The 131,580-nt window shown below is 37.3% G+C and overlaps 1 protein-coding gene across 1 annotated transcript; it reads left to right on the forward strand.

Moving 5' to 3' along the window:
* The first annotated feature begins 52,172 nt into the window (after positions 1 to 52,172).
* FOXG1 (forkhead box G1) lies at positions 52,173 to 120,945 on the forward strand. The gene is made up of 2 exons (XM_044073879.1): positions 52,173 to 53,615; positions 119,113 to 120,945. Exon 1 carries the CDS (start codon positions 52,362 to 52,364, stop codon positions 53,589 to 53,591), a length of 1,230 nt encoding a protein of 409 aa, XP_043929814.1. The 5' UTR covers positions 52,173 to 52,361; the 3' UTR covers positions 53,592 to 53,615; positions 119,113 to 120,945.
* Positions 120,946 to 131,580: the final 10,635 nt, after the last annotated feature.

A 131,580-nucleotide genomic window follows, 5' to 3' on the forward strand; every position in this document is an offset into this window, starting at 1 on the left:
TGTGTGTGTGTGTGTGTGTGTGTGTGTGTGTGTGTGTGTGTGTGTGTGTGTGTGTGTGTGTGTGTGTGTGTGTGTGCGTGAATTGTGAATTGTGAATATAAGAAGTCTTGGGAACTGCTTTCCCATGAAAGAGGCAGCATCACTGTTTGCAACTATATTTCAGATGGGTAGACTCTCATTCACTGTCATGAAATGCTGCCAGCCCAAAGTACACTTTGCCAAAACACATGCAATTGATGATTCCAATAAAAGAAACAAAATGGCAGTGATAGCAAACATTAAGGAATAATAATGAAAATGGAGGACTGAGAGGTTTCTTTACTTTGTCTGTCTTACAACCTGATCACATGCTCAGGAAACATGCATTAACTATCTTAAACGGCACACTATCTGGATTTGAGCCCACAATTCAGTGCAATAAAACATACAATCAGTTGTGTTTCTTATCTTTGTCACCAGCACAGGCTTATAGTAGGAATCAGAAAAGGTCATACCATACAGATCTGACATAGCAGGCCACCAAATTACATTTCCAGCAGCAGAAAGATCAGAAAATGTTCCTTTCTCATTTACTTGAACATGTCTAGATGAATGTGATATTGACAACATATTTAGGCTAATAATAGCACACGCTATATTAATGCAAGGTTAACAACACTGCAGCTATTTCTTCTCTTTATTTACTGATCATTTTCCCCTTCTGTAATTTCTTTGCATCTTTGTTTCAATGTGTAATATAGCTGATTAGCATTGCAGAACAAATGTTAAGCAGATTGTGGAGACTGTGCTATTATTAAAAGAATGTCAATGTTGTTAAAGTTGTTCTCGTGGCTCTCAAGGTGCTTCCACACTTGTTCTTGTCTAAACTGCATGGTATACCCACTTCAGAGAGAAGAGTCATTTGAGTATTGCTTGTTGCTGTACTCAGAGTAATCAACACTCACAAACCATTAGCAGATAACAATTGTCATTGTTCCTGTCTGCAGTCCTAGAGCATGTGCATAGAATCATGTAGCTACTTGCACGATGTTTACCCCCCTACACCAAGTTAGAATTTTGGTATTCAGAAATGCTAATGATTTAACACCTCATTTGCATCTTCACAGTGCTCAGAGGGCTGAATTTATTCTATATAAAGGTAATGGTTTAGCTGTAGAAGTGGAAGGAGTGGGGGCTCTTTTGATACAGACAGACTGTTACTGGTATTTACTTGGAGGAGATTGTTCTATAATTTACTGCATTTTTCATAAGGTATATTTGTCCTCTTCATTAACTGTTTACATTTTCATATTTGGAATGTATTTCAATATGCAATAGATTTTTGATCTGTATGCATTTTTCATTCACTATTGGCTTAGTGCAGGTATGTCAATTCTTGTTCTGCTTTCAAAGTTTGTTAATGGATGGAATGGTTATGTTACAGTATTGTGTTACCATTTGTTCATGGAATTTCATCAGTTAGTGCAGACCAGTGTATTTTGTTTATTATCAACTTTAAGGGGTAGTATGTGTTTAGCGAACAGAGATGTTAGGCTTCCCAGAAGTCCTTTGGTAACCTCCACAACAGTGGAGAAGCCGATAAAAATTTCTTGGCATTTCTACTTTGAATTCTTGCCTATTTATTGATAATATTGCCACCCAGTGGTCCGTCACACAACTGTTGTCCTCATTACAGAAATGTTAACAAAATGGATACAATCTAAGGGAGGGCGAGGACTCCATTAGATTGTGTGTAGTCCTAAATGAGCATTGTGTGTTCAATTGTTTTGTGTTAAGGATGGGTGCACAGATTTTATTTGAATTGAATCATTTCTCTGTGTGCTACCAATGTGTTTTGTCTTTTTTTCTGCTTCATGTCATACAGGATTATGGCACCCAGACCATCTGTTCCAAGCAAGTCAACATTCAGTAATATAGACAAAAAGTTGATCATTCAAGCCTTATGCCGTCGTGGACTGATTGACAGAGGCAGAGGTGACATGCCTGCCAGAAAAAGCACATAGCAGCAAGTGGGTGCCGACATGAATACAGTGGGCAACCACCCCAGAAATTATAATTAGGTGAAGCAATGTGCTACTGATATGATTACAGCAGCCTGCAAGCTGTTGTTGCTCATGAATAGATGGCCATGGTGGGTGGTCCTGCTACTGAAACACCACTCATTGAAACTAAGGAGTTCCTGTCCACTGTCAGAGATCCTGACAGCTCAGCAGATGATTCACACAGACTCCTGAATGTTGGTGCTAATGTGGATGACAGGCCAAGCGTGTCCCAAGAACAACTTTGAGGTATACTATATATAAAGTGTTTACTGCCATTCAATGCATCTTTATATTTTAATACTTGTATACTTCTGATATACCTGGAAATATCAATACATGTGGTTTAGAATAGACACAGTCCAACAAAGACTGTGTTGGGGGGGTACTGGTCAGTCTGATTGATTCTGAGATATTTCTTAAGCGAAAGATAAGCAGAGCATTATTCTCCTGCCCTTGTGTTAGTTGCATTGTGATAATTGTAAGCCTTCTTTTCACTGCCTTTCTGTTTTTCCAGGGACATCAGCATTAGAATCAGAATTAACATCTGAAAGATCACCTGTACATGGTAGGCATAAACATTCTTTGCTTAGTAATACCCATTAGTTAGATGTAGGTCTGCGGAGAGAATGATAATTGTATTCTTTTAGCATCTGAAATTGTTTAAAAAGAGTGTTTAGAACACAGTTTGGATAATTTCTAGTCACCATATCTCTCCTTTTTGTGTTTTGTGCTTATTATCACAGGTGAGCCTGACAGTGGCAGTATAGAAATCATACAACCTGATTGTCAGTAGCGGTAGGCTGTGATGATGATGTTGATGATATACAGCCACAGTTGTGGGGTCCAGATGTTCAGTTTGACACTGACATTGTGGTTAACACATCCCCTGGCCTTATTTAGGACAGAGTCAGTATGTCTGCACATACCCATTCCACTGAGCCCTCAGATATAGGGCAGGTAGAGGGTGACACAGTTGATCGGGGTAATGTGGTTACTCCAGTTCCAGAGCTGGTTGAGTCTGGCCATAGCTATTGTGAGGACACACAAGAAGATTGCTAGAGGTTCTCAGATAAACCCTACTATCCACCCTCCTCCTAATGCTGCTGTGGCATTATGTGCCACTAGACATGTGTATAGGGCCATCGTGGAGGTGCAGGCACATTCCACCAGGGCCTTGGAAGAAATAGCGCTAGTCCTAAACTTGGTGCATTCTGTCTTGTGTAATTGCATCAATTGTGTGTGTAACTCCTTGTATAGGATGAGTGACACATTGGATTGGGCAGTGTCTGTGATGGAACATCTGCTGGGGAGAGTCGGCATCCACATGTCATTAGAGCCACAACATTCTCAGGTGTTAGCTGATGTGGTTGTGGCACTAATTCCACTACTCCATCAGTGACTGAGGTGTCCATATGCAGACATGGTGGACATCAGGGTCTTGGTCTTTGATGTAGTCATAATGAGAGCTCATCCAATAGGCATTGCTTATGTTCATGTAACACCCCCACTCCAAACTGGGGCCATAGAAGTGGAAGCGCAACTCCTAGTAGAGGCAGTTCACATGGTCAGCAGTGATGACACTTAACTGACAACTCTCCCATGTAAGGCTCAAACCTGTCTGACATGCCAGGACATAGTGGTAGCACAGAGCTTGGTTGTGTTCATGCAGACACACATGAATTTCACAGAAAGTGGCCATACCAAATAAGCTAAGCAAATCTTAATGTTGATTTGTGGTACATCTCCTGCTACTGGCCCTCAGATATTTTATACTTTACTGAATGTTCTGTGTTTCTTACTTTCACACAGTGGCTACTTTGGTGACAGCCTTGGCCTCTTGACCCCCCCCACCCTATGCAAATGATGATGACTGTGCCATGCCTTTTGTTCATTTTGTTTTAACTTAGGGTTGCATATATGTCTGATGCACAGACTGGATAGCTAAGTGAATATATCGCACAATGTTTATTTTATGCATATGTATAACATAAGAAAACTTGGGATGTTTTGCACATGCTCATTTCAGAATGATTATTTCAGTTAGTATTGTAAGTCATGCATTCAAATCAATAATATTGTTTTCCTGCTTATTGCCCTACTTGTGAAACTGTTGATATAATTGTCCTGTTGGCTGGTTTAAGTACAGTGGGTAAGTGACCACCTTGATGTAGGTTATTGTCCTCAATGCATACTGGTATATTGCAGATATCATCGTATAAGCCAATAATGCCATTGGTGGACACCTTACACAGTTTCTGTACATTTATGACTAACACTATGCAGGTATATCAGTTACTGTTATCCTCTTTTACATTCGTTCATATACTACAGGGGTACCACACTTACCTTGGCATTATGGCAGGTATGAGTTGTGTCCCTTGAGGCTGTCTCTGTCTGATGCTATCAGTTTACAGATATTACATAGGGAAGTAAAGTTTGTGGATTGGTTTTTCTATTTGTATGTGCTTAGGTTGTCATGTATATTCCTTCACTGATGAGCATGTGTTCTAACCTTTGACTCTTAGCTGGTGATTGCGTGGCCTCTACTTTGCCTCTTAGCCTGGGCAAGGGTATATTATGCATGCTTACATCTGCCATCTCCATCTGCAGCTGGAGGTTCTCCCTCAGAATCCTCGTCTGTATGTGCTGCAGGTGCTGTGTCTGCCTGTTGTCCAAGGATGTGCAGCCCTGGCCCTTGCTGTCCCTGTTTCAGCTGTTTCCTCAAGATGATATTGTGCAGTATGGCTCAGGCTGTGAGAATTTCTATGCAGGTGCCTGAATCATACTGCAGGGTACTCCCAGATGCATCTAAACAGCAGAACTGTGGCTTCAGCATACCAAACAAACAGTCTCTGATGCTTCTAGTTTGAATGTGGGCATTATTGTATCCTTCATCAGTGGGTGTGTGTGTATGTGTGTGTGTGTGTGTGTGTGTGTGTGTGTGTGTGTACTTCTGATGAGTTCCATGGGTCAGCTTTCCAGTGCATAACCCGCATCACCAAATAGATGGCCTTGTGGAGCATCACCTCTAGCAAACCTTGTGTAAGGCTGAGAGGTGTGCCATATGTATGAGTCATGGTGACTGCATGGGTTGCCACCACACACATGGAGGATGATCCCATGGGTATTTCAGACAACCTGGAATGCCTTCCTGTTGATTTTTGTCCCACCCTGTTCACCAGGTGTGGCTTTTATTTCTGTGTGAGTGCAGTCTATGACCCCCAGAACTTCAGGGAAGTGTGCTACAGCATAACATTCCTGTATTATTCTTGTTCTCTCCTCTGGGGTGCAGAAAAAATAGGAGTATTCCCTTGCATGTTCTAGCATAGTATGAAGACATTTATTTATTTATTTATTTTACATTTGTTTTACATTTGTTTACTGGGATAGTCCATCTGGTTGCAAACCCATTTGTAGTGGAGGCCTGGGGAGAAAAGCTCCAAATCTAAAACAAACATAGGCATCAATATAACAATAACAAGTACATTTATATAGCAAGACAAGTACAAATGTACATTAACATCAGTTGCAAATCATTAATATCCCAGGATTAAGTAACAGTATATATTGACATATATAGTATCATAGCCACTGTTTACATAGTATTGAGTGTTTTGTTTACATAGTTGGTGTTTAAGCGTAGTTAGATTAGTTCACAAGGGCAATAGTAGTTTATGTTTACTAGATAACATTTTGATGATTTTAAAGAATGTTGCAGGTTTAGTTTTGTTAGCCTGGTTAGTATAGACTGAGAAAGAGGAGAGGGTGGTTGAAGTGGGTGACATGTCTGGCATCATAGCATGGGTTTTCAGAAGAGGACAGTGCAATAGGGTTGAACATTGGTGCAATATTCTGGAGGCTGAAACCTGTGACACCCCTAGTATATCCTTTGTGGGTCTCTGGAATGTACCAGTCACTAATATCCTTAATGCTGCACATACCTTAGTTTCCACTGGTATAGATTCTCTTTGATCTTCCCTGGGTCTGTGGTAGGGTGGCAAAGGTTGCAGAGTTTCTGGAGAGTTTGCTTGTCTACCCTGTATTACTCTAGTATTTCTATTTCATGCAGTCCATGATATGCTGAATGGGATCTAAACACCCTTCTTCTCTTTGGCCAAAATCATTCAGCAGCAGCATACTAGGGGGTGCTGAAAAGTTCTAAGCCTGATCAGTTTTCTAAATTCTGAGTGCTATTTTGCATCTGTAGCTGAAAAAGATGGTTATTTCCTCTTGTAAAGTGCTAATTTGCAGAATCATAATGCTATGTTTTGACATTGTTTCAGATCATTGATTGAACCATGTCAACAAAAAGTGTGGAATTTTCAAGTGTGAAACTCTGAGCCATCATGAAGTTCTTATTCCTGCACAAGAACACTCCAAAGGAAATCCATGAATGTATGATGCAAACACTGAGTGACAAGTGCCCTTCTTACTCAACTGTGAAGGAGTGCTGTGCAAACTTTTGGCATAGAGATTTCGAGATCAAAGATGCAATAAGGTCTGGGAGCCCTCAAACGGTGTCAACTCCTGAAATTGTTGACCATGTCCATGACCTGATTTGGGCAGATCAGCAAATATCAGCTAAAACAATTGCTGAGACACTACAGATATCCAGGGAATATGTTGAGTTTGTAATCCATGAGTAGCTTGGTATGCAGAAGCTGTCAGCCAAGTGGGTCCCCAAATGTTTGAATGCCTTGTCTTTTTTCTGTTCTGTACAGCTGCAGAAGACATTGCGCTGAACAGGGAGCTGCATCAGGTGAGAATTGCTCATCTCAGAGAGGCACAGGACATGTATATATCAGGTATGAAAAAAAGACAGATCATATTTTTTAGGGCATCAGTCCATATCAGATTAAGCAGACATACCTAACCCTTATATCAAGCATTCCTGGTTGCTTTAATAGATCTTGATGATTGCATTAAGCAATTAGTATACTGATTATAATGTGTATGGGGGTTCAATTCCCAGAAGCAAAATTTAGTTTTATTTAATTTTTATTACCAGACAGTATTTATAAAAAATTTGCTGCAATATTAAATGACATTAACAAATACATATGGTTTGTGATGCAAAATGCTTGCAACTAGGATTGTGTTGGTGTGGTTCATTTTCATTTATATAACTGTATGATTGCTTATGTCATAAGTGATGGTTTAATAAAGATGTTTCTTGTTTAACAAAAAGGGGCAGGAACTAGATAATTTATGTAATGTTGCTTAGGTTATATGATATATAGCAATATATGTGAAGTATAATGTTTGTTAATGTTAATTTAAAACAATTTGATTACTTTTGTATAAATGTAAATCTACCTATGTCACAAGTGATAATTTCAATAAAGGTGTTTAAAAAAACTGCATTTTTGTAACTGGAATTATTCATTTGGAAATCAATCATCCAATATGCCATAGTAAAATAAATGTTTCTGTTTTATTTATTATAGCACTGAGACTGATTTATTTGATGACATATTAATGCCTTCACATTATATCTGGATGTAGCAAAGGTGAATATATGTCACACCTGTTTATGTATTGCACTGATAATGAGACTTGCCATTGATCGCATTCTCTCTGTTTTGTCTCCCCCAATCCTATCTCTCTTTTTTGTTTTTGATACATTGCTGCTGAAACTCAAATGACCATCAGCACAGGAAGCTAGACTGACCAGTGGTGTTTAGCCCACCATACCTCTACAGGCAGCACAGACACCCTGCACATCTGGATCACAACCTGCCAGCATTGTCTGACAACTCCTGCACTTCCTGCTCCATCTGCATCAGGTAGCACTGCGCGAGGGGGCTGGTGTAGTGGCACCTTCTGAAAGCAGTACTAGTGAGGTGGTGGTTTTGTCATCATCATGAGCTGACAGGGTTGGTGCAGGGCATAATAGAGAAGGACCTCATTGCCCAAGTCAGCAAATTTGAAAAGGTCAGGCTTCAGATTGCAAAATCAATGCCACTGTAAAGATATGTGAAGGCTGCCAGACTAGCTAGATAGAATGTTGTAGGTGATTCTATGTCATTGTAAATATGAATATAATCCACAAGCGTGTCCTCTTAAATGTAAGAAAACTGTGTTAAATGTTGAACTTCAAAAATGTAACCACAGTGCAATCTGCTGGAAGAAAGCTGATAAGTCAAGCATTGTATGACTGTTTGATCTCAAAGCTCGGAGGCATAATGTCTGGACTGAGGAATTCCTTCTATTGTTTTGAGACCACAGTTAATTGCTAGATTTTACATATATACTGTATTTTATTGCTGTAGTTTCCTGGGCAGGTGCAAGATCAAAGAAATGTTAAAACTGAGTTTCTGTTAGCCTGGGAACCAGAGAAGAATGATGTACTCTAAAATGAGTCAGCAGTGAGGTATTATTTTTAAGACTTTCTCAGAGAATCAGAGCATTTTGGATTTTATCTAAAGAACGTCTACTCACCAGTACTCTGCCTTTGCTCTATAAGTAAGTTTATTTAGAACTGTCATTGCTCTTAGAGTTAGATAATAATTTAGTCAGATTTAGTCTAGCTGTTTTCTATATTTATGTCAGACTATTCTACAGTATTAGTTTAAGCATTTTCCTGTGATTTCTGAACTCTTGAGTAGCACTGTGTTAAATTGAGAAGATTTGCCTTGTGTTTTTATTATTCATTGCTAAATATTGTTAAACCTTTCAACCGTGGCTGTTTTGTGTAGAGATAAGTTAAGCTCTAGAGTGCATTGCATATATATATAGTGATACTGTGCAAAGCAACTCCAAATAAGCCTTGCTGTTCATCACACTTGCTAATTGGATAATAATATTGCACAGTAATAATTGGACACCCTTTGGTAAGGGCCTTTTTAGTAGCTGATAAGAGTAATTGGTGGCAGTGATTACTACCTTATAGCCTGACAGGAGGGAGCATGGCTGGAGGACCTGTGCCAGCCTTCTCCAGGAGTGTCTGTGTGTTTGTATATAAACCAAATCTCAAAGTGTGTGTGTGTGTGTGTGTGTGCGTGTGTGTGTGTGTGTGTGTGTGTGTGTGTGTGTGTGTGTGTGTGTGTGTGTGTGTGTGTGTGTGTGTGTGTGTGTGTGTCAGCTACTTGGGCAGGAACACAAAGCACTGGTTGGACAGAGGGGGCACTGGAGGTTTTGGCTTGACTACTCATCTGAGATCTGTGCCCTATAGTTGTGCCAGTGGGGAGTCATACTGGGGATCTGGAGAGAAAGGGAGAAGCCAGCCTCAGACTGATTGCAATCTCTGTGTGCTCTTAAGGGAAATTGTACTTTACTGTGTGTGTATCTGTTATCCCTTCTAATGTGCATACCCATCTCTGGTGTCAGTGGTGAGGATTGAGGCTCCTTGATTACTGGGCCAGTGCATGGGCATCACAGCCACATTCAGGATTGACTCAAGAAATGGATACAGAAGACAGGGATGATGGTTCTGAGGGTGAGGACTAGATTCTCACTGTGCTCAAGCTGGATGTGGATGTTCCTCTGAAGTCCCATACCTATCCCCAATCATGGTGTTCCCCAACCTTTTGCGTCCATCACATTCCCAGTCTGAATTTTATGTCCAGTATTTCAGCAGCTGCTCCCCAACCTACCCTATGTACCTTACCTGACCCTCTTATTCCTAAGCACCTACTCCAACAGTCCTCTCTCTCCAAAAAATAGGGCATCTGTCCACAAAAAAAATATTATGCTCCATACATAGCTCTCCACTTTGCCTGTGTGTTTTTGACACAGTTTATTTGGTCCAATTGGCTATACAACATTATTCTGTTGTTGTCACCCATCCCCGGGGTGGTAACTCTCCAAATTCATCAAATTCTGAGTACAATTCTGCATTTATGATGTGAAGAAATGGATAGCTATGATGCTGTCTCATCATCATCAGTCTGTAAATTAATATATTCTTTCCCCTCTGTCCTTCCCAATGCTTGCATCCCCATTTTCACAACTGTTATATCAACCTCATTCCATCTGTTTACTCTAGTAAAAACATAGACTCACACACAACACATATGACCAGAAATGTCCCAAAAACACATTCACCTGTTGTCTTCCCGCTTGTGTGAAGCTTGGCATCATGTACCAATGCTGAGTGAAAGCAAATGACATTTCACATCCTATGGTAAAGTTTGGCCATTTTTTGCCATTACCCACAATAGGCCAGTTGTCTTTGAGCAAATATGCTTACTTAAACTTGGTGCACTGAAGGAATACAGAGTAAAGGCAACACTTTCAGGTGGTTACTGTAACACTTATAAGGCTGTTGGATATCATGAAGCAAGAGTTCCAATGTGGTGTGTTGTGATAATTCACATCTGTAGACTGCATTTGTTGTATACTGTCAAGGGTTTGATGCCAGAAGTGTGTCAAAATATTATCTAATGTTATTTTATAATAGTAATATGTGGGTAAGTACAAACATGTTTACATGAAATTAAAAAATATCACAAACCACAAACTTTAGAAAAAAATAGATAACATCATTTTGCATAGGGATATTAAAGCATTTGTGAACACCATAAGGATTAATTATTTAAAGAACATTATCCTGCTTATGTGTTAATCTTGCTTTAACTGTCCTACTCCTGCTTGCTCCCTTTTGCGAACACTTTATTGGACAGCACATGACAAAATATTTATGAGGAGAAACCTAAGAGTAATAAGCCATAAAGATGGGTAGACATGCTCCATAGACAAAATTCTGTATATCTATCTGTCTCCGTGTATCCCTGTGTGTGTTGCTTCCCACTTCCTTTGCATAAGTTTTAACTATTGCATATTTATGAGGCTGCTAGATGTAATCCTCACCTTAGGTGATTTTGCAATTGTCATTACTGTGATGTAGCCTAATGCCTACAGTATCCCTATGTTGTCACTGTCCCTTCAGCTATGTTATTTAAAGTGTGTGAATTGTGAGTTCCTATGTGATGTGCTGAGATAATGCTCAGGTCAATGCACTAATTTTAAAATAGTGTCAAGGATTCTAATCCAGAATTATGTCAAACTCTTATTGACTGATTCTATATGACTATTTTGTGTGTAACCGTTGGTTGCATATTTTATTAACGAGACATTATCCTATTTCTGTCTTAATCTGCTTGATTCCAATTGGGAACACTTTATTGTAGACAGCATGGCAGAATAATGATGATACGAAACTTAAGAGTAAGACAGAACAAAGATGGCCAAAACTGGCAGAGAAGCAGAAACGTTCTCTGTCTCCCTCTACATCTGTCTTTCTCTCTACTCCTTTCTGTGTCATCAGACTGTGTCATCATCATTTGTGTGATGCCTATCACTGAGCAGCAATACTAACTGACAGTAAATGGCAATTCAAGTCTTATGGCAAAAACTGGTGAGTTTTTGCCTTAAACTACACTACTACAGTTACTTATACACAAATATGCTTAAGTTCACTGCCCTATAGCAAAACAAAAATACTAAAAAGAACAAAGTGTGATGCAGTTGCTTTTACATATCTATTTGGCTGTTGGATGTAACATATACCAGTTGATATAACTGGGATGAAGGCTGATGCGTATAGTCTCCCTTTCTTCAACCTGCTCTCAGTGGCCCTTAAAATGTCTGATTTTAATGTAAAACATATTAATTACTAGCTAGTGAGCTAGGATATTCCTCCAGTCTGTAATTTTATTTATGAGACTGTCAAGAATTCATATCCAAAAGTATATCATAGAATCATATAATATTTTTCCATCTTAATAGCATGTCTGTAACTGTGTGCTACATATGTTATGAACCTATAGCTATCCTCTTTATGTTCTCATCATGTTTCCACTCTCCTACCCCTTATTGATCCATATTGGAAACACTTTATTGTACAGAGCAATACCTGCAAAGTATACAGATTTTCAAAGGATGCCCACCTCTCTGCATCTTAATTTGTGATGTGTTCATCACAACATATATGAATTTGTGGCAAATCATTGAGGACCAAAGTTATTAAGTAATGCCATACATTTGATTTCAGACTTGATATAGGTGAGAAAATGCATTATCCTAGCAGAACTGTAACTTTATAATGGCAGTATTTAAGAAATTGGCCCTAGCTTTTGGCTTTTTTCACCTATTATCTTTTGCCTTTGTGTGTACAGAGCCTGACAGAATAATCATAATGACAATCCTAAGAGTGACATTCCATAAAGATGTATAGAAATGTTCCATAGACAAATCTCTTATTTCTATCCATATCTCCAGATCTATCCCTCTACCCACCCCTTCTGCTTCATCAGTCTTTTTCTTCAACATTTTGCACTATGCCTGTTGTTAAGAAGTACCTATAACTTATGGAAAATGGCAGCACAAAGGTTATGACAAGGTTTTGTGAATTTTTGCCTTCAGCTGCATTAGTCTAATACCCTTTGTGCTATGGTGCTTAGCCTCACTGCTCTATGGAAAAGCAGGCTGACAGCACTATGAGGAGACAGTTATTATAGCCTCCTCAACAGCCTGCAGAGTTGAATATACACAATATGGGATGTTCCAGCTGTAAATAGTGTTATGAAGCATGCACCTAAAACTTCCTTGCTTCATATTGTTTTCAACCTCCAGTTTTCTACCAGCATTCACATGCTTTGTCCCTCATGTGTTTCGTAATCATTCACAACATGCTCATATCTGCCAAGAAATTACTGCAAGACATTAGGTATAATCCAACCTTTATGTGTTAACAACCATAGAACAATTGGCACATTTGGACAATATTGCTGTTATACACACATAAGGTGATAGGATCAATGTAGTTTCATTTCCATATATGTTCTGAAGTACGTTAATTATGGTGGGGATTTAATAATCTCCATGAAGGTATAGTGGAAAGCCTACATGGAGTCTACTGTAGCCATGTCTGTGGCTCCCCCTCAGCAGCGCACCTTGCATATTAATGAAGGCACACTACTGAGAGAGAGCCATGTAACATGGTTACAGAATCAGTGTAGGGGGTGTGTGACAGTGTCCGGAGATGAGTAACACATTCCTGCACTGTTAAAGTGCCAGATGGCACTGAAATATAAAAGTAAAATATGTTATTTCCTTTGTATTTTTTATGTGTGTTTTTGCGGCATGGCACAATGCTTAACAATGGACACATGCCAGACATCTAAAAATAGAAACTAGATACTTTTAATTTTCACCTCAAAGGTCATAAGCATAACTAAATGGGTTTACACAGCATGGCACAGTGCTCAGTGGTGCTTAAATGTAGTGGAGAGATATATAGAAATGTATAGTAGTTTCCAACATACCCTCATAGCTAAATGGTTAGAGTCACGGCCTTGTGTGCAGTAGGTGCATAGTTCATATACAGAGACAAACCATTCAGCATTTTACAGTTGATAGCAATATGTCATACATTTTTTAGTTTATTAATTATATATGTATTGACATTTGTTAACTGGGTTAGTCGAGCTGGGCCAGAAGCCCATCTTCAGTGGAGACCTGAGGAGAAAAGATCCAGTTGCACACAAGTCCACAATACCTAAAATCCACACTCCAAGATAAAAAATTAAAATACATAAGGTCAGGAAATATAGAAGTGCAATAGATACAAAAATAATAAAGTAGTAGTAATGAATAAATAATTTCATATTAGTTTTTTGTTTTGTTTATTTTTTTTTCTTTTTGAAATGTGGTCTGCCCTTAGCTAAGCTGTGCTAAGCACTGCTAAGCCAAACTAAGCAGTGTTTAAACAGGACCTTTTTAGCAGTGCTTGGCAATGTACAGCTCTGCCTATCTGGTTTGGGTACTGCTAAGCAATCCCAGTTTAAGCAGTCCTCATTTTAGCTAAGCAGGTTTGCGCACCACTAAGCATTGCTCAGCATTTCCAGTTTAAGCACTGCTCAGCTGAGCTCAGCAGGTCTGTGTACTGCTAAGCAGAGCACCACATTTTTAAAAATGGCCCAATGGTGACAAAGGGTAAGAAAACAGCCTTATTTAAGTGTGACAGGTGGGAATACAGCCAGAACTCAGAGTTTGAGTTGTGCAGGAGCTATGGCAGGAGTTGGAGAGGGTGTGTGCTTCTGGGCACAGCAGTGGGCCATTTTGGAGTCCAGGATCATGGTTGGACTCCTTGTGAAAGCCCATGACATCTGGCTGCTGCAGGGCCAGTACCAGGGATCAGAATATAAATCAGAGGCCTGGGGCAGGCTGGCACATGACCTCAGCAGTGCAACTGGTAACTCCCACACAGGTGAGCAGGCGAATCACCACTATGATGACCTGAAGTGTAAGAAGGGGGATCTCCTGGCCACTTGAATCCAAGATTGTTGGGTGGACAATGCCTCACAAGTTTGTAAGTATTATAAGATTGTTTTGCAAAATGCTAGTATGAATATGTGATACAGGTACACATAATGGTCTTATACTCTCCCCACAGCTGTAGAGGAGAGAGTTTGCAACCTGGAGGCCCATGCAGGGTGCCTGGCCAGGTTGCATCAAGAGTGTGGTGAGTACAGATATATCATGCAATATATAGTAATATAAATATGAAAGAGTGCAGTAGTAACTGCCAGTAGGTATATTCTGTTGTGAGTGCACTGCAATGAATGTGGCATAGACTTGGACTGATATAAGTGAGTAATGCTAGGTACAGTTTAATATAGATGGAAGCATGAAACCTGCTAATGCCAGGGAAAGAAAGTTACCACTGCATTAATAATGTTACAGAAATAAAAGTTTATACTGTATTAATAATAATGTTATGGTAATAAAGTACAAGTGCATTCATAATTGTTAAGGGAATACATCAACTGCATTCATAACTGCACAGATATAAAGTAAAACTGCATTCAGAATTGTTAAGGGAATAAAGTTAGTACTGCCTAGATTGTGGAATAACAGCTATCTTTCAATGCCTGCATTATTTAAAGTGTTCATCAATAAAGACTGTTAGATGTATACCAATCACTGTTTCATGTCACCCTGAATAAAGCTGAGTTTTGCCACATGCTGTGTGTATTTTGTGCTGTCGGTCAAGAAATCAGGTATTACAAGTGTTGTGAGGTAAACACAGGAATAATACCATGAAGTAACTGAAGGTTAGCCGGAAAAGAACTGTTTTGCTAAAGTGTAGATGTGGAGCTGTACTACAAGATATAATGCATTATGATATTTGTTCTGCACTAAAATCTGAACCTAGAACACTAATGAATAAGGTATTAAAGTGTGTTTCTATCAGGATTGCCTTGTATTAACCATTGCATTTCAGCTATTTGCATTCCTGAACTTAGTTATGCTGCTGCAGGCAATTATAAAACTGTAATAGCTGTAGACTGCAAATATAACATCTGCAACTGTATATGGGTCAGGTAGGCAACCCAGCAGTCCGATATGGTCTGTACACATCACACATACTCCCATCCACTATGGGTTAGATGTGTACACCTGCATTCCAAGTATTAATACACAGTTCATGTACTATCTCTGTCATGCATGAATCTCATGCATGTGTTCAAGTATCACTGCAGTCTTGTATAACACTCTCCCTCTATTACCAAGTCACAGTTTGTTACCAGGTGAGCTCTAGGCATACTTTACTCAATCAATGTTCAGCAATGGCTCAGTAGCTCAGCATGATAAACATTAGGTATAATATACATTTTTGTCACACACAGACCAGGATTCAAATCCAGCAACAAGTACTACTAAATATTAATAGAAACTGTTATGTATTGTTAACAGACATTCTCCCCACAGGAATTACAGGTAAATAAATGGCTGTATTATTTGTTCAAATAGGTTACTAATTTGTGTGTCCAGAAGTACCAGAATCTTAACAGCAATGCTCAGCAAGGTAGTAGGACTGCAGTAAATGAACAGTCAACATGTATGATACTAATACAACTTATTAAAACAAATAAGTGTTTAACCTTGATATGGCTGTATGCCTGGTGTGTCTGTGAATGCCTGCTGATAGTCTAACCCCATGCCTGCCAAGGATGGCATGATAAGCATAAACTCTCTGTACTGTGCATGATACATGTCTCTCAAGTGTCATGCTGTCATGGACTGTGATCACTGTTGCCAGATCCCTGGAACACAATTTAACAGCCACCTGATTATCTGAATAGCACAGGTATACTACATCAGTTCACAGTACTCCTTGGTAGTCACATATGTCCCCCTGAACTGTAATAGTCCCTGTAGTTGTGTATCTGTAGGTGTTACGGCTTGGTCCATACTGTCTGATATGGACAGCTTGAGAGGTATGTAGATCCTACAGAAAGCTATAGGGTACTTGTATACATAAAGTAAGGATGGACCTGTAGAGTATAGAAGAGTTCTGTTGCAAACAATATAGCTTATATTGGTAGTAATGGCATGATTTTCTCTCTTCCCCCACCTCTTATTTGCATCATAATTTATTATTCTTATACATTGGGTATGGTTTACTTTTGACATATGTTGTTCACAAAACATTATGTTGGGCCTTGTGTTTTATTATTGTTATGTATTACAATGGTTGCATACTAACATACCTTATTGAATTACCTATATTGTAAACCTTATGCCATAACTGTTGCTGGCATGCTCTTACACTGCTGACTGTTATCCCAATTATCATTGTGTTCTATATGCTATGGCATGTAATGTTACTGGGTTATGTGATTTGTTCTGCATGCTGTTACAACTAACCACATGTTCTCTTCATTACTAACCTATACACTTTCAAAAACCTCAACACCATAGCTTGACTGGGTAGGTTTGTTCCCATGGATCCGCCTACCCTACCTCAACCAGCCATGGCACTGGGTCCCAGCATGTCTGGGACCCAACTTGGAGCTGCCCCCTCCACTGATCCTGCACCACCTACAGGTGGAACTGCCTCAGGGGATGGGGCCCCCTAGGAGCAGGCTCAGAGAGGAAATGGTCACCCAGTGACAGCTCCTAGGGATGGTATGCAGGATTGTCCAGCGTGATTTGGGCAATCGACTGTGATGGACTGAGGACAGACTGCCTGACCTGGAGGGGCAGGCTGGCCATGGTGCCCAGCCCCCAGCACAGCCACCTTTGGGGTCTTGAAAGAGCAGTGGTGACTGCCAGCGAGTGGGAAGCTCAGTCCCACTTCTGCCATCTGGGGGCACTTGGTTCTCAGATTCCAGAACACCATCCCTGTCCAAGGCGTTTACCCCCCTCATGTGTCATATACCACCCCTGTATGCTGTCTTGTCTGTCTTATCTATTTGCAAATGCTATCTCTCCTACCCAACCTACCTCCCCACACATACCTAAATCCCTTCCCCAACATTCCACTCTCTCCTTAAAAAAAAATCCCACAAAGAAATATCACCTCATACATCGCTCTCTATTTCATCCACACCTACACTGCCCACAATCAATCATTACAGCAATTAATCAACAAACTTATGTTGCCCACACCCCTCCCTCTTGGATGTGAAGCTCCAAATTGTCCACAACCTGCACAGCTGTTGCTGTAGAAGAAATGGAGAGCTATGGTCCTTTCCTACACCTGTCCTGCACATCCCTGCCTGCCTTTCAAATTGTTTTTCCTCCATCTTGCCCCCATTTCACCACTTTCTTATAGCCCTTTTTTCTTTTCTTTTTTTGGAAACAGCACGGGTTTAAGCGGGGCTAAGCACTGCTTCTCATTGTGGTGCATCACTCAAACCTGTGCAAATCCACTTAAAGCTGTTTAAAACTGCCTTAATCACCTTATGTCTTTCTGACACTGCAAAATGATCACCCTGCCAAGTCTCAATCCCAGAACCAGCCATCTAAGACATACTGCATTAGACCACTAGGCCACTCAGCTTTGAGGAGTGACAGGTGTTTTCATAAACTTATCCTGATTATCAGTGATTCACATCAGAAAAAGCTTCAGTACTGCCAAGTCTTAAGCCTGGGAGCTTAACTAGAGCACAGTGCACTAGCCCACTAGGCCACTCAGCTCTGAAGTATAGTAGGTGTTTCCATAAACATATCCTTATTGCCCGTGACACACTGCTTGTACATATAATGGGAAAAATTACAATGTACTTGAGACCATGATACAGAGACCAAACCAGTACACAGACAAATAAATGTTGATGGATGTACATGAGGCCTTGGATATCAGGTAGAGCTGATGACAGCTCAGACTGTTGCGGAATGTCCACAGTTGTGCACCTACATTTGGCACAGTTGTCACACAAAATATGCTGTGTGCTGAAGTACTGGCAAGTCAGGACATATTCAGATTATGACATCATGACAGACAGTTCAGTGTCACACATCATGCCCAGCTGATCACACATGTTCATGCCAGTCCTGTGTAATAGACTGTATGCATGCGCATATGTCTTGCAAATACACCTGGTGTAGTATTGACTCCATAGCTCAATCTGTTACATTCCTAGCATGCTGAACATTTTCCACTCACAGTCCTAGCTTCCATTCCAGTGTGTTGCATGTCAAGTACACAGTTGTCAAAACAATTAAATGACTGAGCCATGCAATTTTAAGCAGAACTGGTTGCTGCTACTACAGTCACTCCCACCCACATTAGCACCTCAAAGGCCTGTAGGTTGGGACACACTTCACATGTATGTATAGGTATTCTAAATGTTGCCTACCACTCTGTAGATGGCAGTATTACATAACATATGTACCAAAGGCACATGCCTCACCTAGAGTGTTATGGGTACCCTCACCCTGGATATGCTGTGACAATGGAGCTGACACTGCTGCCTCACTCACATACACAGCTTGCTTTCCCAAAATCCATTCACAATCCCCAGTATGACTTCTGAGCAGAATGCAGCAGCTGCAACCAGAAACATATACATCAGTATAGACCTAACATACCTCATAAACACCTAGAACAGGGAATCCACACAACACCCATACAGTAAGTGGTGGGGGAATGGTGAAGTGGCAGGGACATGTGTCACAGTCATCCCCTACAAACATACACAGCTGATAGACCAGCAGCTACTGCAGCAGCATGCATATTCTGATGCACATGATGTATGACACTCACATATGTCTGTCTCCTTACTGACCTCAACCCACATTGTTAAACAGTAAACTGCCACATATTTAGAAAGTCTGTTCACAATGGCCAAACTTAGCATGCAAAACTGTGGACATATGACATAAATCCAAATGGTGGACAGTGTTTCAACCTACTCTCTGTGATGCTGTAGTCCACACACCTCAATAATGTTCTTCTCACAGGAAAAGGAAAAGGACCAAGGCCTACATGAAGGCCTCAAATAAAGCACTATGTTGCCATGACTTTGGCTAATGAAAATGGAACCCAGCTGTTCTGAATGCAATTAACGAGTCTGAACCACAGATTGTGGAGAAGAGTGTCAGGAGTGATTTGTGACCGACTAGTACCAGTAAGAGTGAAAGGGAAGGTCTACAAGGGGGTAGTGAGGCCAGCTATGTTATATGGGTTGGAGACAGTAGCACTGACAAAAAGGCAGGAGTCAGAGCTTGACGTGGCAGAGTTGAAGATGTTAAGATTTGCACTGGGTGTGGCAAGGATGGACAGGATTAGGAATAAATATATTAGAGGGTCAGCTCAGGTTGGAAGGTTTGGAGACAAAGCCAGAGAGGCAAGATTACGTTGGTTTGGATATGTGCTAAGGAGGGATGCAGAGTATATTGGGAAAAAGATGCTAAGGATGAAGCTGCCAGTTAACAGGAAAAGAGGGAGGCCTAAGATAAGGTTTATGGATGTGGTGAGAGAGGACATGCAGGTGGTTGGTGTGACAGAGCAAGATGCAGAGGACAGAAAGCAATGGAAACAGTTGATCTGCTGTGGCGACCCCTAACAGGAGCAGCCGAAAGAAGAAAAAGAAGAAGAACCATAGATTGGTGCACAGGCAATCAGCTGTTCATGAGCATTACCTACAAAAGGCAAGCTGCTGCCTATGGTACACAGGTCTGTGGCTTTCTCTATGATGACAGACTATGCCATCCTAGCATTCTACCACAGGATTTATGCACATACAGGAGTACAGCACTATACGAGGTATGTAATAGCCCATTTAATGGGATACAGATGGGTGGATGCAGTCATGGGAAATAGGGATTACAACAATAGAGGCCTGTGGTAAATATCTTGGAATTACATTTTGCTGTTAGTCAGCTGTCCAGCAGCTACAGGCTTCCCTTTGGTTCTGTCTGCTATGACATAGATCACAGTTCTGGCACCCTGAGTCCACCAGCAATGGTAATCTCATGTAAAAATTATACTGGATTGTGTATTAGACAACAGTGACAGTCAGTAGTGGTGGATACAGCTGGCATATCACATGATGTACTGTCAGTCTGCTCCTCTCAGTCTGTGAATGTCACTAGGCATGGTTCAAACATTGTCAAGGTGTCCCTGACTGTTCCTGATGTACTCTGGCTTGGTCCTCATCACCTGTATATCATTGCCTGAGAGCTATGGCTAGCATACCTGTTGATCCCCTAAAGCAGGACAGCAGTTTATAGCCAGTAGTAGTGGGGGGACACAGGCTCCACCTCAGCAACTGAGTGCACATATTGAGCATGCAATGCAAGGGAATGACTACAGTACCAGATATTAAAGTACCATATCTGTTTTCTGAGGTGTCTGGCATGTGACGGCCAGATTCTCCACAGTCTGGAAACAACAATTACATGTTGTCCAACTGTTTTATAGACATCCAAATTTGTCTGGCAGAGGGTCCACATATATCAGGCACAAGTACACATTCTACAAACATCTGTGAACTGTGGATATCAGACACCCACAAGGAGGATACCCTGCAACACATTTGCAGTGCTGTCTGTAATTGTGTCTCACAGATGTTGCTGGACTGTCCACATACACCTATAGTACCACACACCTATTTGTCGGATGGTAGCTGTATGACATGGTACTGGTATGTCACCCATAGGGGACACACCACAGTAGAGGGCAGTGATGCTTTGGACACTTAACAACACAGTCCATCACAGTACACAGGGCCATAACTGGCATACCTAGGATCATACGAGGTTACTAGGCTACTGGCCCTGAGGCCCTCACAAGCCTAGCCTGGAGTTTAGCCACTGTGTATGCAAGTCAGCACCCGATGCCATAATCCAACAGGGACAGAGGTGGTATCCCAAGGTTGTATGTCCTGTTAACCATCCTTTCATCCAGGTTTCCCTTGAAAAGGTGTAAATAGGTACTCTGCCTGATGTGGACAGGGTGTCCATTACACAACTGGGTGAGTGTGTGAGACATATATCTGACCCACCAACAAGTCCTTTTGATGTCACACATGAGGTGGAGGGCATGTGTGCAGGTTAATAGAGTGGGGCTTGACTTGCATGTGTTTAGCAGCCCCATCACACACTCACTGAGTTTCCATTGCTGGGAGTAGACACGCTACCCATCTAGTTGTATATACTGTAGTGCTACGTAGTTATCCCATGCACCACAGAGCTTATGCATTTGGAAAATGTCTGCCACTACTGTTGGGGTGGATGACATCAGCAGCTGTTGACAGGGAGGCCACTGTTGTGGGGGACACTGGTCACAAGACCATAAAATGAGTGACCATTGCACAGACATAGGCCTGTTGGGAGTGTGTATACTGCTGCATGTGGAATATCTACCCAAACACACACACAAGGTAGCTGATGTGAGATTAGAACCCCTACCTACCTACTATTACACACTACAGCTTACTGCACTAATTGCACATGCCACTGGTTACACTTGGTGCACAAGTGGCTGCAGCAATACATCACTCTATATGCCTTTCTGTGTGTGTGTGTGTGTGTGTGTGTGTGTGTGTGTGTGTGTGTGTGTGTGTGTGTGTGTGTGTGTGTCTCTCTCTCTCTCTCTCTCTCTGTCTCTGTCTCTCTCTCTCTCTCTCTCTCTCTCTCTCCCGCTCCCTCTCTCTGTCTCTCTCGCTATATATATATATATCTATATATATATATATATATATATATATGTGTGTGTGTGTGTGTGTGCGCGTGTGTGTGTGTGTGTGTGTGTGTGTGTGTGTGTGTGTGTGTGTGTGTGTGTTACCTATATATATTTGTATCTATATAATACTCTACAGATCCATATATATCTTATATGTGCCCCATACTGATAGATAAGGTTAATCATGTCTGATGGGGATAGGGAGAGACAGTTAGGTATACATAGCTGTCTTTATGCACAAAGATATATGGACATCTCAGTTCTATAGTCAGATGTGCTTTCAGGCATGGGCTGAAATTAGCTATGTGTAGAAGCATGTCCATTGTGACCAGTGGTATTTATAAGGAGACTCCAGATCAGACCTACCTGTACTCCAGTCTGGGATTTTGTGTGCTACAGACAATTGGCTGCTGCACCTGATTAAACAGTCCAGCACCTCCCTGATATGATGCCCGAGGGATTTTCTGGTTGCGTGCTGTCCGTAATATCTGACTCATAACTAGGGTGTGTACTGAGTGTATTAGACTGAGCAGGGTTTTGCATCATATGTCTGGTACATTTTAAATAGCAATGTGATACCCTGGTACATCAGTGGCAGATCATTGTAGGTTGACGTGAGGAACCACTGATAGACATTTGGGTTGCTGACACCATACACTGCCTGGGACCCATGCTACTGTACAAACTGTTCTATTCTGCACTTTCTACATTTGTCTGGCCATTAGTTTCTCCTTTTCCTTATATGTGGGCCTTTGTCTTGCCCTGCTCCATTTCCTGGCTTTCTCCACAGTTGCTGCTCTATGTAGTTGTAGGTATGCTGTGACTGGGGTATGTGATGTCACATCACACACAGGGTTACAGACTTCACACCTCTGACTATACCTGTTTGCCAGATGCCCAGCCTTGTACCCCATATGTCTGCTCTGGTCCTCAGACAGTTTGCAGTGTATGTTATTCTAAGGCTACATGGTTCCCATACCTCTCTACCTCTTGGAGCCAAAGATTTGGACAAAGCCATGTATAAAAGTGGGACACAGACATAGGCAGAAACATAGGGACAACTGTTTCATATTGTTCTTACAAACTTACACAGTTGATAGAATTCAGATTCTGTATTAGCATAAATGTTCTGATGGGTATGAAGTGTGCATCTGAACTGTCTGTCATTATTTTGTCATGTCAACATTTGTTGATTTGCCAGTAGTTTGCCAGAAAAAAATGCAATGTTATAAAAAAGAGACCATATATACTGTATAAGGCAAAATGTGACCATTCTGTGACACCCTTACATTTGAGGGGTATTATGGTGCCCATTGACTTGTTGTAAGTACTTACACAGTTACATGACAGCCTTGACATCCTGCTGCTACTCTGACTTGTTACAACCTGCTGTTCTACTGGCCACCATCTAGGTTAATCAGAGCTCTGTGCTGCCCACATCTGTGGCTCCCTGTCCCTCCATTGTCTCTGGTTTTGTCCAGCTTTCCTGCAGTAACAAATAGTGACATATGGGCAGTCTGTAGAACTCCTACCATAGGTGTAACTCACATGCAAAATAGTAGACACAGCCAGTGTTGAACCATGAGCACCATCAACCATGGTAATGTACTTAGCCCACTAAGCCACGACAGCCACCAGTCAGTACTGTTTAATTCCTGACACTATCAACCACAGACATACATAGCACATTGACCCCTGCATATTGCAGAAATGGAACGTGTCAACAGGTTAACTGGAACAGCCCTGGGATTGTGTGGTCTGCTGCTATTACCTTGCAAACATAATTCACTGCAGTTGTACGGAAACACGGGTGTGTTGGGGGTAGGTTACTCTAGCATTGACAGTCAAGCATCTGTCCTATGACCCCACTGTTAATAATTCCCTCACATAGTGCAATGGGTTTTGCTAGCTTGTGGCCCACCCCATAATATGGGGTGGTCAGTATTTGGCAGAGAGTTCCTGTTTTCCTACATAGCTGTCATTTGTCTGCAGCTATCCTGGTAACCCACTCTATTCCCTTGTATACATGCAGCAGGTCATAACTATGCTAACATAGTGTAGTACCCCATGCATTTGTTGTAACGAAGAGTGACTTATCTTGTGCCTGTAGCAGTGGATATAACAGTGCTTCAGGGCTGACTGTCATATGCATGCAGTACACAGCCAATACATGTTAAGGTACAGGTTGTGTGTTGTGGCTGACACCCTTTTTAGTATGTATGTGAGTCAGAGTGAGGTATCAGTCCCTAGGCCCCTAGGATGTCAGTGCATGTGCTATGTGTTGACTTTTTGCCAAGGCCAGGGCATACTGGGCACACCTATGTCTGCCTACAGGGACAATCTCAGGGGGTTCCTCCTCCAAGTCCCCTTGTGACTGTAGGAACCTTGGCACTGGTGGGGGCTGTGTATCCCTTCCCTGTCATGTTCCTGCTGCAGATGTTTCCACAGAATAATATTGTGTAGCATGTCACATATGTGAACATGTGTGCACATGTGGCTGGAGAGTACTGCAAGGCTCCACCAGATATATCGAGGAAGCGGAACCGTGACTTGAGCAGCCCAAACACACACTCTATGATGTTCCTAGTTTGTGCATGTGCTCATTATGGCATTCTTCAATTGGTATGTGTGCAATTCTGATGGGTATCATCATCCACTGTTCCAGTGTGTAGCCAGCATCCCCCAGTAGATGGCCTTTCGTGATGTCACCTCTGGCAAACATCTGGTACAGCTGTGATTTATGCCAGAAGTGGGAGTCGTGATAACTGCCAGGCCTGCCAGCACACACATTCATGATAATGCCCTGGGCATTGCACATGACCTGGCACTTGATGGAGTGATACACCTTGCGGTTGACGTAGAGTCTACCCTCTTCACTGAGTGCTGCTTTGATGTGCACATGAGTGCAGTCTATGGCACCCAGTACCTCAGGGTAGTGTGCTACATTGTGGAAGAGATACATATTGCTGGCCCTTTCCTCAAGGGTGTGAGGTAAATAAATGTGCTCACTGGCATGTGCTTGCATGGCATCCAGGAACTGGTGGAGTACCCTGGATGCAGATGCCTGTGAAACCCCCATTATGTCCTCAGTTGGTCTTTGAAATGTATCTGTAGCTAATATTCTAAGGACTACACATACCTTAGTTTCCACTGGGACAGGTTCCCCTCTGTTGGCTCTGGGTCTGAGTTGATGGCAGCAGAGCTCTGTGAGTTCTTGTAGTATGTCCCTGTCCACCCTGTAGCACTCTACAATCTCCAGCTCATGTAGCACCTGGAAGGTTAACCTGGGCCTGAACACTCTTCTCCTTCTCAGTCTGGGCCTGCTGTCAGCATGAGTGTCATCACTGACCTCAGCCTCTAGCATATACAGATGTAACAGAGCAGCAGCAGCCTCTTATCATTTTATCAGTTAAAATTCCCAAGTGTGTACTCCAATAGTGCAGATTATGTGGGAAAAATCAGATTGTAGGGTGTTTGCATACTTTACACTGGTGTGCTGGAGATGCAGCCTGTGTGATGGGCTCACTATGATGCATTCCACCTGACAGGTATATCATTGGGGGATTGAATGGGCCAGTGTCAGTTGAACAGGGCTTATTAGTCATTTCTACTTGATTGGCTTCCCCTAGCTATTTCCTTTTTTTTTTTTTAATTCTTTCACTGCTAAGCACTGGGGCATGGTGCAGAAACTCCGGCGCTAGTGTAAAAAGTGCTCAGCAGTTTGGATACTCCCCTGTGCACAGGCATGCTCAACTTTTCTTAAACTAGCTAAAACATGTGCCATGGGACTAAATACAGCTCAGCAGTATCAGACACACACCCCTGCTTAGCAGTGCTTAATTGAGGGCAAACAGGCACCACTGATCTCCAATCCACTTACTCATAGTGTGACACACACCCTTTTGATGTCAGCTGCCTGTTCTGCTACTACCTACATGGTTCTAGCCCTACCATGGGTTGTATCTGTGGACACAGTGGCCCTTTTTGCTATTCAGTAACCCCAGCTCATTTGCATACAGCTAATTGAGTATACCCTGGATGCTTCACTACTCCAGGGCCTGCCTCTGTAGCAACCACTGAATCCTGCCATTGTAAGACTCTGCATGCTGGGCACTATAATGCAATAATTGTGAAAATGTCTAATTATCATTTTTTACACTTTTTAATTTTTGTTTTTGCATAACGGCATGTTTGTGTGGAGCGCAACACTGCACAAATGTAATATATGTATTAAAATTATTTTTTTTATTCATTTGAATTGCCTTTTGGACTCACTGGCCATAGTTTGGCCATTTGCATGCCTACAGTGCAATATCCTCCCTTTTATTTGGGCTTTTACAGCCCCTGTTTAAATTGTACATTCCTGTATATGGTTTCTATCCACATACATTTCTAACACTAACACGGCCCCCTACACAGATGCCTTTCAGCTTACTGGATCACAAATCAACCTCATTTGCATGGATTTCACCAGCTTACAAGGTGATTTGCATTCCACGGACACTTCTGTGTCCTCACTCTCGTGCATACCCCTCCTCCCTGTTTATTGGATCACTCAGCAGCCATGTTCCATGTTGGGGCAGTGCCACTATGCCTACATGGAGAATCTCTCCATGTAGGCTTTATTGAATTCCTCCCCTATGACTCATACATGTCTGTAATAGATGTATTGACTTTATTACTCAGTCATGTCATACAAACATGGACAATTGCATAACAACAATGGCAGCATGCCTCAAATACATGGACAGCCACTAGATATGAGGTCTGTGCAACTATACATGTGTATTATCCATATGATGATTAATATAATGCACATGTCATGAGAAATGTGCAAATCATGACACATTATAAATTAAGATTCCATGTCTCTGTTCTGCATTTGATAAGAATTAGACCTATCTGCATGCCTGTACTCCTAATTTGTGAAAGGTTGGCACGGAGCACCATAGACTATTGCTACTTCCTGTTCTAAGCTCATGGAGCACCATAGGCTACTGCTACTTTCTGTTCTAAGTTCATGGAGCACCATAGGCTACTGCTACTTCCTGTTCTAAGATGAGCACCTCACAATATTATTGCACATGTGCTAACACTTTGCCATCAGTCACACAAATTAGCTTGTCAGCGGGTGCACTTCAGGAAGAGATTATAAAACAAAAATTATGTGAGTGTATTGTATAACTTCTGTTTGTGTTAATGGACTGTTATACTCAAGGGATGTGAATTTCGGTGTGATGTTGATTGCACACATCATTCTGTAAAGTTATATCTGCACTCCAACATTTATATTGGGAGATAGTATACAAAGGTGTGGAACATTTTCACAAATAATTCAGGAGTGGCATTGAACAGTGCAGGGACATATTTTGAACTGTTTCTATTTAAACTGCATAGTGTCCAAGCATGAGCACATACAATTGAAAATTATACCACAACAGAGCAGTATTTAGATACAATCAGACCAAGCTGAATACTCATGAATGTTTGGTTGTCAATCTGCTGATTCAAATGTGTGATTGTCATCAAAACACAATACTGTGACAAAGGTACATGACATTTGCACTAATACAATGTATATAAATGACAGGACAGATAACTTATTGAGCATTATATAATTACTTATGAGAAGCATATTGCTGTTATTTCTACCTTGCAAGAGACATGCCTTTTCAACAAAAACTGCGATGGACAATAGCTTCTCTGTGACACACTGAAGTAGTAATCCTTATAAATGTTCATTTTCACACATTTAAAGTCAAACTTCTCCTGTGGTGCTTGCAGTTAATACTGTGTTCTCTAGATTGTGTGAATAGAGGGGTAGGTGTTTGAATACAGCACTGACTGAGTTTTGTAAAGTGTGTGTGTGTGTCTGTACTGCTAGTTAGGACAGCATTGACCCATGCATCTGAAGTTGATACTTCCACTCAGCAGAAATATTTAAAAAGGGAGCAGACTCCCCCATCATTTTTATCCCTCTTTTCCTACTTTTAGCACAAATATCTCAGCAAAACACTGTGAGGTTATCCTTTCAGAAGTGCACTCTCTTACTATAGAAGTCAGACTTTTCCTGTGGTCCATGTCATTGAAACTCTGCTCTCTACATTGTGCAACTAGATATATAGGTGGTTCAGATCCAACAATGCTGAACTTGTGTGTGTGCGTGTTGATTGTGTGTGTGTGTGTGTGTGTGTGTGTGTGTGTGTGTGTGTGTGTGTGTGTGTGTGTGTGTGTGTGTGTGCGTGTGTGTGTGTGTGTGTCCCTAGTGTCAGATACATATGGCTTCATCAACAGATGTGCTGTGTCCACTTCCACTCAAGAGGAATGTTTAAATTGGGAGAGAACTCACCATCACTTTATCCCAGTTTTAACAAAAATATCTTCTCTGTGACGCACTGATGTTTTATCATTTCAAAAGTACACTCTCTCACTATAGAAGTCAGATTTCTCCTGTGCCAGGTGCCATTGATACTGTGCTGTCTAGCTTGCATAACTAGATAGGTAGGTGGCTCAAGTCTTGTGTTGTATAAATAGTATGACTGTGTGTGTATATGTTTGTACTGTTATGTACAATAGGCTCTGTCACTACACCCATTATGTAAACTTCCACTTCGGAGACATATTCACACTGACAGAGGATTCCCCTGTCAGTTTCTAGCATCCCCAGGCAAAACCCAGGTTTCACCACACACTGATAAGATAATGCTTTGCTTTAGCACTGGCTGCTGATACTGTGCTCTCTAGGCTGTCTAACTAAATAGGTAGGTGGTTTGAATCCAGCAGTGACTGACTACTATGGCTGTATGTTTCTGTCTCTCACGTTAAGTTGAAAGGGTTTCAAATGCATATATGATGTGCATGTGTACAGTGTTTCGGGGCTCTTACAGTGTTTCGGGGCTCTTACACTACTTTCTTTCCCTTTTAGCAGACTTATCACCTTATTAAACAATGGCGGTGTTATCCATTCAAATGTGCACTATCACAGTTGTAAAATATCATATTATGTGGTGTTTGTGATTCATGCAATGTTGCCCTCTTGTTTTCTTAGTTAGGCAGTTTGAATCCAAACATTACTCCTTAGACTCAGTTGTGTGAATATGAGTGCCATTGTACACATAAGTAACAATATTGATACCAACCTATCTGAACTGTATTTGTAGAGCTGAGGATTCCTCTTACAACACTTTCTATCCATATTTCACAGTTTGTTGAAATTTGCCTTTTCTAATAGTAGTAGTATGCCTTCACCTGTTTCTTGCATTAGTAAGCCATGAGTTTAAATATGTGATTATCTACACATTGTGCATAGTTGTGATTCTATCATCACGGTGATGACTGCATTATGCACCATGTATGTTTTCTTATACTTATCATCATGCAATATTGTTTTAACCACACTGCAGGCCTTACAGCGATAAGATGATGTAATGCCTTAAATATACAAATATCTCAAAACTGTAAGACTTCTCATGTGGAGCATTCAGTCTACACAATAGCATGTAGCTTCTGTGAATACATAAGTAGGTGTTCAAAACCTGCAGTGGGTGACTATAATTGCCCTGTGTCAGTACACCGCTATGCATTAATGACATCCATTACAGCCATAATGTATACAACTACAGTAGAAGAGAGTTCCCCAGCTATTTTACCTCACACAACTGGTTTGCAACACAATGATATGATATAATGACTTCACATATGTGGCATCACTGTGGTCTGAGTAATTAATACACATTTCATTAGCCTGTGGACTTACAAAGTGGCTGTTTAATTCCAGCAAAGGGCAACATTATGTGAGTGTACTGACATGACACAAAAAACATTGCATCAAGTTATTTCTATCCATTTTTACAACTTTCAACACATTTGAGGATTTAATGATAGTCAGACAGGTGTCCTGGGGTTATTGTGGTTTCAGTGTTCTTATGGCACATGCAGTGAGGACTGACTTCAATAGTACATCTACACAGATCGACTATGGTTTTAATCTGGTACTGTGTGGGTGGACAAAACAATGTGGGTGGAAAACTGTGCCTTGGCCAAGCAACACTGACAGTGGACTGTTCACAGTTGTGTGAACATTAATGTAACTATCTCCTTTTCATCACTCTGACAATTTTTTATTGGATAAATTAACATCAAAATCCAATTCTTACTTCACACCTTGATTTGTGTTATTTGTAACAAGCTCTTTTATAATATCCTCTGGCAGATGCAATTACTACACAGCTCTGTATAGTGTTTAGTATGATAGGCAGGGGGTTGAATCTGGTACATCTGTCTGTCATATAGCTGTGTTAGACAGCAGTGGCTTAGGCAGGGGAAGCAGTTTTGGCACAGTCAGAGGTCCAATTTTTTATATTCTCTGTGGTGGCAATGGCTGATGTATATCTCTTATTTTCCAAATAGCAATACTCTATATTGCATGATTTCATGCAAACACTTATGGATTATTGTTATTATTTTGTTCAGTCTTCAGGGTTATATAAGACATGAGGACTTATATAGGTTCATAGGTTCATAGATTAGTACTAGACTGGGCATTTTAAACCTACCCAATTACCTCATGTGAGACTAAAACCCTACAACTTGTATTTGTAATGTAAACACCTTAACCATTATGCCCACCCTACCCTCAAATTTCTTAATGTGCGACATGCTACAGAATCATCAAAAAATGTGAATGAGCCTGTGTTATGAGACTTTCTTGTACATTTGTGTTGATTAGTTGATATTATCATAGTCTTGTAATTGTTTTAATTCCTTGAGAGCAAGCCCAGCATGATGATGTAGTAGAGGTGCACCATTTAGCAAAGAGACATTTAACAAATGAATGTCAAGAGATATTTATTGTTATTTGTTGTTCTTTGTTGTTCTTTGTCAACACTGAACTGAATTAGCATGTCTGTCATATTAGCTCTGACAATATGGGAAGAGAATTATGACATTTGTCACATGCTAGTGTATATTTGGTATACGTGCAATATAAATCTACAACAGCCCACATTAATGCTTCACCTGGGTGTTTTATGTTACTGCATTGTCACACACTTCTTAATATTGTCCTCAACAGGGCTCACTTAAGGGCTATATATCAATTACAATATACTGCAGTCACATCTGTACTTTAATGCAGTTCTTTAAATCAGCATGTCTGGTGTGCATCATAGTCATAAATAATTTTGGACTGACATTTGTTACATTTCTCGTTACTCAATATATTAATGGCATAATGCTGGCATGGACTTTTATTTTACCAATGTCTTGTGTGGGCTACTTATCCATTTGTGATATACAAATAAATACATCCTACATAAATTGATATACATCACATCATTCAGAAACACAACCCACTTGTCAGGGGCAGGCTACACTTGAGTTGTATCTTGATTTATGTGCATTTTCTCATATGACACATTAGCATGCCTCATTTTCCATGTATGTATTACATATGTAAAATCTGCTATAGTTAAACAAATGGCAGTATGTATATCAGATCACTTTTCTGTTTATATCCTGTACAATGTGACACATCTTTGTATGTGTCATGTACTTCTGTATTTTGCTACATACATACACAGCATAGATGAACAATCGCCAACTTTTGACCATTCATAACATACTTTTTTTCTTAAAAAAGTTTATTTTCATCACCTAATACTTTTATTGGAATGATTGCAAAGGTGTCTGTGATTCTTCCCAATATTTACACATTGTCACTGATATGCACACTGCCATAACAACCGTCAGCATTGTTTCCTACATACACTTAAGGCAATGCCAGGCTTACATTTCTTTAGCCTGTATGCATGTTCTAACATTAATCATGGTGGTGTAATTTATTACCATTGACCACTCCAACAGTATACCTTCCAATGACAGTTACTTCAGTGCACCTGCCACACAAACAGACAACATGTATAGCGGCAACCATACATTTAGGTTTTGTGACTGTAATTATAGTAATGCTTATCATTTACATTAATGTGCAACACTTGCTTAGCTAAAAGATGTATAATAACCTTTCCATGGTTACAAGTTACAACAAATGGCAAGAAATATCCCTTTTCTGAAGTGTTTGAGGCAACAGCTGTAGGTTTAATTAATTTATGTTTTTAAGCAATGAACTGATGAATACGGCATGCTGTTGGTTACAACAGATAAGTTTTCAGATACACATTTGATATGCAGTAGTAACTGCAGTATAAGCAAATATCCACTATGTATCTACTACCCTTGCTAATTGTAATCTCATCTCAACATTTTATAAACATTTATCACTTTTACTCCCAATTGTTACACTGTACTCCATCTCACATACTTTGACAGCATTTCCAGTTTTATTTATGTACATGGGTCAATAAAAGTGAACAGGATTACTTTATTACATTGATATAAATAATTTATGTCAATACTGCTCATTGTGCACTGATCACATTTATTATCCGATTACAATTTTCCTGTTTATCTTCCCTGTTTCTTGTCTGTACACTAATCCCTTCAGAAATTTATGCTAAAGCAAAACCTGTTATTCTAGCAACAATGTCCCTATTTATCTTCCCCTGCATCTTAATTTGTTCATTAAAGTTAGTTTTGTCCTATATTATGCTATCCTTGCATGGTCACTCACTAGGTTTGCCTGCAGGCAATGTCATGTAGACTTAACTCAAAGTGTACATGACTGTTAATGAATCCCAGGGAAACACACACACACACACACACACACACACACACACACACACACACACACACACACACATATACACTCTGGCTTCAGATACAACTCTCAGGTGTTTTTACTCTTCAAATTCATATCAGTGTTTGCTGAATGAACATTCGATGGATAGGGTTCGATGTTCAGTCATTTGTGGAAGTTCCATTCGATGGCTGAACATAGACCCGATCCCATGCAACAATCAATCTTCCAACTTCCTCTACCTTCACTTATAACAAAAAAAAAAACTTAAATTCCTGCATTCAGGGTACCTTGTTGCTCCTCACCTGAAGAGAACAGTATTTTCATCATGTTTTCTTCATAATCAGAAGTGAATTCCTTCATTGTGTACTAGAGATCACAGTCACTTGAGTCTACAGTGACATCATCCATTAACAATAATGATGTAATTTCCACATCTACAAACTAGATACTCTCCAAACTTTGGCTATGTCTTTACATCCAGTCCAAGAAAATTACATACAATTAGGGGATAAAACACACCCTTGAAAGAGTCCAATACTAAGAGCAAGCATGCACCAAATATGGACACAGCTCTTCCCACTCAAATATAGTGCCTGAATGGCATACAACAGTGACTCTTTTTATCCATTCTGTTGCAATGCTTTCTATATTATATTTCCTGGAGCATCCACAGATGTTTTCCCCAGGCCCTCAGAACCCATGTATCTGGTGCTGAGAAACCCCAACAACCCTTCCAATATCTGAGCTGGAATAAATAGTAGCTCTATTCTTCCATGGCTGCAATGAGATCCGCATTCCTCCTGCTGAATCGGAGAATCTGCTATTGGATGAAAACTTCTTTCTTTCTCCCTGATGTAAGCTTACTCATGGAAGATGAGAAGCATGCATACCTTTCATAAAATATGTAGTTTTCTGACAAATCATTCAAGATTAAAGTCATTAAATAATGACATACATTTGAGTTTTAGACAATATTCTTCAGAAAATGCAAGCTAACACAAATGCTGTTACTACAACTTATTTCTAAGTTTATAAGAGCAACATTTAAATCCATTATTTTAGGTTTTGCCCATATTTCTTGTGCTAAGAGATTGAGAGTTATAGAAGCATGCCTCTTAATAATTGTGGCATACTGTTCTGTCCCCCTTTTTGAAAATAGGGTCTACTGTCCCAATTTCTTAAACATAGTATTCATCCTTCCTGACAATGTATGTTAACCATGACAGGCCAACAATGTGTGGCATCTTCAGCAGTTTTATCCAGATCTCATCCACACCTGCAGTCCTTACAACAAACCAACTGTCCAATGGTAACACTGACCTCACTAGTTGTTTCTTGAGCTATTTCCTCAGAAGAGAGCATTTCCACCATATTTAAGGCATCCTCAAAATGTTTCTTTCACCACCTTACAATGTCTTCAGCAAAGGTTTACATTTCAAAGAACAGTCTGTTAAATTTCATACCTCACCATCCTGAGTTGTCAGACATTAAATAATGTCAACCATTAAATGACAGATTTCCTAACTTTAGAGAATATCCATTTTAATACAAAATGCACTGGTATATGTTGGCTGTTAAATGAATGATGCCAGAATCTTAAAAGCATATTTTATGCTTTCCATATTTGCTTCTGATTATTGGGGTAAGAGGTTGACAGCAATAAGATGAACTTTAAACAAATGTGACTTCAATTATTTTAGTTATTTTGAGCAACTATGTGAAGATGTAAAAAGAATTGTGTAACAGTTTTTTTTTTTTTTTCAGAAAACAGCAAGCTCTGTGATAATGAAAGTGGTAGCTTGCAGCTGCATAGTTCTCAACTTCATACCTCCAGAGTCACATAAAAAGCCAAAAATACTCAGGAATAAAGGATTCAAATCTTGGACATTTTTTTAATATTGGCATTATTATATCAGAAAGTTGACAAAATAAAAGACTGAATTAACATGAACTTTCTGAAGTAAATCAAGTATGCAATTATAATGATTATAATTAATCATTTATTGAGTGCAGTCCACCATCCCTTTTCAAAATATATTCAACTAGTTATAGCTGTAAGAGTTTGTACATAAAACAAATGAGTGACTCCCCTATTTTTATATAGACTGTGAACTGTAGCTTAAAAGTTTTATAACCTTCTACCTCTGTCTGTCTGTCTAGCTAATTCTCTTTTTTAGTCTCTACACACACACACACACACACACACACACTAATGAATGAATGGAGGAAATGTTTCCTCTAAAGCAGTAAACAGCAAATTTGTTTTGTGTCATTAAGTGAACTGTTAACATGTCATTGAATATCACTTTAAAGAACAAGTGTTCCTTGGATGAGGACACAAATGAATGCAACTCATTTTATCGCTTTTCACTTCAAAAATGTTCCCTGACAGCTAATTCTGTTATTTTAATGATTCTGACTATGTTTCTTAATGTTCAGTTGGCTTACACTTTTTATTTATTTTATGTGTACAGTTATTACAGCAAATTTCAATATGTGTCTCTTTTGTTTGTTTTGGCTTTGAATACCTGCTGAAACCTGAACAGGCACCTTACACAATTCACTTAACAGAAGCGTAGTCGAAATTAGTGTTGGCAAATTCTAGCATAACCATGTGATGCTAAAACTAAAAGACCAAGAAATCTGTTCAGCCACTTACAGAGTTCAGAACTGACTCACACTTTGGCTTTATTGTTAGCGTTTTATTGTGGCTATACATAGATGCGTTAAAATGATAATGGACTCACGGTTGTAACAAGAAATTGCTCTTAGCAGCCATTGCGAACTAGTGTCTGCCTTTTACCACCAGAACCACAGACAAAGCCATATGGTTTCAGGGACAGTGGATCCACAAAAAAGAGACACTTTTTTTAATAGCGGTAGTAATAGTAACAATGGTTTAGAAAACTGACAAACTTAAGAGTTCGTGAATTAGCATGCATTTCTGAAATACAAGAAGTCTGCAACTGTAATAAATGCCATTATTCCTTGGTTATAATCCAACACTTTTATTCTCAAAGCATCAATGATTTCAAGAGGTCTGAGGTCAAAGTAAAACAGTGAGCTAAAATGAGGGGCGTCCCCGAAAATCAGGAAGTGTTGAAATGTGTACATGTAATTCCGAGGATTTCAATTAATAAAAATGAAATTTCATCTTAATAGCTGTAAATCAGTTTCAGTTCCCCCTAAATCTATTTAATGCATACTGCGATTTTTGAAATTCTGTGTGTCCGTCAGTAAACTTTTTACATATGTCAGCCAAATCGTTGAAAAGTTCCTGTAGACCATGCGAGATCTCAGAAACATTGCCTTACCCAATGCACTGTATCAAGACATTTCAAACAGATGTAAAGGGGAAGAGAAAGATTAATTATTTGGGGAAAATGTATAATATTCAAGATTCCAATTTCTCTCAGTCTTTTAGCTCAAGAATGGGGGGGATAAGTAATAGAATGGGGAAGGCTCAAAGTCTGGGATAGATTGTACATGTTGCCCTTGTGAACATAGAAAGTCATTATAATAACACGATATGTGTTAGTATGCATTTTCTGAAGGATATAACGTCTGAAACTCAAACAGCTGTCATTATTTAGTGGCCTCACTCCTCAGTGATTTTGCAGAGAATAACAAATTGTATGATAAATAGACCAAAATGTGAAGCACAATAAGTGACATACCTTTGAATTGTCCCTGATTTTCAGGGACGTCCCTGATTTTGATTCAAATTTGAGGTCTGTCCCTCTTAATCCCACTTAAAATTGGTGACTGTTGGAGAAGGGGTTGTGAATTGCACTTAATAAATAATGGTACCAATTGCAGTTATAGATTCCTTGCAGTTCAGAAAATGTATATTAATTCACATTCTCTTATTCTGTGAATGTCTCAAGCTAATAGTGATAATATTTATATAATGTCCCTGACTGTCCCTGATTACTTCTGGATTTGTCCTGATTCTGCTGAGATTTGTCCCTGACTGGTTGAGAGTGATATTCTGTGAAATCGGGATACTTAAGTTGTGTTCTCAGCTAATTTACCACTAGCTAATTATGAAGTTATTTTTGGTAATTAAAACGTCTTTTGTCTTTCTTTCATTCTTTCATTTGCAACTTGCTAGATAGTTGAACTCCTCTAAATCACAAGACAGTCACGGAATCTGGTTTTGAGCAAGCATTTTCCTCACAACATTCCATTTGAAGTAGATTAAAATAGACGTACAATCTCCGTTTGTGTGTCAAAACCATCACAACTGCTTGTTCTGGAAAACCAAATTAAAAACTACTAAAATTATTATACTTGAGCACATTTTTTAGAACACTGTTTTGCGTTTACTGAGCGAACGCTTTCAGTTTGCAGTAGAAGAAATTAATATGACAATGTTTCTGGAAAAAATGATTATGGATTATGCTAAAATTAATCATTGTAATGTGTACCTGTGAAAGGAATGAGTAAACGTACGATCTATTATAGAGATTAATAAAAGAAGATAAAGGATTCGCTAAATGCAGTTAAAATTAACTTGTAGAAGCCTGGGAGATGTCATTAGAAATCATTCCACTCTTTTAAATAAGCAGTCTTGTGTGTCAGACGGTTTTGAAATTATATAAAAAATATCCAAAAACAGCAGTTTAACAATAAACACTCTGCGATCAATAATGAACAATCGATCTGCCCCTCATTTTCCTGATCAACATGATGCGCCGAAAGCATTTTAATTTCAGTATTACAAATTAACAGATAACTTGAGATGTATATTTAGAGTAAACTCCATTGAAATCCAACACGTTTATGCTGAATTCCATCACCATCGGGAATATCTGAACAGACTCAGAAAATAATTATTACAGCTATCTGAATAAATTATTTTGCCACAAAACCGACTAAACGCGTTTAGAAAGTGAATCATAATGACTAAAGATATCGGATCTAGAGTCGATTATTTTGCAAATGCTATTACCTTCGAGTATGTTTTCTAAAGTGGGTTCTGTTTTCTTCAAAATGCTGGCTCGTTAGGTCAGCATTTTTAAGTTTACCTAAGGAGGTGTAAAGTTGCCATCTTGCCATACATACGTCATGTCTGCAGAAAAGAAGCCGGGATTCCATCATATTAAAAAAATGCATTTCAATACTCCCGTCATTTCGTGTGCGGCACAGCACGGAAATATATGTTTTTTGATATGTTATTTTAGTGTATTATTAATGAAGGTAGACATTCTGCGTGGCCTCTTGACTAAATAAAGTGTGTGTGTGTGTGTGTGTGTGCGTGTGTGTGTGTGTGTGTGTGTGTGTGTGTGTGTGTGTGTTTTGAATAATTTCATTCGTTTACAAACTGCAACACACAAAATGCTAGCAGCATTCGATTTCTTTCTGCTTAAAGCCTAACTATGTACCTCTACAATAAACTTCTATTTCCCAACAATTATTTTATCCATTATAATGTATATTTTGTCGAGCCTGATGGAGTCTAGCTGACCCGCGTTTCGTTGTTTACATAGGATCACCTTTTACAGAAGCACTTCGATTACCCATAACATTGCCCTTAGGTTTACCGAGAAATGATACACACAAGAACAAGCAATGCAGATGTAATCTATGCAGCGTCCCCAGGAGCGTAATTGTTGTGAGTGCCAGTGCAGTGCCATTGCACCATTCTGTGCAGCAGCATTCCATCCTTTAACACTGAATTTCAATCTGCGTACCCTTCTTGGTTCTCCCTGGGATCAGAGCACTGATTGATGGTTTAGAGTTGGTTTTGATGATGATGATGCATACAGGTTTGTTGATACGTTACTTAGCCCAAAGTAGACCGTAATGCAATCCAAATCAAGACTGTATCTTACACATATCGTAAAAAATCTCAAATTAGTGCTGTTTAAATTACATATTGTTTTTGTTGTGCTTGCTGCAGATTTGAGATAAAAGTGCTAAGAAGGAACACCCTCATTCCTGCTCCAACATAAGCATTTCAGCATACTCAGGCAAGGACCTGAAACCTTACATTTTGTAATGAACCAGAGCTTCCTCTCAGCTTGTAAAATGGCACATTAACCACTAGATGGCGCCAAAGATGTGCAAATCGTAGCATTGCTGTGCTCTGTAACAAGTAGACCAACTTTGAGTCTAGACAAGATCTGGTAGTAAGTGATGGTTTAGTGAAAATGTTTCTTGTTTAAAAAACGCAGGAATTGAATAATGTATGTAATATTGCTTAGGCTATACGATATATAGCAATATATGTGAAGTATAATGTTTGTTATGTTAATATAGTTTGACTAATTTTATATGAATGTAAATGTGCCTATGTCACAAGTGATAATTCAATAAAGGTGTTTGAAAAAAAAAAACGATCTGATGCTCAGGGGCAGCACTTTTTTCCTCGTGAAGTAAAGTCGACAAAGTAAGATACAATTCACCAAAATCAGAAGTAATACTGGTATTTATTAAAGATTCAAGCAAAGAAGAAGTGCGACGTACACTTCATTGTAAAATAGTGTATACCTGTCAAGCTAATAAAATGCGCTTTTAAAACAGCATAAATAAATAAGTAAGTAAATACGTACATAAATAAAATGGTATACTAGTTCCACCTTCACTTAGTTGAATTAAGTCTTATTATAAAAAAGACAGTGTGAGCGAGTCCTCGCTGTTAACAGTTGTTTACCAAGAAATTTCTGTTGCACCTCACCACTACCACCATCATGCATCCCCATGTTTAAAAATACATACGTATCTCTAAATGCCAGGTACACTAAATGAATGTACACCTCATTTCCGTTGTTACACCAACACCCATTCTAGAGTTGTTTTTAGAAGGTTGGTCTCATCTCTAAGCATGTTTTTACAAATATATGTTGCAGACATAGTTTAGACACCCCTAAATGTTATGCACTTTCATACAGTTTATGAGAGATCCTCAGAAAAGTATGTATTCATCTGAGTACTTTGAATATACTTGGCTCCACCTTTGTGTAATTCAACTATAGCAAGTCCTTCTAAAGGTGGCTTTTTATAGTTTGCAGTAACAAGAAGGTGTCACAATCAATAGTTTAGCAAATGTATTCTATACAAGTACAAATGTTAAAATCTGGTTAAAGACCAAGCATAACCACCACCCTAATACTAGTATCACCAAGCGAGTATTTCCACTTCTCCATCTCTTCGTTGTCTGTCTGTCCAGCCATCTTTGTGTCAGCTCGTTTGACTGAGGGTCTATCTCTCTATCTCTTGTGGCATATGGCAGTCCAGTGCTTATTTCTGACGCTAAGCTGTTTTAAATGTTTGTTTGCACTTTATTAAATTCACTTTTTTTGTTTTATTTACCGATGAGCTCATTACTTGCCCAGATGGAACAGACTTTGGTCCAAGTGGCAGGAGGTGCAATTTCTACAAAGTAAAACACAAGTCTGGATAAAAATATTACAAATGAAGTGTATCGGACAATGCAAATGCATGTCAACATACATTTCGAAACCAGCTTTAATCGTTTGCAGAACTGATTGCACATCATATCAGCTGGTGTAAGAATTTTGAAGAGCCTGCTTCTCCAGCCTAATGTCCGGTATCCATCATAGCAAGATTATGAAATGACCAAGTACTTGCTATATACGTGTATTAATACTCTGTCTTATTACCTTTGGTTAATGACAGTTTTACCCAGTTGCGAGTGTTCACTTGCATAGAAACTTTGAGAGGGTTAGGTTTGCACAGTTTTAAAAATGAGCAATTTCCTCACCCAAAATTTTCGCCCGTTGCAATTCATAAACTGCATTTCTTAGAAGTATTTTGTTTGTGCTTTACCATCTTTAATTTAAGAAAAAGTTTTAAAGCAAGTCATTTTTAAGACTACTTCACTTTCTTCAAAATATTTATACAGAGGCAATCGGGCCCATTATTCAAAAATACCATGTGCACATTGACAATAGATCAATTTAAACGTAAGTGTACGAAATTAATTAAATTGGCAAATAATAACGAAAAAGAACAACGTGCTTTCTGAACCTGCATTATCATCGACAACACGAGTTTCTTTTATTACAAACACTTTCCAGATTTTATTACATTCGTGTTTGCGTTGCGAATGTGTGTGGGTTAGGGTTACCACCTGTCCCACTTTGCGAGGGACAGTCCCTCTTTGGGCAGTTGTGTCCTGACAAAAAATATTAAAAATGGCAAATGTCCTGAGATTGTAGGACATAATTATGTCCTATATTTTATGTAATAGTTGCATAAAACAGTTATTCTGTATCTAAAATAACTAAATGTTATAAGAAACAGATTAAGCAACGAAAATGCTACAAGAATAAGCTTTTATTTAGGCAACAAAGTTAAGTTCTATCCTTTGTACTGACCGTGGGTATGTGTCGGCTTGTAAAATCTGATGCTTGTCCCGAAAATGTCCCACTTTGGCCATTTGAAAAGGTGGCAACCCTAGTGTGGGTACGGGGGTCAGGCTACAGATACAACTTCTAATACAACGAAAATTAAAAAAGAAAAGTGTTACAGTCTTTAAAAACGCACACATAATAGTTATAATTATGTGTATATACATGCATTTAAGAATGCAATTTTCTTTATCACTAGGTTATAGCACCATTCATACTATTGCTATTTTATGTCTAATGTCGTCTGTTTCAATAACATATGTTCTAAAATTGTTACTGCTAGGGTTGCCACCATTTCAAATGCCCAAAGTGGGACATTTTGGTACAAACGTCAAATTTTGCAGGTTGAAACATACCCACGGCCGGTACAAAGGACAGAACTTCACTTTTTTGCCTAAATAAAAGCTTTTAGTTGCTTATTCTGATTCTTATAACATTTAGGTGTTTCCGATACAGAATAACTGTTTTATACAACTGTCACATAAAATATAGGAAGTAATGCTGTCCTAAAATCTCAGGACATTTGCCGTTTTTACCATTTTTTTTTTTCAGGACGGGACTGTCCCTCGCAAAGTGGGACAGGTGGTAACCCTAGTTACTGCTGTTGACGTTGGTGACTTTTCTTTGCGTCGTTTGTGGTAGCGTAGCATTCACTGTGATTTATTCATCCGCTGTGAATCTGAAAGTTATCTGTTTTGATAAGTGAACTACCACGGTAAACGAACACGAATAAGGGAAAATAAAATATATATAAAAAAGTCAATGTATTCTCCGCAGTCATTTAATTAATTCATTAATTTATATTAATTAGGTCACTGAGTTGTTTGCTGTTTATCTGTTTGTCTGTTTGTTTGTTCTAGGAAGTCTTTACTCAGAAGGCTGGTATCAAGTGCAAACCTTAAAATAAAAGGTTACTGCAAGAGCTGCTCCCCGCTTTGCTAGTGGTGTGGGTGTATTGTAAACATCAAGTTCTGTGCCAGTGCTCGCTGATAAATATATAAAATTAGATGATTCCATCGCTGTATGAGCTAGAGCTTCTACTGAAGAACGCGATCTCTACTTCAACGAATTTTCCTCTTAAATTTAAACGTATTATTGTTTTAAATCAGGTCCAGTGCATGCATGATGCAGAATACTTTCATGTGACCTGCATGTGAGAGAATTTTGACAATTCCAAGGTGCTTAATTGCAACAATGGAGCATGTGATGGAAGGGGTTGCACGCACAAAGATACACGCACGCACACACAAAGGTACATACACGCACGCACATATACGAATAATACTACTACAAAACAAATGCTTGCAATGAGACACAGCCAACAGCACTTAGACATCAACATTTTCTTGGCCCCCGTTTTACTGCTGTGGAATTTCTGCACATCTACTAATACTAGTCATCTGTAATGTTTGTTAGAAGAAAACCTCTGGAAAATTAAGATTTCGAAAAAAAAGAACAGAAATCAGTTGTCAGTTTAAGTTGGGAATCCTGTTCTACAGTTACATACAGCACATTTCCTTAACGCATAACTGTTTTATTGTTCTGTATTATTAACGTTTTTTTTTTTTATTTGATTGCAATGATTAAAAATGGAAAGCGATAAATACGGCTCAAGCAGTAACCTGTGATACTTGTGTGTGACCTACTGCTGGGACAACCCGATTTGTAAAAAAAAAAAGCAAGGGGTCTCCCACTCTATGCACACCAATCTATGCCACAGAGATACTAACACCTGTGTGTGCATGCGTGCGTACGTACCTGTGTGTGTTAAGGTATAGAGACCTCTTCTGAATGTTTTGAATGTAATAATATTCTGCAAGACACTCCAGAATTTAACACTCTAGTAACTACATTACGTAGACTTTTTGGAACGGAATTTATGCACAATGTGTTGAGCACTTAGCATTTAAAGACATCTTTCATTATATTCTTTCAAATCAATATCTCTATAAGGATTTCTATAGGCTTGATGTTGATTTGAAACAATATAATGATAACTTGAACCTTGTATTGTTTTGTGTGTGTGTGTGTGTGTGTGTGTGTGTGTGTGTGTGTGTGTGTGTGTGTGTGTATGTTATATCTCCCAACCTCTTAGCTTAAGGAATCTGGACAAAGCCTGATGTAATGGGGCAAAGGAACAAAAATAGGGACAGATTGTAAATATTACTCTTACAACTTAGAAAGCTGCTATAATAAAAGGATTTGTGTTAGGATGCATTTTCTGAAGGATATAAAGTATGAAACTCAAATGTATATCACTATTTAGTGACTTAAATTCTGACATCATCCCAGTGATTTGCCAGAAAAACAAGCATTTTTATGAGGAAAAGGCCAAAAATATGAGGCAAAAATCTAGACAGTTGAGATGTATGGCTGTGTGTTTTAATATGTTGTCAGAACGATATTATAAGTTTAAATGCTTATGTAAAACACCCCATAAGGTGTGCCATTGATAGTGTCGATGTTAAAAAGTAACAACACCGTAGAAATAATGATGACTTCAGGCGAAACTTGAACTAGAAATGGAACAAACTATACATCACAAATCCTAAAGTCGTGTGGCTGCATTAAAATCATAACAGTGGATATATTACTATATAGTCAGACAGGCAGACAGACAGCTGGATAAAGGCCCATTAAGCTTTCAGAGTAATGTTTGCATTCATGCAGAGTGTACTGTGCTATACACTTAACCAGCCTACTACGGTATACATTTAAATGACTTTCTTTTCTGAGTAAGTGGCTGCCATAGACTACTGTGAAAGTGTCTTCCGCCCGATGTGCTTGCAAATTTTCAGTATTATCGATTGAGTCGTGTGTAGTTTACTGAATTATTGGCTTTCTTCGCGAAATAACAATATAGTTAGTATTTTAATCACTGTTGGAGCATCAGAAATAAAAATAAAAGAAATAATAGTGTGTGTGTATGTGTGTGTGTGTGTGTGTGTGGAGACAGACAGCTGGACCTATATATACACATATGGGTTGATAGATGTATATGTGTTTTCTTCTCCAATATGCTGTATGCTGTGTCTTGCATTGTGTGCCACCCCCCCCCCCCCACACACACACACACATACACACGCACACTTCATTTGTAAGGCAGTATATGCACTCATAAAGGAATCATCGCCTAGGAAATCATGAAATAAAGCACTTGTTGCTTTTAGGTATATTCAGTATTTTGACCTCCGATGTGCTGCTACTGATAACGTTTCAACGACTCTTAACGTATAAGGTATGACATCCACCCACGCAGCAGCTCAATGAAAGTTATGAAATTCCCCGTGACCACAACCACCAGCCATCACCACTCCCTCACCCATTAAATCTCTACCGCAAGGAAAGTATTGAAAAGGAGAGACCAACATTTGACCTGCAGATGGCGACAGTGCGCCCCTTAACCACAAAACATCTTAAAATATACCGAGGTAGCTTTAACTTGTATTGTCTTTAATTTCATTATTTTAGGTGGAAGTGTTTGTGCTTTTTGTGAAAAACAAGCGCGTTTAATCATCATTCAACGAAAAATATATTTATAAGAAATCAGTAGAAATAAAGAGCTCATACTGGATATTTCTGCTGAAAACGTTCTACACTGAACATGCAATTTTTAATCAAAATTTTAATTTGATTATACCCCATCATGTATGCCGGTAGGTTCTTTATTTTAGGGTAATTCTTGTGCCCGTCTCTATTAAAATGCGTAATAGACTCGCCTCTAATAACAGACACTGTAAATCTACACTGTCCTGAATGTTTTTACAACAGGATGCAATTTGATGAGATTACAGTTAGCTTTGCAGGCTTCAGTTAAAAATAGCAGTACCATTTCTTATGGGTTGGCATTGTGAGCAAAGTATGCATGTGTGTGTGTGTGTGTGTGTGTGTGTGTGTGTGTGTGTGTGTGTGCGTGTGTGCGTGTGTGTGTGTTGCACAGTATAACAGGGTTACAACAAATACTCTCATTGCTTATACATTGAATGACACACCATCCCATAATACATTGTCATGAAATGATGCTTTATTAAAGTATTACTTGCTAGACGTTCTGATTTAATGCAGTTTATACAAACAGTGGCTTTATTACTAATTATGTGGTTTTATGTTTTTGATGCTGCGATTCTTCTGTGTATATTGTGCTTCAAAACACCAGAACAAGTCAAGACAAGTAGATCTATTTAAATATTTGCCAGGGGAGAATGCTTATAGACACAATGCAACAAAAATAATACACTGCCAATTACCTTATTCTAAGCAATTAGTGCAATCACCACGATGCTGTCTTTATGTTGTTTCGGAAAAAATAAATATATAGCGAGACTCTGTGGTACACTATATTAAATGCAAATTTACAAACTGAAGTTTGTTTGCATTGAACATCGCCAAAGGGGAAAAATCAAGCAGTGTATAAACAAGTGTAAACATTATTTGGCAATAATACAGAATACCAGAAATTACCTGAAGCAAGTTGAATTGTTTCGTAATGTAAGTGAAAACATGTTACAAAATGTGAGGACCACATCACAGTCTTCTTTATCCTTAATAAAGAGTTGATGTTTAACAATTATGAACGTTTTACATATTATATCTTGTTATCAGCTGTAATAATAGAAAACAAAAAAAGAAGGGTTAACCCTTCTGTAATCCCACATTTTGTGTCTTTGTTTCCATTTGACAAGTTATCATTGCATTCACCTGCTTTCCACGTGTTATGCCTCAGTCTTTAGGGAAATAAAACCGCTGTAACATGTGAAACATCTGAACCTATTAGGGTGCAATCTTGTACATACACTGTCTGAAACATGACACTTAACAGCATTGCTGTAGTGAGGTAATTACAATAAAAACAAGTAGCAATCTTTCTTGTTAATTCTACACAATATGTTGTTAAAACAATAATTTGAAAACGTTTCTGTAAATCCTCGAGTTTGCTTATCCTCAATAAAGTGTTACTGTTAAAAAATGGAACTCAGTGTTTTGAAAATGTATTTCACATGTTAAACTGAAACAGCTTTTAAGAAGATACACTTTTCGGTCTCAACAGTTGTCACTAGGAATACGATTGAATATTTGTATATTCTATGATTGAATTGTTAAAATAACTGATATTATAGCTGAGCCCAAATGTCCGAAATGTTAAAAAGGGCGGGGGTGCTGGCAGGATGCTGAATACTTTGGGATGACGTATAGTTGTATTTGTTACTATTCCTTAATAATTCGTTGTTTTATATAAACGCTTTATTTTCTATAAATACGATAATCGGTGCTAGGATTGAAAATAACAATACAAACCAATTATTATTATTAGTAGTAGTAGTAGTATCATAATCATCATCATGGCAACAGGCAATAAGAGAAACATTTTTCAGATGTTTGTCGGTCTCTAACAACCGAATACTCGACGAAGAAAAGTTGAGGCAAAATACTTCAAAACATATTCATGGAATGGGATGGAATGAGCTAGGATGAGATCGGATAGGATGGGAGATGGGGGATGACTAAACGTAATTGTGGCCCATGTTAATCCATGCTGAAATTCAGTTTAATTTATTCAATACTTTAATTTCAGAACGTTTTGATACAAATTATCAGTTCGTATGCTTGAGAGGACATAGCTAACCACATTCTCCACGGCCATCAATTACAGTCTTTTTTAATATTTTACTTAGCCTACCTTATCATTCCTGACGTGATTGCACCATTGTGTAATTTGAATATTTGCCTTCATCTAAACAAATACTGCCCTCTGAATGTTTGCTGTATTTAATGTTGTTTCTTTCTTTGGGATTGGGGTCAATTAACACGAAATACGAACGTACATATTTCGTTCGCTATGGAAGCCTTTATGCAGTCCTCCCATGATGCCCATTCATCCAATATGTTATTCAAACCGGGTAAGGGTGTGCAAAGTGCAACAAAAACAACTCAGTCCATCTCAATATACTTTCTTCCTTCTGGCTAAACCGTCAGCCAGACAAGTCCCGTAGGCGTATTGAAGCAGTTGACTTGGCATCTAGTTCGGTGCCCACACCTCTGCCTTATGTTAAACTTAAATTCACTTGTCCTCCTCTCCTGAACCTTCTGTAATTCTTTTAAGGTTTCAGCGAGGATTACTGCAGCGTTTGGATACCAACAGCTTGCATATTTGTTTCTGTTGTCATTTGTCTGTAGAGCTCAGTTGACATAAATGCCTGGCAAATGCCTGTTTCCTTAATGCAATGAAATGAGAGGTACGGTGTCACTAGAAAGATAGATGTTGTTGTAAAGCACATTATTCTGCTCCGTTTTTATGGTGCTGTTTTTTTTTTTTTTTTTTTTTTGTAATATATATCAAAGAATGTTTCATGTTAAAAAATTACGCTGCCATACAGACTCTGAAATGTTCCTCACTCTCCATAATTTTGGATTTCTGACTACAAGTTAATTTGGGGTATAAGAAAATGATATATTTGGAAATGCATTGAGGTCAACCTGCCATGGTGAGGTTACACCATACTACGGTGCACTATAGTAAGTCACAGACTGATAAAACAACATTTCATTGTATTTGCCAACGCACAAGAAATAAACTATAGTGACTGCAATTACGCATATCGTTCTTAAAATGAATATATTTAAGTATCTTATACCACTCAGACAGCTTGTACTTTTACTGTACAAACACCAGTTTATGTGCACAGAGAACGAATAGCAGTGCTCTCCCATAGCTTTGTTTTCCAACACTTTCAAGCAGATTTGCTGGTGACACAATGTTATGATGGAAGGTTGCCTACATGATGTGGCTGGTGTACCATTGTCTAAATCATCAGCTCCTTAGTGTGTGTGTGTGTGTGTGTGTGTGTGTGTGTGTGTGTGTGTGTGTGTGTGTTATAAAACTGGCGGTTCCTAATGAGTGATTAGACAAAACTGTTACAGAAAACTAACCCTTCTCAGTGTGAAGACCTCTTACTGGGAAGTTTAGTTCACTACTGTTCTCGCAAACTTAATCATGTAATCTGTAACAAAAACCAAGATAAGAATGACATAACATGGTAAATTCAGAGCGGTTAGATGATTCATTGCTATTACCTCTCATGTCAGAGAAGAATGCAGGGCTTCTTCCAGATTTTACCTTAACATAAGGACTTATACACATACTAGAACCATATTTAAATCTAGTGTTTATATGTTATCCAGTAAAAGATCACCAATAAGAATTGACAATCAGTGTTCAATATGGAAAGAGGATAGTGAGTTGTGTGTGAAAGAGAGAGAGAGACAGAGAAGGGGGGAGGCGTTGTGTGTCTGTGAGATCGTGGCTTCATGGGGGGGGGGCGCTTGTTAGAGGGGAGCTAGAAAGAGAGAGAAAGAGGGGGCTGGGTTATAAGCTGTAATGTGTGAACATTACTGAAACTAAAGTTGGCACTGACCTGCCCCCACCCCCCATCCAGAATAATCGTAATTTGGACAGATGGGCCCTGTAGAAATCGTATTTAAAATGTCTAATGTCCTGATATTTCAGAAACAAACTGCTGTAGTATTATCCTCTAAATAATAATGGAAAATATAACGCTGAAAATGAAATGTACTAATGGTAAGTGAAACAACAGTATCTCCAAAACATTCACAATACTCTTAAATTTGATGTCAAAGTCAAAGCAAGACATCACTTTCCGGCAACGTGAGGATTTTCCTCTGCAGAATGTGAAGTTTAATTTTGTCATCAGTAAAATTGAGACGTTAAAAAATAGCGTCTCAAAATGTAAGATTTCATTCAGAAATCCGTCACAGTGGACATGCCAGTATGTGTTACACTATATTTAATCTCCAATAATTACACTAGTAAGATGTCATGGCAGTAAACTCTTGATTTATGGTCCACGCTTACTTAAATGAATGTTTGGAACGCTACTATGTTATAGGTGAAAATAAAACACGAGGTGATTCATACCCCCCCCCCCCCCCATAAAAGTGAAATAAAATGAATGACGCTTTGCATGCACTTGGTTAAAAACCTTTGGGAGGAAAATAACCCATATAAAGCTAGTTCCTCGCACACCTTACAAGATCACATTGCCAAGTGCTTTACGAACACAAGCTTCGTAGCCTTTATACATAGAAACAATGACACAAAAGGTTGCCTTCAATAAACGCAATTTTATTACTTCAGGAAGAGAGTTATTATAAAACTACACTGTGACCGTGACTGTGATCATCGTATTTACATGCATCATAAAAAAAATATTTGCAATACTAAGGTTGATGTCTCTGTGTTTGGGCCTCCTTGGAAAAGCAGGTTGTTTCCTCTTTCAGTTCCTCCATCTAGTTCTGTTTCTTTTGTCTAAGACTGGTGAAGTAGCAACACACAATCACAGCAATATTCTAAAAGATCACGGCTGTTTGGTTATATGGTAGAGTTATTTGGATACTTTTGAAACGGGCATGGTGAAAATAATTTAGAAAGCTTTAGAGCTTCTTCCACGTTTTCTTAATTAAGCCTTGGAAAATATCAATGCTGCCAATCTTAGTTACATGGTTTATTCTAGTAAAACAAATACTGAGAGAGCGCGAACAAGTATGTTTGTGTGTGTGTCTTTGGGGGGGGGGTGCGCGCGAGTGTATGCACGCGCGTGCGTGCGTATGCCCTGTGTCTTTGAGTTTTGTATAGCCAGCATGCAGAACTTGCGCTCGTATTACACTTATTTGCAACAGCACACAACACTTCTCCTCACACATTAAATTGGTAGGGAATGTGGTCTTTGCAGTATGTAAAATTATACACCTTACATTTCTCAATCATTGTCTTTAATTTATGGTATAAATTGTTATTGCTAAGTCATATAAGACATGAAGAGATCCGCTGAACTTGCATATGTGAAAATTCAATGAATTGACTTTATTCCCTCAGTGGTATTTCATGACGGCAGGCTTAAGACATTTGAACATATTGTGCTGTAAAATTCACTTGAAAACAGGATAATAAAGTGAGAGGCTGTTTGTATTTATCTGAATCGTTAGTTCCACATCTCTGCAGTGCTACAGTAAAGCTCACGTGCTTTAGTATAATAATAAATAATAGTTGCCAGCATAAAAAAATCAACAAGTAATGACTGCACTAACAGCCGAGACTGGAATCTGAATACCCCCTCTCTAATGTCTGGCATTTAGCGCATCAAATTTATCCAGTCTTCAAAAACATATTCACCTGGTATGATTTTCAACTTATGTAGCAGTCATTAAAATTACTCTGATTTAACAGCAGCAGGTTTTAGTATAGGTTCATTCCTTTCTTTACTTGATGTTGAAAATAAGCACAGATTAGACATTTTAATAATTTGAAAATGTTTAGTATACAAAATCATGCTTATTTCAGTATTAGCAAAAACACGAGACATTTTCAACACAAACACCCAGCTGTGTCTATTTTTAAAGCAGTTCAATGACAGCTTGCACTTATAAGCATGCAATCAGCTAATCTCGCCTTTTTCTTCTGTTAATCAACACTTTCCTTCCTGCATATCAGACTACAAATGGTATAGTTACTCTACATCACTGGATGTTTATGTAACCTGTCCTTCCGAAGAATGCACTTAAAACAAATCCTTGTAGGTTTATTTCTTGCAGGTTTGTTTTGTGTTTGTGTGTGTGTAAAACATCGCTTACAAATATCAATAGTAATAATAATATGATTTGTTATACAAACATTCCAAAGTAGGTTCATTTTTATTTGCATTATTTTGCCAAAACAATTAAGACTGAAACATTCAAAACTTCAAAATAGCTACTAAAACCATCAGGTCCTTCAAAATTGTCCAACATTTTTTTAGTATATTTTATTTGTGTAGTTCGTGTCATATCAGTTGTAGCTGCAACAATTTTTATGTAATATTTCAGAAAAGGTGGAACTGCTGTGGAATACAATAAAAGTAATTTGCACCTTTTTTTTCATTCGACGGCAATCTGTAAAGAAAAACAATAATTGGGAATGTATCACGTTTCTGAAGAAAATCCTTATTTTTCCTAGAGGAATTCGGTTTTGTGATATGCAGTATACCAGAAGTGTTTGGATTCAGAGGTCAGGGCACATGAAATCCAGTAATCTTGAGGAGCTGTGTATTCATGCATTTGGGAAGGAAAATGGGTGGTTTTTGAGTTACTGAGATTTAGATGGAAAATGATATATATATATATATATATATATATATATATATATATATATATATATATATATATATATATATATATACATCTATATCTTGGGGAAGGAACACTACTGGAATGTACTTTGTAATCAGCTTTCAAACTGTATTAAGGTATACATTTATACAACACACAACAGCATGCAAACGTGTTTAAAGGGGTTGTGCCACAGTAAAAGTCTGCTGGCGTTTATCAAAGAATAAAGTGTATAGAATAATTTGCAGGCTGTTGTGCCAATAAAGCCGTATATTATGCATTTAAATAACAACGTACCGTGCTAATGTTTCTTGGAATATTCCATTAATGTGCTACAAAAAATGAATATAAATATTTAAGTCTGAAATTCGGAACGTTGAGTTTAAAATAAATAAACCGCACTTGATGCCTTTCACACATAATTATCAATTAATCTGTTTACTCCAAAAACAAACCGTTGACACAACTCAGACGAAGTTCATTTAAACGTGACTGCATTATACAGTTAGAGGACAACTGATAAAATAATAAGATTTATGTTTTAAATGGCACGACCCTGATATAGTGTTCTTATCCATTACTGTAAAGGCCCGAATTATACTGAATTCAGTGGTTGGAGTCACAAAGTAGTACGTCGGTTCTTCCACGATCGCTCCCTCCGTATCTTGTGTTGTTCTTCTTTAAAATGTATAAACAAACTTTAAACAATAAGAGGAAATATTGACGTACCAAACTAAAATTATCCAATACAGTGGGATGGAGGCTGTGTGCTTTATTTGCTTAAAGGACTCACGCTACAAAGCGTTCCCCCTTCAAGGCACGACACTACTGTGCTACGGCTAATTGCTGTATCAATGCGCAAAGTGGCGGGGCTAATGTTGAGAGGCTTTCTCTGATTGGCCAAGACTTTCGCGGATGCGGCGAAACGCCGTGCCTTTCCATTGGCTAAGGAATGAAAAGGTTAACCCGCATTTTTTTACAGACTAGTGTGTCGAGCTCAGGGCAATTAATTGTAACTATAGTTGTCTCCCTTCGACGTGTTTTAAAGAACATGAAGTAGTTGTTTTTTTCTGACTACATGATTTGCCAGCGTTTGAGATTGAGGTCCAACTGTGCTGCTGCTGCTGCCGCTCGTGCTGCTGCTGCAACTTTCCCCGTGTGTGATGTTGGACATGGGCGAAAGGAAAGAAGTGAAAATGATTCCCAAGTCGTCCTTCAGCATAAACAGTTTAGTGCCCGAAGCAGTCCAAAGCGATAACCAATCTCTGCGAGTTTTGTCCGAGGAAGAGCCCAGCAAGGGTATCGAACCCAAGACCGATAGCTACGGAACGAAAAACGAATGTGGCCCAGGTGAGCTCACCTCAACAGAGGATAAAGAGAAGCAACAGCAGCTTGACGATAAGAAGGTGGACATCAAGGACGGGGATGGGGGCAAAGATGGGGACAAGAAGAACGGCAAGTATGAGAAACCACCCTTCAGCTATAATGCCCTCATTATGATGGCCATCCGTCAAAGTCCCGAAAAACGGCTGACACTCAATGGCATTTACGAGTTTATCATGAAGAACTTCCCTTACTATCGGGAAAATAAACAAGGCTGGCAAAACTCCATCCGGCATAATCTGAGTCTCAATAAATGTTTTGTAAAAGTACCACGGCACTATGATGACCCTGGCAAAGGAAACTACTGGATGCTGGACCCTTCTAGTGATGATGTGTTTATAGGTGGCACTACCGGCAAACTCCGCCGGCGATCTACCACCTCTAGAGCCAAGTTAGCTTTTAAAAGGGGAGCTCGCCTCACTTCCACAGGACTGACTTTCATGGATAGGGCAGGGTCCCTCTACTGGCCCATGTCTCCATTTCTGTCACTACATCACCCGCGAGCCAGCAGCACTCTCGGTTACAATGGGACCACTTCCGCTTACCCCAGCCACCCCATGTCTTACAGTTCAGTATTGACTCAGAATTCGTTGGGAAGCAATCACTCTTTCTCCACCTCTAATGGGTTAAGTGTTGACAGACTTGTGAACGGAGAGATCCCTTATGCTACTCATCACCTCACAGCAGCTGCACTGGCTGCCTCGGTGCCATGTGGCTTGTCAGTACCCTGCTCCGGCACCTACTCTTTAAACCCTTGTTCTGTCAACCTTCTAGCAGGACAAACAAGTTACTTTTTCCCTCACGTCCCTCACCCTTCAATGACTTCGCAAACCAGCACTTCTATGTCAGCCAGAGCTGCCTCCTCCACGTCTCCACAGGCACCTTCCACGCTTCCTTGTGAGTCCTTAAGACCCTCTTTGCCGAGTTTTACCACAGGACTTTCTGGAGGACTTTCTGATTACTTCACACACCAGAATCAGGGGTCTTCTTCCAACCCACTAATACACTAACAAAACATCCTTGGGATACAGACTGTAAGTGAACATTTTACACACGTTTGCTTTGTAATGATATACTGTAAAACGAAACAAAAAGACCAGGTATTTTTTATTCAGGTTCCCCATTTTCCGTACATGTTTGTTAAGTCTTTAAGGTTTTTATTATTCTTATGTCACTAAAGGTGCAATGTGGAAGGGAAACAATGACAAAGTAGAATACGGAGTCTGACTGTTGAACTTTTTTGTAGACTGTGTATTTAAGTAACGGCTGCAATGCAATTTCTTGTTTAATATGGCACATTTCTTTTCTTAAACGACCACCATATTTCCATGTTTTCAGTATTATAAGTTATCATGGAGAGCCAGGTGGATTTTGACCATGCAAATTACTAAAATAAATAAAATGATCTGTAATTTGTATTTACACAAATAAACAGCAATGGTGCCCAAAATACACGCCATATTGGCCTTCTATTATTTTGTCCTTTTCTTTAAAGAAGTTGGCTGGTTCTCGTTTTCTTTTAGACCAAAGAATGAGATTGAGAATGCACTCTTGTGTACTGAGTCATTCAAAACTGTTTCGGGTGGCAGTGCTATCTGCTGTAAGAGAAGGGAAGGGGACAAAATTATTGATTGCCTTTCATTCCTGTTGTGTATATTTTGATATATGTGGTCACTAAAAAGTCCCCCCGTTTTCCTTTTTTATGTAGTAATACTGTTATTACCTATGTACTTATAGGTAAACTTTGCAGCTTTGTAACTTGTGTTGCGTAAATGCCTCCTAAATTTAATGAGTGATTATTAATGTTGTCTTTAAATTTCTTGATTGTGAAACTGTGGTCATATGCCCGTGTTTGTCACTTACAAAATAAATAAATAAATAATGTTTACTATGAACGCACCTAAATAAAAATAGGTTACATTCATAAATGTTACTAGTCTGTCTTTTTTAAGAAGCTTAACGTTCGCTGCAACTTTTATTCAGGTAAATTTGACACAAGGGTTTGAGTATGATTGTCTTTGTAGTGGTTTCCTGCACCCATTATAAATTGTCGTTTTGTTCTGCCTTTTGATTTTAGCCATAGAACTGAATTTGTCATTTCCCCCACTGTCTTACATTACTTTTTTTTCTTAAAATACAGAGGAGGCACCCCAGACGGTTTCCATTCAAAAACAGCTAACATATGCAAGGGCAGTGCTGCTGTTTAAAATAGTGTTCATTTTAAAATGGAGTGCATTTGATAAACTAATAAAATTCATACGGTAGCTGGTAGCCATATAATCAAATCACGATATAAAAGATCATTAGAGTAATGCATTGAGAATCACGACAAAGTAATGCAGTGAATAAATGAGTGTGTGTGTTTCTGGAGACGAGAAAATAAACTGGATAAGGCCACGATACGGGACCTGGTGCAGACCGATGACAGAAGGGATGAAGAAAGAAGATTTGGCTCGTAGGTTTTATGCAGTTTGTTTATGATATTGCAAGGTAGAAGTCGTCGGGGTCAACCGTTAATTGTTCTGCCTCTAATAACGGTTACTTCAAAGACCATTTACAAAAACAAACGCTGTCTTATTTTCTAGCCCGTATCTTAGACCCAATTATATTCAGTTTCAGGCCTTGTAAACAGGAACATATTTATTATTATCGAAACCAAAGTGTAAAATTTGGGAGGTAAGCGCTCGTGGAGAATGTGTGCATTAGATTTAAGTTAAAATAGAAAAAATAACAATACTTTTAGTTCTGCCTTATATTTTTTGGCATTCAGTATTTCTCAACATATCCCTGTGGAGATTATCCTTATTTTCTCAAAATGCTACGAACATAGCTAAATGCAGGCAAGATCAAAAATAGTAAGACCCTACCGACCTTATATCACATAGCTGGAGATGTTTGTATCATCCGCAGTGTTCATAAAATTATAGACTGATAGATTATAGAGAGATAATAAATAAAACGCGTTCCATTTTTACTGCGCGAAAGTTTCTGCTGTAAACATGGCAAGTTTGCAGTGCTGTACTAGAAATAATTATTTGCACAATATAATCAAACTATTATAGATTCAGTCACACGATTTTTTAAATTCCAAACACATTGCAGCCACATAAATAAACAATACAAATTCTCCCTCCCGTTAAAAAGACCCTTCGACCTTGATGTATGTATATAAAACTTGGTTCTTCTTTTCTAAAATGATCCATACGTGTTTTCAACAGCAGGTAAACGATTTAATTTCACTGTAATGCAAAACAAACATAGAAAAACAATAAGGACTTAGTATGGAACAAATATTTTTTTTTATTGTCCTATCCCATCAGAAATATCTAATATATATATACGTATGGAATTTAGCGCTGCATTCACAGAATCATGTAGCAAGAGGCAAGGCATTATTATAGTAAATCATAACCCTCAACCATTAAATGGAAGAATTCTCGATAAAATTAAGGGGGGGGGGGCAAAATCAGAGCCAGACTTTAAATATCGCTTTTATAAACTTAGAATGCAGATAGAAGAACGTGCATTTTCTAAAGGATATGAAACATGAAAGGGAAATGCATGTTATTATTTCATCATTTTAGTCCTCAATAATTTGCCAGAAATCAGGAATTTTAAGAGAAAAATAATGTAATGCAAAAATCTAGATAATCTGCGAAACTGATCATTTGAAAGGTGTGCTGCAAACCATATATATATTTTCCTTTAAACTGCTCTTTTTCTGATGCGTGCGTTTTCCCTACAAACCAGTGTAAGTGCACTACAATGTGCTTTAACGAACCTTTTAAACGCTGCATCGAAATAACCGTGTTATGCTAAAACACGTTTTATGATCATTGTTAAGTCTGAGCTAAAATGTAATGCTGGGTAGTCTAGTTATTTGTTCACTGGATTCTAGTTCGGGTTTTATTCTCCTAAAGCATACATCATTAGGGACGCATCACATTCATTCAAACTTTTTTTTTTTACTGTTGGGGAGGGGTTAAAATATGCTATTGCGAAACAAACATTACAGCAGGGTTTTATAAATGTTTAAACATATAGAGTAAATAACACTCGGTAGTTCATACACCGTTATACAGGTGCAACAGACACAGCGTCACGTTTGTTATACAAAAATTCCCGATTTATGACATAAAAATACGAGCCCCTGAAGTTCTAACAGTTACGCTTCCAAACATATTGGAAATTTAATTCTAAAGGGGCATAATTCTTCATAGGCTGGATTCGCATACCTTCTAACGCATATCTCTTTCCGTATAGGTGTTATGATGGCCCCTTTCTGTGTTTTCTGTGAAATAGTTACATTGTTTTATGTGTAGTTAGTTACATTGTTCTGTGCCTTAGTTACATTGATAAATAATTGTCAGTAAGCAGACGAACATGATTAACTGAGCTATCTTTGATTTAAAGACGTAACAGGCAACAAACATGGTCACACTGGTAAATGTAGTTTGGCTTTCTAATTTGTGACTTGGCGCCATATGTGTTCTTCCTATAGGATACTCTCAGCACATTTGGGTCAGGCCTGGTCAAATGTGGTGTTCTGCAGGTTAGCAGGAGGTGAAGGTGAAGCTCATTAAAGGTTGTAGGGCTGATTTCTGGATATGTGTGATTGTACTCAGAGGGCGGGTCCTGCCACAGTCTTTCTTTTGCCTGGAACCATTCATTCCTCTTATTCTTAGACGAAGCATTTCCTAAAGAAACATAGGAAGAGATTAAATCTGCTGTTAGTGAATGAGATAATTACAGATCACAACTTAGTAGAAGTATTCCTCCCAAACCTTTCTTTTTAAAATAAATCTAAAATGTTAACTTTCGTTGCATATAATACATGCAAGTCTTGAATTACTAACTAACTGATTGTTTATGCATCCACAACACAGCATTCTCAGAATAAAATCAATTTGCTACATTGAGAAGGCAATTCAGGATAGCTTCTCTCTGTCTGAGTAAACCTTTAGCAAATGAGAATAGAACAAGTTGCACCTTTATTTTGCAGATGGTTCTTTTGGAAAATGTATGGTATTTTTTATCAATCGTATTAGCAGACGCTTTATGCCAAATGGCCTAGTAGGTGCGTGTTCCGCGAGACTATTATTATACGAAATAAACAAAATAACTGTGTGACACGGGCGCATTATGGCATGCAAAACATCACAGTCAGCCATTTGTTAAAGCACACAACTCAATAAATCAAAGCATTAGAAACATACTTCACTGGTTGCTTCGTTTAATTTATCCTGCTAAATGCTGTCTGTTGTGCTTTAAAAATTAACATTTTATTTGCAAGGACTGTGGTGCTTTCATTGTTCCTCTTTAATAAAAGTCACAAAATTTTGGTTACACAATAAATAAATCAACTGTATGTTTAGAAAAAAAATTAAACAGTGATCTTAAAAAACACGATTTACTTATCATGCAACAAAACAATGTAAATTACAATAATCTAGTAAAAAAAGACCATCATGTTTTTGCAACACTCAATGTTGTTGATGCGTGTGTGTGTGTGTGTGTGTGTGGGGGGGGGGGGGCTAGAGATATAAAGATATAAATACATTACTTTTATTTATAATGACAGAGGTTTCCTTTCTGTAATACATATACTACCGAATGTTTTAACTTTTTTACTGTTTCCCCATAGTACATATCTGCCAGTTATTTATCTGTCGAGCTTTTCTGCATATATTTACGATATATAGATATATGCTTAAAAACCGCACACTGACAGAAGTAAAATAATAAATATGTACCAACAAACTTCTATTGCAAATATGAACTGGTCTCAAATAAAAATAAGAAAACCCTCACAATGGATTAATATGTCTAGATAGACAAACCGATTGATTTGTGTGTACGCCCGCGCGCGAGTGCGTGTCACATCTGATATTATGACACTGGTTCTGCATCAACATTAATGTCATTAGTACTAGCTTCCAGTAAAACAATAATTTATCTGCATTTATTTCTATTCTGATCGTGATTTTGTTGGCTGTCACTCTTGACAAAAGGCCATTTCCTTTCCAGGTCTTGAAAGTTAAGAATGAAATAGTTACCTGGATCGATATACGAGTAGAAATTGCAAACAAATGTGGTTAATCATTTGATAGGTATGCCAAGTCTATATAATAAATAGACTACATCTGCTTTAGTTTAGCAAAAGGTAGAGCTCTTAGGCAACAGCGATCAGCTATATGGCCTAACATTATTATTATTATTAACTGGATCGCCTTTCTCATAGCATTAGTATATTTATTAATGTGTGTGTATATTTTTATCTCTCTCTCTCGCACACAGACACGCACTCACCTATATACCGCGTAACGGCCTATCGACAGTCAAGTTATAGTTCCTTTGTAGGTTCATTTGGAATTTAATATACAGCTGGTTTCAGTTTTTAGAGGTGCTGGGGGGTTTTCCTGACCCTTCACATGGTAACTTGCTAAGCAGTAATCTTTTGAGTTTTCTGGTCAGTTTGACATCACAACGCCTAAACAAAGATAATTAAAAAAAAACGTAATGTGTGTTACTATTTCCACCTACCAGTCTGTCCCGCTGACTGTCCTCGTAGTTTTCTTCACAATGTCCATATTTGGGGGTATTCTCCTTAGTATTCTTTCATGTATCGAAACACTTTGTTTCCCCTTTCTTTCCCAATTTGCTTAGTTATTTTTGGGCAATACGCAACCAGTATACATCGTTTCTTCTTTAGTGAAGCAAGAATTCCAATATTTTACTTGGATCTTGCATTCCACACCAAGAACGATATCTGCGTATAGAATAATGAGAATATAAAGATGAAGGTTTGAATATAGTTAGTGTGCATCGGTGCATTAGAGTTTATTTGAATATATAGTTTGTTGTATGATTATTATTCAGAAGTAAATTGCAATTGTACCTACAGAAAATGTTTTTTTTTTTTTTTTTTTTTCTGAACAACAGTCGCGTGTAATCTACCAGTTACAAATCAGATCGTTGAATCTGGATACTAGAAACGTGTTAATCCCGTAATTCCTATTTGCCTACTGACTTACTCAAAACTAATTATTTTACCCTCAAGTGCTTTTTTTTCCGCGTTACGCTACAAAACTATATGAACGCGTCTAGTAACCTAGTCCTGCGTGGACACTTTAGGATATGTGTGTGTGTGTGTGTGTGTGTATCTCTCTCTCTCTCTCTCTCTCTCTCTCTCTCTCTCTATATATATATATATATATACATACATAGATAGATAGCTAGATAGATACACGTGTGTGTGCGTCTGTGTGTGTATAGATAGCTAGACATATATATAGATAGATATACAGATATATTTGCGATTTACCTGTGTGAACACCATGGAACACTGAGTGTACTGTTTAACATTTTTAACCTTATGTTAAGCTGGTATTAAAGCTTATAATGGTACCTGCTTTTAAGGCAAAGTTTAAAGCTGGGAGTACCCAGTTATTTGGTAGCTGCAGGGATGACATATCGGAGGGCGCTAACATGCAATCGTGATATTAAGGAGATGATCTCATTGTCTTCAGATACCCATCAAGCAGCAATAAGGTTCTGCACCCAGAGGATAGACACTGATTACCTGCAGCCCGCGTTTCGGATGCTGCAACTTTAAAAAGTTAAAAAGGCGTTAAAAATATTATAGCCTGCACGAACAAACTTAAGTTGACTGTATATTCTGTAGTGATAGTAATGTGTTTAGGTGGGGTGGGGAGTTGGGTGTAGACAAATACTGGCAAGACATTAGTCAGTGTTTTCTCTTTCTAATAAAGTTGTTGTGTGCTGTCTACCAATGACTGCTCAAGTGTTACAATTTGCGTTTCCTAACATCAGTTCTGTAGCTGACGTATGTTTTATGGATGTGTCAACTCGGTGGCAAGTATAGGTTATCACGCCCTTCTTTACATTAATGTTATCACTGGATTTATCTGTTTGGTAGATTGGGTGGTGAAAAGGCACTTGTTTATTTATTTCGTATCAGCTTTTTTTTTCTATTTTTATAGCTTATGCGCATTGCAATTACCCCGGTTTATCCTGCTTAGAGTTACCACCTTTTGGTGGTACTTTGGACAGGTGTGTCCTGCGCGGGGGGGGGGGGGGCAAACGTCCTGAGATTTAAGAGAAAATATATTTCTTATGTTTTCTTTAATATTTGCATAAAACTGTTATTTTGTATCTGGAACACATAAATATTATATGAAATAGCAAAAGCAACTAAAATGCTACAAAATAAGCATTTATTTTGGCAAAAAAGGTGAAGTTTTGTCGTTTGCACTGGCCCGTGGGTATGTTTTGTCTCGCAAAATCTCACGTTTCTAAAAACATGTTCCACTTTGGGCATTTGAAAAGGTGGCAACCCTAATTACATTGTGGGTACGTACCATATGCCGTTATTTAATAAAGTAAATTATTGGAAAAGTACCATTGGCTGACTGCGTCATAGCTTCAGATACTTGCGTTAATTTCCCGGCCTTTTGTTATGACGTCACGCCAGCCTTCTTTTTGTCGTGTCTGGGTCAGGTGAGACCATTAAAAAGAGTAGAGAAAGGAAAGCGGGTGTTTCTAAGTGTCCACATCTGCGTATATGTATCCCCCTTGTGCCCGCATATGCATACACACACGATCCGGCGTTGTGGAGTCCCATCAGACTCTATAGCGACCCCTTGAACAACCATCACTATCTGCACCATGTACAACAGGGAGGAACCGGAAGTTCATTGCCAGGCCCGTCTTTTGTTATCACAAACATTTACACAACTATGGACAATTTATCCCCCTGGGGAGAAAAAAAAAACACGAACCAGGCAAGTTGTGTCTTGTCTGTCTGCCTCTCATTTTCTCGCTCTGTATCTACCTGTACAATTTGATAAACAAGGAATCATTGCTACAGTAGCAAAAAGGAGCATTATACCAACAGACTTAGTGCAATGTACTGACAGACAAAAGAACCAAAACAACCTTGTCCAGAGAATTTAGCTTAATCCAATCCCACCCACCTCTTCCGGTCCTGACAGTTTTGCTGGAATTCTTTGGTATTAATTATTAACATATAAAGTATACATTTTCATTAATAGCTATCCAAAGTCTAACAGTTAAGTTCATATCAATATTCCTCATGCATTAAAGCATACCTCTCGACGGTCTTCACCATAACAAGTGTGTTTTTGGCAAATCAGCGAGGACTGAAATCGCTAAACAATGACATAAGTTTGGATTTCAGACTTTATATCATCCAGAAAATACATGTTAACACAAATCATGTTATGCTAACAACTTTCTAAGTTTACAAGAGCAATATTTAAAATCTGTCCTTATTTTCGGGCCTTTGTCTTTATTTATTTTTATTTATTTAATTTGATTAATTTAGGCTTTGTCCAGGTTTCTTGGGCTAAGAGGTTGAGAGCTTCCAGGAAGTGAATACACACACACACACACACACACACACACACACACACACACACACACACACACGTGTGTGTGTGTATGCATCGATAGATATATTACACGCATAGAAATAGATTGCACACACGCGGATCTATCTATCCATCTATCTATCTATGTGAGGGGGGTGTAATATATAATGTAATAGAGAGAGATACGGACACATATAGATAAAGTCATAAATATATATAAAGGTATCTATCTGTCTATCTCTCTGTCTGTCTATCTATCTATCTATCTAAAGAGATAGATAAAGATTAATTTAGTTTGTCCCTTGTTTGATTTGTCCAAACAGTGATTCTGTGACTTTTTTATTGGAATCGCTCTTTTGTCGAAATGTTCCATGATTTGTTACTGGAGATCGCGGTACAGTTTTACTCTTCCGAGTTACTAAATGTAACGCTGTGGGTGTCTAGGTATGGATTGCGGGGGGTGGGTGGGGTTGCGCTCCTGTATTATGATGATGATGATTTTCACCTACTTTGCTGTACATTATTTTCTTCCCACTATTCTGCGATTTCAAGTTCACGTTTGTAAAGTTAGGCGCATGTTTCTTGAGTGTATGTGTGTGTAATGGTAGGGGATTAGTGAATGGAAACAGCGGTATTACAATAGAGACTACAGAAAAATATTCTGAAGTTGACGCCTGTCTCCTTCAGTTTGTTGATATTTATTGCAAAGATCTCGTGAGCCGAATGTATAAATAATAATTGTAGCAATGTGTCTCACTTGTAAAGGATTTACCCTTTGCCGTCTATTAGGGTGCATCTTTGAATACTTTCTGTCTGAGTCAGTAAACTAAGTTTAAATATTCCCTAATGATGTACCATCCATCTATCAAGAGTCTCTAGCATTCACAAATTTATAGTTCTATTTGTTACATTGTTCACACCAGAGGGAACAAGTAGCACACTACTCCATGCCCATATAGTAGTCCATGAGCTTTTTTAAAGACTGGGCGTTATTGCCATACAGACATCCAAAATATAATCCCCGTCTTTCCTTGACTAAGTAACCGAATCAGTATTCAGGAAAACCCCGAATTATCTCCCCTGGGGTCTTCTTTACGCTTTGCTTCTTATCAAATGAGCATTCATAGTCATAGGGAAGTTATCAACAGAATCCACCTTAAAATGAACCGATGGCTGTAGGGATAAAAGTAATGTATAGTTTATATTATATTATATTATATTATATTATATTATATTATATTATATTATATTATATTATATTTTGTTTTTTCTGGTCATCTGTTCGGTTTCCAGATCAGACAGATCTTAATTTCCCAACGAGCTCCAAATAAGCCCAATAATTTCTCCGAAATCAGAGTTCATGTCATTTCTTTCTATGGTGTTGCAGAACATGAGCTTTCACTCTTGTTATCATCTACGTGGTAGTGGATTTAGTCATATCAGTTTTAAGACACTGGCATGTATCCTTTTACATAAATGCTTATATTAATTTCGAAACAACCACAACACCCCAGATTTCTTATGATTTATTTTTATTTTCTCCTGATTGGGGGAGGGGGGTATTTTGGTTGATTCTGCTTTACTGGATATTGACCATAAGTGCTTACCAGAATGCCTCCTCCGGTTTTTAGTCCCTTCTACATAAAAAGACAATACTTCTCATTAATGTATCAGGCTTCTGTGATGCAAACCGATGAAGTCAAAACAGAGCTGACATGTAACTCCAAGCAATAACACAGGAACTGGTATATGTTATATCTTGAATAAGGGAAGTACCAGCATAATCTGAGAGTAAAAGAAACATCTACTGCTCAGCTGTCAAAAATGATATAACAAGGGACTTAAAATTATGTATTTCCTAAAATGTATGACGCGCTTCATTGTAATCTGTTTTAGTACTTTTTTAACCGCTGTCTTCTCTGTTTTCCTATATACCATATGAGAGGCAGAGCACAGAAGAACAAAGTAAGTACCCCCTCTGTAAATGCTGTCTTATTATTGGCACCTGGCGTATTTTAGCAGCCACAGGCACAAACGCCCGCGTGTGCGCGCCTCAGCCCCGTTATTCTCAAATAATCAATTTCTCCTCAACTTTGCATATGCGTTATCACACACACACTTCATTTTGAGGCATAAATTATAATTGTGAGCAGTTTGCAGTGTGTCTGTTGCAGGGTTGTATAACAGAAATGTGATAAAATTATAGCCTTAAATAATGTTTTTTTTTTTTTTTTTTTTTTTTAACTGGTAGCATCAGACCCACAGGAGGAGTTATCCAGACCTTTCCAATGCAACAAATTTGAAATATGTATTACTTTTGTTCCTCGGATTAGACACGCTTTTCAGAAGTGTTTAATGGTACTACGTTTCTAAATAGCGTTAGTGACCACTTCAAAGGTTTGTCGTCAATAACTTTATGACCTGTAGTATATAAACATATATTTTCCGAAAAGTAAGGAAATGCTCCTTTGCTGTGATTTTGAGGGGTAAAACAATAACAATAAAAATTATGCGATTAAGTATTTCTTCAGGACTACAGTCAGAAATTCTCATTTTGTACTTTACTTGCAATCTTATATTTTTGCTGTCCCCACACTTGCTTTCTATTTAAAATGTACGTATTTCTTCGGATGTCGGCTCCCATTTGCTTAATACATGTATGCAAAATTATTTGTTCTGGCCCCCTGCAAGTGCAACAAACGTTGCCATCAGAAGAGTATGCGTGTATCTAAGTTAACTGTGTACAGAGATATGTGTCATTGTTTAGTTTGCACAGCTGTAGAAATATTCTGGACTCAGAAAGCGACGATAATTCTGAGAGATATTCAGAAAAATGTATTCCACTGAGTACAAAGAGTATGCCTGAATACACCCTTGCATCGATTGCAGCAGTTTTGCAAAAAGCAACTATTCAGGCCGCAACATATTCTCAATTCTCTAAATCTAAGAAGCAGCTTAACCCTGGTATACAGACAATATACCTCTCAACTTCCTAGTGCAAGAAATTTGGACAAAGCATAACATAAAGGGGGGGGTAAATAGGGACAATGTTTACATTTTGCTCTAATGAATTTAGGAAATTGCTAGAATAACAGGATTTGTGTTAACATACTTTTTCTGAAGGATATAACAACGTGTGTGTCATTATTTAGTGACTTCAATCCTCGGTGATTTGCCAGAAAACCACAAATTTTATAAGGGAGGGTGGCCTAATGGTTAAGGTTTGCCTTACAAACACAAGATGCAAGGTTTGAGTCTCACAAGGGATAATTGGCTAGGCTTAAAATGGCTCGCAAGGGCAGTTAGCCTAGTACTAATCAATTAATCAATGACAGTCCAAAACTATGAGGCAAAAATCTGGACATTCTCCGAAAATCTGGACAATTGACCGACATGAGACATGGAACTAAATTCAGGTTTACTGAAGTGCAAAAAGCTAAACTCGGCTAATGGGGATATGTTCCTAGTAGTAAATACATGTAAACAGTCGTTATGTTGTTTGTCATTACTCTGTGGTTGGCGCAGTAGCATAAGTTCGTTTGCATAACAGTTTCTTTAAAAATGCAGAATGTTTTATTTAAAAATCAAAATATCAACTAGATCTGATAGATAACCTGAAAAACTGGTATGTGTGAATTTAAGTATTTAATTGCATGATAATTTTATTTTGTGAGAAATACTAGGGCTGACCAACATCTTATCTAAAGGCCTAGAATATGCGGAGCATGAGGAACCAGTATCTACTATTTTTTTAAACAAATATATCAATTTTGCAACTTTCTCCATCAATATTGTAGTTCAACTCCTTCCTTACCCGCCCCCATATCTCACCATATCTGTTAACCTCTCAGAGTTGTAGTTTTGTCTGGTAGGACGAAAGATACACACGAATTTAAATGCTTGATGTACATGCAAAATGCAATTCACCTTTTAAAATGGGGATAAATGCAAACTATCAGAAACCCCTGGCACTTTTTTTTTTTTTTGCGTGTTTCTCTGAATTATAATACAACTATGCAGTAGTCTGAAAGAGAAGCAGCGGGGCAGAAAGTGCTGTATTGCTTCTGTACTACGATACAGATATAGATACAGTTATAGATATAGATACACACATGCGCAGCCCTATAACTAGATAGCAAAGGAATTCGAGTTGTTTATTTATACTGTGCTTCTCTTTATTACATTCCAAGTGATACAATCGCATTAATTCTGCTTTGTAAATATGTGTAACCGTACCTTAACAATTGTAAACTACATTTGTTAATTCAGAGTGATTTTTTATTGGACTTATTTAATTTGGAGTGCACTGCCTTGACTAAATGTGTGGTGTTCGTCTCATTAGACGTTACTGTAGCATTCAATGTTGCTAACTTTATCAAATAATAATGGGCGTTCACGCAGCCCAACTACTGAATAAGCAAGTAAATAACCTCGACAAATCACAATTATATCATATCACACTACTGTCCAGCTTATATTTTTATTTTATTTTAACGTGTTTACCGGGAAAGTTCGACTTGGCACGAGCTAATTTTCAGCGGAGGCCCGAGGAGAAACACTCCAGATGCATGTCTTTGTAACGTGGCAGGAAACCCACACGAACGTAGGGAGGACATACAGACACAGAAGGCACCCCAGCCGAGTCAAGTAGCATGACTATTAAGTATCCACACAATTATTAATTTCTGACTCTTAATGACGTTTTACAGATCCGAGTGTATACGTTATTCATTCAGTGATTTTTTTGCTCCTTAATTATGACCGTATTTTGGGTTTTATTACAAATATTTCCATATGCATCACTTGTATCATCAGTGGAGAAATAATGCGTTTAGTCTTTTTAACATCTATTTTAATAAGTCTGTTTTCTACGAGGGCACTGCTTATCACGCCCTTCTTTACAGGATAATTGTTTGCAGAAAAGAATAACGGTGGAAACAATACAGTTATTGCATGCTGTTTCAAAAACCATAGGGTAGAATTCTAGTAATATCTAAACCCTCCTTTCCCGGAGGTACTGTGACTTACTATTAACAAAATAAAGAGAATGTTTACAGCTCTGTAGGTATAATGGCTCATTGCATTGAATTCGAGTACATTGTTTATACATGATTTATGAAATTCTAACGATTTTTTAACACGCCGAACAATGTAATCTACCTCTAAACAAAGCAGCAAGCAGCGGCACTAGAATGGGGTACGACGATGGAAACATCTTAAATCCAGAAGTTCGTTATTAAGACCCTTTTGCTGTGCAGAAATAATTTTATTGGTGTCCAGATCACTTTAATGGGAATCTGAAGGCTTTACAGACTTGTAACAGTTGTAAAATATCGCATTAGTGGATGGTAAGTGACTGCATTATTGTTGGTTAACATTCTTAAAAAAAGGAGTGGGTGCAGAACGGGCTGAGAATTTAATATTTAGTGATAAAATTCTGATGTGTGAAATAGGAAGAACGATAGATCGATAGATAGATAAATAGATAGATAGATAGATAGATAGATAGGAGGGGATGCACAAACACACCGTTCAGTTTCTTTTTGTTTGTTTACCACTGTGCTGTTATTTATTTAAAATAGTACTGCATTCATAATTCAATTGTCAGTTATTCTTTAGATTGTGTAGTTTAATACTATCCCAATAATGGACTGCACAAAATCAAAAGATGGCATACTAGGGGGTCGGTGTCCGACTCCACGAACGTCAAGTGCGAGGATAACGGGGCGACTAGGCTGTTTTCCACAGGACATCACTGTGGGTGCGATTTCAGAGTGACCATTGGCAGTGATTTCTTTGCTTTCAAATATTTCTCCTTGCTTTGTGTATGTGCAGCCCTGGACTAGTTATGTACCGCTAGGGGTGGGGGCTTGCCCCCCCTAGAGGATGCAGAGGTCTTAACCCCTAAAATCTGCTTACAGTCGGATATTCCGCCCTTTATTCAGTTATTAGATAGTCCCCTTAAACACCTACCCCCCCCCCCCCCACACACACACACACAAATATTCCTTCTATGTGTCTTTCCGATGCGGCATGAAATACTATATTGTCTGGTAGAAGGATAGTAAGTCATTGTATAAACACTGAAGCTTAGTCCACCGCAGGTACTTAACAGAATATAGTCCGTTAATCCTGATGCAGATCTATGCACTATATTGTTCCAATGAATATTTTTCTTTCTTTTTTTTTTTTTGTATTCTTGTAATAGATTTATGTTCTGTGTTTTTCTTAATATAACGTCTTTTATTATTATTGTTCTTTAATTTCAATATTTTATGTTGTTCCTTCAGAATTTGAATATTATTTAATAAACATGTGGATTAATCCAATGATTATTGGACAAGAGACCTTTACTTATGTTGCTGCATTGCAGAATGAAAAAGTACTGCAACACCTTCATAGTGGGCAGAGTTAGAAATAGGCGTACAACAGTCAGCTGTAAGTAGTTAATGCGTAGTTACTTTTTAAGTAACGCACCCATCTAGGTGTAATGTATACAGTCTGACTGATGTATTTTCCCGTAGTCTCTGTCACAAGTGCCCCCCCTCCACACACACGCGCGCGCGCACACCAGGTGCATGCGTGTAGTCCGAAGAATGCGCAAAATTATAACAAAATGTAGTTAACTGTGTCTTTTAATTGAATGTTTGTAATTCATTTATGTCTGCACAATTCAGTAATAAGTACAGCTCCAAATTAAATAAACTTCAACAAAGGCATACATTCAATACCTAAGTCCATTGGAATAATATTCCTTACCACCCCTTTTGTATAGCACATGTGCACGTCTAGAGCGGAATGTATCTCAATCTCTCCCTTCATAGTGCACCCCACAAATTATTCATTCATTCAGTTAGTTAATTAAATTTTACCAGGAAAGTCCGAATGGATACAAGACCGATTTTCAGTGGAGGCCCGGGGAGAAATGTTTCATTACATAAAAAAAAAAACTTTATGTTAAAATATCAGACATAAATTTTACAAAACAGAAAAACAAATCCCAACATGTTCTTTATAGTATAAGAAGTACAGTAGTACAGATGTTAGTTTATATAGAAAATAGCATATCAATTTCGTTCATTAATTAGACACAGCCAGTGACTCTCTCTTTGCAAACTCTGTAAGTAGATCCTGGAACTCTCTTCCAGCTGATATTACCTTACTTTCCACCTTAGGTCAATTTAAAACTAGACTCAAACAACATTTGTCACTTAACTGGCTATGTCAATGTATCAAGCCTGGCTAACTCTCTCTAGAATGTGTAAAAAAATCTATTAACCAGTTTACTGTGTAATTTAATTTAATCCTGACTTGCGCTCAGGATTAACTCTAACCTGTGGAACTTGTTTAACTTGCTTACTTATGTATTCACTGTAAATAGTCTGTTTGTAATATGTAATGCTGATATTATGTAATGCTGTATTTGCTTACCCTTGGAGCTTTTATCCCCGAGCCTCCGCTGAAAATGGACATGCATCCAGTCGGACTATCCCGGTCAACAAATGTAAATTAAATAAAATAAATGCATACAAATAAAGTAATAAAGGTGGAGAACAGATTAGTCACTGAAATGTAATAGATGAAGGTAAAGACTTTAAGAAAGGTTAATATGAGAGAAACAGAGGGTAATTCAAGAAGACAGAGCAACAACATCGCCAGAGTAACATACCACTATACCAAATCTGCTATAAATGGAATTTGCTACAGTGAGAATCAAACTGTGAATGATTGCTCGCAAAGCGTACGCTCTGACGAATACACTATTGCGGAGATTTCTATATTCTACAACAAACTACCTATCTATATCAAACAAAGCTCTTCATTAGCACTCTTCAAGAAACATCTTGATGATTGGATGGGAAATAGGAAATTCACCCAGGGATCACCTGTGGGGCTCTGCTCGATAGCGGCGCAGGAAAATAAATTTCTTGGGTGGCGAAAGCCAGGGTACCTTTTTGGCTAGGCTTATATAGGCCCTAGGGCCAATAGCCTAGTACCTACCTATGAACCTATGACAGGATTTAAAGACAAGTGCAGTTGCAAAGCCTTTTTTCAAAGGAGAGGACCCCTTGCACGCTTTTCCACAAATTTGGCAGCAATTTGAGGACAGTGTCAGTTCATTTAATTTATTCTATTCTTTTCTTTGTGTTTTAAATTTAGGAGCTAGTATCTGTACCCGTTAGAGATGCTGGGCATTGTTTATATTGTACATTGTTTTTGTATTGTTGTTACGATGTTGTTGCTTATATTTTAAGTTCTTGTTGCAAAATCTAAAACAAATCTGTTGTGCTCCGATAGTGCCCTGATCCTTCATGACTTACTGTACCAAGGTCGATCTGTCATCCTACCTAATCCTGTCTAATCTCCTCACTCTGCTTATGCCATCTTGCTCCCGTTTTAGCTTCCCTATCCATTTTATGAGGAAAGGTGGAATGAAGTGTGGAGGGAATGGAAACCAAGAAAATGATAATCTTGGAGGTGAGCGAGTTTCTTTGGGGGGGGGGGGGTGGAATTAAAACATAGTCAAGGAGTAATTGTGTTATTAGGAGTTAAATGGGAGCATGACTATGATATGAGGGTGTCATAGCACTCAACCTCTTGGCACAAAAAAATCTGGACAAAGCCAAAAATAATGGGGAGACAAAGCCCCCAATATAGGGACAAGTTTTAAATATTGCCTTTATAAACTTAGAAAGTTGCTAGAATAAAAGGTCTTATGTTACCACACATTTTTATGAAGGATATGAAGTCTGAAACTCAAATGCCTGTCATTATATAGTGAGTTCACTCCTCGCTGATTTGCTACAAAAATCCAGAGAAGCAGAAATTTTATGAGGAACAGACCAAAAATGCGAGGCAAAAATCAGGACATTCTGCAAAAATCTGGACAGTTCAGAAGCATGGAGGGTATAACACGTTCACTTGGGGAAAGGTGGTGGTCAACAGCTGACAGAAAGTGGTTAGGTTAACATAAGAACAGACTGTGATATGGATGACACTTAGTAAGGGGAGAGTAGAAAAGGTCTGTAGAGTCTTGACGGCAGAGGACAAGAATGCGAGGAATGAACAGGTTAAGGAAAAGTTAGGACGGAAAGACTATAGGTTTGAGAGATGGTATGTGTATTGATTTGAAAGGTTTCGAGTACACATTCGACCAGAAAATGCGTTTCCTGTATCTTTGATACATTACAGTCAGTACGATATTTAGGTTTTGACTGGTGGTAGTGGTTGTGGGGGGGGGGGGGGGGGGGGCGTACAGGGAGGTCTGCATTTTTACTCCTGTTTTGAAGCAATCACCGTTTCCTTGACCATTTTATTTACATTTCACTAAAATGGTGTAAGAAAAGATACTGCAGTCTAACTTTTTATTGTATTTTCTCTTGTCAAATTTTATTAATTTTCAAAGGCAAGTGATCTAAATCGCAGTATCGCTTGTGGACATTCTGTCGTACATTTATTCTTTTTACCAGAAAGAAAGCTTTCTTAAATGATTTATGTATGCATGTATGTATGTATGTATGTATATGGTTACAGTGTTCACCTACATATTCAGGAGTATTTATTAGAAATAACGAAACTTAATTCAAGGCTATCCATTTTCAAATTACAGCATACACCCACTGACTAATGATCACGTCCCAGTTAGGTTTACAGTAAAATAAAATAATATAAATTTTGTTTGTAACTACTTTTTCTATATTATTTTATTGTTTTTAAATGAAATTTAAATGTAATTGTAAATGTAAGAATAATCAGTGACAGCCGAAAATAAAAAATAAAAAAAGATTGTCTCTCTCTGTCTATCTATCCCTCTATCTGTGATAGAGAAAGAGTTTTAGTGGACTTAGGTATGTCTGTGCGCGCTCTTGCGCTCTCTCTGTCTCTCTATATATGTATATACATAAATATAGGTTGTTCATAAAACTTTCTCTTCAAGCTAAATGTTTACAAAGCAAGTTGGTTTCTTTTTGTCTGCCTTATCCTCCCCTTTAATTTCCATTGAGTTGATATGTTTCCCTTAGTACATGGCGCAAACTACTGTTCACCGTTTACGACAGTTCGGCCTTCTTCTGCCTTTCCTCCTTGTTTCCACGTGATGCCCAGAACTCTAGTCCACTATATTTTCTGCAGTTATTCTTTTGACACAACATCTCAAATAATATTCTTTTATTATTTTTTTTTACTTCTTCCTTCAAATGTGTCACTACTTATCTTTTTATCTACCCAGCCGTTAACATTAACTCATTCATTTCGTTTTTCTTGCTCCAACCCTAATTAAGCATAATAATCAATGATTCTGTACTGACTTGTCGTATATTTTCAGATATACTCTTAATCTTTTCTCAGTATTCCTGAATATCTTACATGTTCACCACATATGCAGATTATAATCTTGTCCATTCCACAGTTCCCGTACCTTGCTATCAGTAGAGTCCTCCCGTCCCTTGACCTTTTTGGAATACGGTAGCATCTGTACGGCAGTCTATGATACTTATCTTGGGCTGGACCTATTTTTGTAAACTCTATAGCTGCCTTCCATACATCTTCCCAGATTTCATTTTCCCACAGTTTGTCCTCTGCTGTCCTTTGCTGCTAAAGACTTTCCATATTCATGTGTCTTTTCTCGTAATTCTTTCTATATTCAGCCTATTCTTCCTTTTGATACCGCTGTCCATGATTCTTTTCTGACTCTTATTTTTCCTCTTTCTCCTCCCCTTACGTCTCTTTCTTGCATTGCCTGCCCGCAAGCGCTTTGTAAAGTAACCAGATGGAATTGTTTGCCATATGCATCTCCACGAAGTCCTCAGAGCTTAGAAAATGTTCTCTCCCAGCATCTTGATAAAAAAAAAAAAAAAAAAAAAAAAAAAAGATTTTCAGTTCTCTCTATCCTCACAAGCCTTCAGTGTTTCTTTGAAAGCAGCCTAAACAGGTTTCTGGTTTATAGGAACAAAAAAGCACATTGCTATTTTTCAGTTTTTCATTTCTCCTTTCTCTCCTTTTGAAGTGTCATTAGTATATGTTTATTATAATCGTTCATCTGTCTGTATCAGTTCTTGTCTAAATCAATCAATCAATCAATCAATGAATCAATCAATCTATCTATCTATCTATCTATCTATCTATCTATCTATCTATCTATCTATCTTTTTCTTTCTTTCTTTATAGAGACCAGACACCTATACACTCGCATCAACATCCAGACGGATGTATATCTCTGTAGAGTGACGTGTGTGTGCGCGCGGGCGCGCGTACTGTCAGTTGTTTGAGTGCGTAGTGGAAGGCAGAACCGCTTCTTCGAAGTCTTACCCTTCTCTGATTCTTGTGAGAATGTTGCACGTTTGGAGAAGTTATTAGAGCAACATATCGTGGCAAATATATATATATATATATATATATATATATATATATATATATATATATATATATATATATAGAGATAGATAGATAGATATAGATAGATATATATATATATATATATATATCCGTACAAAATAAGTGGTCCAATAGACGCTAATTTATTTCTAGCAGTGGTACAGCAGTGATGTTAAAAAGGTGGTTCTAGTTTGCAATGACTCTTTTCCAGATTAATATTTTCAAGTGATATGCGTATGTAATATATCCATGTAATTTACTGCCTAAAATATAGCTACTATCAAACAAGAAAGGTGTGCAGTTCCGGACTTCAGAAGGCAGGCATTCTTGACTGAGCTTGATAAAATTGTACTGAATTTGCCTGTTGGCTGGTCATTCTTGGCCAGTACCCTTCTTTTGTAGAAACTTGTTTCGAACTCCCTGGCATAAACTTCACCGTTCAGAAGAGAATTTGTCATCCCTGCGTTTAACACTATAACTGTGTATCCCTGTATACATGCGATCTGTTCGAGTTGTGACTGAAACCACTCAGTTAACCATTCCATACTAGGTAGATATATGCATAAATGAATAACGAATGTGTTTAGCAAGGTGTTCGTTTCCACGTTATTAGACTTTGTTTCATTGCAATTGCAATGCTAACTAGCTTCTATTTACGCCCATTGCATCCCCAAATATAATTTAACAGCAATCCAGCATGCAGCTCGAAACCCTCCACTTGCTGCTGAAACAAAACTGTCATGAATGATTCACTTCCATTTTAATTGGAGGTGTATAGAGAGGTGATGTTTCACCTGTATGTTGTTTCTTTTTTGTCGTAGGAACTCGAGTCTGTTCTGAAGCTAGGTAGTAATATGTAGACTTAGGAATTTGTTTATGTCTTTCTCCACAGATTTACTTCAAATGTAGACTGCTGCCCCTTTAAAACAAGTTCACAGCCACCGCCAACTGCTGTAACGCATAATTACACTGGACAACACTGCCTACCGGTGTGGGTGTGTTTGTTTAGCTTGTAGCAATCTTGATATTGTTCAGCTTTTCAGTTAGGATTTCTGCTAGGATAAAAGTTTTGCAGTTCATCTCGCAGAAGCTAGATCGGATTTAGAGGGTCTGACATATACTGCATTAAAATTAATCTTACACATCTGGTTACGATACGTTTCTGTATCTTTCTCCAAGGAATAGTAAGTAATGCGGTAGAAAGGTAAACAGTTTTATTTTCAGAATTGCTTTACTGATATTTTTCTACAGTGAGCCCACCCTTCCGAACAAATAGAATTAAAATATCTGAGTAAAATGTGTACATGTAATAATTTAGTTTCATATGTTCAAATGTTGTGACTGTCTAAGGCATACACTTGCCTATTTGCAATACGCAAATGATTATTTTACTTATCTCCAGCTTAAAACATTTTGTCTTTTCAACTTTATTTAGCAAACTAACTTGCATACAAATCACTGAGAATAGTTTAGCAAAGTTTTTCGAATGAGGTCTATTGAAAAGTTCCAATAGATTATAATTTCTGTCGCTGAAATATGCGCATTCTTAATCAGTGCTGAACTTGTCATCCCTATATTTATGTTGCACTCGTACCTGCTCCGGCAGAATTCTTTAATCAGCTCTTTGCAGTTTGCGGTTTGGACCCTTGATCATACAAGTTCAGGTCCTTATGGGTTTAACTAAAAGCGGAAATATTTCTAGTGTGTATTTATATTGCACGTCTACTTACAACGTTATGTATGTTGCTGTTTGGCCCGCTATGATGTAGTCCTCATATATCTATGTATTCAGTTATTTATTCGGGTATTTTATAATGTATTTGCACCAAAACATTATTAATGCTGATATAATTTATGTATTGAAGTATACAGCTCGAACTGAAAATATGCACAATTTGTTTTCGTTTTATATGTGTGTCTGCTGCGACAGGGCACTTCAAACAACTGTCTGCAGTTTTTCATATTATTTGTACCAAGTGCAGGCTCTTATAGCTTTATTGTATACATTATGCGTATTAACCCGCTTGGTGTTTCTTTTCAGAAGTGACCCGGAAGCACTGCCTGGTAAAATGGCCTTACAGAGCAGGTCTATAGAGGATGCCTGGAGTCAAACCCGACGGTACACAATAATATTGGTGGACAGATAAAGACATTTTTGCTGTCCCTCTTTTGCAGGAAAATAGTATTTTCAGGCCTGATTTACACCCACACTTGCGTACGTATGCTTGGAGGCAGCCGCATGTGCCTATTTTCAGGTTTAATTATTTTCCTCTTCACATGGTTTTTGAATCCCCCTAATCACTCGTGTTTTTAAAGCTTTGAAAACACGCGCGCGCGCGCACACACACGCGCACACACACACAAAAATACATGACTAGCTTGTTAGTGACACCGATAATTTAAGGACAAAGGGGCACCCTTCTTACACCTCCCTTTTTACAAGCAAAAATACATTACGCTGTTTGACAGAATTTTACAATGCAATTCGTCAAAGTCTACAGATGCTACACTGTTTGCTAATGCCTTTTTGTCACTCCCTGTTTTTTTTAATGTACTCTTGAGTAGTATCCCACATTTCTACAGGAAGTGGGCAGAGTTATGTACAATTAGGTATTCATAGTTTATGCTAATTAAATGTCCAAATGCTGGACTGGATTTAAGGGTCCTTACTCTTGTTTTCAATGTCTGCAGATTGAGATGTATGACCAGATCATAACCTTAATCTGGTGTTCTAAACAGCCAAACACAAAAAGATCATCTGCTGGTAGATTAGAACACAGATTGTGCAGTTTATTTCCTTGAATATGTGATTTCCGTTATAATAAAACGTGAATGCACTACCTCATCTCGTCCCATGATTATAATTACAGAAACATAACAAACTTTTGAAATGAATTATGTTTTATCACTCTCACATCTTTAGTTAAACGGTTATTATAGATAAGTGGAGTGATGACATATTGCAGTATTTAAAACAAACATATTTATCAGCATCTTTTCAGCGCTTAAGAATCAACCTCGATCTTGGTTAGAAGCTGCAGTTTTACACGGGTTTTGCTTATTGTTGTTTAAATGGATATTGTAAAATTGTTGAGTGCATACTCCCGGAATGAGACTGAAATGTCTACATGAATGTGGCGAACCGCGAGAAACACCACTGAATTTAGACGACGAAGCTGAAAAATAAAAATACTGCAATATGGCTACACATTATTATCCAGGAGAATAAAACTGGGGAGGTATACAGATAACATTAGAGTGTATAGTTAAGAGCATCTATAAATATAGCAGCTGAAAGTCAGGTGAGTAACGAGGTTCACCTAAAAGTTTTATTCAAGTATTGATTATATTTGTTTCCTATTTACTTTCATGTAACAGTGTTGAAAGTCCTACTTTTGCATGCAGGAATAACAAGACGTAAAAGAGATAAAGCAGTGAGTAGTGCGAGTTGGGGGGGGGGGGGGGCGTCAACAATTCCTTACATATTTCCTGATTTTCCGTAAAACATATTTGCTGTGAGCTGCGTCTATTTTTTCATGTCTGGTATATCTTAAGTTTTTGATGGACCGGTAAATTTTGCATACCTGTTTGTGCAGTACAAACTTTATACTGCCTTTTTTGCAGCAGTTTGTATTGGTTTGTTAAGGTCAGAGTCCTGATGTTACAGCTTTGCACTGAATGCGGAGACCATTCGACGGGTCGTGAATAATCGTTCTAATGAGTGTGCAAAGCGTGCGACATGGTCTATAAAGCTGTCGGGTTAAACAAATAGCTTATACCAAGACGAACTCTGATTGTTGAAGTGCAAGGCAGTGTCATCCCGATTTCCCTTTTCTTTCCTAAATACCACAGATCTAACGCACCAGTGTCCGATTTCACTAGTTTTAGACTCCCCCAGCGTAGCACTTTAGCAGCGCGCACACACACCCACACACACACTCACACACACACACACACACACACACACACACACACACACACACTTTAATTCTCCAATTCTTTTTTCCGTCCTGAAAATATTTTTCAGTATGCGTAAATTTGCATCTCAGATAAGTTGAGTACAATAATATTTAGATCGAAAAACAGGAGTTTTAAGGTTTGTAGCTTCTGAATGGCTTAATTGACTCCAGGTCCACTACATAATAGCGGAGGTGGGATACTGACGTGGAAAGTTCTGCTGTTAATGTGACAAAACAAAGTTAAAATGTTTTTCACATTTAAGGGAAAATATTATCTGTTGTTTTTAGCCAAACATCCTGTGGCATATCAACCACAAATCACGAGTGTACCAGTTCATGCACCAAAATGCATTTTATTTGTTTGTTTAGTAACCAGGTAGGTGGGTTGGCTCTACCACCCATTTCTTTTACGACCCTCTCTGTAAGACACTGTGAAAAATATAACGGCAACCTTTGCAGGATAAGTAACTGAGGACAATTTCAGTATAATCTGACTAAATATAAATTGAACGATTTTTTTTCAAATAACAAAGTACAGAAAAATGCTGTATCAGATAACATTGTAAGTACGGATTATTAAGATACAACTTGCTAGACTCACAGCTTGCAGTCGTACATAAATAGTGACATGTACCAGTTGGATTAACTCTTCGGTTATATCTCAGGTTTGAATGATGACCCTCCTCTCTTGCTGCACAAGTTAGGTGTGAAACTTTTATTTACTGCAAAATGTGTCTCCCAAATTTCCTGCACGATTTTCCTCGTGTATTGTCAGTTGTGGCTGAAGTGGTTTAGAACAGACTGTAAGTATTTTTCCAGCGTTGAACATTGGCAGAGATAGAGCATGCGTGGTGTGGCTGCCAGTCCAGTGTTGTTATTGTCATTCGGAACCTGAGACGCTTAGTACACTCTGAGCGGCTGTTTTTTCAGTAGATGACTTTTTTTAAGTTTCACTGATGGATAAAATTGCCTCTAGTTTGCTAGAGGGTGCGCATACACATCAAATATGTTTATGAAGTGTTATTGTCTTAACTGCGTGCGAGTGTGTGTTACATGCGGCTCTAAATGAACGTCACCGTTGAAGTATCACCCAGACCCCATGTGCAAAAATGGGAAAAGGGGTTAAGCATGTATGGATGGATTGTCCTAGAGCGTTTCATGTGATATTAAGCAACATGCTGACATTTAGATTTTTATCTTTACACTTAAGAAACTGTAAATATCTACATCTCCATAACCCAAACGAAACGCTAGTTTAGCCAGATATGCAAAAGTTGTTGGCCTCTTTTTTCCCGGGAATGAAGCTTAAGAGAAGTTTATTTCATTCTTAAATTTAAACTACACTTACTGTCTGTAAGATAACAACTATGCTTTTAAAGCCACATGAGCCTGAATGTCTAATCTCCGAATGTTTTACTTTGGTTTAACTTTTTTTTCTTTAAATCTTTAAATTAAAAGTGTATTTTATTAGAAAAGGGTGATGTGCTCCCTTATTTGGAACTTATACGTTTCGCCCAGCATATTGCATTAAAGCTTAAATGTTCTACCCTTTCCAAAAGACTACATATGTATCACCAGGTACTGGTTAGAATAATTGTCACTAGACCCAGCTGCCTATTGGTACCTGCTTTAAATATCGAGGTGTGAAAAAGCAATGGCAAGAATTTTGAAGACAGGATGAACCTTCATAGGTGCCTTTTATGCAGTTTCTGCTAAATGCTTACATTAAAAACATACGGTTTAATGGTCTCTTGACATACGTGTTTTTTTCAGCACGTTGTTCACCTTACTGCGATGAGTTCGTCAAAGAGGGGGAATACATTTACAACTTAATGCTGTGCTTTTCAAATACTACATTAATGAAAACATCTTGTGAATTCTCTAGATTTATGGCTAAAAGACACAATTATAACGTGTCTCTAATCCAGGATCATCCCTGATTTTGCATTAAACTATTGCTGTCTCCAACCGTAATTTTGTGATTTCTGAGACAAAATAAGACACATAACAGATATTAAAGGATGCTCAGCTTTGCAAATCTGACTGCAGAATATTCAGAAAGCGAAATCGGAGCTTTTTAACTTTGTAAGTCTATATATCCATTACTTTGGTTTCCCCCCATCTGATGTCTTTGTTCGTATCTTTTTTGCATATGTTCCTGGTTTGTATAACAATGTATAACAATAACTCTTTATTAAGGGTAAACAAAACTGAGAGCGGGTTTGCTTAAACAGTCTAAGAGATATGCTAAGGGAATGGAGGAAGACCTTCCCGCCTTGTTTAAAATGGGAATTTGGAAGGTTTGCGTAACAGCACGTTTGCATTCTATGCTTAACACAGAATATTTGCACATCATTGCTTTATGGGCGTTATATTTTGGGCGAGGTTTTGTTTTGAAACACTCTTGGTTGAATTAAAAGTATACGCCACGCAAAGCCTATTGGTGGCAGCTAGAGGACATTCTAGAATGAAACGCTGGTCACTCTGAAGCTCTTACATGTCAGCTATGGAATACAGTGATTGTATTATGGAAAAGTATCCCAGATGACCCAGCTGGGGCGATTTAGTGGTCGTTTGTAGTGCAAATACAAGAATAGCCATTCCTGGGAAAAATGCCCTCACCTAAAAAGCAAAAGGGTTAAGGGATGGGGACTTAGAAAGGGGTTTGAAACCTAAACATTTCAGTACTTCTTGACAAGTACAGAGAGACCATAAAGGGAAATTAGGCCTAAGATTTCGCAGACAGATGTTCAGGGTTAACTCAGGTTATTTGTTAATAGCGTTTGTGCTGAATCTAAACCTGTATTAATGTAAGCAGAACATACTCTAAGGGAAATCCATCTTTCCATCCATCCATCCTCAACCCCTTTTCCCATTTTTGTACAAAAGGTAAATACTTTAAGGGAAATAACTTCACAACTGCTAGAAAAAAGCAGACATAATAATGTGGAGGTGGAAATCAGCAATGAATTTAAACAGATATTGAATGTAATAATTTTTTTACTAGAGCCTAACAAAGCTTAGTGATTTCAAACACGTAATTAAACTGGAACATCCATAATAATAATAATAATAATAATGGCATATAGCTTCTGAATGGAATATGGCAGTAATTTCGTGCTGCCTCCTTTTGAATGACTTATTACACAACTCGAGAAGAAATTAGCATTAGGCGTTGTTTCCTGCATGCACGGATTAATTTGCGTGTACAGCGCAACTACAATAATTTATAAATTATAATGCAGGAAAAACTTGCCGGGATTTGCAGAAAGCTGCCATACTTTCGCCGATTTGAACTATAAACAGGCAAACATGCTATTCAAAATTAAATATTTAAAAATCGCTACATTGATGATAAGCATTTAAATGCGGTGTATATACACATTTTCCAAGTTATAACATCATTCTAACCGCATGTTATTTAACAAGTTTATTTTAAAATTAATATTAAAAGTTCCAGTAGTGATTCTAAAAGTTCCGCACTTCATTATTTATGAAGTACTAAGTGCTGGGCGTATTCTGTGTCAATTCCTTTCTTGCTTTTAAAACATTTATTCCACAATAATTGGAATATGGCCTTTGCTGAAGTATATAAGCTTGGATGCATTAAGGATGCCCCCCCCCCACACACCTTTTTCTTACCGTCTCTTACATTTCTGTAATGTGTTATAAGCCAACAAATTCTAGTGGTATACACAACCCAGAATAAAGCAAACCATGCCGTTCAGTATAAGCCTTACCACTTTATATGTATAGCACCTTTTACATTATCGGGATTTCCTGCAGTTCTAATTTAATTAGCCGACGAATCAATATGTATATTAACATTAATAAATACAAAAAACGTAATTTCTGTCAACCTATGCATCATTTTTAGAATACGTATATGTTCCTTCAACGTATACATATTATATCATTCATTCTTTCTAAATATATGACCACATAATAACATGTTTTAAAAACGTTTTACATACATCTCAACCTCTTGGTGCAATAAATCTGGAAAAGCCTAAAAATAATGTGTGTGTGTGGTGGTGGTGGTGGTGGTGGTGGTGGGGGGGGGGGGGTCAAAACTGGAGACAGATTTTAAATATTGCTCTTTTTAAATATTGATCTAGCAGCTTGTCAGAAAATAACACATTTTATGAGGAACAGACTAAAAAATTGAGGCAAAAAAAATCTGCACATTCTGCAATATCTTGACAATTGAGAGGTATGCTTTTACAACATATCTACTTTATCCACAGACTGTCAACCTAATACATGCACTGTATTAGTTTCTGTGTTTCACGTCCTTTTTGAGACGCATGCATCTCTTATAGTTAGTATACACGCTCGCACACACGTACACGCGCACACACATACTATAGACGAAGAAGAAGATGATGAGGATTTGAGAACTCTTAGGGGGAGGAAACTCTCAGAAATCTGTGTACGTTCCAACCAAATGTACTTTGCCCACCTGATATCAGGAGAAATACATGGCTGCAGATGTTTTATTTTATTTTCTGTTGACATATATTTTTGAAAGGCACGACTTCTGATTCAGATCACAGTTCTTGTAAGAAGCATGCACATTTTAATCCAAAAAATTAATGATAGGTATTCATATTCTAGAGCGTCTGTGGTTTGTAATTTGTTCCTTTACTTAAGAACGTATTCTATTTAGGTTAATGGGGGAAAATAGTACATTTGGAGGACCAACGGCAAGTCTGAGGACACGAGCCGTAGTGCAATGCTTAGGTCACATGAACTGAGTCTGTTATGTGAATATAAATGTGTGGATTGGGCATGTGGCTTAATTAATATTTGCCACTAAGATGAAAAGGGTGACGCTGAATACAGACAGCAGACATGTTTTGATAGCAATGTACATGAACAGTGCTTCTAGCGATGAGGTCAGCATAGAACCGGACCTAGTAGAAAAGCACTCAGAAGCAGGGGTTGACTTAGCCTCAAAGGTAGCTGATCGGCAGGGCTATCCAGTAACCGTAGCCGCTGAGTCGTTCACCAAAGCTTAACTTGCCAGAACAAAGACATCGGAGGGTATTGCATTTCTTAATATGTAAGAGTTTGAAATTATTGAATACTAACCAATACAGGATGAAGAGCTTTGCTTTAAAAGTCAAGTGAGGCTTAAAGAATCAAAGGAAATTCAGAACTATTCACACTTCTCCATTTATCTTACTCATTTTTTATTCTAAGGTTTGAGAACAATTTGTAGAAGAAAAGCGTATATGCCACATATCCCGTTTTCTTTAGGTTCATTTATACATATGTGTGCGGTTTATACTTAAATACTGTGCCAGTGTTATAAGCCTAGATAATAATCTGAGGTCAGAATCAAACCTTGTACGTCATATCTGTAAGGCGTAGGCTTTAACAATTATACCAACCCACTCCCAGTTTATTATAAACATCAGTGCTTAAACACACGTAATGTCTTTTTATTAACCTTATATGATACGACAGAAATTCGTACATTTCATTGACATTTTCACGTATTTATGCATGTATGCATGTATAGTCCTCCTAAACATTTATTCATTCACCGTAGTTACTCAGTAACGAGTCAGAAAATAAGTAAACACTTAAAGTACTCGCAAACACTAAAAGTACTCAAGTCTAAGAACTTAAGTACCTTATATATTTTGTTAGAAAATGTAAGAAATCCTTTAAGTTTGTCCATGTAAACGGACAGCCACCTGTCGTTCGCAAATGGCCTCCACACCAGTTTAGAAAATGTGAAATACTAAAATAAGCAAACAAACATATAAACAAAATGCTGACAGTCTACGAAAGATGGCTTATTCTGCTATCATACCCGTATTGAGAGTTCTAAGATGTCTTTTTGGTGCATGAAAAGAGTAGCGACATCCCAAAAAAAGTTTAGTTGTTTAGTTAGTTTAGTTCTGCACCATAAACGAATCAAACTTTATTATTTGGATCAGCACCATATTACAGGCTTCAAACAAGTCATTTGTAATTTGTCTGCAAGTTACCTCCAAGTCAATAAGTTAGTTAATAACTGTGGTGAAGAAGACACGTGGTATTTTTGTTTTTAGGAATGAGTTTTATAACCTCATGATTTCTTTGGAACCAAATTTTAGGAACATTCTAAAATTTACTAACAGACCTGTACTGCCTTGGTGTGCTGTTATAGAGATATTTATATACGTTTGTGTTCTCAACGTGTTACATATTATGTTTGAGCTGACTTCGCATTATGCTGATTTGTTGTTTGTTTCTACAAGACACAAACTAAATTATCGTGTGTAGTTCTGAAATATTTTCGTCATCATATATTAACAAAACTGCCAAACTCCAATAATCGTGTTTGTCTGTGATGTTTAACTATCAAGGAGTGGTTCCTTGTCTGACTGGCACGTTAGAAGTCATTTGTATACTGTGCTGCAGGATTAACACACGTATTAAAAAGTGCAGCACATTTGTGTTACAGGTGGCTCTTATCATAGTGTGCGGTTGAGTCTCAGCTTCAGGGTATAAGGGGTGGGGGTGGGGTGGGCTTTTAATTGCTGCTTGACTGAAATTTCCATCTTCTTCACATGTCTCCAGTAGGGATGGGATTAAACCCTTAACTAACAAAATAATAAATACTTAGGTTCACCCTAACATGATCTTGGCAAGGAGTTTTGCCTTTCTGTTAGTCAGGCTGTTTGTTGCATGTAACTGTCCAGAGTGTGTCCATTTGTATAATTACATAAGTATACAAACTCGCAGCAGAAGACTAAGTAGCATTTCAGAAATTGAGGGCAAACATCACTGGTGCACACTCACAAGTGTATATTCACTACAGTCAAAATGCCTCTGGCTGTAGCATGGTGAATAACCACTTCTACCACCCCCACCACATCTCTTGTCTTCTCCAGAAAGGAATAAAGAACCCAGCTAACAACACCGCAGGACAAAAAAAAAGTGCGACTATAATTCAATTGAGACTCTTTGTTTTAAATAAAATCTTTATTACTTGGAGATCAAGTACATGAGACATGACTTCCAGCTGACGCCATACATTTTGCTGGACCAAGATCATACCTCTCAACCTCTTAGCGTAAGAAATCTAGACAAAGCCAGGCATAAAGAGGGACAAAGGCCCCAAAACAGGGACACATTTTAAATATTGCTCTTATAAACTTGAAAGTTGCTAGAATAACAGGATTTATGTTAGCATGCATTTTTCTGAAGGATACAAAGTCAGAAACTCAAACACATGCCATTTAGTGACTTTAATCTGTAGATCATCCCAGTGATTTGTAAAAAAACAAATTTTTATGAGAAACAGACCAAAATATGAGGCAAAAATCTGGACATTTTGCGAAAATCTCTACAGTTGAGAGGTATATACATTTGAAAAGTGAGGCAACACCAGTTTTTGCACAACGTGAACCATTCATTCTTCTGGTGATGTTTATGTTTTGACTGTAAATCTTACTGTTTTGTTATAGATCTACAAATGCAGGAGGCACAAATCAATATTCTGTGGCTAAACAAAGGCCATTTGAAAAGTATGCTGTCTCTCCCTCTTCCATGCTCCTGCTCTCTCTCTCACACACACACACACACACACACACACACACACACACACACACACACACACTTAATTTTCTTGAAGCTGTCTCTCAAGAACCTGTTTCATATTTTTGCAAAAGCTGCATTTACTGCAGTTGCAATACCTTTGTAAGGCTTAAAATGTGATTTGAGAAAGTAGGGCTGTCATGACCCATGGGGCAAGAAGTTTGTTTCACATTGTATGTTGTGTCTCAATGACAATATATTAAAAAGTCTAACATCTCATCTATATTTTAATAAGTAAAACTGACTGACAATGTGTGTGTGTGTGTGTGTGTGTGTGTGTGTGTGTGTGTGTGTGTGTGTGTGTGTGGTGGGAGGTGGACATGGGCAGAAAACTGTTAGGAAGGTTTGCTGTATGCTCATTTGACTATAGCCTGTGCTCGATGGCCAAGTGCATAGTTCTGGACCTTTCCCTGGACATAACAGGGACAAGCATGCCTAACCAAACAGTTTAAAATGAGCTCTTTTTACACCAACAGGTGACAGAACAGCATATTAAAGGTAAGCTATATTGGGTAGTGTGCATGTCGGAAACAGACTTATGTTTCTGGTCTTTATTAAGCTACAGAAACACATTTCTAAGGACCAGAAACATTTTTTTGCATACAAGAATTAATCCAACTGATTCTGATGCAACCTAACAGCCACACTTTTCAGAAGACCTCAGGCTTGAAGAATACACATCATTTTTATTTACCAGTTTCTTATTTCCTCCTGTCCACACTCTCCTTTCTATCTTTCTTTCTTCGGAGAAGCAATGATGACTTTTCTTCGTTCTTTTCATTGCCTTATTCTTGGATGTTCTTGAATTGTTTGTCATACAGCTATGACTACACATGAAGAGAAGGACACAGAAAGAAGAGAGAGACATGGAGATGAAAGGAAAGAGCGGCATACAAATGATATAAAAAGCATTATTTGAAAATAGAACTGGTCATGAATTTCAGAGTGATAAATATTTCCTGACTGTATAATATTTCTTTGTCTGCATAAAGTACTCAAGCAAGAACATAAATAAAAATTGTATTGCTGTATCATGTATTAAGTAACAAACCCAGTCTTCTTCCAGGACCTGAGATTCAGGTGCTTGTAACAGACACAAGAAATGCATATAAAGGCATCCTGAACATATATTTTGCATTTAAAATATTTTACTCTGCCATTACATTAAGAGACCTAATCATGCTCAGTTTATTTATTACACGTCATTTTGCTTCACATTTTATTTTAATTTGTGCAAATACATTGAAATATTGTCTGACACCAAAATTTACTTTTGCAGTTATGTTAGATGAGTCAGGGCACTTCCATTTGCTGTAATATTAGACAAGTTAGTACAATAGCAGCCTCCTCACCTTTAAATAGATGTTCAGCTTAAATCCATTTGCTAGAAGATCTCACTTATAGGCTTCTTTAATCAGACACTAATTATATTCTTTCTGAAAGTATTTCTTCAACACCCTTCAGTGCCTACACCCTTTAATCATATCTCATTACATCTACCTAATCCCACTCTTTTTTCACATTGACATGCCTCATTAACACTTTCAGAATCCAACCTTGGACCTCACCATCCACAGTGCTGCTCAGGGAACACAAACACAAGTATTAATATTTTATTCCGATATGCATCAAATTCACACTAATATTCATTTAAGGGAATATGATAAATAATGCATTAAGCACTGAAATAAATCTGTAATAAATGTTTGAGAATCCAAGCAAATGCACTGTATGACGTGACCAAGCCACCATGCATGTATAGCATGTTTTCTACTATTACCGAAAACACAGTAGGGATACACATACTTGCATGGCAGATACAGCCACTGTATACACTAGCAACAGATGACAGAATAAAGGGTGCATTGCAAATGTGACCCAATCTACTATCAGCATTACTTTTTCAGACTGTAGTATTTTCAAAGTGTCAAAGCCATGCTCTTAATTGGAACTGGTTTGTGGTCAGAGGCAAGATTATGTGAAGTTGCAAATACATGTTTATGTTTTCCTTTGCTTTCTATTACCGTGAATCACTTGGTTATTTTCCAGTAATTTAACTTAGTATTATTGTATAACAATTTGTATAATGAATATTACTTGAAAAATATATCTGACAATAAGGATATTACAGAGTATCACATATAAGTTGAAATAAAATTGAAGGGTACATGCAGCACACAATGTAAATGCATAATAAAAGAGTTGAGTCTATCTGAAGTGGCAGAAAATAGCATTTGATAAGTCATGTACCAAAACAAAATATTTAGATGGTTAGAGCTAAAATAGAAAGAAAGTTAAACAGTGGTATGAATATTCTAGCTATAGCTGAGAAACAGTTCACCAAGTGTTCCAAAAAGGGCAGTTCAACATCAAGTAAAGTTTATTTACAAAGGACCAACTGGGGAATGTGTGTTCTTTGGAAAAGTGATACCACAGCAAAGTAATGTTGTATGAAAGAAATAACTGATGGATGAAAATAAGAATGGTAAATGTGTAGGATTGGACTGTGTAAGGTGGGAGTTAACCTCATTGCACTTAGGAAGGGACTGCATTTTTTGCAGCAATGCCACACTTTGGTATGGGGCATGTTATGAATCCTGCTTGCAGGTTTAGCTTATGTAAATGACATCTTCATTTATTAGAGATATTTCAAAATAAATGAACATGAAAAGCTAGTATAAAGGGAATAGTTACTGCGTTGTGCATCCAGCCATGGGGTGGGTATATTACTGTAGTTATATTGATGGGTACTGTTTAGAGATCAGAAGCCACAAAACTTTGTAAGAAGTTTTACAAAATCTTAGCATAAAAAAGAGTTCTAGGAACACTAGCAATTTTAATTTCATGGCATATAATAAATCTTTTAGAGGGATAGTGCCGGTAGATGCATTTTTGCATTATTAAAAATGGAGAAGTGGTCGAAAGAATAACAGTGGATTAACTGCAAAAATTGTTTCCATCAAATGAATAAGCAAAACTAGGCAAAAGTATTTCTTTGCAAGTTAAAGGAAACATGAGATGATGAGAAAATATTGAATATTACATGCAGCAGAAGGAAAAGCGATGGTTGACAAAGAAAAACAGGCAACCAGGAGTGTAGAAGTGTTAAAATAGAGGCAACAGTACTTTGAGAGAAGAGGTTGTAAGGGAAAGAACATTAACTAATTAGGGATATTGAGACAAAAATGGAGACTGTGGTGACAGTGGTAAAAATGAGCAAGCAATAGTCTCAGAAGAACATATCCTTACATGATTTTTGTTTAGTTAATTTATCATTTTTCTATTTGTCTGCTAGCTGGGACATTGTTAAATACAGTCAATTATTAACAGAACAAAGTTTTTATATAATTATATAAAATGTAAGAGATGCTTTACATTAAATATAACATGGAAAACATGCCAATGTTTAAGATTAAAATGCAGAATAGTAATTGATTAATTAGATAAAATACCTAATACACCATGCATTAAAATGTGCAAACAGAAAATGACCAAGCTGTTGCTCTTACAATTTAGTAACTAGCAGGATTCATGAAGGAGAAGCAATATATTATTATCCCACTTTAAGATTAATAAGAGAGTTGTGGTAGAAGCCCAGTCAATGGCAAATTAGGCTAGAAGGGAACTGGTATGTGAAGTAAGGTAATGAACATGAATTGACAGGTAGAATGATTTGCTAGGAGAATCAATACAGATAAACTGCTGCATCCGTTTTTGAAAACCTGTGACATACTTCCTTAGAAACAGTAAGTTGGCCATAACCCTTAGTAGAATGAGAGCCACCATAGCCCATCTGCAACACAGTGAAAGATAAACACAGGGCATACCTGTAGGAGAATTATGCTGAAGAGGTAGCAATGTATCCTCAAGTGGCATAGAAATGCAGTGGTGCTAGACACATACGCTCTGCATTATTTGTTCACATAATGGAGATGGGTGGAGAGGGACAGTTGATTTTCAATCATATCTCATCAAACTTCTCTTACTTGTATCTGGTATATTACTGCAATCACCTTGACTGGTTGCCAGGACATATTGCCTAAGCAGAAAGCGTGAAGCAAATGAATTATAAGAAGATGAAACAGTGCAATTTAGCAAGAATGATATAATATCAGGCTAATTAGGCTTATTAACCATGGAAGCCAATGTGGTTGGAGCTACATGTGACTGCTTTAGATTTTAATAGTGGCTTCCCCAGAAGAAACCAAAGGAGAAGCTTGCTATTCTGCCATGGAATTAGGAGTGACTAAAGAAATATCAAAGGTTGGAGAAAAAGGCATAAAATAGGCAGTGAAACATGATATCTGCTAATGAAATCAAGCAGCTTATTCATTTATTTACATACTTTTTCATAATGTCTACACTATGAACTTCAATATATTAACATTGTTAGAATCTGTCTTAGTTTCTAAATACTACCACCATCCTGATTGCCGGTCCTCCTTGAAGTGTATTCTGCACATATCCTCTTTTGAAAATAATTGAAAAATGTTTAATTAAAATAAAAGAAAGAAAATAAGAGACAGGGAAAGAAAGACAGTTTTTTTCATGTTAACACCAGACCTGCTCCTTCTAGCAGTTAGTTATAGCTGCTTGTCCTGAAATAGCTCAGTCTTTGAAACACAGCACTCTCCTGTCTGCTATATCTGCTTTTGAAATATTTGCACTTTTTAATATTACACCCAACATTTTTTCAGTTTCTTTCTGTGGATGGGGCTATAAATGTAAGACACAGCTTTTGATTTGTTATGGACCTGGCTACATGATTTTCATTATAGCTGAGTGTTGACAGAACTAAAACTAATTATTTTTTTTAAATAAAAGAACAGGAACAGTGATCATCTATTCAAAATTCCTGCTCTGGACAAGAATAATATTGATGCTGTAAATTGTATAAAGTTGTATTGTTGCGAACTACCTGACATTTTATTGGGCAGCTCAGTGCTGCAGTGGAAAGAATTGCTGCCACACAGCACTTGGTTATCCAGTTTCATTCATAACCATTTGACATTCTGTGTAGAGTCTGCATGCTCACTTTGTGTTCACATAGCATTATAATGGGTGATTCAGTGTCCTTCTCCATCTCGAAGATGTAGTGTTGGTAAATTAAACATCTTCCAAATTGTTCATCGGTGTGTGTGTATGTGTGTGTGTGTATGTATGTATGTGATTGTTGTGTAGATGTATATGTGTGTGTGTGTGTGTTTAGGTGTGTGAAAATGGGGATTCTTTTTAAGAGTCAGAGCGTTAGGGCTGACTTCATTCATGTATCATATATGGTGGTGGTGCTGCGGTAGTGTTGTCGCCTCACAGTTAGTCATTGCCCGTTTGATTCTCAGTTAGAGCGTCTTCTGTGTGGTGACGTGCATGAACGGGCATTCCTTCGTGGAAGGTTGTGCGTTAGGCCCGGCAAGCCAGTACGCAAAACTCCACTGCCAATCATCAGTGGACCGGAGTTCCGCTGTGGTGACCCCTAATCGGGAAAAGCCGAAAGACACAAACAAACAAGGTTGCATCTATCTACTTCAGATATTCTTTTGTTATCACATGTTCCACTATTGCTTTTACTGGCACAAGTCTATAGCACTACTGACAGATTCACCTCTGGTTGCCATACTCACACCCACCACTGTACTGTCTTCTTTGAATTAAACTGAAAATAGATAAATACACATATTGTGGTACCGCTTAGATCTGCTTGTAAACTTTTCTGTTTTTCCAAATGCTTAGCTATATCCACACTAATGAAATTGTAGATTACTGTTCATAATCTCAGATCATGCAGTTGAACCGTGTTCAAATATAAATTTTATTGATGAATCTTCCATTAGCGTGGTTACAGCTACACTCTAGAATAAACTCTAGCATCACATAGAAAAAAAAAACTAATACAATACCGTTAAAAAGGCCATCCAAAATAGGTTGTTTTCAGAATAAATCTACCACTATTTTTGTTACATGCTGAATCACCCAACATTCCTAGGAATCATTATTAATCAATATATGTAATTTGTTGCTACGGCACATAATTTGTAATCTTTTGTCTCATTTGAAGGTTCTCTTAAACTAATTTCTGGTCAGTATCTATTTTCTATTTCTATTCCTCATTTCCACTTTGTGCACCTGCCCAACTGTTTTTATCTTCATACTCTTCCTGATTCCTCCAGTTCTCTATCTCTTATCACTTATCTTGTATTGTCTACTATCTTTATTTTCTGTTTTATTCCCTATGTCTCTTCCCATATTTTACAATTATATTGCCCCTACTTTAACTTCTGGGTATTTATTTAAATCCAGGTGTTTGTCTGAACACTCCATAAACAGCACATACACTATGGATTTTCATTTTTTTCTCTTTCTTTGTTTTTTTAAGAAACTTTTTATTAATTTAACATATTTACAGTATATACACAGAAAGGGATAACTTCAATATCACACACTGTTATACAGTGTTAGGAATACATTGAATCATCAAGGTAATCTTATACAATTAACATATTAAGACTCTTGGTATTTCAACGGCAACATTTCAAGGCTATCCCAACTGCTAAAAGTCTTAGTATGATTTATAGATTTTTTTAAATCACTTCTTTTTCAGTTTTACATAGTATTGCTATTAAACTTAAACATTCTTTGAATACAGGAACTGAATTAAATTTCCATTTTCTTGTAATAACTTTTCTAGCTACTGCCAAGAGACTCCAGAATGTTTTTGATTGTTTGGCTTTCAAAGATAAAGAAAGTGGAATATTCATTAGTATTATTGATCAAGTTAAAGAACAATTATCAGACCATAAACCCTTAAAATATACTCATCTCTTTGTAATATACATTTATTTTTTCATAATCCATAAACCTTTGTTTGTACAGTCAGCTTTTGCATATTTACATCTCCAACAGACTGAAGAAGTCATTTTACTAAACTTAGAGGTTTTATAGAGAGTAACAAACATCCTGTGTGTATAATTCTATATAAAATCTTTCTAGTATAAAGCTGAGCAAGTTTGATTAACTGATTTAAGTAACAAAGTTTTATTCTTAACATCAATTGAATCACTGAATCACTACTATCTAAAAAGTTCCACAAGTTCCTTCAAGTCAAGTTTTACCATCATTGATGTGCAGTGAACATGGGGTTATAAAGGTTAATTTGTTGCTAGATAATTCTGCCAAAATTGAAATCCAAACCAATGCACAGAAGTTTAATTACAGCTTATATGGAAACAAAACTAAATGGAGTGAGGTGTTCAGTGGAAAAACTGCAGATGGAATGCAGAAAGTTTTGAAAGAGAAATTGTTTGAGTGCAAAAATTAAAAAAAAAAAAGTTTAACATCAGGATCTAGGCATATAACATTAGGGGATATATTTCCACAAGAGCAAGATATCTGATTAAGATGAGAGACAAAAAATATAAGAAACGGAAGATAAGTCAAACTACAACTTTGAAAACTGAAATAAACAAGCTGGACAAACACATTAAGCATAGTGTGAGACAAGATCAAGAAAAATTTGAAGAAAATTAATATAAAGATATTGAGCATAATAGGAAACCTTTTTATAGATTCAAAATATTTGGAAGGGGTAAAGGCTCACAGATTGATAAACTGTGTGCAGTTTCTAAAATTTATTCTCAGACACAACAGATTATAGAAATATTTACAAAATCTTATGCAAAACAGTTTATCTCCACAAAAGGGGTGATAAGTTATATGAATATAATAAGTTGTCCTAGTGACATCTAGGTAACCCCAGATACTGGAATCAAATTAGATTATATTGAAAAAGAACTGCACAAACAAAGCACTGGGAGGAGATGGAATTAGTAACAATGACCCGAGAACCTGGAAATTGATGGTGTAATGATGAATGTTGTTAGTGCATATGCTCCACAAGTTGGGTGTGCGAAGGATGAGAAAATTTTTGGAGTGAGTTGGATGAAGTGGTGATGACTGTACTCAAGGGTGAGAGACTTGTGATTGGAGCAGAATTCAATGGGCATGTTGGTGAAGGGAACAGAGGGGATGAGGAAGTGATGGGTAGGTATGGTGTTAAGGAAAGGAATGCAGAAGGTCAGATTGTAGTGGATTTTGTGTAAAGGATGGACATGGCTATGGTGAATACATATTTTAACAAGATGGAGGAGCATAGGGTTTCATACAAGAGTCGAGGAAGATGCAAACAGGTGGATTATATCTTGTGTAGAAGGGCCAGTCTGAAGGAGATTGGAGACTGTAAAGTGGTGGCAGGGGAAAGTGTAGTTAGGCAGCATAGGATGGTGGTTTGTAGGATGACATTGGTGATCAAGAAGAGGAGGATGAGTGTGAGGGCAGCACCAAAGATCAAATGGTGGAAATTGAAAAAGGGTAATTGTGAGGTGATGTTCAGGGAAGAGTTGAGACAGGCACTGGGTGGCAGTGAAGAGTTACCAAATAGCTGGGTAACTCCAGCAGAGTTAGTAAGAGAGATGGCTTGAAAGGTGCTTGGTGTGACATCTGGAAAGAGGAAGGAGGACAAGGAGACCTGGTGGTGGAATGAAGAAGTACAGGATAGTATACAGAGAAAGAGGTTGGCGAAGAAGAAATGGGATTGTCAAAGAGATGAAGAGAGTAGACAAGAGTATAAGGAGATGAGGTGCATGGCAAAGAGAGAGGTGGTGAAGGCTAAGGATAAGGCGTATGAAGAGATGTATAAAAGGTTGGACACTAAGGAGGGAGAAAAGGACCTGTACCGATTGGCTAGACAGAGGGACCGAGCTAGTAAAGATGTGCAGCAGGTAAGGGTGATAAAGGATAATGAGGGAAACGTACTCACAAGCGAGGAGAGTGTGTTGAGCAGATGGAAAGAGTACTTTGAGGGGTTGATGAGTGAAGAGAATGAGAGAGAGAGAAGGTTGGATGATGTGCGTATAGTGAATCATGAAGTGCAGTGGATTAGCAAGGAGGAAGTAAGGATAGCTATGAAGGGGATGAAGAACGGAAAGGCTGTTGGTCCAGATGACATACCTGTGGAAACATGGAGGTGTTTAGGTGAAATGGCAGTGGAGTTTTTAACTAGATTGTTTAATGAAATCTTGGAAAGTGAGAGGATGCCTGAGGAATGGAGGAAAAAGTGTTTTGGCACCGATTTTTAAGAATAAGGGTGATGTGCAGAGCTGTAGTAACTACAGAGGGATTAACCTGATCAGTCACAGCATGAAGTTATGGGAAAGAGTAGTGGAAGCTGGGTTAAGAAGGAAGGTGACGATTGGTGATCAACAGTATGGTTTCATGCCAGGAAAGAGCACTACAGATGCGATGTTTGCTCTGAGAGTGTTAATGGAGAAGTACAGAGAAGGTCAGAAGGAGTTGCATTGTGTCTTTGTGGATTTAGAGAAAGCATATCACGGGGTGCTTAGAGAGGAGTTGTGGTATTGTATGAGAAAGTCAGGAGTGTCAGAGAAGTATGTAAGAGTGGTACAGGATATGTACGAGGGTAGTGTGACAGCAGTGAGGTCTGCAGTGGGAGTGACGGATGTGTTTAAAGTGGAGGCGGGATTACATCAAGGATCAGCTCTGAGCCCTTTCTTATTTGCAATGGTGATGGACATGGACAGGTTGACAGACGAGATCAAACAGGAGTCCCTGTGGATTATAATGTTTGCAGATGACATTGTGATCTGTAGTGAGAGTAGGGAACAGGTGGAGGAGACCCTGGAGAGGTGGAGATATGCTCTAGAGAGAAGAGGAATGAAGGTCAGCAGGACTAAGACAGAATATATGTGTGTGAATGAGAGGGAGGATAGAGGAATGGTGAAGTTGCAGGGTGTAGAAGTGGCGAAGGTGGATGAGTTTAAGTACTTGGGATCAACAGTTCAGAGTAATGGTGAGTGTGGAAGAGAGGTGAAGAAGAGAGTACAGGCAGGATGGAATGGGTGTAGGAGTGTCAGGAGTGATTTGTGACAGACGAGTACCAGTAAGAGTGAAAGGGAAGGTCTACAAGAGGGTAGTGAGACCAGCTATGTTATATGGGTTGGAGACAGTGGTACTGACAAAAAGGCAGGAGTCAGAGCTTGACATGGCAGAGTTGAAAATGTTAAGATTTGCACTGGGTATGATGAGGATGGACAGGATTAGGAATAAGTATATTAGAGGGTCAGCCCAGGTTGGAAGGTTTGGAGACAAATCCAGAGAGGCACGATTATGTTGGTTTGGACATGTGCTGAGGAGGGATGCAGAGTATATTGGGAAAAAGATGGTAAGGATGAAGCTGCCAGGTAACAGAATAAGAGGGAGGCCTAAGATAAGGTTTATGGATGTGGTGAGAGAGGACATGCAAGTGGTAGGAGTGACAGAGCAAGATGCAGAGGACAGGAAGAAATGGAAACAGTTGATCTGCTGTGGCGACCCGTAACAGGAGCAGCCAAAAGAAGAAGACCTGAGAACACTTCAGCAAGAATTTATTGTACCATTATATCTATTATTCATTAGGTCATATAAATATGGGGATATTTCTCAAGATTGGAGACATGCACTTATTAAACCTGCCTTCAAGGGAAAGGGGAGTATGACAAATCCAGAGTCATATAGATGCTTAAGTCAACTTTCATGTTGCAGAAAAATAATGGAGAAGGTAATATTGGATAAGTTATTTTCAGAACTAGATAGTCTAGGACTTGAAACCATATATCAGCATGCATATGTTGAAAACAGAGCTATTACCACCTGCACCATGATGTTCTATAACAATATAATAACAGCTATAAATGAAAAATTGTGCTGTGATGTAATTTATATAGATTTAACTTCAGCATTTGACAGGGTCATACACAAAACACTGATCAATAAATTAGTACAACTAGGTATTGATGTACTCTTGATAAGTTGGATAGCTGCATGGCTTACAAATAAGACATGACAAGTATCATACATCAACTGTGCAGGTGAAATCCTTAGTTATAGTCAGGGTGACCCACAGGGCTCTGTCCTAGGCCCTTACTTGTTTAGATTGTATCTTTCAGACCTAACTTTTTCATCTGAGGTGTTCTACTGTCTATGCGCAGATGACCTGTAATTGGGTAAACTGATTACACGTGTTACAGATAAGGCATGCCTACAAAATAATTTGACTATATTGACCATTTGGTTATGGGAGAATAATATGCTGATAAATACATCAAAAACTAAGCATATGAGATTTGGGAGACATACATTGAAAGGTGAATATTTAATACAGCACACAGCGATTGAAACTGTAAACTCTTTTCAGGACCTTGGTATATGGGTAGATTCAGCTATAAGTTTTTCTAATCATATCAACCAATTTGTCAATGATAGTTATAGAACTACAGGTTGTATAAAAAAGATTTATAAAGTCTAGGAAATCAAAAATGATGAAGTCATTGTTTGTTAGTTACATTAGACCCAAACTTGAGAATGGAATAACAATATGGAATCCCTATAAGAAAACAAGCATGAGTAAACTGGAAAGGGTACAGCAGAAGTATACCAAGGGCATCCATGGATATGAACATTTAAGTTATTGCGGAAGACTAAAATATCTGAACTTGTACAGTGTCTCTTATAGATATCTAAGAGGAGATCTTATTCAAGTATATAGGGCTCTTAGAGATAACTACCTCTGGGAATGTTTGGGGTTATCAAAAAGTGCCAGAGAATCATCAGACATCCCATGTAGATGATTCTATAGGAATAAGAAGTGTATTAATTGGTTCTCTGACAGAGTAGCTGATGCATGGAACAGACTACCAAATTACATTAAAGCAAGTACTAGCTTTGATATTTTTAAGAACAGCCTGGACACTTATTATGGGAACAAGTGTCATGGTATATTGGCAAGCCAAAAGGGCTTTTAATGCCCATGTTTGAAATACTTGAATGTATGTATGTATGTGTGTAAGTTTGCATAAAAATGAATATTATTTATAATTAATTTGTATAACTTGGACAAGCTTCCTTTGTAGGTCAATTTACCCTTGATGATAGCTAGCATTCATATATTCATATAATGGGGGGAAGTGGTCTGCCCCTCTTCACTCATATTATCTACGCATTTATTTAATTTCTTTCCAATTGATAATATTAACTGGTTAACAGATTCATCCAACTTATAATCTTTCATTAAATATTCTGGTGATTTAGCTTTTTCTTTTTCAAGGCAATCAGAGCATAATACTAATGCATTCCCTTTTAGTAAATCCATTTTAACATTGTCATAGTTTCCTTAAATCTAGAGGTTTGCAATGGGAAAGAACAAACATTTCCATTTTGATATTAATGCAGTTTCAAAAAACATGTTTCTTAACTGTTTTAAGAATTGATTTCATATATGCAGAGTCTAAAGACTGAAATTAATTTCCTTCTAAGGTAAATTTATAAACCAGATGAAAGGATTGCTACATATTTCTAATTTATCATATTTGATAAACATATAAAAATTTAATAAAATCTACCTACTGAATGGTTTTCCACTGATTAATGTCTATCCAGAGTATAACAGAATTAAAATTTGCAGCAATAGAATAATATTGTACATCTGGGAAGCTAATACCACCATACTCCCATAATCTTATATGATTTCTATAAGCAATTCTCAGCTTTTTAGAATACCGTAAGAATGAATTTAACATTTTTCATTTTCTTTATAAGTTTTTTGTCAGGTAGTAAAGCTGTTGAATGCAATATGTGCATAATCTTGGGTAATATAATCATTTTAGTAAGTACTAGCACATCTTGAAAGTAAGAAGCATCCATTCCATTATTTTTTTTCAAAATTATTATTAATAACCATACAACTTGATAGATTTTTATTTCTAAATATTTTATTTTACTTCCCCATTACATTTATATTTCTCTTTAAACTTACTCTCTAGTAACTGATTTAATACTAAAGTTTCAGTTTTACTATTATTAAATTTCAGCAGCAATACTTCTTGAAGCATTTCAATTTTATCTGTTTTTTTCAATTTCAATGATTCAGATCTCCCATAGTTAGTAAAATGCTGTTTTCTATGTCCCCTTTAAAATAAGTACTTTAGCCTTGGGTATAATAATATATATTTTGCACCTGTCTTGTTTCAGTTCATACATTTGCTTATTAATTCTCATCTCACTGCTTCTGATACATTTTCACTCTTCAGTTTATCAGATGTTTTGACTTCAGTAGTAAAATCAGACAACCCATTTCGATATGCACTTTCTTTTAAAAAATCTTTTTTACACATCCTTGGATTTTTTTCTCTAATGCAACTTCTTCAAAACTGAATTAAAGTATGTCTTTATTTTCTTTAATGCTTATAATCACACCTAATGCACGAGGACCTCATTTTAACTGCTTCATATTTTCTGTATTCTTCATAGGTCACTTTTTCATTCCCACAACTTTCATAATGCATTCTTATCTTTTTCTTATTTTTGCCATTTTATTTAACTCACGTTTCTATTTTCCACAGTTTCATTTTCTCGGTTTATTCATTTAACTGTGTGTGTTTGCAATCTCCATTACTTTACTTGTATCTGTCACTTTTAACATGGTCAAGTCTGCTTCTCTTAATAGTTAGCCCCTTGCCTGATACTTTCTTATACCAAAGACTTTTTTCAGTCTTCTTTGTATGCCCTCCAGTTCACCATCAGCTCCTCAAAGTCTAGTTCAAATTCTTACAATTTTCCTTTGTTATCCTGGTAGTATAACCTCAGGCTGGGACCTGTGCACTGGTGGTTTGGAAGGAAGAAGTGACTTACTAAATAAAGTTCATATTCCTTCTTCAGTTCTTCAATTCAGTTACAAAACCATATCTAGTCTCTGTAGCACCTTATGAATTTGCAAAGAAAATAAGGAATAAATTACATGCTATTTTATGTTCGTAGGTAAATTCTAGGCTACTGATCTTTCTGGCCGTCTTAAACCTAGCCAGTTCCTCTTTTGGTGCTTGAGTTAACCTATCCCATTTTGTGTTAGATGGGCCTTAACTATCCTGTGGTCAATAATGATATATTACCCTTAGTAACAATAAATGGGATCATACCATAGATTGTTTGAGGGGCCCATGCATGGGAAAAGGCATTTATGGGCTGCCTGTCCATTTGTAGTACAGTCAGCAGTTCTAATGTATATTTTTCTGTTTCCCATCCATATATCCAAGTTGTACTTGAATATGGATGGGGATGAGCTTTGTTTTACATGGAGGGTTAATGTGCTTTGGTTTATGTGAATTTTAGGCTCACAATACTTCCTGAATGTCTTTCAAATTGATGATGTGTTGTCTTCTTTAACAGTAAAAGCTAAACACCATAAAGACTTCTTCCAATAAAATGCAGTTTGTACATTTTTAGGTTTTTCAGCTATTCTGGTCAAAATGAGGAATACAAAGATTTTCTAGAAGCAAAGCTTCCAGTTTTCTTCTAAAAATCATTTCAGTCAGAGATTTCTGGTGGTTATAGATGGAACATTCTTTTAACTGTAAATTGTACTTCTCTCTTACTAATCAGATAATATCTGTGAGACATACTCCTTCAATTTTCAAATATATTTTTTATTATCATAAATCAGTTGGGTGTTTGGCATAATACTCCATAAACCATAAGGACATTGTGGACACTGACATCAGAATGTTTATAGAAAGTGCACTTTCCATTTGGATACAATTCCCTGTGTCCTACAGCCACAACTGAGTTAGTTCCATTATACTGGGAGCAGTTTCTTCAAAAAGAACAACTCACCAGCACTGTCCCTCTCAAAATGGTGCAAATCAGGGTTTTGGCATTGCATAGTAACATACTACAGTCACCCTACTGGTTTATGTGATTGGCTGACTGATGCTTATTTTATAATTAGCCCTTAACCTACAGTAGTGTAACCATAGAGTTAGCATATTTAAGTTAGTAATGCTGGTGAGAAGTTCTTATATTGTAGACATTTTTGTATTCCTTAGGACAAATTACCAACTTTGGTTGGAATCCACATTTCAGTCGTGCTACACATTTGTATTTTATTTATTGATGGCACCTTCTACTTCCTGTATTTTTTAAGGAAGGAAGTAAGTATATTGGCTTTGTGACAGTTGTGGGTGTCAGATTTCATGTTTGCAATCCTAGGACAGTGCTACATCAAGTTTTGTCTCAGTGAAGTGGAAATATGCTTGTAGTTAAAGGAATTTTCTTGACTTTATTTTTTTTACTTTTTAGGTCATGCAGTGTTGGTTCTTTAAAGGCATTTTTTTTTACTTTTTGGGAATGGTTGACTTGGAATGTTTTGTGTTCTCCACTGCTTGAGAATGAAATACAAATTTTGCAATAATTATCTTTTTTGATGGGTTGTAGTTCAATTTACATATCTTACATATTAAACCATTGTCTTGCTTGTAAATGAGATTATACTGAATCCTGCATTTTTGTATTGCATTTTAAGCTACTGTTAGTAAATACATTTATATTTATCTTTTTCTTTATGTACTTATCTTCTTAATATCCTGTGCTTGTATTTTGATACTGCACACTAAGAAACTTTGCAGTCGTCTCCCAGGGACTCCACTGTAAATGGATTTTGTCCAGCTGAAATTTCCTAGTTATTCAATGTAAGCAAGACAGAATAAAATGAAACAATGCATTGCAAACAATCATACAAAAAAGCATGCACTTTCCTTAATCTGAGATTTAACTTCAGTTTAATTTACTTAAAACACTAAGTGCAATTGCAATTAATAACATACTAAACACATATAAAGTTATAAAAAAGTAAAAATAGAATAATTAATGATGCACTGTACCACTGTTTTTGTTAAAGTTATTAAAAAGTTATGTAAGCCCTGGTTGAAATTGTTCTCATTTGATCCTGATATAGCTAAAGACACAGAATTTAGTGCAATGTTTCATCCAATAAACTTCACTGGACATCTAAACCTCCTTAATTCCATTATAAGTTCATAGGCTGGTACTAGGCTATTGGCCCTAGGGCCTATACAAGCCTAGCCATAACAATTCACTGGCTATTTCTTCCCACAATATTTACTTCCCTGGACCTCTGTCTAGCAGGGCGACGTAGGTGTACTTCACTGTAGGTACCCAGCTTCTTTCACTAACAGCATTTAGGGAATACTTGGGTACTTGTAGGTTAATTGAAAAGATTATATCTTGGCTGAGAACTACCACAACTGCATTCTATTCATGTAGTCATATAATAAAATTGTGTGGATGACATATTGTGAGTGGGCATTTATTTCACTGAATTTCTATTCTCTATGGCTGGAGTCTTCTTAAAAATCATAAAGTTTATGTCCTTGTTTGTTTTATTGACTTACAGGCTTGTTTGCCTTATGCATCTTAATGTCATATCAAAAAAGATCCACAGGCTGACAAAGAGCGCTGTTATAAAACAATATAATACAAAGAAAAAGTAAAGCGAACTCAACGGCTGATTCCAGAACACTTTAATAACACGGAAAACCAAAAACAAGATAAAATCAAGGGTAAGCACTTCCATGGTCAAACTCATAGCTGGTCTTAGGCATAGGCCAACAAGGTGGCCGCCTAGGGTGGCACTCTAGTAGGGGGACTTTTCAAGTATTTATTTAGTGTAGGTAGACCAGGATAGGGGCACCAGGTGGTGTGGTGGGGGGCACCGTGGAGCCCTTTTGCCTAGGGCACCAGTTGACCTAAGGCCGCTCCTAACTGCCTGCTTCTTCAAACCAAAGTACATTCAGCTTAGCCCAGTATTTAAACAATCAACTACCAATCAGGTGCTTATCCCACACAAGTTATCACCTACCAAAACAGTTGAAACATTTTGTTAAAATATGAGTAAAAATATATACATGTCTAAAACTATATTAAAAAAAAAACTTTTGTACATAAACTTTCATTTAGAGCTCTACACATGCAATCTTACTATAATATCACAACTGTAGACACCAAAATGCATTTCAAAAACTAATGTGGGAGTGGTTGAGCTTTTCTTTGCATTACATCTTAATGTTATGTTTGTTTTATTACCTTATAGCATGTTTGCCTTATTGTACTGTTAATTAATAGCTGCACTCTTTTCCTTCTTTCCCTGCATGACGTTTGAACATATGAAAATCCTTTGCTAAACCCCTGTAGCACTGCAGTGGATGCTTTCCTTTATTCTGACTGAGCATTTTTTCTTAGTACCACTATTTACCGTAATGCAGCACATTCCTAGCATAGTTTGTCACCTTATAGTTGATTTCCTCTCTGCTTATTCACAATGCTTCAGAAAGAAAGTATTTAATTTGCTTCCTGAGGAGTACAGGATTGTCTTTATTTTCCAAACAACTTTTATTGAATTATCATTTGTTACATAGGCAAATTTACATTCATATAAAAGTAATCACACTATAATTAACATGACAAACATACTTCACACATATTGCTATATATCATATAACCTAAGCAACATTGCATAAATTATTCAATTCCTGCCTTTTTTTAAACAAGAAACATCTTTATTAAACCATGACTTAGTACACAGGCAATCATACATTTATACAAGTGAAAACAAACCACACCGCCACTATCCTAGTTGCAAGCATTTTACATCACAAACCATACTAACATACTCCCAGTTGCAAATATTATAGATCACTTATAATCTACCCAGCCTTTTTCAGTTAAACATTACATATTATTTGAGTACAGGATTGTCTTAATGGAAAAGCTTTCCATGTTATAAATTCACTTCTTGTTAAGTAAATCTCTAGCTAGACAATATCACAAACTTCTATCCATACTTATTCAGATACTCTATCTACCAAGCCTACTTTCTTAGATCTGACCCTCACCTTCACTACATGTTCATTTGGAATACTGTAGAACTTGTATCTCACTGGTCCAGATACCTTTCTTTCTTTTTTGTTTAATTTCATTTTAAACAATGCAATAAAAAATTATGCTCTGAACCATGGAATTTCAGGTCCTGTTTCGGCTGACTGCACAAATCCCTTTTATTTTTGATTGCAAAGTATATAGTCATTCTGATTTTGATATTGACCATCTGGTGTTAGACATGCAAAGACATCCCTTAGGCTGTTCAGTAAGATAACCCATAACCCATACTTTCTTCACCATTTCACCATCTCAGTCTTCCCCTTCCCTACCACTCCCCTTTTCTCCACTTTTGCACACTCCAATCTCTTAACCTACCACAAGCCTACTCTCCTCATAGGTTCATAGATTAATTGGTACTACTAGGCTATTGATTTATGAGGATCTTGTGAATCCTAGCCTTACATTCAATGGTAGTTTTTAACCCTTATATTTTGCATACAAATAAAACAGAGGTGGGCTAAACACGGATAAGTTGGGACATTTGCATGTTTTTCCTGTCCATGAGAGATGCTCATAGATCTGCCTTTATGGCTGTTTGTCATTCAGTCTCACCCTCTACACATGTATACATAAAATCCCAACCAGTATCTTATATGGTATTTCCGAGATAATTGTTATTGATCTATCCTTTAAAGCTTTACATACACATTGCAGATAGCCTAAGTTTTTGCAACCTGTCTCTATTTCATTTGCAGTACTCTACCAAATATTATTTATTCCATTTGATTTTATGTGTGCAGGACTGGATATCATGTAAACACACAGAGTATCTGCTTATCCATGATTAATTACTTTCACCACATATAATCCTTACAACTTTCAAGATGCAACTATTGTCCAGTACCTTAATTGTAACATAAATATGTAATGTAATGTTTTGCAACTTAGTATTTATTATAAAAGCATATGAAATGTTCTTATCTATCTGCACCATAATTAACATCTATGGTTATTGGATTTTATCCATGTTTAACTTCTATTATTATTATTATTATTATTATTATTATTATTATTATTATTTAGTGGAGATTATCTCCTCTGGCCTATGCTGTAAATAGATTCTCATGCCCAGTAGGACCATCCCAGTTAACAAAAGAAAAATGAATAAATACACAAATAAGTAAAAAAAAAAATAAGTTGCTTTGACCGATGAATTATCTTGACAGAATTTTACTAGTCTGTGTCCCACTTCATTTTGTACTCCAAAGCCAAATCTGCCCATTATTCCAGTTGCAGTTTGGCTAACAACATTAGCAATCCAATCACCAATCACCTATGATGAATGAAACATCTTTTTTTGGTATTATTTCCAGAAGTTACTATCAAGCCTCATGAACCTGGTCAGCTTCATTTTCTTCAGCTTTTGGAGTTGGAGCATAGACTCATATCATAGTAAAGGTTAATGGCTTATCCTGTTATCTGACTGAGATTATTCCATCATTTTTTGGGCTGTAAAAGTGCAGTGGTTTTAACACCCTTTTATGGAAATTAATTTCTGCCACAACATTTTTGACTTTTTCTAATTTCTCCAAATCCTTTGGGTTTCTAATACCATGACAGGAATGGACCCCATTCCTAAGTCAAAATACGATTAACGTTCATGAAATTAGTATTGTTTCAATCTTTGATGCCAGCCAAACCTGCAATGTGCCCAGTAATGACTCCTTCTGCAATTTGTACAGAGTTACATGGATTGGTAACATATCTAAATATGATTGTAAATTCTTTTTATAAGACCTGTTGCTCCTACTACTATTGGAACTGTCTGGATATCTTTCTTCCATATTGCTCTCATTTCTTCCTGCAAATCCTGGTATTTTATGACTTTATGTCTCTCTGTACATGACACTATAGTCACTGGATGTGGCGATTTCAATGATCAATGCTACTTTTGTCTTCTTTTCTTGAACCACTATATCCGGTTTTCTGGCATCTATTTTTTGAACTGTTGGTAATGGGTGATCCCAGGTGATATAAACTTCATCATTTTCTATGATGCCTTGTGGCTCATGTTTCCAGTGTTTTTCAGCCACTTTGATACCATAATGTTTGCACAATCCTCAATGAAACAGTCTCACCACATTATTATGCCTTTCACTATATAGTCCTTCTGCCATCAGTGTGTCGTAACCAGCAACAAGGTGTGTGACTGTTTCCAATTCAGTTTTACAAAACTTACATTTGTCTGTTTCTCCCACATGTTCAATGGACATTGTAAACCAGCGTGTACATAGCCCACTATCTTGGGCTGCCAATATTAACCTTTCATTTCTTTGTTTGAATTTGCCTCTCCTTAACTATCCCACATTTGTTCTTGATTAACATGAGGCTCTTCCAGACGTTTTCTATACTTGCAACTATATTTATGTTTTTTACAAATTTCTTGCCTTCTCATCTGGTCCTTCACCTTATATTCTTTCTTTTATTTTTTTGGCACATTCAGTTGCTGCCTGTTTTTTACCTACTTCTGGTTTGATTTCCATTCCTGCTTGACATCAATATGCTTCTGCTAAATTAAGCAGATAAGTCATCTTAGATTTATTCTCCTCATGTTTCAAAACTTTCACTACATGTGGATCTTGTGAGGTCAGTAGATATGTGTGGAGTCCCATGACTGCAGATGTATACATGTAATCGATTTCAAGGAGGCCCATCCCTCCTTCGGAACGGGGAATATATTATCTTGGTATACACTGATTTTTATAAATCATTTGGTGAGCATGGAACATCCTTCTTGTTTTAATATCTAATCTATCCAACACTTTTTGGGGCCAGTCAGTCACTCCAAAACTGTACATTAGGACAGGAAGGGCAAATTGATTTATAGCTTGGATCTTGTTCCTAGATGTCAATGCTGTTCTCAGGATTAATTTAAGTCTTCTAAAGTATTCCTTACTAAGTTTTATTCACATTTGTTCATGTTATATTGCTGATCCTTCATTAATTCCCAAGTATTTAAACACTCCCTCTTGCTCAAGTTCTTTTATATCACATTCTTGTTCCAAACCAATCTTTTCCTGGTGTTGCAGTTTTCCTTTTTTAAAGGGTGCTTTTGCACATTTATCAAGACTAAATGACATTCTAATATCTGAAAAAGTTTTGACAACCTGCAGCTGTGCTTTCAGTTCCTCATCTGATGAGATATACAGTTTTAAATCATCACAAAGAGAAGATGAGAAGTCATTAGGCTTTGTTGTTTTCTTGGAGCCAAATTGTAGCCATAGCCTAAGATGTTAAGTAAACATTTTAATGGATTAATGAAAAAGCAGAATAGCAACAGTGACAGAGTCACCCTGGAATATCCCCCTTTGAATTTTTATCATTAATGGGATAATTATCTGTCCTTTATCGTGGCTTAATTGTAAAGTAATCTGCCATTGTTTCATGGTTACTGTAATGTAGTCAATCAGTGTAGGGTGTATCTTATACATTTTTAAGCACTCTTTTTATCCATGAATGTGGGACACTATCAAATGCTTTTTTGTAGTCAATCCATGCCATACTTAGATTCTTCCCCTTTTTACAGTTCTCCACTATAACCTTATTTAACAACAAATGATCCTTTGTTCAATATGACTTTCTTTTATTGCCCTTTTGTTCTAATGCCATAATTGAGTTTTCTTCTAAGTGAGTATAAACTCTATCGGCTTCAGTTCCCATGTATAGTTTACATGTCGACGGAAGGCAAGTTATTGGTCTATAATTTTTAGGGTAGATTGCAGGTTCACTCTTAAGTAAGAGCATTGTTTTCCTGTTGTTAGCCAGTGTGATGTCTGTTCAAGGTCCACATATAAATAGTTCTTACTCATGGCTAAATCCTTGTGCAAAGATGTTAATACTTTTAACCTAACGGTACTGCATCTAGGGTTTTCCAGTTAGAGGCTTTTCTTAACTTTGTTTCAATCTCCCTGGTTGTTATTTCATCCCATTTCATATCCTGTACCTTTAAACTTCTTATTCTTTCTTTTACTTCTTCTATCCATTTATAGGTTCATAGGTTCATAGATTCATACTAGGCTTTGTTATGTTTCACATGATCTTCATAGGTGCTTCTCCAAAATTGTATCTACTTCCTGTTTTTTGGGCAGTCTTTCAATTCCTTTTACCTTATTTCCCAATTCTCTATAACACTTTTTTTGGGTTATCAATAAATTGCTTATTTTGGACTTTTCTGTTATATTTATCTGTGTATCTTCTAAGTTTTTCTGCCTGTGCTGAAATTTTTAGTTTGTTATTTGTGATAGTGCATGATAGATCCTGATCTGTTCTAATACTGCACATTGCTTTTATCATATCTATCTTTCTTAGTATTTTTGTTGATCTATTTCCTCTTTTATAGTCTTCTAACAGTGACACTTCTTGTCTTAATTGCTTTATAGTTTTCTCTATTCGATACTTCAGTGTTGGTATTCAATTTCTCCCCTTCCTTACCCTCACTACCCCGTGATCTTGTGGTCAAACTTTATCAGTTATTAATTTAGCTGCACAGTAGTATATCCCCTGTTTATTTCTGTTATATCACATGGATCTCTATGGACAGTCCTAATTACTGCATTCCTTTGTTTTATCAGACTTCTGACTTTTTGGGTTTATTGACCTTCTACAGTCTATTTCTCTCATTGATCTTAATATATCTATCCATGTCCATTAAATCAAGCAATTCTTCTCTTAGCTCATTTTCTTCCAAACTGAGGGCATATCCCTTGTTTTCCATTTTCTATGGGCTTTCTATAGAAAGATCTATAGCATCTTCCTGTGGCACATTCTCTTCAATTTCATCCTGTGTCACTTGTTGCTCTGTCATATGGGAACTCACTAGCCTATCACTCCTCAACATTGACTGCATCAGAGGTTCCACAGTTTCCTGTTCCTTTCCTTGTAGTCTAGCTTCAAGTGAACATTTTTACTGGTTTCCTGTGGAAGGCTCCAAAATATCTTGATATGGCACCTGACCAATTGCTTCTTTTTGGACCAGTATAGAATATCTGATGATTATCTGGTATAAAATGAGGTCAATAATTTTTAAAATGTCAGTGTTTATTGTTCTTATCTCATACTTAACCACTTTAACTTTACCTTGGTTCACAGTTTTTACACTTCATGTTTCAGTGATGTATAGTTCTTTGTAACATCAAAGTTTCCTTTGATTCCTTAGAACCTCAGCAGATGGACAGACAGACAGCTGTAACTCAGCACTGCTCTTACTTACTCATCACTTTTACACAGTCTAATCTCTTAACCTACCACTAGCCTATTCTCCTCCACATAGGCTCATAGAGTCATAAGTACTTACTAAACAGTATTAATATAGTTGATTCAGACCTGTGGGTCTCATCTTCTGCTATTATTTTAATCTGTCTCTGCTTTATATATCAGTGTGAATACTTTATTAAGGAATTTTCAGTTTGACATATTATAGATTATTATACATGGTATTCTTATGATAAAGACACTGATTGTTGAAATGATCATTTTATAATAGTATATTTATACAATACTAATAAACTACCCTCATGACAAACAATCAATGCATATATTCCATTCACTCTGCCTTAGTTTCATTACATCAATCAGCCGAAATACATGTATATATTTCTCTAAGTATCTACCCTCAGCTGATATTTTGTGGAATATTGGCCCTCCAGAGATATCTTCCTTATATCCTGTGGTGTTCCATTATCCAGCCACCATCATACATCCTCAATAAAATGCTGTAACATTTCCTATAATAGTGTTTGTAGCTTGTCTAACTGCTTTCGGTAGTATACATAGTGAGACCAGTGTAATTTATATACCCTGCTAGCAACCTCTCACTACTATAACTCTTCCCTGTGTGTCCCTCAATTGTTCCTCAATTTTTACCATTATACCCTTTTTTAATAAATTTTTAGACTCCCTCCTTTTAGTCTGTTTCTATTCAAGCCAAGAAAAAAAAACCTTCTACTTTTCTTTACAAAAGTTTCATGTTCTCTATGACTGAGGTATATTTCCTGTAACCACAATACATGAGAAAAATGTGTAATTGCAGCTTAGAAAACAGTTATCCACACCTCAATGGAACTCCAGAAGACAGGAAACAGTTGATGGGCTTAACACAGTTTTAATGCAGAAAGAAGAAAGCACAACACATAAACGATACTCCTTAGAAATACGTTTTCATCCTCAACTTCATCAGATACAATCAAAAAACTAAATTACATAAAATACTTCAATTAAATATGAATTCACCAATAAAAACAGTGTATATCTAAAATTAACATTTCACAGGCTTTACCCACAATCCTTTTCATCTCCACTATCATAAATAACTTCATTTACAACAACAATTCTACACTTTAAACATTCTTTTTAATACAATTCATGATATAAAATAAACCCTGTAACTGCATACATCGATAATTGTTAAAACAACATCTGTCCTTAAGGGTATAAATCATAAAAATATTTGATATATAAGTTAATAAAATTCATTAAATGTTATCTGTGCATCCTCTATTGGCTGTAAAACTCACAACTGCTTTACATTTAAAATAATTACAGAATCTCATTATGCAGGGAATCAGCACAATAAAATGCGACATTTGTATAAGCTTTTGTAAGTGTTATAATCTTGTCACTCTCAGCTTTAAAACTGGGGCCAGGGACAAACCATCATTTAGACCAGGGAACCTACTGGCTTCTAAAAAAAATCTGCCAGTAAAGTTCCCTGTATTCAATTCTGGTCTCCCACATACCACCCCTCATATTTCTTGGGACCACCTCAAGTACAAAAAAACTAAACTTTCCTTTTCCACATTCTATACTATGCTTATAAAGTGTATTGTTAACATATCTGTTACCTATGGCATTCAAATGTACATATACTCTCCTTTTCAGCTTCCTCTCGGTTTTTCCTACATAGACTGCCTTGCAGTCACATAAGGCAAGATATACAACCCCGCTGGTCTCAAAATTACTGTAGCTCCTTCCCATAAGGGTTCTATTTCTGGAATCCAGGTGGACTAGTTCAGTATGCATCATGAAAGGGCATTGCGCACATCTCCCACATTTGAATGCCCCTTTCATGTTTCTGGTTCCACCCCCCTTACTGTCATAGTGTCCTTCCAAAACACTTTTGATACTTGTTCCCTTCCTATAGACACATTTAAAAGGGGGTTTAAAGTCTAATTTAAGGTCACTAATTCTACTGAACCTAGTCCATTCTCTTTCGATGGTTCTACATACGTCATTGGTATCCCCACTAAAATCAGTGATGAATGCCAAACCAAAGTTCCCCTTCATTCTTATTTTCTTTACAAGATGTCCAGTAAATATTTCCTTTGCTGTAGCTTTTTTAAAAGGTCAATGTTTACTATCCAGACACATTGGCTCCACTCACTTTCAGTCCTGCAAAACTTATCAAGAAAGTTAGATCACCTTTGAAGAGCAACGAAGATGTGCCAGTCTGTACAAAGTTCACTCTGAAGCCTGCTGACAAATGTGACAACAGAATGGAATGCAGTGGTTATTTTCTCATTGATACTTATGGATCTGAATGGTTTTAAAATATTTTCCAGTGTGCATTTTTTAGATTTTAGTTATTGTTAACAAGCTCTTGCATTTACAACTTTCCATCAGTCAGTGATTTCAGTATGTTATTTTTGTGAATGTTGCTAGCCAATCAATTTTTAATCAATATATTTAGCTCATTAATTTTGTATACATTCATAGGCTTGTGCATGCATTACCAGAACTAACTTTACAGAATATTGTCTATTCGTTTTTATTGTATATTTATTTCCTTCTTAATTCATCAATCATTTACTTAGCTCCCCCTAACTTCTACACTATTATATTACCATTACTGAAAGCAGCATGATAACAATTTGCAGTTTTAAAATTGTGACTTTTATCTGATATCTTATAGTTTAGGGCTCCACTGGATTAAACATAAATTTTAATTTCAAATACAATTTTGACTTACACTACTTATATTATTGTGTTTCTGTTTTAAGCTAGTTATTTTATCTGTAGTGTACTCTGATTTCAATTATTTTAAAGTGTCATTCCATTTTAAGGTGATCACATCCTTTGTCATATAAACTTTGTTCCTTTTTTAAAATGGTGTCCTCATTCAATGTTCCCAATGCATTATTTTTATGGAGTCTTCCACTTTTTGAAAACTGATTAATCTCCTTTGTTTTATCCATTATTTTCTTAAAAGTGCTTTGCAGGAAATCTCATCACTGATGTTTCTGTTGCTTGCTTTCCTAAATGTGTTGACTGATTTATTGTGCCACCATCACCTTACCCTGCCTCCGGCTGTTTTCTCTTTACCATTTCACCCTATGCCTGCTGACAGTCCATGTAGATGCTTATTACAAAGAATTAAAGAAAATAAGTAAAGAAAGATGCAAGAACTTGAAACAGTTGAATTTTTCACAGAATCTTATGGAAGGCAGAAAAGCATTTCTGTTAGTTCACATTTGCAATGAGATGCCATTATCCACACAATCTGTTATGTCTCCACCCTTTAAGATTGTTCTCTTCCTCCACAAAATATAAAGAGTTTCCTCTTTAGCTGCTATGTTTGCAGTTAAATCATTATAGATCTCTGCTGCTTTCTCATTTTCAAATTGGAAATATTGGGTCATAAAATCTTTACAATCCTTCCCATTAGTTTGTACTACTGAAAACCTGAAATATCACAGCATGACATATCCTTGGATTTAGTTAGTTTCTGTGCCATGTGTTTATATTTTAATTCCTGATCCCCCATTTTCTTTCATCCCATTTTCAGCAGTTTACATATCTCCTATTTCCTTCGAATGCCTGGTTAAAAAATCTCCTTCCTGCAGCTTTCTGTTATTTGTCTCTATATATTCCAACAGAGAAACTCTTATCTTTAAAATCTCTGAATACATTTGTTCAATGTTTCTCTATAGAGTGACAACAGTTTTTCTCCTTCTGCTGCTGTAACCATCTACTTTTCCCAGCTCTGCTTTACCATACTGCTTTGAGTCTCCTGAGTTTTCAGTTATGTTCCCTTTTATTTTACATTTTCATTTCCTTGCTAACCTTCTAGATGTCATAGATGCTTCATCGTGCAATTTCTTTTATCAATTTGCAGTAGTTTGCAGGCTTCTTCTAATTTAAACTATTCACTCCTCAAAGCTCTATTTGAGTTCCTTGCACTGCTAGTACTATCTTGGAACTCAACCCACGATGTCTTCTTGGCAAACATTGTGGAGTACCTTGTCTGGTGGACCATTTCCATCTGATATTTCTACTTGCTCTTCTTGAGGGATGCTATGCAATATAGCTCATAGCTTCACAGAGATACACAAGTGCATATTAGCATTAGAGTAAGAGGGTCTGAGGTAATTAATTGTGATGAGATTTTACATTAACAGTGTACATATCACCGGATTTCGAATTAGTGTAATGGAATGGATACAAGTGAAATATGCATGTTTGCCTCATGTAACTGCTGTTAGAATCACAGAGTAACTTCTAAGACAGGGGTGTCCAACCTTTTGGCTTGCTGGGGCCGCATTGATTGAACAGAAATTGTCTTGGAGTCACATATAAAATATATAATATAGTTAACTCTTTTGCTGCTGCGGATGACCAAAGTCGACCTCCTGGCTGTGCTGCAGGTGCATTCGAACAATGAATAAATGTAATAAATACCAAATATTTGCCTTAAAATACTAATTATTCTAATTCTAATTCTCTAATCTAACAGTTAACTCTAACATCTTAGTTTATATATATATATATATATATATATATATATATATATATATATATATATATATTTTTTTTTTTTTTTTACAACTACAGCACTAGCATTTCTCACTGGGAAAACCACTCCAGCAGTCCAACTATGTAAAATGTCAACATAAGCAGTCCTACAATGCTATAATCCACAAAAATAAGCCAACAAGTTTGCAATAAAGTAAAGAATTTACATTACTGACTTAATAAAACAATTCTGAATACGCTACAAGAGGGTCTCACCCAAACAAATGACTGGTGCCAGAAACATGGCCTCAAGCTAAATGCCAAAAATGCATCATCCCCTTTGGAGAGAGTGATGTCCCCACAAATTAGCACATTAATAGCAATGTTGTAAGCACACAATCAGTCGTGAGGTGCTTGGGAACCCAGGTTGATAGAAACCTAACTTTTGACCACTATGTTGTCTTCATTGTACAGAAAGCTTTTTACATGGCCCACCTCATTAGTAAGGGTATTTCATCCAGGTACAAGGAGGTCATAACATCCCTGTATTCTTCCTTTATAAGAGCCATTACTGAGTGCAAACCCCCTTTTGGCATGTGCCTCAGCAAAACACCCTGCTAAATGACAGACTACAACCATTTCTGACAAAAAAGATCAAAGCACTTAGTTATCCAAACAGACTAAAAAGCTTCTTGTTTTCCTGCTTTCCTCTCTCACTGGCTCCTATAAATTTTATCACTGGCTTGCTTTCCAGGCTAAGAAAGATCCTGCCTTAAGAGACTTCCTCCAACTCAGAAATACTGGTTATACTTAAAATGCTCACTACAAAGACCACAGCCCTCACTGCAACATAAGCAAGTCAGTTTGTATGAACAACTTCTTGACACAAAAACTTCAACTTCTGTAAAAAGCTTCTCTCATTATCAAACAATGTAGCAACATGGCAACTGGATGGATAAATGTACTCCTTGGGTAAGAAGCATAGCCTTCATCAAACCAGTTGGAAAATCCACATACTAAACTTTCCTAGCTGGATGGCTAAGATCTAATATTGGTTACTCAAGTCTACTTGCCCAAGAGGAGGGGCCTATTTAACTAAGAATTCTATTTGCAAAACTGTATTCAGTATACATATTAAATCTCTCTCTCTTTCACACACTCTCACACTCACAAAAGGAGCCCCTACTTGTAAAATAGGCATCCTCAGTAATCAAATGCCACATACTCACTATATGAAAGTGTGTGGAAGTCAAAATATTTGAAAAAAAAAATCATACTAGAGATGGACTCATCCATGCAATTTCCCACCATCAAAAGGACCATCAATAAATTAGCAAACAACTGCTCAGCAAAAAGTAAATAAATAAGAAATCCATAAACTCTTTAAGATCATACTACATACTGGAGTAAACATATAACTTCCTTCCAATCTAAAGCCATTTGACATTCATTGACATTCAGACATTTTAATTTGTGCAGAAGTTATTCACAGACTGACAGTTTACTGAGCTGTCGCATTAGCACTCTTTGCTTTCGTCCAAACCAATGAAGCATAACTGTCAATTCTAAAAGAATTAAAGTAGCTTAATAAGAAGGTTCAAAACGAACAAGCAGCAAATAAAAAGGTAGACTCCACAGCTTCCAAAACAAACTTTATTGTGTATTTTGTTGATTTTACTGCAACTGCTATTTTTGTGTGGTGTACTTGGCTGTTTTTATTCATTTCTGTGGCTGGGCTGTACTGAGTCGAACGGACTGCACAGTACAATAAAGTTTGCTTTAGAAGCTGTAGAGTCTACCTTTTTACTTAATAAGAAGGTTATTTGCAAGGCTACATGGCAGTTTATATTGAAAATAAGCAGAGATATTAAAAAGGCTCTGTTTCTCGTAATTATGCTGAAAAGTCTTCCAAGGTAAGTACAACCTTCTGATTTAGTATGGAACTATACCTCTCAACCTTAGAGCAAGAAATCTGGACAAAGCGAAAAATAAAAGTGGGACATAGGCCCAAAAATAGTTATGCATCACAGACGCCATTGAAACAACTGTAGCTGCAAACATTATACATCATTTATAATCTTTCTATCCCCTCATTGTCAGTTAAGTATTATATGGCTCATTCAATCCTGCCTTCTTTTGCAATAAAGAAAACCATGCTTTGTAATGAGAAATGCATTAAAAATAATAAGTAAAACACATTGCATCCACATCCTGCAACTTCCTACCTGCAAACAATCATAGAGATTTCACTGAAACTAGGGCTGCTTATTTCCCCAGAATGACAGCTCTCCCTAATTAAGTCTAATGGTATACAATCTACCAGGATCTGGACTATCTGAAATAAATGAAATTATGCCCTGCAAATTGCAAGTGCACTTTGTTTAATTAAACTATATTTCTAAGCCCACTTACTGTATTTTTTCAGTAACATCCCAATATCCATTTCCAGGTCACTTTACAACAGATTGGCAGTGGTAGACTTGGCATCGTTCAGATCCCTACAGGACCACACTCACACTGCTAGCATTGTCCATTAAGTGTAAATATCCATGCACTGCAAATGGCAAGAAGCTATGTCTTAAAAATCTACTTTTGGCTTGCCTCGTACCCAAGTATCAAGTTTTGAAACAAAGAAACATTCTCCACAGTCTCTAAGTCTCTGTCTTTAATAATCATCTACTGTCGCTGCCCTCACAAAACAAACACACACATGCACATTAACACCCCCAACATTTAAAAGATGACATTGTGCCCACCTGATTTGCCAGTATTGATGAACCACCAACGCTATGTTTATTGTTGTCCAATCTACCACTGCTTAGAACCCACTAATGACAAAACAGTACTGGGTGCTTTTTTGTTTGTCAGAAAAATACAACTTTATATGCTACAGTCCCACAAAGTCAATCCACTACTGACCCATTAACCCTAGGCTACTGTCTCATTCTTACTCCCTGGAACTGCATTACCTTGGATGGCTACTTTTATTTCCTAAGCAAACGACACAAATTGGAAGATGAAGCAAAAATCCATACAGTTGAGAGTTATGATTTCATATTCGATACGACACTCTGTCAGGAAAGCTGCAATTTAATGAAAGTGTACTTTTAATGTACAATATATTTGTGAGCTAAATTACTTGTGTTCAGTAGGTAGAGTGATCATCATTAGCCTCTTTGTGCATGTGTCTCTGCCTGTCTGTTATGCACACATACACACAAACACTCTTCTTCTACTTTCACATGCACAAACATTCTGGTTTCATGCATGTACTCACTCACTCCATACTTGCCTGTTAATACAAGTAAGTGGTGTCCCTTTCAAAGGTAATGGCGGCAAATCCATACATGAGTTCCTCTTCAGCAAGAACACACACACACACACACACACACACACACACACACACACACACACACACACACACACACACACACACACATACACACACACACATTCTTTTGCATGAAATAGTAGCACGAACACACAGATCCATTGTTTTAGCTTAAAGCAATTAAACTGGCTTGAACTGCACAACTGTCTAACATATGCACTGAAAAACATAATACTGCCCTACTGTCCAGCAAAGGACCTCTGTTCTATAACAAATTTTTACTACTCACAAATAAGTCAAATAGTGTTGCAGGGGACTCAATCTACTCCCAATACATTGCTAAACTCTGGAATAGTAACCCCACACAAAGAAATCTCTCCGACAAACTCAATGATTTTAAACCACTGCTTAAACGACATCTTAACCAATCCTGGTCCTGCACATGCTCATCACCAGACTAAGTCTTTTGCTCACTGTATGATACTCCAAATACTCTCCTTAAACAGAATACACTCAACCTCTTACTGAAATGACAAAGCAATTTTTATACATAACTGCTGCCTGTACATTCCACTAAGTTACTCATGGGCTTTCTCTTTAGTAACTTCTACCTCTGTAAAATTTTAGAATGTATAAATAATTTGTAACTATTGTATATGCATAAATGTAAATAGAAATGTTTTTAACTGGAACTAAGTATAATGCAATGTAAACAAATGGAGATTTAATGGGTATTACCCAGTCGGACTTTCCTAGTAAACAGAGATAAATGAATAAATAAATAAATAAATTATTTTGAAAAATGTCTTAAAAGTAGAAGCAGGCATTCTGTCAAGTCATGGGAACCTAAATGATCAGCTGACCCATTAGTCATTCATCCTTCATCTTTTTATATCATCTATCTGATGTGGAACTTAATTAGATAAATGCAGCTTTAACTGTAAATCAATAAGAGTAAATGCTGATGAAGTGTTTCCATTTCATATACAATGCTGTCAAATGGTGTATGGGAAAAATGCAGAAGCATGATCACATATTTGGGCTTATGTTTAATGATCGAACAAAACTGTCATTGAACAGTCATTCATCATACATAGACCATTGAAAGTTCTTTCCCCTGAAAGGCCAAATGATCACAGATAAGTTAATCAAATGATCACAGTTGTCCAATATAAAGGGCATGGAACTAGTACATACTTACCAGTGATGTAGGGATAAGGAAACCCTTTCCCTACTGTAATGCAGTCTCGGAGTTGGTATATATAATTAGTGGGGGTGTGCAAGGAGCGCATACACAAACTCCAAGATTGCACTATAGTTGGGAAGTGTTAGGCTTCCTTATCCCTACACCACTGGTAGGTATGTATTAGTTCCATTCCCTTTATGTTGGCTAACTATGATCATTCAATGAACATATTTACGGTCATTTGGCCTTTCAAGGGAAGGAACGTTCGATGGTCTGTGCACAATGAATGGGTGTTCAATGAACGTTCCATTTGATCGCTAAACATAGACCCCTCATATTTAGCTGAAAAGGTCACATGGCCTGCAATTTAAGGCAGCAGGCCATATTTACAGCTTTATTTTCATAGCATTATTATGTTTGCAAATCCTTGCCCTTCACTTTCTATAAGTTTTTTATATATAAAATGTTTTACATGAAGACCAGATTGTAACATATATCACATTTTCTGAATTACAATTACATCTTTCTAGAGAATAAATACTTCTTTCTAAACTTTCAAAATGATATTTCACTGTTGCTGATAAATCTACACATCTTACAGAATCCAGATTCATAAGTTCCAGAATTTTCTTTGTAATTTATTTCCCTGCCCCTGTTTAAATAATTCCTTGATATTGTTATATTTCCTGTGAGAAAATAATGGCTTACTTCATATTATATTCTTTAAACCCTGACTTGACTGTACCATCCCCCAATTCATTTTTACTAACTGTTTCGAAACCTTGGGGTTGATACTGAACATGCTAAGGAAAATCCAATTTCTTCTTCTTTTCATTTTTCTCTTGTATGTCTTCCTCTAAAATTGGCATATAAATATTTGTTCTTTCTCATTCCAGGCAAACATGCATAGGACCATTTGTCCTGCGTTGCCTTACAAGGTTTTATATTCTTTTCAGCATCTTCTTCATTTTCCTATACACATTTTAAAACAGTTTTGCATCCCTTCTTATTCATTGTTTTCAAAAACAAAAACAATACTTCATGCAGGGGCCTTAATCAGGCTTTGCATGTAGGATTGCAGCATCCCCCTCATTTTTATTTTTTTCAGTGGCAGTACATACCAACATTTACCGACCTTAGCTGCAGCTTTCCTGCAGTAGTTCACAGTTCGACTGTTGCAGTCTAAATGTAGATACGTCCAATTATGTTACTGCAAATGCCACTGTAAAGTTCTATATAAATAGTTCTATATCGTGTTGTATGTGTGATTGCACTGTCTGTTCTGCCTGGCCGTGGTCATGATTGAAAAAAAAAAGCACTTGCCCAGTAAATACATGTTAAATAAATAAAATAAATAAACAACTGTGAACTGGTACTTCTCTTTATCACTTTCACCTGTCTGTCACTCATTCCATATACTGTACCAGGGTTTTAATTCTGTAAGTGCATCATGTGACGCTTTTTAGTGTTACTAAACAACACACATTGGTGTTTTCCTGTAAGCTCTATCTTCTTCATTTATTGGTGACCCAGTCTTCATTTCATCTGTTGCAATTAACCCTGTTAATTAGCAATGCAGAGATAAAGGGTGATAATTAGAACTAATCATTACCTTGGATTACCAGAGTTTATCTTTGTCCACTGACCCTCATCAAGTGATCCATTTCTTTGTTTATCTTCATGTATATGTATATCATCAATTCTACCTTCACCTACATCATTATATGTATATTCAGAGGTAATTATGATGTTCAGAATTATACATTTCAAATATCGATCACTTTCTGTGTCTTCAATGAAACAGTTGTAACACTAGTTTATTAATGACATTTACTCTGTGAGATTTGTTTACTAATGTGATGGTACCCAGTGCATAATACTTAAAAAATGTAAACATCTAAATCTAATTTAATTCCTTCTATACTGAAAATGTAATACAGCTGAATTTATGAAGTTAATGGGCTTTATATTATGAAGTCACATCATTAATAGAGGCATATGGATATGTTTATTCCACATGTAGTAGTAGAAATGCTTGCATGGCATATACAAACTAATTAATTTATGTGTGTCTTCTTTGCCTTATCCCCATAACCCTCTTACTTCTAGGATTCAGTTTTATGGTGCAATGAAGAGTCCTGTTGCAGACTGGAAGATGTCATTTCTTACTCAAAGACTAGAAAGCTGCAAGTCTGTGTTGATGCTGGCTGCAAGTATATCTAGCATGGCATACAGTGGAGACCAGCAGTACAGAATCAGCAACATCTGCAGAACTCTTAATGGTCACAAAAGTACTGTTTCATAGACAACCATAACGGAGGTCACTGACATGATGTTGTCTGTTACAGAAGTACTATATACTAAGGCAGGTGTTAAGACACAAGTTAAGTTATAATTTCAAATCTATACTAAGAAAAATGTTATCACTCTGCATACTGTCTTAGCACAGCAACAATATTTGACTGAAATGGTTACCTGCTAATACAGCTATAGAATGGAAAATATCTCAATTAGAATTTGGACTGTATTTTACACAGAGCAGCTAATTTACCACATAAAACCTTTTTATATCATTAAAACATAATAATGACTCAGCATTCTACCTTAACACTATTATTCATCTTATATTTGTGTGGAAGAGGCTTTTTAAAGCATTATTTTGGAAGTATTCAAGAAAGAATATATGTATGCCAGATTAACTAGAAGACAAGATCTCCAAACAAATTCATAGTAATTTCATGCTCTTTTTATCTGACACCAGCAAAAACAATCATGTAAACAACACAAGTATACCTGTAACATTCCAAGCTTTTGATTGGTTAACATTGTTGATAACCTCCTTCTGATTCTTCATATTCCTGTTTCTACTTCCCTTTGGGGACTATACCACTCTAGAGCATTCTGATAAAAAAAGACTCAAATACTGCACTGATACAGTGACATTCCTACCTCTGTACAAAAATTATGAGGAACAAGTTAATTATATTTAATAACTGTGTGTAACAGAATGAAAAAAGAATACAATGCATGGAAAAGGGAACAATGTATTTTCCTTGACACCTTGCATGATAATAGGAATACTATTACACCTAAAACAGTTCTTGTTCAGAACTTGATAAATACTTTAATGGTGTACTTAATTAATTTCACAAGACAGAGTGTTTCAGCTCCATGTTGCCAGAATGGAGTTGATCCAACATTGGTAGGCTGCTTTTCTCAAAAGCAGTAATTTCATTTTAGATGCCAGCAAACTATTACACATCACATATTACCCAAGATGCAACAGTCTCAGAGTTGATTATTAAGCAACAGAGATGTGGGGTGTAGCTCCACACATGGGAAAGGTCTAACAAGATTGCCTTAGAAGGGGAAAGTGTGTTATTGGCTCTCTCTGATACTATTATTTATCAGGATAACATAATTGCTGGACAATCCCAACCCTCATAATGGGTTTTGGTTCATAATACTTCATGGAGAAGTCTTAAAATCAATAGTTTAAATTCAGAATTAAATGTCTGTGTTGGACAAAATATAGCGTTCTTCCTGAGGTAATTTAATATACTGTCATATGAATTTGTTCTGGTTCATAATGCTTCTGTCCTGCCATTTCGTTGGTGTAAGCTTAACTGCTCTGTGGCAGGTAAATTATTTGAAACCTAAGCAACATATTGTCCCATTAGTGGCCTCTTCCTTGCTTTCAAAGTTACCTGCATCTATTTATGTTGCAGCTATCCATTTTGTGTGTATATGTACTGTTACATTTGCTGTTTATTTCTTTCTCATTGGTGCATTTATCTTCTGTACTGTGAATGATGAAACTTTTTTCGTTTCTATGATTTTGTATTTACTGTATTTTAATGTATATGCATAGACTGTTTACACCAATCTTTCCTCATGTAGCTTGCTTGTTATGAAGTACTGGATAAAGTACTTGTTTTTTAACTTCTTTCACTCCTTTATATTTGTGCATATTGTATATTGTGGAAAGATTTGTGTCTGAAAGGTGATCCAAAAGGATCAGCCCATCTGTTTCAACTGCAAGTATATTAAAGTTTTTTTCTTTAACAGAACACCAATTACAGTAATAACAGAAAGCAAATTAAGATGAAAAGCAAAGCACATTAAAACATAGGAAATATGAGCTAATCAAACAGAATAAAGTCTCCATATTAAATGAATATAGCTGGACAAATAAAGGGTTAAGAAATGAAGTCAATTAAGAATGATAAAATTATCTCCTGCTTTCAAAAGCCATTTCAAAAATAAAGATTTTAGGTTATGAGTTGAGGCCGACTAAAGAAAAACACTCCAGAAACCTCTGCAGCAGTAAGCTCCACACATGTGAGAAGCCTGAAAGTCAAAAGACCATATACAAGATTTTCAAGGATCATCTGGAATACCACCAGGAGCTCCTAAAAGCTGAGTACAAAAGCCCGAGCGGGTCATTGTGGCATGACCAGATCTTTTGGGTAAGTTGTGAATGGAGAGATAAGTTAACACAAGGAGCCTAGAAACAGTTCCTTAACAAAATGAAGCTAGTGCAGGCTATCAAAAACAGGTGCAATGATGTAGCAGTTAGTAGCCTTGCTACAGAGTTTTGTACAAACTGTAAATGGTCATGCTCAGTGTTAAGGAATCTTAAGAATGGGGTCTTACAGTAGTGCAGGAGTGGTGAGACCAAGGAATGAGCAGTTATTGAGAAGTCCATTTGAGTAAAAATGTGTTTAATCCTAGAAATATTTCACATATGGAAGCAAGAAAAATTTCACAGTGGCAGATATTTAGTTCTTTAGTATCAACCTGGAAGCCATGATTACACCTAGGTTATGCAATTTTTTGACAACTCAGACTTAGTGCCACTGTCTTGGCCTTTGTTTTTAGGGGTGTTGTGTTTCAGTCTGTTGTTTGTAAACCAAGAATGAATGGCTTCAAGAACATTCAGAATACTAGTTTGTAGTATTTGTCAGACATATACAGGTCCAAAGAAGTTTTGTTCAGGGAAAGGGTGCCAAGGCCCTCTTTCAAGGTTGAAAGAAAACCCTTAGCCCTAAATGGGGAAGCCAAAGCCTGATATTATCACTGGACTAAGAACAGTGAGACTGGCTAAGACCAACTTAGTTAGGCAAGGGTCAAACCAGCAGGTCATTGGTTACATACTTAAGATAGCAGTCAAGAACTTTTCATAATCAGGCATGTCAAACCCCATCCACAAGACAAGGAATGGAGAACTTGAAAGTGTTGTAGCACTACTTGGGTCAGATGGTGTCAGAAAAGATCTGATAGCAACAATGTTGTCCTTGAAAACCAAGCCACAGACTCAGATTGTGAAGCTTTCCAACTGTTGAGGGAGGATGGGTTGCAACACCTTTCTTCCCCATGGAAGAGCATAGCTGGTTGGTTAGCCACTTCTTTGATATCTAGATAGGTAATCTAACTTCTTGCAAGTGTAGTGAATTGCTCATCCAAGTTAAGTTTGGCTCTTCATTAATATATGAGCCACAACTGACTTAACTATCTATCCTGCACTCTTCTCACTGTAGGAGCTGAAACTCATGGTCAGCATCACAGCATGAAGAGAACTGGAATGATCTTCTGAAAGGAATTGAGACAATGTCGAATAAAAGATATGGGGATGCTATGATTATTAGAATGAAGCACCTTGAGTTCTTCATCACAAAGACTATAATGCCCATCAAACAAGTAATCAAAACAGACAAGCAAATGAATAAAATGAATATTTAGTAGACTTATTGGTACTCTAGGGTGTCAGGTATGTAACAGGTAAGTACCAGGGAAGGGTGAAATTTATGCTTTCCATGTGAGAGTAAAGCATTTGCAGTTGGCCGCCAAAGCTTGTGGAACATCGCTTCACAAACTAGTGCTTTAGTCTTTCATATTTTTGTTCTGGTATGTGTCCCCACTTGTAAATCCTGTTATAACTTGTGACATCATTTTAACATACAAAAGGTTATATTTTTTACTTTTGCATTTTTCTGCTGTAAATCACTTATTTTTCTTACATGCACTTTTGTATCTTACTCTTGAGTCATGACTGAAAATAACCTACCTGAGTCAGCCTATCTGGCAAACTAACAAATCACTGGCATCCCTGAAAAGCATAGAAAGATGTTAGATGCTACATATACTTTTCAAAGGGAAACACTACTTTTTAGACTGATTTCTAAATGTGGTACTCTTTATTAATCTTTAATAGCAGTTTGATATGAAATGCCTTCTTGAGTATTTCATTGCATTTCTGAATGCACATTGGAAAGGCTAGTCTAGATTCAAAACTTCTAATTAACTCCCCTAAATTGACATATGTTCTAGATGCAAACAACATGCTCAAGAAGGCACTCATTTTCTCTAAAAGAAGCTCTTTAGTAATGTTGTGAATTAGTGTTGTTGCCTCACAGAAATAGTACTCCAATTTGATTCTCGGCTGGGGTGCCACCTTTGCAGAGTCTGCATGTCCTCCCTGTGTACACATGGGTTTCCTCCAGGTGTTTTCCTCTAAAATTCCAAAGACATGCAGTAAGTGGACTGGACACTCTAAATAGGCCATAGGTGTGTGTGTGTGTGTGTGTGTGTGTGTGTGTGTGTGTGTGTGTGTGTGTGTGTGTGTGTGTGTGTGTGTGTGTGCATGTGTGTATGTGTGTGTGCACATGTGGTATGGAAGAATGGTTGCAACAGGGCTGGCCGCTTCATTATCATCTTCTTTCGGCTGTTCCCGTTAGGGGTCGCCACAGCAGATCACCTGTTTCCATTTCTTCAATCACATCAGGTGTGTAATATTCTGAGAGCCTTTTTTGCAAAACCAGTCCTCCACCAACTTGCTTTTCACATATTTAATTTTTACTCTGCCTTTTTCTTGTCTTATATCATCCAAGTAAATTAATTGATGTTCTATCTACTCCAACAACTTCAGCATTTCATTTGCCCTAACCCAAAGCATACACAGTTGCTCTTTGGCCAGCAAAGTGGCTTGCGATTGCCGATTCAGACACTTCATTTCATTGGGGATGGCCACTTCAGGTACATATCAAACTGTCCATTCAGACACTTCATTTCATTGGGTATGGCCACCTCAGGAATATATGAAACAAACCAGTGAAGTTTACCAGCTCAGTTTATGTGGTCTCCAAACTACTGACTATTTGAACAAAATTCAGTTGTAAAAACTTTCTTTGGCTCTCTACTAATGGAATATGATACATTATAGCAATCCTATTCCAACTTGTGACCCATTCACCTTCACAATACCCAGGTTACATCATTACTGACCAAGGGCCAACACATTTATTAATTAACTCACATAAAAATGTAAAAATAAATCATAGAATGTAATTTAAAATAACTACTACTACACAGTTTTAACTTCTGAGCAGAGGAACCAACTTGAGGAGGTGACCAGAAACCTGTATGCATACCTCTCAATCTTGCATCTCCAAAGCATGGAAAAATACTTCTCACAATGTGGAACAAATAGACAAAATGTGGAATGCTTACTATTGACTTCAAGTAGAAAGTTTTCAGCATGCTTATTTACAGTTTCTTCATACTCTAATTATTATTCAATATCATGCAGTATTATTTGCCATGGATATTTGTTAAAAGATAATCTGAACAATAAAAGGCTCAGAATGAAAAATGTTCCACATAATGAGGTACAGTTGAGACTTTATGTCTGCATGCATCTCCTCTCTTCACTATTTTTTTAAAGTGGCACATCTGTGGACATCATGATGCCACAAACTAGCCTGATTTACAATGCTCGGTGTAACAGCAAAGATTGCCAGGCAGAAATAGTAAGGTACATATAGGTGGGGACATTGTACAAATGAGTGTTGCTTTTTGCAGACATTAAAACAAAAAAAGAGCAGGACAGATTCTAAAGATAGAGTTCATTTAAACAGAGGACTAACTATCCAGTATCTATCTATCTATCTATCTATCTATCTATCTATCTATCTATCTATCTATCTATCTATCTAGCTATATCCAATGTGTATATACGTATCTGTCTATATACTTTAAAATAATGAAACACCCAAATATCAATATAAAATAAATGTTTATATTGTAGTGTTCATGGTCCATTAAATAACTTTGGAATAGTTATTTATTTGTTTATTTTACATTTGTTGACCGGGATTGTCCGACTGAGCTGAAGAGCCCTTTTTCAGTGGAGGCCAGGGAAGAAAAGCTCCCACATATACAATTTTCATTATAAATTAGCATTAAACAACAATGTCACAGGGTCATTACAAGGCATTAAGTAGCAATACAATGTTATACAGTGTCAATAATCAGGAGTATAGTATAGCTATTTCAAGATGTATAAAAAGAAATATGTCATTAAGATGAATATAGTTTTTGGGGTAAGTGGTTACAAAAACCCAGTTTTATCATGATGTAGTTGCATGAAGGCAAGACAATTACTATAGAATGTTTCTCTGAGGCAATTTCCTTAATACATTTTAGAAGACAGTAGAAAGAGTAGTCAATGAAAATTAGAGAGAGCTAGTGAGAAGAGTGAGTTAAGGGCAGAAAGTAGATTAAGGTATGAGAAGTAGGGGATGTTTAAGGAGGGAGAGTGCAGTGGCAGGACCAGTGACTTTTAAAGTGTTCATTGGTGGCTGTCTTAAATTGTTTAGGATGTGTAAAGGTTCTGATTTATAGTGGGACGCTATTCCAGGCAATAGTGGGGTGATAGCTGTACATGTTGCGTCCAAATTTAGACTTGGGTTTGTAGATTTGTAGTAGGTCTTGGTTAGAGTTTCGGACAGGTCTGGAGGGAGAATAATGGGAGATGAGAGGGGATAGTGCTGGGCAGTAGGAAGGCTGGTATAGGATAGAATGTATGATCTGGAGCTGAGAGAGAAGAAGCTGGTGGGGTAATTCAAGCCAGTTTAGATGTTTTAGAGAGAGACAGTGATGGGATCTGTAGGTTTGTAGGGCAGCAAATCTAGCTACCTTGTTGTAGGTAGATTCAAGTTTGGTCAGGAGTGCTGAATTAAGATTTGTGAGAATTTGAGAATTGCACATTAGACTGGGTAGAAGGTAGGTAAGAGAGAGAGTAATCTTGGCTTCAGAGGTAAGGAATTTCTTGTTACAGTAAAGGAGCCCTAGTTCTGAATGAGTCTTTTTGATACAGTTATTAACATGCAAGTCAAATTTAAGCTGATCATCGATGGCTATGCCTAAGAGCTTAGTACTGGATTCTGCCTGAATGGGAGTGTTATTAAGGGACTGTATGGAGAAGGAGGGTTTAATATTATTGAACATTTTAGGTAGGAAGAGTAACAACTTTGTTTTGTTTAGGGTTAAGGATAAGCTGGTTGTTGGGGAGCCATGTATCAACTAAGTTAAACGATGCCTGAGTAGCTGAGAAGAGCTTAGAGGGAGAGTTACAAATTAAAATTTTTTTTTTTGCAGTGGGGATTAAAAAATCAAATAGAGCAGCAGGTTTGGCATTGACATGTATTTTCTGAACAATAAGAAGTATGAATCTCTAATGGCTGGCATTATTGACTGTAATTCCCAGAAATTTGTCAGAAAAACAATACTTTCTGCATGATACAGAGAAAAAACATGAAGCAAAATCAGGGCCATTCTGCAGGGTTATTGCCAGTTGAGAGGTATTGTGACTAGCAATCTTCTTGCTACATTTGCAATGAGCAGTTTGCTACTATCACAGGACTAGAGAAAAGCTGTTTTTTTATCCTCAACTTTGAAAATACCTTTGTTGCAGTTCAGAGAACAGTGTTAGATGATCTAGCTATGGTTCTCTCATGATTAAATTGCAGACTATATCCAGTTTCATTGGTTGGCTGAGAGAACAGCTAGTGTAATGTCAAATTAAATTTTATGTAGGCTCAGTAGATTTCTTTTAGTACAATCCCTTATTATTATCATTGTGTGAATCCAGATTGCCCGTCTTTATTTGCACCGGGTCAAGTTTTCTTCTGTGATCTTGAGTCCTTCTGTAAATTAATGTGTTTTTTCTTATTTTAACTTACACAATGTGACTTTTATGGGAAGAGGAGAACTTCCACATTTCAACAGGTCTTAGTTTTGACTCCTACAATAACTGTATAGTAGAATAGTAAAACCCAAATGGATCTGGATGTGTAGCTTCCCTCCCAGCTTTCACTTTAACAACTAAAGTATTGCCATCACACTTATAGCTTCATAGGTAAATACTAGGCTAGTTGTCCTTACAGGCCATTTTAAGCCTAGCCAATTTCCTTTTTTGTGTTCGAAATAACCTATTACATTTGTTATAGACTGGCCTTACCCATCCAATGGTTGATAATTATGTATCATCCTTAATTTGAATAACTGGATCATACCATAGATAATTTGAGAGAATCTACAAATGGAATAAAACATTTAGGAGTTACTTCTATTAGTAGTACAGACAGCAGTCCTGGGGTAGATTTTCTGTTTCCCATCCATAGACATAAGTTGCTGTTTAGTATGGACAGGGATGAACTTTGTTTTATATGGATGGGGAATTTGTTCTTGCAGACTCTGAATCTGTAAGACTAATGCTGGGCATAGCTGAATTAGAAACAGGTAGCATTCTTCTTTGCCTAAGCAATTCTTATTGTTTAAAGCAAAACCATGAGGCAGCTGAGTACATTTTGCAAATTCTTGAACTTGGCATTTTGAATAGGACACCATAATCATCCCTTCTTGATTAATTTAGCACAAGACACAATATACAGGCAGTGTCTCCCCTAGCTGATTTTACATTGGGTATAGGCAAATCTACGTTAGCTCCAACATATTTCCCAATAGCTCACTACTGTATTCATCTTGCATCTTATGCTGTGTTTTTTCACACTCTAGGATATGTCACTGTTTTTTTCTTTATCATTTAATACTAGGATATCAATCAGCTAATTTAACTCTAAGCATAACAAACATTAATTCATTTTCTAGTCCTTTTAAGATGATGAAAAGTATTTGTACCCTATATCAATCTTCATGAGTGATTTAGATGATCTATTTTCTAAGTGACAAATGAACCAGTCTGCTATAAAAAGCATGGTGTATGATTATGGCTGTTAATTGGCCATTCACAAGGATGAAAGGTAGGGATCTTTGACTGGGTGCCATAGGTTAAAGTATGGTGATCTGTGACTGGCTATATTATAGAGGAAAATATGACAAGTACAATGTCTGCATTAACAAAACTTGCATTTGGCTGGGTAGCTCTTGGCTAATCAGGATATTTTAGTTGGTCTCTTAATGGCTAAGACTGAAGTCCACTACTGGTTTTCTAATGGATTTCCTTCAAAATTCCAGCTGCATGACCTTTTCTCAGCTTATTTGTTACAGTTCTATAATAACAAGGGTGAGATGGGTTTCTTTTATTTTCTAAAGTCATGCAGACAGTAAGTTTATTTTTGCATGCACTCCAGGAAACAATGCTGTTCTGTTTTGTTTGTGATTTAGAGTCAAAAGATAGAGCTAGTATGTACAGATTCAGCAACAAGCCAGTATTTTTTTTAATTTAGCCTACTTGTATAAGTCAACAATTGTCACAGTGTCCAACTTCTTCCAGTCGGATGAGTCCATGTCTTTACACATGCACAATGATAGCACTCTGTCTCATTTTTCTGTTTGAATTCCAGTCTGTAATCAATGGTCACTACCTCAAGCTGTCCAGCAATCAGAGCAGTACCGCAATATCTAGGGTACTAGCTTGTGTTCTGGCCTATCGACAACTTTTGAGAATAGGCATAAATCAGACATCTGAACAGAATGCAGAGTCCAGCATGTTTAATATATAATGACAGTTTCTTCACACGATTCTCACTAGTTATCCTGAATCATCATACCTGTAAAACCAAACCTTAGACATTATACACTGCATGATACCCTAAGCAAAACAATGACATCATAAATGGACAAAAAAAAAAACAACACAAACAAAATTACTTGACTTAGAATGGACCACTTTATTGTTACAAAAGTTAACACTTTTTCTCAGTACTGTATAAACTTCATCAGACTAAAAAAAAAACTCATTCACAATTCATAGGTTCATAGGTAGGTACTAGGCTATCGGCCCTAGGGCCCATACAAGCCTAGCCAAAAAATGTACCCTGGCTTTCGCCACCCAAGAAAATTTTTTTCCTGTGCCCCTGTTGAGCAGAGCCACAGAAGTGATCCCGGGATGAATTTCCCATTTCATTGAATACATAAATAAGCCACATGTTCAGAAATAACCTATGACACCAAAGCTTTAAAAATCTTGATTTTAATACACATTTATAATTAATTACACCATTCATCCCTGACTAATTATATGAATTTAATAAAATATGTCACTTTAACTCTTTCACCTCCATTGCTGTTTCTGTATTACCACTACGAACCTTTAAATTAATGTCATTCATCACAAAAATAAAAATGTCTTACACTTTTATATTGTTGTTTATGCTTAAATAAAGCATTCCTTTCATCTACCACTTTTATCATATGTGTTCATAAATTTTATTCTTTAATATTCTTTTAGTTTTCCCAATATAAAAATGTTTACGTCCACAGCACTAGACATAATATACCACATTCATTGATTTACCTGCAAAATATCCTGGGATAGCATAACTTTTATTAGTAGGAGTAAATTATATAAAAGCTCCAGCTGCAAAAAAAAAATAAAAATATATATATATATATATATATATATATATATATATATACATATATATATATATATATATATATATATATATATATATATATATATATATATATATATATATTCCTATCAGTTGATGGAGTTTTAATATATATATATATATATATATATATATATATATATATATATATATATATATATATATATATTCCTATCAGTTGATGGAGTTTTAAGAAACTTGAAATTCAGATCAGCAAGGCAATATAATCAAATTTCTGAAAACTCAAAGCTTTTTAATGGAGATCAAGGTACAGTAAGGATCATGAAATTTACCCTTTTCCTCACTGTAGTGCAATCTCAGAGTTGGCATATATAATTGCAGGGGTATGGGGGTGCAGTAGGGCTTGCCCCACTACAAAAATGTAAAAAAAGATAGATTTTTGTGTTTTTTTAAATGTTTGAGTTTTCAGAAATTTGATCACATTGTCCCACTGATATGAATAGAAACATATAACATCCCTTGAACAAATGATATTTAAAACCCAGTGCCCATATTCCATTGTAGTGTCAATAGTTATACCAAGTGGAAGTGAAACGCATCATGTTGGCATACCGCCAATTGCTAAGCCTAGCCCAATGGTTAGGGTTACCACCTGTCCCACATTGTGAGGGACAGTCCCCTTCTAGGCAGTTGTGTCCATACCAAAACCATTATAAATATCAAATGTCCTGCGACTGTAGGACATAATTATGTCCCATATTTTATGTAATAGTCCCATACAATACTTATTTCCATATATAAAATACCTAAATGTTAAAAGAAACAGAATAAACAAGTAAATGAAACAGAATAAGCAACTAAACTGCTACAACAATAAATGCTTATATTTAGGCATAAAACTAAAGTACTGTCCTTTGTATTGACCGTGGGTATGTGTTGGCCTGTAAACTCTGATGTGTGTCCCGAAAATGTCCCATCCTGGTCATATGAAAAGGTGGCAACTCTACCAATGGTCAGAGCATTCACCCAATAACTGCCCATTCGTGGTCCAGGTCGTCCTTGTCAGGACGGCCCAAAGATAAACGGGTATTACCCGGGTCTACCTACCATGTCATGAAAGATAAGTATTTGCGTTTTCCTATGTGCATGAAGTACAGCATGTGGATGATCAAAAATGCTAGGGTAGTCATCAAAACCATATTGGTACCAGAGATATGTAGTGTACGCAATGTGTTCTGTTGACTGTGCCATGGGCCATCAACCAGAGAAGGGATGGATGGTGTCTGTGGAATATGGGGGTGGGAGATGACGGGTAATGTAAGAATTCGCCAAGGGGAGACTGGGTTGGATGCACAACTGGTGAACTGGAGGTGTACGAGGAAGCAGTGGGTGAATCAAGAAGATAACCAAAGAACAAATATTCACATCCGCAATGCAATCCCACAAACATATGAACATTAAAAAGTGCAATACAAATGTACAGAAACATTACCTGCACATACCCACATAATGGTCTGGCCTGAACTGAGCCATCCAACCCCAACACACCTGGATACATAACTGAATACCCATCATCCCCTTCACAGCACACCACCCCCCTTCCTGAACGTCCATCAAGACCACCCATACACGGGCTGCTAGATAGGCGCAGCCATATCTGCACATAGTGACCCCTACTCATATCTAGTAGGCAGTCTCATCCTAGGCAGTCTCAGGATTGCAAACTATGTATACCATGCATGTATAACCCTACCTTATTTTCGTAAAGCCAAAGGAATTGAGGTCATCGGTCCCCACAATTTTTGGATACCCCTCATGGGATAAGTATCTGTTCTAAACATTAGACTTGGTGTCACGACACGATGTCCAGTCCTGTAGACATCTGGACACAAGTTGTATGAGCAGTAGTTGTCCACAA

The sequence above is a fragment of the Protopterus annectens genome, chromosome 6.part0 (genome assembly GCF_019279795.1).
Source record: "Protopterus annectens isolate FY-2018-M chromosome 6.part0, PAN1.0, whole genome shotgun sequence".
Lineage (NCBI taxonomy): Eukaryota > Metazoa > Chordata > Ceratodontiformes > Protopteridae > Protopterus > Protopterus annectens.

Coding starts and splice junctions, on each gene's coding strand:
- FOXG1 (XM_044073879.1), top strand. CDS start 52,362: ATGTTGGACATGGGCGAAAGGAAAGAAGTGAAAATGATTCCCAAGTCG.